Here is a 144,179-nt window from a genome sequence, read left to right as displayed (position 1 = left end):
GTCATCATGCACTGTCACCACTACAGGGTCTAGTACATGCGGATTCCTTTTTGTATTTTCTTCAACAATTACGATCTCCACTCCGTTTCTCACCTTTGGAATTGTCTCCATGCTTAGGTTTTTGCACATGGTCCAGTAGGCCCATCGAACTGATGGCACATGCAGGTCCCAATCTTTTCGTCTCGCCTGGTGAACCTTGTTCAGTACTCTGCACACCCTATCGAAGGCTTCATCGTGGAGAATTGGTAGTGCACGTCGGCTTTCCTGCTACTTCGATTTGTTCTGATTCTCTATTCTAGGGCTAGTGTGTGCTTGTGTGGGATTTACAACATATCTCTGTACCCATCGAGAAAGGTGGGCACGCAAGTTGTTTCACCCCTATTGAATGACTTGCATTTGAAGGTGGGGTTTTCCAAAACATAGGTGCATCATCCTTTTGCATCTGCACCAGTCCTCAAGATTTCCTTGATGCATACCCCACCATTGTGCAAGTGTGGTGCACAGTGCCCACTTTAGCGCATCGAATCGTTGTTGTTCTGGAACTGCGCTTTCCAATTTTCTCAGAAATTCATCCACCACTGACAATCCATCATATGTCGACAACTCCCTTGCCTCTGTTGTTACGCAATGCAATGATTAGGTCATGATGTTGTAGTTCAACATTGTTACTTCGTGCAACCAGTTCTGTCATTACTCTATCTTTTCGTTTGAATCCAAAGTGCAGGATCTTTTGCGCTCCCATGAAATCCTTCCATTTGCCGTCGGATTCACCCAATCTTCTTCTCGCGTAATTATCTTGTAAATATAACCAAGATCGTCATCACTATCATCGTCATGCACCAGTTTAGTGTATTGTGCTCCTTCGGCTGGGTCTAGTGGTACTATTACGCGGGGTGACTTTTTCTCAAAGATCATTTTGCACCTCTTGAGATTTATGACTCCATTCATATCGGTAGCCCAGTCTATTCCTAGTAGCATGGGATAGGGATTTTTGTCATCAACAATCTCTATCACTTCAAAATACGCCTGCGCTCTCACACCTTCAATATCGACTATTACCCCTTGCAATCTTCTCATGGGAAAAATCTTATGTTGGTTCGCCATTCGTAACTGAATTGGGGACCATTGTAACGTGGGTCTTCCCATGTGTTCCCATGTTTTCTTTAGTAGTACATTCGTGTTCGAACCTAGATCTAGCATTACATGATCCATTTCATACTCACCTATCTGTGGAGTCAACCTCATTTCCCTTCATGTGCACAATGCATGCTTTCCAAGATTCCAGACAACGTGCACCTAGTGATAAGTTCCTATAGTCCTTTGACTGCCTTGTTGTCACGCAACAGTTTCATGCATGTCTCCAGAAAGGTAGTGAGCACTGAAGGATCCATTCCTGGTTCTAGTTGATCCTTACTACCTAAAGTGGAGGCCTTTGTGAATATCTTCTTAACTTCCATTAATGTCTCCTTCACGTGTTCTAAATCAAACTCGGGTTCCTTTGTAGGAGCCTTGCGAACCCATGCACTTTCTTCTGGCTGCTTTCCTTTATCATCTCTCATGATCATTTGCTCCTGAGCATCATGTTTACATTCGGGTCTTCTTCACGTGGCTCAAACCTCATCATCTATAAATTCTGGGTCGGAGGGGGCTGGAGTACCCCCTTTTCACGCATCCTCGCTATCAACGAAGGGTAGTCTTCTGCCTCATGATCAAAATGAGTACAATACCAACATGATATTCTTGTTGGGTTTGTACAATCGTGGGCATAGTGCCCTGGCCCTCCACAATTGTAACAAATTATTTGTCCGTGACCCTTTCCTCGTCCCATTATGCCTCGAACCCTACCGCGGCCCTAAAACCCAGCTCGTGCCATCCCTGCATTTGGTTCGAGGGCTCACGTTTTGGTCTGCACCCTGTAAGCAGGAGTTCGATCCATCATTAGTTCATAGCTTCGGTAGGTGCGTTCGTCATAGCCTACTAACCTACAAAAATTACAAAACAATTGTTGGGACGTCTGTGTATACTTCTGCAACAAATGACAACTATCCATGGTGTGTTTTCCTTCTATCTGGCAAATTGCGCACCATAATGCAGACGCCACGCTTGGCCATGCATGTGCCTCAGGTATTATTGGCATCAACCCTCCTCCTGCCAAATAGTTTGCAAACACTAGACATTGGTCCTTATCGTGCCCTTGGCCTTTGAATTTTATGCACCATACCTGCTCACGCACCTCCGGCTGAGGTGTCTTGTCCTGTTTCAAACTTTTCATTTCCAGATACAAATTCTGTAGTTGTGTGTGGATTTGTTGGAGTCCCAACCCAGGGTCTTGTATATGGGTCTCATGCAATCTCATTTCCATCTCTAACGCTTCGACCTGGGTGGAAATTTTTTGATGTGACAACGCTGTCCTTAAGTGTGGCATAAGTGAGGCCTCAAACCATGCACGATGTTGTGCATCTGTTAATGTCATATTGGCTTCACAGATCATACTCTTTAGCCTTTGGTCCAGATCACAGGGGGTCTCACCCAGGATCATCGCAATCTCCTTAAACTTGATGATTGATTGTGTTTCTGATTTTGTCCTGTTAAATTCCCAGTTCAGCGTAGCCTGGATCTCTGCAATTCCCACGTTCAGGTGGTCATTAGAATGTTTGATATACCACGTTAATGCACGATCCTACAGTGCGCTCACTAGTGTATCCTTTTTAATATTATCATCCACGACGCCCTGTGCTTCACATACTGCTCTTACCATGAACCAAAATTGGTCCGGATCTTCATTTCCCACTCCTCTAAATCTTAGTAGTTTGATCGCACTCGCCATACTGAACTGTGGTGGTGGCGCAGGTGGGGTGGGTGGAGATGGAGGTGAGGAGGGTGAGACAGGTGGCAGTGTGGGTGGAGGTAGTAAATGAGGGATACGCTGCCATATCAGCCTAATTGCGCTTCTCAGAGAAACTTTCGTGAGCTCTTCCTCACTTTCCTTGGAGGGTGAAATTAAGGGACTGTTTTCCAACTCTTCACTACTTCCGCTTATGTAGATCTTCCCTCTTCGCGTAGTTCCAAACATTAATTTATTCGCATAACCCAATTTTCACACAATAACATCTTAATCCAAGTGTTCAAAGATTTAATATACTTACCTCGCGGTCCCTTGAGAAAATTTTGCTCTGCCTCACTATAGCTAACGGTCGTATCTATTGCGAACTTAGTGATAAATCCCCATATTATTTGGTCGAGCCAATGGTCCACAACTCACACTATCTTATCTCCTGACGCTTCTAGTCCACTCAATAATTCCAGAGTCCACACTATTGGTTTTTCGAGCCTATACCTTCCCTGACTATCTGCTAACTTTGCGATCCACTCACACAGCTCAGATGGAAAGGATGCAAAGAAAATTTCATGGATTTCTGTATACAAGTAGCGCTCCAACCACTATTCCTTAGATACTCACGATTTCTGTTCTCCTACGCCGCGAACTCATGAATCTTCTTGTCCAACCACTCTTCAATTTATTTCTTCATTGGATTTCAGTGGCAGGGCATCAGACATCCTTTATGCAGATGTTGGTCCCGGTAACAGAACCATTTGTTGGCTTATATGGGCCTGACCCAGGTTCAGAGGTGATTTAACCAAGCAAATCCTTGTACTACTGACCCTTTCGGCAACAGTCCGCAGAGCGTGGACTGAGGTCTCACCTGAAGTAGTATGGGAGGGTGCTAGAACCAGGTTTTTGCACCCTAGGGATGTCTGATGGGCTTCTAGAGGTCTGTGGTTTGACCCGTCGCTACGTGCACTTGCTATTCCTTCAAAACCTGTGGTGTTGCTTCCATGCAGCCCTATTCGGGGTGCAACCCATAGAATACCCAAGTTCCTTGCTATTTAATCTGTTATTATCTAATTACATAACTTGTTTATGCAAGACTAAGGATTATTACAACATGTCCATCAATCATAACAGTGCGCGCGATAAATAAAACAATATAAAAGTAAAGAAGGCAGTTCACAACAATTACATAGAAATATGAATCAACTTCTCTTTATTAATCTTCAATCCTGATTATAGACTTGACAACGCCCTGTGCACTCAACTGTAGACTCTACTAGGCCTTTGCGCACTCAGTTGCAAAGCCTCTTCCTACTACTATGACCTAATACACTTAGAATCCCACTCTAAGCTCCAACAATTCCTTCGTTATTTTCTCTCCCTTTACAATTTAGATCCTCACTCTATTTATACAATCCCATGGTCTGCGGACCATGGGTAGGCTGACATGACTTTACATTACATTACATTACTTTAGCGCGGACAATCCTATGACTTAACCTCTACTTTGTGCTCCGCACCCGCAATTCATAGAGTCTTACAAAACCTTTGACCAAAACTTGGGCTTTGAGCCCCAAAACATGTTGTGGGGGGATTCCATGCCCAACAATTGCATAAAACCAAACTAGTTTCTCAATTGCTTCCTAAAAAGAGGATGGCTTAGTCTCTACAAGCTTGGTCATTAGAGCCATATAGCTAGTGTACCTCTCAAGTGACCTCCTTTTCCTGCACAACTTTGAAGGAACTCCCACATTCTCCCTCACATATTGCACCAATCTATCATCTTCCATCGTTTTTTTCTGCCTTCTTTGTATGGTTATGCTTGAATGGATGTCTCCACTCTTTTCTCCTCTATTTATGGCTGCTACAAAACTTCCTAAGGCTCCTCCTTTGTATATAAAATATCCTCTTCTAGTGGGATCTGAATCTCCCTCTCAGGAGAGCACTACAACACATTCTCCTTATGAAAATTTACATCCCTTCTCACAACTGTCATTTTGAGGGAAGATAAGTACACATGGTAATTTTGTGGAGTTTTGGTGTAACTATTACACAGTATTTTGTCACATCTCTTGCACTTCCCTATGACATACCTCGAAGTGCCCGAAACATTACCATCATGCAATGTACTCATTCAAATATGTAGGTCAGATCCTCCCTAAAACACTGATTGGAAAATGCCTTGAGCTTCCCCCAAAGGAAATGGCTCTTAAAGTCTAATTTTAGAATCATCTCTCTTATGATATTGGAAACCATGATGGTTGCTAGTTACACTATACTAGCCACATGATGCCATCGCTCTGTTTGTTTGTATACCCTCGATGATTCCTAAAAGACATTTTCCCCAAATAGGATGAGAAGCTTCGTGATCTAGAAGCTTCCAAAGCAACAAGATGGAGGTTGTTCGATGTAGATGAGGTCGAGTTCTCCCGACTTGGCTTTTTGGTCTTATCCCTATGAGCTACCTCCTTGAGATGAGGGCCTTCTCCTATCTTTGGAGAGATCCTAACTCCCTTTCTCTGCCTATATATTCATCCTCGCCCTTTGCCAAAGGGTTGGTCTTTGTCTATTTTCACCCTTATGCTACTCATTTGGCTTAGAGAAGGAGTGCTTAGAGATCCTAGATTGGACTTGGACATTCATTCAAGGAGATCCTATTGAAATTAAGTCTTGTTTGTATGCTTCCTCCTTTGTTATATTAATATACAACTTTTGGTTCATTTTTCACAAATGTGTATGTTTATGTATCATTTATCTTAATGCTCCTTGATATGTTAAGTAGGTTACATTTGCATATGCTATTTGTATTTCCATTCCTTGTTGTGTCTTGATGTTTTATGCAGGTGTTTAAATGCTATGAGTAATAGAACCAATCCTATGATGCAAGTGATTCAAGGTCTTCAAAAAAGGAGGACGTGGTAGCATCAGAACGAGGTAGGCCATCTTATTCGTCTCTCATTTCAATTGTAACTTAGGAAAGTGTCCAGTAGATTGTCACATAGGTTGCTAGTCCCACTCATTGAGCTAGATGGATTGTCTCTGTCCATAGAGAGGGTTTCCTAGACAAAAAAATGGCGACTCCACTGGGGAGGCTATAACCATTTCTATCCATTCCTTCAATCAAATCCTTTGACTAGTTAGACCAACCGTCAATTTTTTGGCTTGTCTACATAGTATGGGTTTATACCATCACTGGTTACTACCTTAGATTTCTAAGTCTGGATTGTTTCTTGGAATATTTTTTATTTTTTCCCATATTCCTCGCCCATCATGGGTTTAGCTCTAACAGTCACGATGGCATTGCGATTTTTTACCTGTACAGTCATGATGGAAATTTTTTTATTCATTGTCTGGTCGCACTGAAATCATCACTACTTTTTCTATACAAAGTAGTGCTGATGACCCCGACCATTGTGGGTTTGGCTATGCAAAGTAGCGATGATAACCCAATCATCACAGGTTTGGGTATATAAAGTAGCAATGATCCTTGAATGTGATAATTTTTAAGGTTTCTTCCTTAGAATCCAGTGTTTCTTGGCCCCTAAGGTATTTTCCTATCCTGTATGCTTGGATTTGTCAGTTTTTGATTGATTGTCTTGATTAATTTGCAAAATTTGTCTCATTGGCTTTGAAGTGAAATCTGATTGAGTTCTAGGGTTTCTAGTCAATTGGTCATCACTTGCTGCTTGTTGGTGTCATTGAGATGTTTTTTTTGTTGATTGATTGAGTGTTGTTTTCTACGGAAATCATTGAAAACATCATTTTACATTTGTTTTATCTCGTATTTCGAGATCTACTTTTCATGAAAATGCATTAGATTAGTTGCATTGAAAAGTTGTTTTTTGAGATTCATCATTGAAAATAGATCACCTTTTTCGATGTTTGAAAGCTAAAAACTGTATTAGGTGGATCAAATCATTCACAACAAAAATAAAAGCATAATTCATATAAGTGCATCTTAGTTAATTCATTTTGCTTTGTTGCATTTAGGATAGTGAAAATTGAAAATCTTTTTTACTTTTGGCATTCCCTTTGGAAGACGAAAATGAAAGTTAGTGGAAGGCATTTTTGCATGATGCATTATTGATTGAAATTTCTTCCCTTCATTAGTCTAGCTTTCATTGAAACGAAAAGTTTTCCTTTATAGTTGCATCATAGGTGTTCAGGTGACATCGTTTTGAGCCTTAAAACTGAAACTTAATTCAATATTAACTTAAAATTTATCTTAATTAACTTAAGGAGCATTTGTCACTTAACACAAATATTTAGAGGTTTAGGCTAGAGACGTGTTCCGACATCATAAAACATAACAACTGTGGTTAACTACCTACAGTGTATCCCTGGGGTGAAATTCTTCCTAGTATGGAAGTATATAGAAGGTTCTCCAGTACTTTCGCGTATATCGGAGGCACTTTAGTATGAAAATTATACAGGGACACTCTCATCGAATGGTTCTGCATTAGACAATGCTAATACAAAATTGTGCTCCCCGTACTGTCGAGTATATATTGGGAGACCCCACCAGGTTTCTATCTTTTAGCCATAGGTAACTGAGTTAGTTTCCTTGTAACGTGATACACCGAACATAATATTTGGGGAGATTGTCCACCGTATATTAAGTCCTTGGTTTCAGTTGGGGTGTATATTGCGGTTCACGGATACTTGGTAAACCCTCTTGCCTATTTTACCCCTCTTACTTTGTTTTGTTAAATTCTAAAATCAATTAATTGGTCGTGGAAAAACATCCTTCCTATGGAAATACTCCTTAGTAGATATTAGGTTGATACCTATGGTAACGTTTGTTGAGTCTACTAGTCAACGAAACCCCTTTGACGAGAATCCCAATCCTTTTCCTTCTTTTAGAAATATTAGTGCTCCTTATATGGAAATGTTCTACCTTCCTAGATTAACCATTGGTCTGCCAGTTTGATTATTTTCTACGTTGGTAATTTTGAGTGTTCAAACTGATTTTCAACCGAGTTGCGCTCCACCTGAACAACATCTACTTCATGTGTATCCTAAAGTTGACCCCTCACCTTCTTCACTTGTTTCTTCACCTAGTTCTTCCTCTTCGCTTGGTTAAAGTCTGGATTCTATTAACCAGGAAGCTAAGAAGAAGAAGAAGAGGACAAAGAAGAAGAAGAAAAATAAGCAAGGGGGAAACCAAACAACTATTGTTACCGATGCAATTAATGAAGATAAATATTCCAAATAGCCTTGGAAAATAAAATTCCCTTGCATGTTATGTAAGGATGACCACCTTCTTCAGAATTGTCCTGGTATTCCAAAGGTCTTAGAAGTGTGGTCCATAGGTTCACATCGACCTTTGTCATCAACCTCCGATGACCATGCTAGAAATAAACCTTCGACTAGTGTTAGCAAAGCCTATGGGAAAAAGGGAAAAGTCAAATTTCCCTGTAAGTTGTGTGAAGGTAATAATCCCATTCACCTTTTTCCTCTGATGGATGAAGCTTCCAAAGAGTTTGAAAACTTACAACTTCTCAACCTCATCTTCTGACTGGGTATCAAAATCTTTCCCCTGATCCTTCACTAGTTGATTGAGTGATTGATCAGAAGTCATATTTGGTAAACCCCATTCTCTTTGAAAGTGAGTCTCATGAGTCTGTTCTTGACCAAATATTGGTTGAGAAAATGGTAGAATTAACTCCACCTTCAATTAACCATACCTTTCAAGTAGAGACTAAACCTCATACTTCTCAGGTTCTTCTAGTTTCTTCAGTTGCAAGTGAAATGGAGGGAAATCCTCCTGTTCCCGAGGTGCATCAGAGAAATTATCCTATTCCCATAGAGCAAGAGGTCAGCTCTCACGTTCCTACGATGTCCCCTCTGAGTATTTTAGTCACTTATTTTGATTAGAGTCGACTGACAGGATATCGCCTTCCGTCTTATGTGCCTTTCTAGATTAAAGTGCAGGCTAACCATATGGCCATACCTAGCATAGTCATAAATGAGGGTGCATCTATTAGCATCCTATCCTCAACTACTTGGCAAGATTTAGGTTATCCTTGGCTTGTCCCCGTCACTCAAATTTTGTTAGCTTTTAACAGAGGAACCATTCAACCATTAGGGATCCTTCCTAAGTTACCTATTACTTTGGGAGGAAAAACTATCTATATAGATGTGATGGTTTTCCAAGGCCCATTGGATTTTAATATACTCCTTGGACGTGACTATGTTTACATCATGGGAGCTCTTGTTTCTTCCCTCCTTCAAGTGATGTGTTTCCCACATGAAGGAAGCATTGTGATCATTGATCAACTTACATTCATTGGTCTTGAATCAACTCCCCATCAACCATCATCCCTAAATGGTTCTCATATGCAAGCAGTATCACCCCCACCATAGGTTAATTATGTGGCCACCTGTTCCATGCCCGCATCTACTAATGATCTAGCAGGTGATGTAGTACACCATGTATTGGGGGCATTGGAGCCTGATTTTTCATTTGGATCGCTGGACATGCATCCCTTCTAGAGCGTTGTTCTCCCATCTGATGAGAACCTCTTGGAAGCCATTGCCTCTTTTGGTCTGTGATGAAGGGTTAGGAGCATAGTTCCTTGTCTTGTTTCAAGCTTGTTAAATAATGAAGCAAAGGATTATGAGGATAGCTCTTTTACTATGTCAACCTTGTTAAAAATTGAAATAGGTCCCCATGAGGATAGTTCTTTTACTATGTCAACCTCATTAAAAAATGAAATAGGTCATGAGCATGGTTCTTTTCTTGTGTCAACCTCATTAAAAAATGAAACAAATCCCCTTCCAATTCGAGTATTTTATTAGATCTCATAAAATCCCAGTCGAGTCTTTCACTTGATCTCATCAGTGAACCTTTATTCCATCCACTTAGGTGAATGAAATGAAGCTTTGGGGGCATGTAACTCGAATTGAGTCATTATTCTAGGAGCATGCAAACTTATCTCAAGCATGGTTTATCTTTGTTTCAAGCTTGTGTAAAAATCAAACCATCTTCAAGTATACTCAAGCATAGTTTCTCATGTTTCAAGATTATGTAAAAATGAATTTATTTCCCTTTTTAGATCTCCTGATTTCCATTTTTATCCGTCGATTTTTTTCCAGATGGGCCTTGGTTCTTTCATTCCATCATCACCATCTCTTTGGTCGATCATATGGTTTCACTTGGTTGTTTTACCTATGCCTGAGGAAAATATACGATGAGTGGTCTTATTAGCTAGCCTCTTGACCATTACATGTTTTGAGCAGTGCCATCATCACTGGAACCAATTTCTATCCTTTTAGATCACTCATTCCTTGGGGATGAGTAATCTTTAAGCACTTTTCTGACTCTAGAAAAATGAAAATGCCACCGAGTACTTGTATTTTCAAACTCATTAAATTAAAGGAATCAACGTCCTCTCAATATACGTTTACCCCTTTTTCGGGTTGGGATTGACTATTTACGAAAAAGGTACACCTTGGTCGATATGGTCAAGAGGTTCTATCGAATATTGTTTTCTACATTTTTGGGTTCGAGGGAAAAATCACGAAAAAGGACATGATGGATTTTTCTTTTTCTTCTCTTTTTCAAACTCACTAAATATGAAAAATATACCAATTTATTCTTCTGTCGGTCTCATTAAAAAAAATTACGACGAAAGACTCGTCACCATGATGAGATCGAGTTTCTCCTTTTGAGGACTCATAAAACTTACTTGGATGGATTCATCCTAAGGATGAACTTATATGACAAGCATATGGTATCCTCTTCAAGCTTGTGTAAAAATAAAGAGGTATTCACTAGAAATAGTGGGGAAAAATGAAAGTAAAACATCTCTTGTACAGGAAACATCTCTTGAACATGACACTCATTTGTTTCTCATGTCAGGTTTGTGATATCGTCACTCAGTCACTTTTCCTTCCAGGTTTGGGTGATCCATGTTTTCTCTCATTTGACTATTCCAGTTCATTGGCATGACCCATGGTCCTATGTTGAGTCAATTACTACCACACTCCAAAGTCGTGTCGTTGATATTTTCAAGAGAAGTACTATCTGAAGTTTATTACCTATACATTATCTGACTCTTTTCTACAGTCTTGGATGTTATTCATTTTATTCCACTTTATTCCTCATTTCATGTTGATGATGAGGGAATCATTATGACCCTCCTTCAATGGGTCATTTTTTGTCGACTTCAGCTCATTATCTAGGAAGATGACTTAGAGACTCCCTTTTAGTACCTTAGAGATGGCATGCCTTAATGGAAATTTATTCACATCCGACGATAGGTTTTCATCATTGGCCTTCGATCAGATGATTCCATGAGTGTTCGACTTCAGTTTCATTTTGACATTCATAAATTGTATTGTCGTACCTTGAGAACCCTTTTCATTTCTGCTGGTTTCTCTCATGCCTGTTAATGGTCCACGTCATTGGCCAGTAGTTAGGTGGTTTTATAGCATGTTTGACTTCAACACATTCATTCACATGTTAGAATTCATACTTTGATTGGGGCGGGATGGAGTGAAAGACATTGATTTTTGTCTTATATAACTTAGGCTGCGTGGAGTTATGTATTGTTCATGATTGTACACATGTTTCTTCTATATGGATTGTTGTGACCATATAATGGGACTTTATATTTATAATGATGATCCTTCTATATGGGATGGATGCATCCATGCTTTAGATCTTAGATTTACAGATGATCCTTCTATATTGGGTGGCTGCACCCATACCATGGATCTTTTCACATAGTCCTTACTATCTGGATGGTTGTGTCCATACTATGGATTCATGTTTTGAAATTAGATATGTATATGTATATTATTCCTTGATTTGTAGGTCCCCTAGCAGTGTTTTTTCTTGTCCTTGCAAAATCTCGTAAAGCATCTCAGCCATCACTCCCTCTTCTGCCTTGATGCTTTCGGGGGCATCTATTACACAATATTTTGTCACACCTCCCACACTTCCCTGTGACATACCACAAAGTGCTTGAAACATGACCATCATGTAGTGTACTCATTCAGATATGTAGCTCAAATCATCCCTAAAACACTGATTAGAACATGCCTTGAGATTTCCTTGAAGGAAATGGCTCTTAAACCCTAATTTTAGAATCATCACTCTTATTATACTGGAAACCGAAATGGTCACTAGTTTCACTATACTAGCCCCACGATGCCATCATTCTATTTGCTTGTATACCTACAATGATCCCTAAAAGGAAATTTTCCCAAAGAGGATGATAAGTATCATGATTTAGAATATTCCAGAGTGATGAGCTGGAGGTTGTTCGGCGTAGATGAGGTCGAGTTCTCCCGACTTGGCCTTTTGGTATTATCCCTATGAGCTACCTCCTTGAGATGAGGGCCTTCTCATATCTTTGGAGATATCCTAACTCCCTTTCCCTGCCTCTATATTCATCCTCTCCCATTCCCAAATGGTTGGTCGTTGTCTATTTTCACCCTTATGCTAAGATTATGCCTATACGCTACTCATTTGGCTTGGACAAGGAGTGCTTGGAGAGCCTAGCTTGGACTTCAACATTCATTCAACGAGAGCCTATTGACATCAAGGCTTAGTTGTATGCTTCCTCCTTTATTCTATTAATATACAACTGCTGGTTCATTTTCCATAAATGTGTATGTTTATGTATCATTTATCTTAATTCTCCTTGGATCTGTTAAGTAGGTTACTTTTGAATATGTTATTTGTATTTGCATGCCTTATTCTGTCTTGATCTCTTGTGTAGGTGTTTAAATGATGTGAGCAACAATACTGAGCCCATGACACAAGTGATTCAAGGTATTCAACAAAGGGGGACGTGGTAGCATCAGAATGAGGTAGGCCATCTTCTTCCTCTCTCATTTCAAGTGTAACTTAGGAATGTGTCTAGCAGATTGTCACGTAGGTTGCTAGTCCCACTCATTGGGATAAGGGGATCAACTATGTCTGTAGAGAGGATTTCCTAGACAAAAGTAACCAACAAAAACTCCCAAATCTATTGTCAGCTCAAGATTCTTCCTCAAATCTTTGGAGACATGATAGTAAGCAAAGGCTCCAAATTTTTTGAAATGACACACATCTCGATTTCTCCCCGAGAAATCCTCCTCTGGTGTAATAATACTAAGAATCTGATGAGGAATCCAGTTATAAAAGTAGTGATGTGTTGCATGCCTCTACCCACAAATGTAGTGGCAGGCCTTGGTGTGGAGTAGGAATATCCTCTTTGCAGACAGAGACGATCCCTCTAGCCCAAGAGAGTGGGTCTAGCCACAAACAAGACAATCTAATGTAAATTTCCTTATATTAGAATCGAATAAGAGGGCCTACCTCTTATAATGCTAATCCACTTGATGGTGATATTTCCTCCTTTCTCCAACTTCCTTTCGTTCAAGTACCTGAAACAAACATGCAAGAAACAACAACAAACGTGATAGCATAAAATCGAATCCAATCTACTTAAAAGGTTAAGGAGTTCTAAGATATCAAATGTAATATGACACCTGATATAGGAAATAAAACATTCATTGTATTAAAATAAACTTCAAAGAGAAATACAACTGAAGCCTTGACGTTGGAGATCTCCTTTGCGGTATCCAAGTCCCACTACACACACTTTAAACACTCTTTTCCTCCTCTAGCTTGACATGAAATGGGTTCCAAGCTCTAAATCTCACTCCTCATGCTTTAGCTACCAAAGACTAGTCTTTTGTCATCTAAGACTAATCTTCTTCTATCAAAAGCTAAAGATTTCAGAATTTTGCAGCTGGTTCTATCTCTCCACCACTTTCACTGTGTGTTGTATTGTAACCATAAAGGGTAATAGGAAGTGGTTTATATAGGGAGAGGAGGATAAGAATGAGATCCAATCAAGAGTGAAGAAGGTATTATCTCCTTGGGAAGGTCCACTTTTAAGGGGGAAAGAATCTTATATGGAGTTCTCTGCCCTTAGCCAACCAAACAAACATCCAGCACATCACCACTAGAAGTTTCTAAACGTGAAACTCCGTTTCATTTTATAAAAATAGTACAGTAGTCTGGCACAGGTATTGGGCTAACAGTAGTGCCAATTGGTGTGGGTCACAGTGTAAAACTCTGCCATCGGCGCAGGTGAGACACTGGGAAAGAGCGTTGATCTTAAAAACTGGGTTTTAAGAAGGATTATCTGGAAATGTTCTGAAGGGAATGTGGACTACTTTCTTCAAACTTCAAGGGATGTAAGAGCATAGGTTTCATGGTGAAACTATAATACAATAGTCACTACTAGTGTTATTTGGGATCAAGAATGGGGAGTGAAAGGAGAGTGACAAATTACTATGTAACACTTGGTCATGTAGCATAGCTCTCGCAGCTCCAACAATGCTCTGGTTATTTATTTCAGCTACCCCATTTTGTTGTGGGTTGTGGGGTGATGTCAGCTCTCTTCAAATGATTTCTTTCACACATAAATCCTTGAAGTCATTCGAAACATACTCACCTCTATTATTGCTCATGAGAACCTTTACCTTCTTGTCAATCTCTTTCTCAACTAGTGCCTTGAATTATACAAAATTTTAGAATGTCTCATCCTTATTATGCATGAAGAGGATCCAACACTTCCTTTATAAATAATCAACAAAAATAACAAAGTATTTATGTCTAGTAGTGGAGGCTATCGAGAAAGGTCCACAAACATCATAGTGGACTCTTTCTAAGAATACACGTGCTTTGATGTCTTGATCATGGAATGTGGATTTTACATACTTCCCCAAGGTACAACCCTTAAAAACATCCTACTGCTCAAGTGTTCCTTTAGGGAGGCCAGTGGTTATTTGCTGCAGAATATTTAAGCCTCCATGATGCAAATGTCCCAATCTCCTTTGCCATAACTCACACACATTTTGAATCTGCACTTTCTCTGCCTTAATTCTTAATGCAATAAAATATTCCACATCAAGTTTATACAGGTTCTTCACACGAATGTTGTGGGGAAAAGTATCCGACTCGGATGACCCTATCCCTACTCTAAAGGTGACAGTCTTTAGCAACAACTGAAAACAAAGCTTTTATATTTTCCTTTATGAAAGTACAGAGAGAAGGAAGAAAAGATTAACCAACCGGTGTCTTTCGCTTTTGTCGGTCCTTATCCTCCCTCTTTGTCTCTTGTTCCCAGCTCCTTGCTCTCTTTGCCGGTCTAGCTACACACAGATCCTGCACAAAACAAGAGAGGAAACTACAAGAAACATGTACTCATAACTGATGCATGGATTAGAGTGAATCAAATATACAAGTAAATACAATACATCAATGCAATACAAGTATATAGGAGAACATTCAAAGCTTTATTGATAAAAGTAACAGGGTTCTGAGAAGGTTACAACCATCAATGGCTCCAATCCAGCAGCACCTCCCCAGCAGCAAGAAATCTCCTCTTCACCTCTAGAAAGCAATCACCCAATAGCTCTAACTGTAAACCAACAGCACCTCCTTGCTTTGCACAAAATTCCAGCCTCCTTAGACCTCATAGAAGAGCTCTATATATAGGAGAGAAGAAGAGAGGATGAGTCAGCTTGAGGCTGGCATGAAGCTGACTAGTGTCCTCTCCCTCTTCAGTTAAACTTCAGTTCTTGAGTCCACTTGGAGATCCTTGCTTACACATGGAGATCAAGTACCTCTTACTCATCACAGGGCGAATCCCATGAACCAAGTGTCAGTTTGGAAGCTTCCTGGGCAATTGACACCTTGCAGAATGACTGTGCCACTTGGCCAATCTCGCCCAGCGCAGGTAGCCTTCATTAGATTTGACTTCCAGCGCAGGTACAAGGAGGAGCAGTTGCAATACAGCGCAGATGCTCAGTGGAGCAGCTGACATGATCCAAAAATAGCCTGTTTCTGAGTGTTTTCAGGTGGAGAACTGATGGGAAGTGCTGTGGTTTGCTAACCTTGTTCTTCTAGGGGTAAGAACAACATGTTTAGGGACTGAGGATCCCTGTAATTATTGACATTTCATGCTCCATGCTGCGAGGCACAAAAATGTCTATAACAGTTGCCCCCTAAAGTATGAGGCCGTTTATCGGGTGAAATGCTTTATCTAGAGGGTCCGAAGTTCATTCCAGTGCTGAGGTGGCGCCCTGTAATACAATACAATACAATACATTATTTTTCATTTGATTTTCATGATCTAGCTGAGGCGGGCATTCCCATGCTCAGCTTTATAAATACATTCTGGTACATAGAACAGACGATCGTCTGATAGTAGACTGACAATTTTCTGCTGAAATTATCATCCTTTGAATAGGATGATCATCTGCTGCAATGATGTACATGACAAATGCTTTTATATTTCTTGAATATATATCGCAGCCCGGATGGATGAAACTAGATCCGGGGTCTTCAAACTCGTTCGATCTTCACTCTAAGTACAAGTCGATCCATGTGAGAATTGCGCTGAAGTCGAACATGGAAAGACATCGCTTGATTACCGGCCAATAATGAAAACCATTAACAAGCGCGAGAGGAATCACCGATAATGATAATGACCCTCAAGGTACCGCAGTACAATTCACGTGGTGTGAATAAAGGACTTGGCGTCGAACGCCACGCAAAATCTTCTGGTCGAAGGTCATTGATGTATACCTGTCGCCGGAAGTGAGAAACTTGCCATTGAGGCATGCAAGCTTCAAAGTACTGATGGGGTTATTCCTAGATCAACTTCTTGGATAATGAGCTGAAGTCGACAAGAAGCGATCCGTCAAAGGAGGGCCTTAATGAATCCCACATCAATGACACGGAACGGAGCTAATGATTTTAGTGGAGGTGAAAACAAACTGTGACATATGATTCAGGGTGGCGATCATGAATGGATGAAGGATAATGTATGGTAGCGGATGGGACACGGTTGACACTTTCAGAATGACCCCTCTTGAACATATAACGACACTGATGCGATGGATCGGTAGCATTACCCCAAATGTGGATGGTTTGGCGAGGACCATGGTGATGAGACTGGTGAATGAAACAACCCAACCCGATGTGGTACGGAGGAAAAGTGTCATGTTCAAGAGTGACTTGCTACCATTAAACTTTGATGTTCTCCCAATTTTTCCCCAGTCATTTCTGACCAGTACCTCTTTATTTTTGTCAAGCTTGAGGAGGATAACATATGCTTGTTCTATAACCTGCCCTTCAGGCAAGCCCATCGCTATGATTTAACGAGCTTAGCGATAGGGAAACTCGTTCTCGTCTAAAGACATGTTTGTCGCTATTTAATCATTTTAACGAGTCTAACGACAAAGAAAACTCGGTCCTTTTCATTTTTAGAGAGTCTGAAAAGGTACAGAAAGTTAACTCCATAATTCCTTTTTCGTCAGCTAATCCCTTAAGTCCGAAAAAGTATAAAACAATACAGAAGGGATGGTTGTTCGGTACTTTTAACGAGCCGAACAAGACAAGCGCTCGATCCTTTTGTGCAATAATCCCTCAGGTCCAAAAAGATTAAAATCTAGAGGAGGGATAGCGTTCCGGTCGTTTAACGAGCTGGAAGGCCAAAACTCGGCAAAATTTTCATATTTTACGAGTCGGTGAAAAGAGCTCAAAGAAGACTCGTCTTTTGAGGAACGAGTGATAAACAGGGATAGCAGCAGATTCCAGGTACAGGTTGGAATTTTCCAATCACGGCAGTGTCACAAGGATGGCTAGGTGAAATCACTCTTCGCAGCTGTTTCTCAAAAGAGGTAAACACACAAATGGAGGTGAATGATCGGCCAAATGAACAGTGGAGGTGACGGTACACAAACACGACCAAGGCTTTTATGGCTGATGTATTTACGATCTCAAAAGGTTATTTACCGGGATAGGTTCATTTTTTAATGAGCTTGAACTCTGGTGGAAACTTTTGCTCACACTTTTCTATTTTTTAACGAGCATAAATTCCGTGGTAAAACTGCTCGAATCTTGCGTTTATTTTTTAACGAGCATGAACTATGTGCTAAAACTGCTCGATATACCAGTCATAATAAGAACGCCTCCTGTGAGATAGCTATTTTTTAAGGAGCTTTATCTCACGAAGCTATGCTCCAATTTTGGCAAGTTTTTACCTTTGCCCCACAGGCTTTCTTCATGCAAGGTCGGAAACGACTAATCCTACGAGTTTAAAGGGTTAGACCTACAGGTTTAAAGGGAGGACCTAAAAATTTAAAAAATAAATAGTCGTCCCTCGCTCACATTCCAAAAGTTTGCATGCCCCCAGGTATAGGACAGAATTTCGGGGCTGCCCCTTTTCAACGAGGTTTGCCTCTTTCTTATTATCCGAAGAGGGTTCTATTTGCTGCCGCAAATCAATCTCTTTCTTCGGCGATGTCTATCATTGGGTTTACTCAAAGATGGTTACCCCTTGTCACAACAATATAGTCTCCTTCTTTGGAGGCTGCCCCTACTTATCCTTCAAAACATTTGTTTTAATGGGTGAGGCTTGCTTTTCCCCAAACATGGTTACTACTTGTTACAATAAAGGGAATTCCTACTTGGGCAGTGCCCACTTATTTAGACAAAGGTGAATGACTCTTTTGCCAAACACATAACTTTAACAAAAGAATACTATTCCAGAACAACCCCTCTTCCATCCACGGATGGGGTACGGACTAGTCATATTCTTCTGCGGAAATTCTACCTTATACCCGGGGTCTCTTCTGCCCGAAGCAGACCAGGGTGCATGCCCCCTGGGTCCTAGTCTTTCTTTCCGAATCACTCGCACTCATCGGGAAGGAGGACTGGGGGTGGAGGCGAATCTTGAGTGAACAGACCATTTAGGAATGGTATTTGACTATTTGCGATGTGAGATCCCGGAAACGAAAGTTGGTCTACGAGCTTGACCACCCTTCCTTCGTGTGGAAAACACATTACTCTAAAGAGTGAGGAGACTATCGCTCCCATGCAATAAATATAGTCACGTCCAAGGAGTAGGTTATAATCCAAGGGTCCCTGGACGACCAACACGTTCATATTGACGGTCTTCCCTTTCAATGTAATAGGCACATCGGGGAGGATTCCTAATGGTCGACTGGTTCCTTTATCAAAACCTGAGAGATTTCTTAACTCAGGTAAAAGCGCCAGGGAACCCAGTGCTTTCCAAGCAACAGAGGAAAGGATACTCACAGACGCCCCTTCATCAATGATAGTACCAGCCATAATCATTCTATAGATCTGGACAATGATTCTAAATGGTATACTGGCTGGTAACCGGGGTCTGCCTAGTTGATTCCAGTCAAAGGATACAACCAGGTTGCTCGGTGGTGGGACCGAATATACGGCCGGATATGACCCTGATGATGTTCCTTCCTGTGATAAAGGAATGGGCGCATTGCCCTGACGCTCATCAGAGTCGGTGCTAATGAAAAGAACCTGGATGGTGTCATCCTTATTCTCTTCAGTGAGGGTGTCGCATGAAGATGACTCTTCGGCGACGGTGTCATTTGAAGATGGGTCTTCAATGACAGAGTCATTGGACGATGAAACCTCTGAAGGAAGAACCGGGTCAACTGCCGTTTCGACCTTTAGACTCTTGTCTGGTCTGGATTCAGTAGGTTCATTCTCAATGACTGACACTTCAGCTGACCACTTGGGTGGGTCAATTGGATTTTCAACTATCAAGGGATTAGGCACGAGTTTTTGGTATCCAGGAGGAAGTCGTAACGGTGAAACCGGACGATCTTCCAAAACTCTCTTGGCCTCATCTAAGAATGGACATTTGTGGATGGCGTGTTCGCCTTCACACAATACACAGGGTGATCTTGGTCTCCCTCTTCGTCCTTCACTCTTGCTGGTTGACAGACTGCAATCAACATGACTATCAGAGGTTGATGCTACCGGATTGTGCAACCTTGGGGACCAGTCCCTTAGTATCCGGGGAATACAAGGACAATCACGATGAAAGTAGGTCCCTTGGCAAATGACGCATGGCGATTTAGGCCCGGTCGGTGCAGTGTGTGGGTTTTTGTCAGTTTTCTTCTGCTTGCCCCCAGTCGCCTTCGCCATAGGCTCCTTCTGCTTCTTTTCTCTCTTCTTCTTTTCCTTCTTCTCCTTGGGAGGCTGACTTTTGCCAGCTCTACCTTGCGAAGATGAAGGATCAGAGGAAGTATCATAAGAAGTGGAAGGCTGGTGGGTAGTTCTAGATTGTTCTGACTGTTGATTCGACTGCTCAGGATTAGTGGCGATCTGGACTACATTAGTTGAAAAGAGCCATACAGGTAGGCCGATTGTCAATCCTGGAAGTGACAATGTTGCCATATGAGGCGCACCAACATCTCCCCAAGAGGAGAAGGGATTTGGACTTCCGCCAAGGTTACTTCCTTGGTTGGTGGGCTCCATACTTTTCAACTGAAAGATCAACGTGGGAATAATAGGTGATTATGTTCCGCTTAAAATAAATTTTATTAACGACGCTTTTAGACACAAACTTGCTTTTTCATGTTTTAAGAGTCGAGAAAAAGCTAAAGATGACTCTAGTCGCCTTCGATGTATTAACGAGCCCGAAGTGACAAATGCTCGGTTGGACTTTTTCAGTTATAGAGTTTGAAAAAGGCCAAAAGAAACTGCTCTGGAGATCTAGGCAGAGGGTGTGCCAAACCTTTCGCGAAACCACAGAATACGTTTTACGGTACGGGTGGTCGATCTTCGTGAATGCTGTGTTCACTGCATCGCGATCAGTAGGGCGGCCGACACGGTTTCCTAAGGATAAAGGATAAAAGCCTATTGGGGTCTCCCAATATACGCGACGGTACGCGGGAGCACAAGTCCGTGTTAGTGCCACCGACTCTCAGGAGGAATCACCCACCTTCGTAGAGATCGACAGTCACTATGTTTAACGACGCCGGAACACGTCTCTACCTAGACCTCTAGATGTTTGCGTTATGTTACAAAGCGTTGTTATGTAAATTGAGTTTATTTTAATGTTGATCTTGCTTAACAGTTTTCCTTTCAGGGTCGCCACGAGATGTATATATACAACTTCCTATATGCAATCTAAGATGAGAAGCAAATCTTTTCAATCTTTCAACTTTGAAAACCTTAATCTACTGAGGGAAAAGAAAGACACAACTTTTTCCACAGATCATAGAACACACACTAAAATGCACATTTTTCCTAAATCGTCAAGCACACAGTCAAATGCAAAATGCACAATGCATGTATTTCTTTTCGTTATCCTTAATGTTGATGTAAGACAGGAAGGAAACTGTTGTATAATTTTGAATCTAATTTCAAGTAGAAATAAACAAGCTTGTCCAATAATCAAAAAGACACCTTATGATCGACTTGTTTAAACACAGGAAATGTATAGATTCAAACCATAAAATGAAAAACAAACAAACTCAAACAGCCATGAACAGTAATAAAACTAGCTCATAAGATCACAAAGACACTTTTACAGTTCAGGATCTAAGAGGTCACAGCTATACTGGTTTGATTTTCACGATGGGAAACTGTAACTGAAACAAGAAATACGGAAAGAACATTCACAGTTTCATTACACAACTGAGGCGGAATAATGTCAAGGAGAATGGTTTACAGCAAGTACAATGACCAGCAAGCAACAGCAAAAAATCAGTGAAAACAGGGCTCAGACACTAAGGGAAACCTCAGCAAGACACTGGCTAACTGGACCAGCGCAGGCTCTGGTCTGTCACTTTGACTTCCAGCGCAGTTCCCGAAGGGAGTACCTGCGCTGTAATGCAGACTGCCTGTGGACAGCCTGCTCTGGGACACGAGAGTTGCGTTTACAAGGATTTCCGGGTCATAAAAAGCTCAAAAATGCACTGTTTTTGCTGAAATAAAAAGCTATAGGTCAAGTACAGGCTAAGGGATGATCAAGAGGATGAAAAGCTATCACAAAGAGTACAAGAGTCTTTTGTAGATCAGCTCTTCAAATCATGAATCTGCTCAAAAATGAGCAAGAGTAGCAGCCCCTCTACTTCACTTTTGATATAGTCAAAAGCTTTTCGATTCGGTACTCTTTGGTTCAGGAAATGAATAGCAAAGATACTACAAACACCAACAAGATACTAGGCTCCCCAGCGGAGTCGCCAGTTTGTTGTGGGGAAAAGTATCCGACTCGGATGACCCTATCCCTACTCTAAAGGTGACAGTCTTTAGCAACAACTGAAAACAAAGCTTTTATATTTTCCTTTATGAAAGTACAGAGAGAAGGAAGAAAAGATTAACCAACCGGTGTCTTTCGCTTTTGTCGGTCCTTATCCTCCCTCTTTGTCTCTTGTTCCCAGCTCCTTGCTCTCTTTTCCGGTCCAGCTACACACAGATCCTGCACAAAACAAGAGAGGAAACTACAAGAAACATGTACTCATAACTGATGCATGGATTAGAGTGAATCAAATATACAAGTAAATACAATACATCAATGCAATACAAGTATATAGGAGAACATTCAAAGCTTTATTGATAAAAGTAACAGGGTTCTGAGAAGGTTACAACCATCAATGACTCCAATCCAGCAGCACCTCCCCAGCAGCAAGAAATCTCCTCTTCACCTCTAGAAAGCAATCACCCAATAGCTCTAACTATAAACCAACAGCACTTCCTTGCTTTGCACAAAATTCCAGCCTCCTTAGACCTCATAGAAGAGCTCTATATATAGGAGAGAAGAAGAGAGGATGAGTCAGCTTGAGGCTGGCATGAAGCTGACTAGTGTCCTCTCCCTCTTCAGTTAAACTTCAGTTCTTGAGTCCACTTGGAGATCCTTGCTTACACATGGAGATCAAGTACCTCTTACTCATCACAGGGCGAATCCCATGAACCAAGTGTCAGTTTGGAAGCTTCCTGGGCAATTGACACCTTGCAGAATGACTGTGCCACTTGGCCAATCTCGCCCAGCGCAGGTAGCCTTCATTAGATTTGACTTCCAGCACAGGTACAAGGAGGAGCAGTTGCAATACAGCGCAGATGCTCAGTGGAGCAGCTGACATGATCCAAAAATAGCCTGTTTCTGAGTGTTTTCAGGTGGAGAACTGATGGGAAGTGCTGTGGTTTGCTGACCTTGTTCTTCTAGGGGTAAGAACAACATGTTTAGGGACTGAGGATCCCTGTAATTATCGACATTTCATGCTCCATGCTGCGAGGCACAAAAATGTCTATAACAGTTGCCCCCTAAAGTATGAGGCCGTTTATCGGGTGAAATGCTTTATCTAGAGGGTCCGAAGTTCATTCCAGTGCTGAGGTGGCGCCCTGTAATACAATACAATACAATACATTATTTTTCATTTGATTTTCATGATCTAGCTGAGGCGGGCATTCCCATGCTCAGCTTTATAAATACATTCTGGTACATAGAACAGACGATCGTCTGATAGTAGACTGACAATTTTCTGCTGAAATTATCATCCTTTGAATAGGATGATCATCTGCTGCAATGATGTACATGACAAATGCTTTTATATTTCCTGAATATATATCGTAGCCCGGATGGATGAAACTAGATTCGGGGTCTTCAAACTCGTTCGATCTTCACTCTAAGTACAAGTCGATCCATGTGAGAATTGCGTTGAAGTCGAACATGGAAAGACATCGCTTGATTACCGGCCAATAATGAAAACCGTTAACAAGCGCGAGAGGAATCACCAATAATGATAATGACCCTCAAGGTACCGCAGTACAATTCACGTGGCGTGAATAAAGGACTTGGCGTCGAACGCCAGGCAAAATCTTCTGGTCGAAGGTCATTGATGTATACCTGTCGCCGGAAGTGAGAAACTTGCCATTGAGGCATGCAAGCTTCAAAGTACTGATGGGGTTATTCCTAGATCAACTTCTTGGATAATGAGCTGAAGTCGACAAGAAGCGATCCGTCAAAGGAGGGCCTTAATGAATCCCACATCAATGACACGGAACGGAGCTAATGATTTTAGTGGAGGTGAAAACAAACTGTGACATATGATTCAGGGTGGCGATCATGAATGGGTGAAGGATAATGTATGGTAGTGGATGGGACACGGTTGACACTTTCAGAATGACCCCTCTTGAACATATAACGACACTGATGCGATGGATCGGTAGCATTACCCCAAATGTGGATGGTTTGGCGAGGACCATGGTGATGAGACCGGTGAATGAAACAACCTAACCCGATGTGGTACGGAGGAAAAGTGTCATGTTCAAGAGTGACTTGCTACCATTAAACTTTGATGTTCTCCCAATTTTTCCCCAGTCATTTCTGACCAGTACCTCTTTATTTTTGTCAAGCTTGAGGAGGATAACATATGCTTGTTCTATAACCTGCCCTTCGGGCAAGCCCATCGCTATGATTTAACGAGCTTAGCGATAGGGAAACTCGTTCTCGTCTAAAGACAAGTTTGTCGCTATTTAATCATTTTAACGAGTCTAACGACAAAGAAAACTCTGTCCTTTTCATTTTTAGAGAGTCTGAAAAGGTACAGAAAGTTAACTCCATAATTCCTTTTTCGTCAGCTAATCCCTTAAGTCCGAAAAAGTATAAAACAATACAGAAGGGATGGTTGTTCGGTACTTTTAACGAGCCGAACAAGACAAGCGCTCGATCCTTTTGTGCAATAATCCCTTAGGTCCAAAAAGATTAAAATCTAGAGGAGGGATAGCGTTCCGGTCGTTTAACGAGCTGGAAGGCCAAAACTCGGCAAACTTTTCATATTTTACGAGTCGGTGAAAAGAGCTCAAAGAAGACTCATCTTTTGAGGAACGAGTGATAAACAGGGATAGCAGCAGATTCCAGGTACAGGTTGGAATTTTCCAATCACGGCAGTGTCACAAGGATGGCTAGGTGAAATCACTCTTCGCAGCTGTTTCTCAAAAGAGGTAAACACACAAATGGAGGTGAATGATCGGCCAAATGAACAGTGGAGGTGACGGTACACAAACACGACCAAGGCTTTTATGGCTGATGTATTTACGATCTCAAAAGGTTATTTACCGGGATAGGTTCATTTTTTAATGAGCTTGAACTTTGGTGGAAACTTTTGCTCACACTTTTCTATTTTTTAACGAGCATAAATTCCGTGGTAAAACTGCTCGAATCTTGCGTTTATTTTTTAACGAGCATGAACTATGTGCTAAAACTGCTCGATATACCAGTCATAATAAGAACGCCTCCTGTGAGATAGCTATTTTTTAAGGAGCTTTATCTCACGAAGCTATGCTCCAATTTTGGCAAGTTTTTACCTTTGCCCCACAGGCTTTCTTCATGCAAGGTCGGAAACGGCTAATCCTACGAGTTTAAAGGGTTAGACCTACAGGTTTAAAGGGAGGACCTAAAAATTTAAAAAATAAATAGTCGTCCCTCGCTCACATTCTAAAAGTTTGCATGCCCCCAGGTATAGTACAGAATTTCGGGGCTGCCCCTTTTCAACGAGGTTTGCCTCTTTCTTATTATCCGAAGAGGGTTCTATTTGCTGCCGAAAATCAATCTCTTTCTTCGTCGATGTCTATCATTGGGTTTACTCAAAGATGGTTACCCCTTGTCACAACAATATAGTCTCCTTCTTTGGAGGCTGCCCCTACTTATCCTTCAAAACATTTGTTTTAATGGGTGAGGCTTGCTTTTCCCCAAAGATGGTTACTACTTGTTACAATAAAGGGAATTCCTACTTGGGCAGTGCCCACTTATTTAGACAAAGGTGAATGACTCTTTTGCCAAACACATAACTTTAACAAAAGAATACTATTCCAGAACAACCCCTCTTCCATCCACGGATGGGGTACGGACTAGTCATATTCTTCTGCGGAAATTCTACCTTATACCCGGGGTCTCTTCTGCCCGAAGCAGACCAGGGTGCATGCCCCCTGGGTCCTAGTCTTTCTTTCCGAATCACTCGCACTCATCGGGAAGGAGGAATGAGGGTGGAGGCGAATCTTGAGTGAACAGACCATTTAGGAATGGTATTTGACTATTTGCGATGCGAGATCCCGGAAACGAAAGTTGGTCTACGAGCTTGACCACCCTTCCTTCGTGTGGAAAACACATTACTCTAAAGAGTGAGGAGACTATCGCTCCCATGCAATAAATATAGTCACGTCCAAAGAGTAGGTTATAATCCAAGGGTCCCTGGACGACCAACACGTTCATATTGACGGTCTTCCCTTTCAATGTAATAGGCACATCGGGGAGGATTCCTAATGGTCGACTGGTTCCTTTATCAAAACCTGAGAGATTTCTTAACTCAGGTAAAAGCGCCGGGGAACCCAGTGCTTTCCAAGCAACAGAGGAAAGGATACTCACAGACGCCCCTTCATCAATGATAGTACCAGCCATAATCATTCTATAGATCTGGACAATGATTCTGAATGGTATACTGGCTGGTAACCGGGGTCTGCCTAGTTGATTCCAGTCAAAGGATACAACCAGGTTGCTCGATGGTGGGACCGAATATACGGCCGGATATGACCCTGATGATGTTCCTTCCTGCGATAAAGGAATGGGCGCATTGCCCTGACGCTCATCAGAGTCGGTGCTAATGAAAAGAACCTGGATGGTGTCATCCTTATTCTCTTCAGTGAGGGTGTCGCATGAAGATGACTCTTCGGCGACGGTGTCATTTGAAGATGGGTCTTCAATGACAGAGTCATTGGACGATGAAACCTCTGAAGGAAGAACCGGGTCAACTGCCGTTTCGACCTTTAGACTCTCGTCTGGTCTGGATTCAGTAGGTTCATTCTCAATGACTAACACTTCAGCTGACCACTTGGGTGGGTCAACTGGATTTTCAACTATCAAGGGATTAGGCACGAGTTTTTGGTATCCAGGAGGAAGTCGTAACGGTGAAACCGGACGATCTTCCAAAACTCTCTTGGCCTCATCTAAGAATGGACATTTGTGGATGGCGTGTTCACCTTCACACAATACACAGGGTGATCTTGGTCTCCCTCTTCGTCCTTCACTCTTGCTGGTTGACGGACTGCAATCAACATGACTATCAGAGGTTGATGCTACCGGATTGTGCAACCTTGGGGATAGTCCCTTAGTATCCGGGGAATACAAGGACAATCACGATGAAAGTGGGTCCCTTGGCAAATGACGCATGGCGATTTAGGCCCGGTCGGTGCAGTGTGTGGGTTTTTGTCAGTTTTCTTCTGCTTGCCCCCAGTCGCCTTCGCCATAGGCTCCTTCTGCTTCTTTTCTCTCTTCTTCTTTTCCTTCTTCTCCTTGGGAGGCTGACTTTTGCCAGCTCTACCTTGCGAAGATGAAGGATCAGAGGAAGTATCATAAGAAGTGGAAGGCTGGTGGGTAGTTCTAGATTGTTCTGACTGTTGATTCGACTGCTCAGGATTAGTGGCGATCTGGACTACATTAGTTGAAAAGAGCCATACAGGTAGGCCGATTGTCAATCCTGGAAGTGACAATGTTGCCATATGAGGCGCACCAACATCTCCCCAAGAGGAGAAGGGATTTGGACTTCCGCCAAGGTTACTTCCTTGGTTGGTGGGCTCCATACTTTTCAACTGAAAGATCAACGTGGGAATAATAGGTGATTATGTTCCGCTTAAAATAAATTTTATTAACGACGCTTTTAGACACAAACTTGCTTTTTCATGTTTTAAGAGTCGAGAAAAAGCTAAAGATGACTCTAGTCGCCTTCGATGTATTAACGAGCCCGAAGTGACAAATGCTCGGTTGGACTTTTTCAGTTATAGAGTTTGAAAAAGGCCAAAAGAAACTGCTCTGGAGATCTAGGCAGAGGGTGTGCCAAACCTTTCGCGAAACCACAGAATACGTTTTACGGTACGGGTGGTCGATCTTCGTGAATGTTGTGTTCACTGCATCGCGATCAGTAGGGCGGCCGACACGGTTTCCTAAGGATAAAGGATAAAAGCCTATTGGGGTCTCCCAATATACGCGACGGTACGCGGGAGCACAAGTCCGTGTTAGTGCCACCGACTCTCAGGAGGAATCACCCACCTTCGTAGAGATCGACAGTCACTATGTTTAACGACGCCGGAACACGTCTCTACCTAGACCTCTAGATGTTTGCGTTATGTTACAAAGCGTTGTTATGTAAATTAAGTTTATTTTAATGTTGATCTTGCTTAACAGTTTGCCTTTCAGGGTCGCCACGAGATGTATATATACAACTTCCTATATGCAATCTAAGATGAGAAGCAAATCTTTTCAATCTTTCAACTTTGAAAACCTTAATCTACTGAGGGAAAAGAAAGACACAACTTTTTCCACAGATCATAGAACACACACTAAAATGCACATTTTTCCTAAATCGTCAAGCACACAGTCAAATGCAAAATGCACAATGCATGTATTTCTTTTCGTTATCCTTAATGTTGATGTAAGACAGGAAGGAAACTGTTGTATAATTTTGAATCTAATTTCAAGTAGAAATAAACAAGCTTGTCCAATAATAAAAAAGACACCTTATGATCGACTTGTTTAAACACAGGAAATGTATAGATTCAAACCATAAAATGAAAAACAAACAAACTCAAACAGCCATGAACAGTAATAAAACTAGCTCATAAGATCACAAAGACACTTTTACAGTTCAGGATCTAAGAGGTCACAGCTATACTGGTTTGATTTTCACGATGGGAAACTGTAACTGAAACAAGAAATACGGAAAGAACATTCACAGTTTCATTACACAACTGAGGCGGAATAATGTCAAGGAGAATGGTTTACAGCAAGTACAATGACCAGCAAGCAACAGCAAAAAATCAGTGAAAACAGGGCTCAGACACTAAGGGAAACCTCAGCAAGACACTGGCTAACTGGACCAGCGCAGGCTCTGGTCTGTCAGTTTGACTTCCAGCGCAGTTCCCGAAGGGAGTACCTGCGCTGTAATGCAGACTGCCTGTGGACAGCCTGCTCTGGGACACGAGAGTTGCGTTTACAAGGATTTCCGGGTCATAAAAAGCTCAAAAATGCACTGTTTTTGCTGAAATAAAAAGCTATAGGTCAAGTACAGGCTAAGGGATGATCAAGAGGATGAAAAGCTATCACAAAGAGTACAAGATTCTTTTGTAGATCAGCTCTTCAAATCATGAATCTGCTCAAAAATGAGCAAGAGAAGCAGCCCCTCTACTTCGCTTTTGATATAGTCAAAAGCTTTTCGATTCGGTACTCTTTGGTTCAGGAAATGAATAGCAAAGATACTACAAACACCAACAAGATACTAGGCTCCCCAGCGGAGTCGCCAGTTTGTTGTGGGGAAAATTATCCGACTCGGATGACCCTATCCCTACTCTAAAGGTGACAGTCTTTAGCAACAACTGAAAACAAAGCTTTTATATTTTCCTTTATGAAAGTACAGAGAGAAGGAAGAAAAGATTAACCAACCGGTGTCTTTCGCTTTTGTCGGTCCTTATCCTCCCTCTTTGTCTCTTGTTCCCAGCTCCTTGCTCTCTTTGCCGGTCCAGCTACACACAGATCCTACACAAAACAAGAGAGGAAACTACAAGAAACATGTACTCATAACTGATGCATGGATTAGAGTGAATCAAATATACAAGTAAATACAATACATCAATGCAATACAAGTATATAGGAGAACATTCAAAGCTTTATTGATAAAAGTAACAGGGTTCTGAGAAGGTTACAACCATCAATGGCTCCAATCCAGCAGCACCTCCCCAGCAGCAAGAAATCTCCTCTTCACCTCTAGAAAGCAATCACCCAATAGATCTAACTATAAACCAACAGCACCTCCTTGCTTTGCACAAAATTCCAGCCTCCTTAGACCTCATAGAAGAGCTCTATATATAGGAGAGAAGAAGAGAAGATGAGTCAGCTTGAGGCTGGCATGAAGCTGACTAGTGTCCTCTCCCTCTTCAGTTAAACTTCAGTTCTTGAGTCCACTTGGAGATCCTTGCTTACACATGGAGATCAAGTACCTCTTACTCATCACAGGGCGAATCCCATGAACCAAGTGTGAGTTTGGAAGCTTCCTGGGCAGTTGACACCTTGCAGAATGACTGTGCCACTTGGCCAATCTCGCCCAGCGCAGGTAGCCTTCATTAGATTTGACTTCCAGCGCAGGTACAAGGAGGAGCAGTTGCAATACAGCGCAGATGCTCAGTGGAGCAGCTGACATGATCCAAAAATAGCCTGTTTCTGAGTGTTTTCAGGTGGAGAACTGATGGGAAGTGTTGTGGTTTGCTGACCTTGTTCTTCTAGGGGTAAGAACAACATGTTTAGGGACTGAGGATCCCTGTAATTATCGACATTTCATGCTCCATGCTGCGAGGCACAAAAATGTCTATAACAACGAACCCCGATCTACTTCACCTGTTCAATGGCTATGTGTCTCAAGAATGATTTACCTTTCCTGAAGATCACATCATAACCACGATATTCCAAAATTGTTATAGAGATGATATTCTTCTTTAGGTCTAAAACATACATAACATCTTTAAGGCAAAGAGGGGATACCAACTCCCTCTTAAAGGTTACTATACCAATCCTGGTAGCATTTTACATTTTGTTGTCCCCAAGCTCAATATGCATCTGGAGATATATCTCCTCGAAGTCATTGTAAAACTCTCTACACCATGTCATGTGGAACAAGGAACTTGAGTCCAAGTACTACACACTCCCCATCACACTTATAGCCATGCATGTGATAAGGATGAATTGTAGCTAAAACTATGAAGCCAATTCTTCACCTGTTGCTTCTCGAGTTCTTCTTGCTAGATTATTTATGTGGACACTTTGTAGCATAATGCCCATATTCATGACAATTGAAGCATTTTTTTGGAAAAATATTTCCTATTGCCCCCTTGGCTGGATTTTGGTATGATTTGATATTTCTTCCCTCCGCCATTCTTTCCCTTTCTAAACAATGCAATTTTTTCCTCATCCTCTCCTTTGGATGAACTTCCATCTATGGTATTTCGTCTAGTCTCTTCTTGTACCAAATCAGACCATAAGCATTTTGAATTCAGTGATTTCTCCCTCCCACTCACCGAGTCTTGGTAGTTATGTCAACTTTTGGGAAGGCCTAGAAGAGCTAGGCTCATCAGGTCATCTTATTCAACATTCCCACCAACCCTTCCAAACTCATCCCTAACTAGTGTAAATTTGGTGAGATACTATGGAATAATATCATTCCATGGCATCTTGATGTTTTGAAGTTTGTCTTTGATGGCCAATTTTCTATGATCACTACTATTGTTGAACAAATTTTCCTATGCCTTCCACATTACAAAAAGATTTTCTTTCCTATGTATATTTGAGACAATGTGGTCTTGCACTCCCTTCAAGGTTATTCTCTTCACCTTGGATACATCTTTCTTCCACTAGGCTAGGTTTTGGGCATCAACTGATCCTAGTTTTGGAATTTCTGTCTTGACATATTGCAACAATCCATTGTCATCAAGCACCGCCTCCATGCAATCCTTCCATGCAATAAATATCAAGCTACCTTCTAAGCCATACTCTAATCTCAATATATTGAAGGCCATTCTCCCAACTTTGAAGAGATCCTGCTACACTGAAGCTGCAAATTTGAACATCCTAAGAAACAACTTTGAAATTCTCGTACTAATGTAAATAATACTCTTATACCATGTAGAAATATGGTGATAGAATTGCAAATGTGCAAGAAATTTTAATCTAAATCCAGATACAAAATTTTACTCTATTGCTTTACGAAAATTAATTCATAATTTAGAACAATATTCACAAACATGCAATAAGAAAAACCACACATGCACGATAGTTTCTAGGTGTTGTGCTGTACAACAACCCCCCCATTTCATAAAATTTTACTTTCAAAACTATAATATGAAATGGGTCCCTTCTAGATTAAATTGGTATCAACTTATCATTCCTCAAAAGGTCCGAAAAGAAACAAAACATTATAAACCTTTTGAGACAATATATAATCGGTCTTATAATAAAAAATGAATAATTCTTTATTATTGAGATAAAGCGATCACAAGATCGCATATCGCAATAAAAAAGAATGCACAACAAAAGACCCATTTGTTTTCCCCGATGTGACAAGTGCAAATAACTATTGGATATCGGGAAGGTAAGCAATCATAACAAAAGGCTCCTCTCTTTGCTTCGATGCGATATCGCTATGGCGATCGGGGAATGTAACATGCATGCAACTAAAATCTCTCTTCTAAAAAGCTCCCGATACGAATTAGCGATATCGCTATCGGCGATCAGATTTCCGTAATGACACCAATATAACTACTTAAACATTCCTCTGATCCCCGATTGCGATAAAGCTAAGCGCGACTTTCAAAAAGGATTGATAGGACTTGGGTATATTGTGTTGAATTATTATTAAAAGCCTTTCTCTTCCCGATAGTGATTCACTTGCGCACAACCGTCAAAACATCAAAGCCACGCTTAAATGAATTATTCGGCCAATAAACGATATGATGAGAATTTAAATGATTGACAGGTTTAAATGGCCAATTAGTGGAGCAGTTATGCCAAAATATCTTCAGAGATTGTATCTGCGGCAGTCTTATGTTAATCCTCCATTATTCATTAATTGATATAACTCTTTCATACTTGTTTTGTGCCACCTATTCTCCGCATTACGTTCATTTTATCTCCTGTGCAGAGCTCCTCTGAAGCAGCGAATTTAGGCCAAATGGGGAAGAATTCTAAGAAATCTGGAACATTTTCAGCTTCCGCAGTAATAGGACAACACACTGCCGATCCGAGACCAAGTAAAAAAGGATTAATCTCAGACACCACATGTCTTGGTCTCGGTAATACTACTTGGCAGAGCATATATAATCTGGTTGAGGCCGAAGAGCCTCAAGAAACATCAGTACAAGCTACAGCAGACCCGAACCGAAAGTCTGAGGCAACTCTAAAGGATTTGGCCGATTCTTACCTACACCGGATAGCGGCTCGAGAGCATATTCTTCCATACACAGATGTGGTAAGATGGGCAGTTGAGGAAATTCCAATTACAAACAGAACATTTTGCACTATTGACGAGAGAGTATTCGATTCATTTCAGCCCAATGATTTGAGACAAATGTACCATTTGCCCGAACCAGAGAAGAAGTATAACAGAGCATTTCTGGAGAAGTTCAGAGATGAAAATGAAATTGAATCAGCACCTATATGGGAATGGAGGCAAAACCCAGCGAAACACAAGCATGAGTCCTCGGGTAAGTACTCTGTTGATTCCTTGTGTTCTCCTTATTGTTATGCTGGAGCGATGATGTGTAGGATTTGGGGGTTGCATGATTCTGCAAAATTCTCCATAGAGATGGTACCTTTAATGGAAGCAACATGCAATAGCGAAATAATGGATTGGGGGAATATATTATCTGATAAGTTAGCAACAACTATTCTTGAGTTCAAAAACAAATCCCGTGTTACTGAAAGGTTCATTCCTCCATTTTACTTTAGTGCCTACATATTAGATACTCTCTGTTTTAACTCCGAATTTCCTATGCTGGGATGGAGATGGACTCCACAGGACCCCATTCCCATTCATATCTATCACCAAAAGTTGTGGAAAGCCCATTATAAACACCACCTATATCAAGTTTGCAATGGATTTATGCTACCCATTTACTATGCAATTTTTGACAAACCTGCTCCTATGATTTCCTCACAAGCAGAGATTGACTTGGCAACCTTAGGAACCTAGTTCAGACAAGAAAAATTTACATATGTAAGGGTTTTCGGCAGTCATGCCAGGCCTCATGTCCTCCCCTTGTATATACCCGACAAACTATTGGCTCGAGAGATAGCATATCAGCTTACATCGGCAGGAGTTACAAAAACTCTGAGGAATTCAAAGAAGCAAGTATGGCCTCCTTTTCCTCTAAGGTGTGGCATTTACACTCTGCATGACTACAAGCATGCAAAGAAAGAAGAAGAAAAGATAAATACACTGAATCTCACCACTCTTCCTAACAGACGATTTGATCCAAACAAAGTCGTCTATAATGTACTAGAATAGACAAAACTCACTAAATTTGAACATAAAAAAATGAGTTTGATGACCTATTCTCCTCGACCGAGTCATTATTTCAGGTTCAAGCACTAGCTAAAATGAGATATCACGATGATGGGTTAGTCGAATTTAACAAAATTAGAGAGCAGAGGTTGCAAAATCTGCCTCTAGATTTGTTAGCCACTGCCCCGATGACACAGTCAAGCCAGCCTGAACGACGACTTACCGACGAACCTCCTGCTACATCAGAAATTTTTGAAGAAGTCCAAAGAAGAGAGCAGGAGGAACTCCAAAGAAGAGAGCAGGAGGAACTCCAGAGGAAAGAGCAGTAGGAACTCCGGAAGAAAGAACAAGAGAAAGCGCAAAGGAAAGAACAAGAGAGAATATGTGAAGATGAACATAAAAGGCAGCAGGAGCAGAGCAGCAAGGATGTGAATGTCGATACCCAGATTGACCCAAGGTTGCTCTAGGAATGGTAGCAATTCGATTCAATCATAAGCAATCTAGAAAGCTCAAGAGAAGTCGATACATCCAAAGCGGCTGATACACAGGATACAACATCAAAAGAGGTTTCAAGCCAATGTAATATCCCTCCCCTTAATAATAAATAATAAAAATAATACAAGAATAATAATTAATAATAAAAATAATGAATAATAATAAATAAATCACTTAATAATAAATCATAAATATAATAAATCATAAATGTTAAATAATAAATGATATTAAAAATATATACAAAGAAATAAATAAAAAATAGTAATAACCATATTAAAGCTCTAAATAACAATAAATAGAAATAAAATAAGAAAACTATCAAAAAGAAGGAAATAAAACAAGAAAGCTAAAAATCAAAAGAAAAGTAAAGAAATACAACAAGAAAAAAAGTTGCATGCAGACACATGGAGTGTGTGCATGTGGTTCCCCTTCCAATGTTTGTTCTATTTAAAAGATAGAATCTCAGAATGATAGCATACCTTCCATCCTCCTGTTTTTATTAGATGTTTTATGGGAAAAGCGCTTTATAATCTGAATGATTTTAAAAAATTATCTCTAAAAGTTTTAAGATTTTTAAATGTTTTAAAGGTATTATTCAATGAATAATGATAGCCATGCAGAGACACTCAGTCAAGTTGTAAGAAATGAATTTTTCTCATCTTACACCATGCCATAATGCCAAATAAAATAAAAAGTAAAGTACTAGAATTGAGAGGAAGCAACGATAAGCAATTCAAAATTCTTGTGTTGTATTGTACTTTTGTTAGCACAATACAATATACAGTGTTGACCTCCAAAAGAATCTAAATCACAAATTTTCCTCACCCATGATGACCATAAAATAATTTCTATTACGCCCGTATTTCTGTGCTATGCAAGATGCTGCTTGTTCAACAAATCATTGGTCCAAAGAGGCATCAATTCAAACGGAAAATAATTGACAAAGCCAAGTGCAACAAAATATTCACACGCGGGTCAAATGAACGGCAGAGAAACGCCCTAAATTTAAACTGATACCCATCGGCAGGTTTTATGCTAAGGCAAATTCCAGGAACGATGCTAGATTTCTGACTCTAAAAATAAACTTAAATTTACCAGACAGATTATTGAGTGGAATATTGAAACTGTGGAATTTGAATATGTTACAGCAGCATGAGTTTCCTCAATGCCCACTAACAGTTAAGTCAATTTTTATGGCCACAATGCGTTTTGAAAAAATAAAACCTGAGTCTATCAAGGTGAAGAAAAAGCACAAAAAGAATTTTCTGGCACTATAAAATCCCCGCTCTTCTACCTTCCATGAAACAAGTTTCGAGAAACTACAACGAGGGTTTGACCTCCACACTATCGTGATGGATTTCAAATTGGTGGTAATTCCTTGCAAACAATGTTTATGATATTTCTAATTTTCTGTGCATAAAAATAAAAAAAATTACGAGTCATTTTGAACAAATAAATTATGTGCAAACTACATTCGCTTCAGTTGTTGCTATTATGGCTCTGTTAATGGTGGATTCAAGTTGGGCTACTCACAGAAAGGTGCTGAGAAAAAGTGATTCCAGTGCTTCCTGATATTCAAAGTCATGGACTACGGTGCACATGCCGACGGTTTAAAAGATGATCATCCTTACCTTAATATTCCCTTTTAAGATTTTTGGGTAAACTAAAGGTCCGTAATTCGATTGTAATAACTGTTACCTACATGATGGCTAGAATTAAAACGATTACCAACAGTGATAAATACCCCCTAAGCTCATAGTGTGCAAGCAGATCCCAAAATATTTAAAACAACAATCATAAACTTTAATAATGATAGAAAGGCCAATTCAGGATAGAAGTTATTAGCAGAGTTCGGGGTCCCGAAAAACATGCACACATGCAGCACAGATATAATTTATCATATTCACTTCGAATAAAAGATTTTAAGTGTGTATCCATCATTACTTTAGACTTCCACTTGAAGAAGCCCGCACAATATTCGACAAAAACAAAATTTCAATATACCTCTGACTCTTGACTCGTGGTATGGTTTGACGATGAAGTTTGGAAAACAAAATTTGGTGAACAAGAAAATATACATTTTGGAAGACCTATCCAACAAACTTTGCACAGTAAAGAAATGGAAATCTCAAAAATCAAATTACAGCCAACAGAAAATATTTTTGTGAGTTTGTAAGCTGTCCACCAGAGCTTACAGTCTATATGTTAAAGTAGTTGGCGCCACTTATATAGCGAAGAACAAGTCTAGAGGGATTTAATATGATTTCCTGACAAACTGCTTTAAGACTTTCATGCTCTGTATGAATCAATCATGGCAAAATCCGAATGGAATCTTGGGTTCCAAGAGCCAAATGGCTTCGTATGATACAAAAATCAATGCAATTTCTTTAACATTCACATGTCTCTCCTGATTGGTTCTATACCAAGAAATATGCATAGCCTTACCAAAATGAGCCGAATATATGGTATTTCGTCATAGTCTCTGTTATCAGTTTTCAAAAGGTATAGTAAGCACACAGTTCAGTTATATATAGTTTGCAAAAATGCTTTCGAATAAATATTATGTTACAACACAATCACTAAGAGTGTGGTTCTCTTGGAAATTTCAGTTAGTTCTTTAGTAATCTCCTTCATAGGGTAGTAAAGATGTGAAGTTAGCTTTAATTAATTAATATAAATATATATAAATAAAAGAATAAAAAAGGAGAAATCAAGAATGGATTAGTTAAGAATTATATTTTTTAGATTTTATAATTTATCAATAGATTGTTGAGGTTCAATGTGAACTTGCAAGACCGGTGGTTGTCTTGGGGATGCGGGAAAAACTTTGGTCTTGTAATTTTAAGCAAAGAGTCAATTATGTTTGGAAGTTTTAGGCAAAAATTTAATTTTGGTTGGAAGTTTTAGAACATTAATGACTTGATTAAAATTTAATTTTAATTGCACATCCTATAATTGAGATAGGTTGCAGCTAAAATTGAGAAGATTAGTTGCTTGGATTGAAAAGATTAGTTATCAGTTACTTTAAATTCGTCTTTCAAATGTATTTAGTATTTGTGTGATGGTGACGGTATCGTTATATAACAAAGTTCTTGTTTAATACATGAATGTCTTTGTTCTATCAAGTATTATGTTCTTCAATGCATTCTGGGTTTTGGTTTCCGGTCATTTATGATTCAATGCCTTCTTTGTGGATTATAAATCTTAATTCTTATATAATAAATGCATTTCCTTGGAGGACAAGGGAGTGTCTTTGATCCGCCATTACGGCTCAGCCAGGAGACTAAACCTGAGTACCTTCCGAGTGGTGAACTCTTAGAAAATTTCTATTACAAACTCATAACCCCGCTACCTCGGCTTCACTCGATTTCTCGACACTATTCATTATTTAGTAGCTATTGACCATGCGTACTATTCTATTTCCAATATCAATAGTAAGACCGAATCAATAGTAATCCCCAAAAATTTAATTTTTAAAACAAGAATGCAATTAACTCAAGTAAAATGATATAAGACTTATTTGTTGTTTTCCTCAAATGTCGCACAATCACACTGAAAGTGATGTCTTTCAAAATGTATTTAGTTATTTCCAAATTTCTTTATTTTATTGAAATTTGGAGTTAATAAATTAGTATTTTTTTTAACGTATCATTGTAATGATTTTTAAATTTAAATATCAAAGATATTTTTTGAAAATTTATTTAAATTTATTATAAAAAGCTTTCATTTATTAACAAAAATGTTATAAGATTTTTTGTAAGCTTGGGTGGACCACCAGAGCTATCTCCATGTGGCTTGTTTTATTTTGATACATGTCAATAGTTTGAGGACTCCCTTGGAGGTTTCTTTTGATTGGTTTTTGGTGATTACTTTTCTTTATATATTTTAAACTTAGAATACAAATGGAATACTATAACATGTTGATCGCACCTTTTAGAATACCGTGATTTTTCCTCATTTTCTGTGGAGATTTTGATTGATAGCAATTTTAGTGTTGTTTTCTATATTGATGGTTAAGATTCACCAGGGTTGTATTAGGGTTTTGGATGTTGTGTTACCACCATTCTTTAGTGGCCAGTGATTCACTTCAGCTAACGTTTATTGCATGATTCATTTTAATTTTTGCAATATCTTTTATGGCTCTGCATTTTTCATCATGCTTCATGTCATTAACGTGATTACTAATAGGCTACCATATTCCCATTTTCTGTAGAGTTGTTGATCACCTCTTTTAAAGGTTTTGCCTTTCAGTACCGGAATTGATTTATTTGGAAATATCTAGGACAATTTACTTCAATATTTAACTATTAAAAGTGGTAGGTAAGTTTTGGAATACCCTAGGTTATCTTATCTGAATACATTCGCAGCGAAAAGTTCTGTGTAAATAACATAAATATAACCGAGAATTTTTGCCATCTTGCTTATTTCGTAAAATACATGATCATCTCTTTAACGATTCCACATTTACTTCATAGCGGCAAATTCTATTCAAATAATTAAATACAACTACTGGTTCTGGTATCTTCTAAAAGCATCTGATCACCTTCTTTAAAGATTCCGCAATTCAACAATGGCCGTTGACTGAAGAACAGATCCAAACTTTGCCTTTAGTCCTGTTAACGCTTTTCTTAATTCTATGCCAAATATGCACAAATCATTCAATATCGTCGTGTTGGTACCTTGGTATTCATTATGGATTTACAATATAGTGGTTTCCTTATACATATATCTACCTTGGTATTCATTATCGATTTAATATATATAATCATTCGGACCTTTATCTGATAAAGGTTATTTGATAGATTAATATTTCATCTATATTTAATAGCAGCTACATCCATGGCTCGTCGCATATATGGTGGGTCTATAGGACTTTGTCATTTCGATCCTATGATCCTATGTGCCAAATTATTCTGAAATTGCTGTGGTTATTAAAATGATATTCGTGTCATGTAATTAGGGCCTATAGAGATTTTAAAGTAGAAAACTTCGATTTTATGATAAATTTGTTTTTTGTTGTTCGTTATTTGCTTTACGAGTCTTTTTTTTAACTTCAAGCTCTGTTAGACGGTCCTTAATTTTTAGCTTTAACTTCTGTGCTGTAATTTATTGTAGACAAGAAATTCCTCATTCATAGCCAACCCAACATTATGTGTATAAACAATGGATTACCAAAAGTCATCCACTGCCATTATTTATGAGTTCCTGAACACTTTAATGGGCGGTAAGTACCAAAACTTTTAGTCCTTGGGCTATCATTTCAATGAATTTGTATGTTGAGAATATTTTAGCATTGACTAATATTAATATAAATTATATTAGTTAGCTTTCAAAAATATAATATTAATATAATATTAATATTTCACTTGTGAGGGAAAACTATATTTAAGTGTGACATATCTTATGAAGAGCATATAAAATACCACGAATACAATAGAAGATAAATTAAAGTCCATGTCCTACTTACTCTTATACGTATTGATGTGATTAAACATCCATGATAAGGGAAGATTAAAGAAGATGTATGATATAAATTAGATCATAAAGAATTATTATTATAGTGTTTGTTGAATGCTTAAGACATTTGATGGTTATAAATGAATTTTTATTAATTTGTTTCTAAAGAGGATAATTTTTGAATTGTAAGATATCCACCATGAATATTTATAATAGTTTTTCCCTCTAATGGGAGGGCCACATTGTAAAGTTTTCCATAGGTGACTAATTATATGGATGAATTATGGATAACAAGATGTATGATCAGATGATTTTATTATGTTGATGTCTTAAAACGGGAAATGATAAGTGGACTACATTTGGTAGCCATTTTAATGAATTTATTTATAGGGCATTACCCAAGTTGGGAAATAGTAACAACATTTCCAAAGTGTATCAATGTTATGCTTCTAAGAGAGGAGGAAAAGAAACCACAATGATTGGAGGTGAGAAATTAAAGTCAATTTAATAAAATAGAATGAAGAGAAGAAGTTTCCATTTTTGAAGCTAGTAACATTAGGAAATTAAGACTAGGAGAAAAATAAAATATATCTATGAATATCGGGTAGGAAGAAATGAAGGGATGTTCTATCAAGAAGAAAGTTATTTTAAGGGTATTGATGAGTGGATATAAAACCAAGGGATTTTAGCTAGTAATATCTTAACAATGAATTTCACCAGAATTTCCTTGGGGAAGGAAGAATATATGACGAGAGATTAAGACTCAAGATGACGAGGCTCATGTGAAATTTAACGATGCACTTAGATTATTATATCTATGGTGTAAATGGTAAACTTCCTAGTTGAAAAAAATGTGGAAATGATTATTGAAAAAGTAGTTGGTATCTTGATGAAAACATAACACTAATAACACTGATGAGATAACATAGATCCTAGATGGATGTTGAATAATCGTAGTTCATAGTTGAATGTTTGTAAAGTAAATGAAATTGATTTTTTTGATGAGCCATGATAAGAATGCTTATAGAGTATTATTCTAAAGTATTGAGATGTTCTCATATTGATGATGTTTCATGATATGATGGTATGAGGGTGATCATGCACATGTGGTTCATTTATTATGTGAAGCCATGATATGTCTTTGATGCCAATATGTTGATGTTATAACTTATGATGGTATTTCATGAGGTGAAGCATGTGATATGCATACAAATTTATGACATGCATGAGCATGCCATTCGTCATTATTCATAATGTTGCGATTAACAAGGATGAATGTTCTCATGATGACATGCAAGACTTGGCATGTGGATTTTTTTTTTTTATGATACTATGATGGTATAGCTAATGCATTGGTTGCATGTTGAGGTGTGATGATTGACAAGACTCCACAAGTGGGCCGAGAGGGACGGTTTATTTGATGATCTCGTGCGAGCCCATATGCACGAGGGAGAATAAGTAACACCATATGGGCTGGGGACAAACTCAATCAACACTACATATGCCAGTGGCTCCTTTGTCTTGTGTATAGCTCTTGATGGATAGCTCTAGAAGAGCTATGGGAACATCTTGAGGAGGCCAAGTGCCTGATGTTCTAGGCTAGGTGCCTAGTATTGGATTGGGATGCCGAAGTCTGGAAGGGATGTAAAGGACTTCAATGCTTGGGGTTGTGCGCCTTAGAAGTTGTGGAGGGAGTGGGCTAGCCTTACGAGATGCTCGGGGTCATTGAGTACCAGACCGGATGCCTGCCTTGGGGCAGATGAGGTCTGAGTCAGGCGCGAGCCTTGGGGCCAGCCTTAGACTAGGATACAGACTGGGTCAGGCTTATGCCTGGTGCCGAAAGTGGGAAAAGGGACAGAGATTCCTTGATATTTCCCGGGGTGTTGGGGACTTTCGATGCCTGCTGGTTATACTAGTTTAGCAGAGGGTGTTGGCAACATGAAGCAAATAGAATAATAAATAATATAAATAATAAATAATAAAAACTTAACTTCGGGGCGAAGTTCCTTAAAGTGGGAGAGTATGTAATATCCCTCCCCTTAATAATAAATAATAAATAATAAAAATAATAAATCATAAATGTTAAATAATAAATGATATTAAAAATATATACAAAGAAATAAATAAAAAATAATAAAAATAAAAAACAGTAATAACCATATTAAAGCTTTAAATAAGAATAAATAGAAATAAAACAAGAAAACTATCAAAAAGAAGGAAATAAAACAAGAAAGCTAAAAATCAAAAGAAAAGTAAAGAAATAAAACAAGAAAAAAAGTTGCATGCAGACACATGGAGTGTGTGCATGTGGTTCCCCTTCCAATGTTTGTTCTATTTAATAGATGGTGAGAAGGATGGGAGGTATGCTATCATTCCGAGATTCCATCTTTCATTCTCTTGGGAGAATGGTATACTAAGACTTAGGAGTCACTGGCAGTAGTACGTTGATTGAGGGCTCGGGGGTGGCCAGTTGTAGCAGAATCCTTGCACAATTGAGCCTACGGTTGAGTGGAGAGTCGTCCCCAAAACATTTTTGTCATCTGGAAAACCTTGATCACAGCTAATATAGATATGAAATTATTTGTTAGCATATTTTTTTAATTAAGAAATTAATTTATTTTTTACTGTTACAGCGAAGGAACCAACAGTCTATCCCTTACTACAGACTTAGAAATAATTCCCAAAGATCCTTCGGATCAAATCACTTTACAAGTGGAGGATATACGTCCATTGGATGTCTTTTACAGCCCAAAGCACAGGGTCGTAGTAAAGCGACAGCGGAAAAGGAGAAGGATTGATCAACCTTCCCTGTGCCTTGAACAAAGAGTGACAACCAACATAGTTTGGAAGGAGGAGTTCGATCCTTATGATGACCTAACAAAGTTGTCCCAATATGCTGGAGCCTATTCGGCAGCCACCATGGACAAGGCATCAGAAGTGAGTAATTTGTTAAAAGAAAAAGACCAGGCAATCGCTTCGTTACAAGCACAACTATCGGAGGCACAACACAAAGCAGAACAATTAGAACAACAATTGTCCACGCAGAAACAGTTAAATAATCAATTGAACAAGCAGTTGCATGAAGAGAAACAGAGGGTAGATTCGAGTGCGATTCAAAAGCAGAATGAACTATCAGAGGCATTAGAAAAATTGAAGACAGTGAATGAACAGATGGTAAAGACAAAAGATGAGAAAATTGCTCAATTATCAGGTCAAATAGAGAAGTTCAAGAGTCTTCCGCAGCCTGACGATTTCAGTGCAGAAGCACTACAGATTAATAAGGCACTGGTAACACAAATAATATTATTGTGTCATAAAATTGCTCAAGTTGAACCCCTGTGTGACCTAACAACATCAATAATTGATAAATCAGATGATGCTAGAAAAGATTTAGAGCATGCCAATGGGACCTTAACAGATTTTCTTACTTGGGAGGACACTAATGAGGGACAGGCAGCAAATTTTCCTAAAATCCTAGAATCCCATAAAGAAATTCTATTTATGGAATGGCAGTCCCAATTGATGAAGGCAGAGAGAGCAGTTTTTAGATGCAAATTATCCACAAGTAATTTGATTGAATTAATTAACAATACTTTCTATTTATCTAATATGATCTCTCAATGTACACCAGGTAAATTACTATTGGCCAAAACGTTGGAGCAATCATGTTACCAAGAGATGGAAAAGAATGGGAAATTGATCACAGGTATTAAAAGTTTAACTTGGGACACCTATTGGTTGTTCCTATTAAAACCATACAGCCAGAGAACCGCCCTCAAGTGCCTAACAGATGCAATCGGGTGTATCATTCCCGATATACATGATGCCACCTATTATACTCAACTCAATTCTCGTCTCAGCCGCCCTCAAGAAGTGGAACCGATGCTAGCGATATGCCAACTCAGGTCGAAAGACAAACAGCCTGAGTGATGAATCATGCTGCCGACTACCAGATTTCTTTGGGGGAGATATTCAAGATCAAGTTGTACCAATTTAGTAGCATTTTGATTTTGTAGTTAGTTAGTTTAATTAAGTATTTATAGACCCTTTCATGTATTTAGAAAGGGTCGTAAGTTTTTGTATATGACTTAAATGTGGAGTTGCACTACTGTACTTCATGTATATATTTTTTATAAAGACTGGGCCAATTATTCCAATTTTGATAACGAAGCTTTTATGTGGATGTGCACTACTGCCTTTATTTAAAAGTATTTCTAAGTCGGAAGAAGGAATTCGAATTGCGATTGACGTTGGGAATGATTTGCAGCTCATATGGTACTACTATCTATGTCTGAATTCATTCTTTTTATGCGAATTGTTATTTGATCATTCTTGCTATTATTGAATATATGCATGTGTTTTAACAGCATTCTTTATACTTTCCACTATTGGATGTTTACAGCGTGCTTTTCTTGTAATCATACATGTATCAGTAATATAAAAAGATAAGTGCAATAATGTTTTATTAATTACTTTGTTCAACTATTTGAACAAAGAAATTATTATATGAATGAATGTCTATGTTTATTGAATAGTCATCTATATGCCTATTGATGAATAGAGATAATCAAACGTTGCACTTAAGAATAGAAGCTTTCCGGGATGGAATAGTTATTTGTATTTTCACTTTTAGATTAAGTCATCCATTCATTATCACTTATTAGAAAACCAGTCACTCATCCATCCCTTTTATTCATTACTGGGAAACTGGTCCCATTATATCCAGTCGGAGCCACCATCCCAAACGAAAAAGGAGCTGTATTAAGGTCCGGACCGGGTGGTTATCCCCCAATGTTGATGCAACAATTTTTGAGGCATCAACATTGGGGGAACCCAACTGGGAAAAACCCCTCAAGCCTCTTTGCATTAATAAGATGAATATAGAATGTATTACAGTTTCTTGCTCACTATGAGCTCAACCTACAAGTGAATAACCTATCTCTCTACTCAATGAGAGCTTTGACCCAGACTTAGTCAATTTTTTCCTTTGCTTGAGCCCCTATTTCCATGTGAAAATTCTAAGGAATTATCCCTTGTTTTTTAGCAATTTTCCTCCAATTAATTACACAATTCCCAAGGATTGATCATCTGACTGTGTGCAACACCTGTACATTCAAGCTAGTTTACAACTGCTTGTTACACTGCCTTGGAATCTCCACCACAACTTGGAACTCGAATTCTCTACATGCACTAGCTATTTTTGGTTGATTGATGAGTTAACTAGATTATCACTAAGTTAGACTGTTGTCCCACTGTGCAACTGACCTTCCACTAGTTCTGTCAACAATTAGAACTAGTGTAACTGAACATAACTGGATATTATTGAACTAAATTACTAAATTTTAGAAATCACACATGCTTAACTAAACTCCAAGCCCTCTAACTCAAATTTACTGAGCTAATTGAGTGACAAGAGCCATGTCACACAAGTTAACTAACTCCAAGTTGTTTGTTGATGTGGAAATTCAAATTTTCTCAATTTGACCAGGGAAAAATCAAATTGAGACTTTCTTGCTACACTTCTCAACAACTAAGAGTTGAGATTCTTGGAGACTTTCCTCGTCTTCTCTTGTAGTACATAGGAGATAGTTCATTCTCTGGAGAAGAAAGTTGTGGCTTCATGTTCCACTAGTAGATCTAGTGTTTCATCTATGTAACAATGTCCTCAAGACCTTTCATTTATATTCAGAAGCTCTATGAGCTGAAACATATTTGTACATGTATCACAGATGTAATAAGACTATTCTTTTTATGTTTACAGTATATGTTAGTTTAAATACATACTAAGGCTAATGAATTTTTTCATTACTTAGATATAGTTATTACTGAATACGCGTTGTTATGTTTTCATTATTGTTGTTTATTATGTGGACTGATTTGTAGGTAATCAACAATCCTTTCTCTTCTTTATCAGTTCCCCTTTATTATAGTACTATTACTGTCCTAATTGGAGGCTCATTTTCCTTTACCAGTCATGGAAGTTCCCTGTGTACCTTACATTTGGTGTCTCACAAAGCTTATATACTTGCTTCCCCAAATAGGTGTTGCATTCTCTTGTGTGTGATTTGTAACTAATGCATATCTATGAAACCTTTCAAATGGTGATTGGACCATACAAATGGATGGGACTCCCACACCAAATGGTGTGAGGTCTAATAGGGAATTTACATGGGGGAGATCCCATTACATGTTTACGACATCTAGCACCATCAACACATTCCTAACCTACTTCCATATTACAAATTCTTCCTTTCCTCTACTAGACTATGATGAAGCATCAACTACATTGGCCAAAACTTAGATATAAATCATAATCATAAGTGTCAACTATTTGACAAATATTCCCTAAAATAAATTATCAATCATTGTCACACATCTAGGAGAGAACTGCTTAATGAATCACTCTCACAACTCCAAGTTTCATAGGATAAATGGTGGGAAATACCTCCACCCCTCTTGATAAAACTAATGTCAACAACCTACATCGAGTCATATTGTGCAACTATTTTTCTTATACTCACATCATCAAGCAACCATTCCAGACAATATTTGAAATTATAAATTAAATCACAAGTAACATTTATAGTATACTTTATCTTATTGATGTATATAATGTCTGGGTTACATTAGAGTTGTAATTATTTTCTGATTACATAGCTTGTTAGGTTAGAGGCTAGCTCATCAATAACTCATATCTATGTAGATAAATCAAAATTTTGTATGAGGATTCAATTTTGGATTCACTTTTAATTAAGAAACAAATGCTTATTTACCCCAATGCCTCATATATGTTCTACATACATAAAATATTTTTGAACTGATATCCACATAGTGAAATTCAACGTCTTAATTTGCGTATTTAAATAGATCACATAATTATTATCGTCATGAATATATACCAATGCAAATAATCAAATAAATAGGTGAATATGTACACATATCAAATGTCTATATCATTCTAACTAAACCCAAATAGATACAAATGAATCAATTACTAATATGAGTAATATTATATTTCTTATTACTTAAGGCCAAATATCAAGCATTACAACGAGGAGAGCAGTGTACCTCAAAAGGTCACTTTCATTCTCCACCACATAAGCTACTCAAAAGGACCTAAAGTGAAGTAAGGATTAACATGTTAAGACAAATAAAATAATAAGCATAGAAACATCAAAAAATGTTTTGAAAGAAGGGTGGAAAAAGGAAGTCGAGAAAAGACAAAAGGATGTGGGATGGAGATCAAAGTAGTAATCCTCTCCTACACTCAACTAAGCATAGTAAAAGTTATAAGATCTATATTTGTTAGCTACTAGAATCCATAACTTATGAACCAAAATGACCAATGTAAATAAGCTTGGGGATCCTCAAGAGAGAACCATAAACACTAAGCTAGAAATCCATGAAACATAATATGACCACCACCTAAGAAGCACTACAGACATCCAATATCTTGATGCAACCCCTCATTTTTTGGTCATAGGAACTATTTTAGGCCATCAAAAATTCTTTATCAGAGTTCTTGGAAGTTAATATGAACTTTGTTGAGTCCAAATAACTTACAATGGTGTGCGTCCTAGTTGTTATGGATTTAAGGGAGGGGATATCATATGAAATTGAAATTAAAGGAGGAAATCCCATTTTTTCTAAACTTCTTAATTATAGTGGAGTCCTCTCTAGTTGTGTAATTTTCCATAGTTATGGACATGTAGTGAAGGATTGTGCACTTTTTTTCCATCATAATGTAACACCCTCCTCCCACATCTACCTAAGTAACTGACCAACCAGGGTAAACATGTGATGAGAGGATACTATGATTCGATTAAAATTCCTAAGTGAAATTAAGGAAGTGGAACCACAAAACATAACCAAACTGACCATCCACGTATCCAACATAACCTCCAGGAGCTACCCCACCTTTCCAGGTGACCAACCCCTGAGTAAACTCAACAACTCAAGGACCTAGAGCTCCATTTGCTCCCTTGCCAACTGCTCCAAGCGACTAAGTGTCCTAGTCGCTCCCATGATCCTGCCTGAGTGCGAATGTAGCCTTTTCCTGCCAATGTTATGCTAATGACTACAAGATTTAAAGCTAAATTCCAGGGCTAGGACCTAGTCACTACCTATAACGTCATGGAATTCACATAAATGAAAAGTAAAATAGAGACAATAATTCCAATGCAAATTATTAAATAAGGACTTGACTGGACCCCTACTAACCATGACAAGAATTTCGTCAAACATATCAAAATTATGCATTCTACATGTTCAAACAACAAATTTGAGCATAGGGGTCTCATACTTATTTGAGAATCACTAAGAAAAATTGGTTCCTTATCACATTAGCTGATCCAGGTGGATATTGGTGGCCACCTGCCAGGTCCACCTGGACCCCCACCATTGTCTTTCTCAGCATTTTCAGTTTCCTTAATTGTAGCACAGTTTACTATTTTTAGCAGTTTTTCGGGTCCTGAACTTCCGGAGCCGTTTTGAGGCCCTAAACGACGTTTTTTTGGAATTCTGGGGCGACCGAGCCCTATATTGCCTCCCAAAGTGGTATTACTCGGATAGATCTTTCTAACAAGCTATCGTACGCGTCAAACGGAGATCGTATGCCAAAGTTACGACCCCGGGAAATTGATGTACCAATTTACCCAAACGGGGCCCACAAATTGGCGTTTCATCTTCTAGGGTTAGGTTTCGGTATGTGAAGGGTTTTCCATTGTTTCTCAACAATAAATAGGCCTTCGAGCCTCATTGTAATACAGTTCAGAACAGTTCAGAGGCATGTAGCCATCACATCTCTTCTCAGAGATAAGCTACCATCGCCCTAGCTAGTTTATTGCCATTTCTGTTTGTAAGCATATGTCAGTATTTTCCATTAATGAAATGAAGTATTATTTCCGCTGCATCTTTGTGTATATGGTTATCTCTGTAATTTGTTGCGTTCCTGTTTAAATCTGGATCATTAGCTGCATTTTAATCTTTTAGGTCATATATTAATTCTCGTTCATTCAAAAATCAAAACATGATGACAACCATACATTTTCACCATAAAACATACTCATAACCAACATATAAAAAACATAAATAATGAGGATACAACAACCATAAATTCCACATATAGTCTAATACAGTTTCTCATAAAATATCTAGGAAAGAAACTCTTATTAATGAATGTAAAAGCCAACCTGGTATGGGACTACCACATTCCACCCGACCGTATATTTGACTGAGCCAAGTCTCTCTTCAACCAATCACCTCCGTGCCATATTCCAAGCATGAATGTAGGACTCAAACCAAAAGAACCAACCAGTGATTCCCAAGGCTAAACCACCTCACCCTCATCAATAGAATTAGGCTTTAGCCTAATCCTCACCAAATCACTAGGCCATAAAAAAGCATGGATGCCATCGGATTTATCCAACTACACCGTGAGGAATTTTCCTGTCTCCTAGTCTCTAGACTTTACCACAACCCACAGTATGGTCGAGGGGTCACTAGGCCATAATTGAGACACCACCCTCCAGGAATTACTGTATATCTCGCCATTCGCCGGCAATGGTTCCTAGGCCTGATCAAGGGCAACCACCTCTAGGATTTACCATGTATCCCACCATTCACCAGTCAAGGATTCCTATGCTCATCGAGGCACACAATACCTAGATTTATTTCAACCCACAATTCAGTTTAGGGGTCACTAGGCCAGTGGCTTTACCACAATCCACATGCCAGTTTAGGGATCACTAAGCCATGTGTTCTTTCATTCAAAGATCCTCCTCATCCAACTTCGAATCCATCCAAAAATCCAAATTAACCAAAACATGAGAACCCCATGTCACCATGGTTATCCGAAAATGGTAAGGCTAGGCTGAAAAACACTGTCACACTTAGAAAAAACCATGCCAATGACAACAAGAGAACCAAGAACATGTATGCATAACCATGCATCCCAAATCTATAAAGAAAATCATACATGCAAATCGATACCTGTAAGTAAACCCACTGTAGCTGCTTGATCCTACTCTTCCTTTCTTAATATGTGCTTCCTCTTTGCCTTCTTTTCCTTTCTTGATCCAATATTGAAGTGCTCCAAGAAAACTCTATGTCCAAGAGTGAGAGAGAGAGAATAGAGAGAGATCTCCAAAATTGAACTCACAAAAGGTACCAATTGATCCTCAAAAGCCTTTTTATTAATGTGCCCTCTATTTTCTTCATTTTCCATTATTTCCTTCTGTTATCACAAAACCCAAGCCTGACAGGCTGCTCATCAGATGGCTCTTGAGTAACTGTTTCAAACCTACTTTTAGCTGAGGCTTAGCCTCCTCAACTGGAGAGGGCTCTCTCACAAGATTAGAGATTTTGATAATAAATAAGATGGCCAACTCTATGAAACAAATGAAAAAAGTATAAGTGGTTGAAACACAGTTAGAAAATATTCATTGGGCTTATGGAGTCAAATTACTTCAGTATGACAGTGATGTTAACTGTACATAGAAGTCAGGGCATCTAGAATTCAACGCATGGAGAATACATCAGAAACAAAAGGACAACACCGTTTATAAATGTATGAAGGAAGTTAGAGCACAATCAGTGATTTCTATGTAATCACACATTCATACCACTGTAGATAATGAGAAGAGGACAATACAAGACATTCTGAACATTGAATTCCTTTTGATTCCTGAGAAGCAAAGCCAAATATTGTATTACTTAAAACAGAGCATTCAAAAAGCACAATATCTAAGTTTTTCTGAAAATTTCCAACCCTTGGTACATTAGATTTTCTCCCATATATAGAGTTCATTACATAACTTATATTCCTCCTCCAGCATGAGGGGAATTCGAATTCTTCCTACTATGACACCTATTGACACTTAAAACTAACTATTAAATGTAACTGATTGTGAACTGGCAGTTCTAGAGACCTAAAACAATTAGGACTGTAACTCCTTATTATGATTACAACAACCTTATCTAGGAATTAAACATTCTTTTTGACACCTATAACTCCATGAATTCAAATTTTATGAAGCATCCCACGTTGTCACCTTGCTGCTGATGATAAACCCTAGGAATTAGGGAACATGTTTCCCTGTTTTTAGGTTCAGGATCTTTGAAAATTATCACATGGGACAGAGCCTTTATCTTCTCATCCATGACATATTTTACGAAATTGAAGGAGGTTGCTTTATTCCATGATGTCTAGAACAAATACCTCTTTTTTTTTTTTTAAAACACTGCTCCAGCTATCCAAAATCTGTCCTTGAAAAACACGTGTAAAACAGGTTTGTGAAAACCTGCACCTACAACAGTTTCATAGCGCAAGCTTAACCATACATTTCTCCCACCTTATAACGAATTTGAAGAAATGGAAAGAGGTTTTTGTGGTTCAGTGTGTTAGGAATAAAAACCTCTTTCAGTTTTCCAAAATATGGTTTCATCTGCTCAAAAAACCTCTTGGAAGTTGACTACCTAAAACAGTTTTTTCTACTGAAAAAAAGGCTACTTCAGTGATTTCGTAGCGCAAAACTGGTTTTTTACACTGTTTGCACTACAAAAACGTGGATTCGTAGCTAGTTTCAATTTTTTTTTAAATGGCTAAACATATGACTTTCAAAACATGATATGGGTCCCATAAAGTGTAAAACAAGGTTGTTGAACTTTATTTGATGATGGAAATGAGACTCTAACCCTATGACTTAGACTCTAAAATCCATAATAGTGACTTAACCACCATCTAACATTATGACTTAGGAACAAATGTAAACTTTCGAAGTTTTAGAAAATTTTAGGGTGATAACAGTGGCTCCACTAGGGATAGCGTGCCCTTGTGGTACACTAAGAACCTGTAGCTCAAGTGCCGCTATCTGTCCTCTAGAATAAAACTCTGAACTTCGCCCAATCTAGTCCTGAAGCCTTTAATGATTTCTGTAAGAGGAATTCAAAATTTACCTACTGAAACAGATGCTAAGTCAACCTACCCTGAGCTTATTTAGACATTCCTACCTACCTTATCAGCTGCAATCTCCACCTATAGCTCAAGGAACATGAAACTTCCAATGAAGCCAGTCATCGATCTGATCTAACACTTGAATCTCTTGACTGTGCTTGAAGCAACAATAAACCAGATACTAAAATAACCAAGGTAGTATGAGGTGTAATTGTTCTTCAAGATGAAAATATAACTGGAATCCTGAACAGTAAATCTTTTCCATGTAGTCAGCTATAGGGTTAAAAAACACATGGTGAGTTTGATGATTCTCATAACATTCTATATCTTCAGACAATTGATTCTCAGCCACACAAAATTCCTTTGATATGCTATCCAACTGCTTTTCTGAATGATCCCCACAAAAAATGTAATTTTCCTCATTATTATGATCATTCTTTGATGTAAGTTGCTGCAAGGAATTACAAAAATGAACAACCTTTTCCTCTGCCTGAGGTTTATAAAACATTTCTTCCAGTATTTATTCTTGGTGTTTGTAATCATTTTCATACGCTTTATGATCAAAAGACTGGCAAGTTTGCTGCATCTTCACATTAATCTCAGAGGATGTAACATGGTTTTCATAAGTAAACCCCTGTTGATTTTCATGTTGCATTTCATGGGATGTTATCCTTTCTTCTTGGTTTTGAAAAGTATTGCTATGAAAAGCCTCTAAGATTTCTTCATCCATGAATTCATCATCATCATAACAATCCTCCAAAAATTGAATAAAACTCACAGAATGTTTACAACAATCTTTGACCAGCAATAAGGAGGGATGACACTATTTATACATGTCATAGAATACATCATGGAAATCAGTAAGAGAATATAATGAACCATTTTCCAAGCTTTTATACCAAGACCATGCTTTTCCTTCTAAAGTGGTCATAAACATCTTCATGGAATTGAACCTTAAGACTGTGTACATGCGTATGGAACCTAACCAAATGAAGAGCAACTTTGTCTTTCTTTTCGTCTTTGAATATTGGAAGATTATCTAACCAATCAACCTTTGGCATAGGATTTAGAAAACCAGGGATATGAGACTGATTCATAGGGGCATACCTGGAATTTATTCTTGCAAGGGAACTCATCTTGAAACTTCATCAAGCTACTGATCTTCTAGCAGTGAAGTCACCTTCCAATTTGTTATTTGATGTGTGGAGTCTGCAAGGTAGATTGCAACCTTAAAAAAAATTTGAGCTCCTGCTACCTTCAAAAGTTCAGCTTCTTGATTTCGGGAATGAATAATCTCCAGACTCCCGGCAGACGCACCAAAAGTTATCACAAAACCCAAGCTTGATAGGCTGTTGATTAGATGGATCTTGAGTAACTGTTTCAAACCTACTTTTAGCTGAGGCTTAGCCTCCTCAACTGGAGAGGGCTCTCTCACATGATTAGATATTTTGATAATAAATAAGATGGTTACTCTATGAAACAAATAAAAAAAGTATAAATGTTTGAAGCATAGTTAGAAAATATTCATTGGGCTTATGGAGTCAAATTAATTTAGCATGAAAGTGATGTTAACTTTACATAGAAGTCAGGGCATCTAGAATTCAACACATGGAGAATACATCAGAAACAAAAGGACAACACAGTTTATAACTGTATGAAGGAAGTTAGAGCACAATCAGTGATTTATAAGTAATCACACATTCATACTACTATAGATAATGAGAAGAGGACAATACAAGACATTCTGAACATTGAATTCCTTCTGATTCCTAAGAAGCAAAGCTAAATACTGTATTACTTAAAATAGAGCATTCACAAAGCACAATATCCAAGTTTTTCTGAAAATTTCCAACCCTTGGTACATTATATTTTCTCCCATATATAGAGTTCATTACATAACTTATATTCCTCCTCCAGCATGAGGGGAATTTGAATTCTTCCTACTATGACACCTATTGACACTTAAAACTAACTATTAAATGTAACTGATTGTTAACTGGCAGTTCTAGAGACCTAAAACAATTAGGAGTGTAACTCCTTATTATGATTACAACAACATTATCTAGGAATTAAACATTCTTTTTGACACCTATAACTCCATGAATTCAAATTTTATGAAGCCTCCCACGTTGTCACCTTGTTGCTGATGATAAACCCTAGGAATTAGGGAACATGTTTCCCTGTTTTTAGGTTCAGGATCTTTGAAAATTAGCACGTGGGACAGAGCCTTTATCTTCTCATCCATGACGTATTTTACGAAACTGGAGGTTTTTTTTAGTCCATGATGTCTAGAACAAAAATCTCTCTTGGTTTTTTAAAACACTGCTCCAGCTATCTGGAATCCGTCCTTGAAAAACATGTGTAAAATAGGAAAAGTCTGTTTGTGAAAAACTGCACCTACAGCAGTTTCATAGCGCAAGTTTAACCATAAATTTCTCCCACCTTATAATGAATTTGAAAAAACTAAAAGAGTTTTTTGTGGTTCACTATGTTAGGAATAAAAACCTCTTTCAGTTTTCCAAAATATGCTTTCAGTTGCTAAAACAGCCTCCTGGAAGTTGACTACATAAAACAATATTTTTCTGCTGAAAAAAAGGCTGCTTCATTTCGTAGCGCAAAACTGGTTTTTTACATTGTCTGCACTACGAAAACATGGATTCGTAGCTAGTTTAATTTTTTTTTTAAATGGCTAAACATATGACTTTGAAAACATGATATGGGTCCCATAAAGTGTAAAACAAGGTTGTTGAACTTTATTTGATGATGGAAATGAGACTCTAACCCTATGACTTAGACTCTAAAAACCATAAAAGTGACTTAACCACCATCTAATATTATGACTTAGGAACAAATGTAAACTTTCCAAGTTTCAGAAAATTTTAGTGTGATAACACCTTCATTTTCCTCCTCACATGCAACCTTTGATTTTTCACCTTCCTTTTCTTGTAATTTCCGTTATTTTCATACATAAATTGCCAAAAATTCCATTTTACCTTTTCAAAGCCTTTGCCATTTCCTTTCCAAATTTCCTTAGCCATAATAAACCAAATGAACATGCACACCAGGATGTCTTCCCAACATTCAACTTGGAATAAGTGTCCAATAATCATGGTTATTATATTGCCTTTATTAACTTTTATTACATGGAATTTTCACCAGGGCTGTTACAAAACCCTCCCCCTTGGGGGAACATCGTCCTTGGTGTTCAGCGACATCTATAATGAACAATACTGTTGAAAGAAAAACTTACAACCCATGGAGCTTTATGACTTAACTTGTTGCAATATTTACAATGATCAACCTCCTTAGATGCAAACCAACATGAAAACATAAAACCATGACACCCATAATGACATGACATTGATAATGTTTATTGGATATCTATAACACAACTCATGATGGTATTTACATCCATATACATATGTACGTATACCAAAACATCACCAACACATATACCAAAACATATATCAAGGACATTCGTTCAACTAGCGAATAAAGAAGGATACATAGCCTGCATCTGATCCACCATCTCCCATGTAGCTTAATTGGGCCCAAAGTGCTTCCACTGCACTTGAACCTACTCAATTTATCAGTTCCGAAGTATGAACACATTTTTATCCAATATACACTGAGGTTTCATATGGAATTCTCCATCTGGCTCCACCTGCAATACCGACCAATCAATCACATGATCAACACATTTAACATACTTATTAAGAAATGACACATGGAAAACATCATGGACTTTCACTATTGGAGACAGTGTAAGTCAACAGGCTATTGGTATAATCCTTTGAAGGATCTTGAAAGGTCCATAAAACCAAGGTGCCTGCTTGGCACATGACCCAATCTGTAAGGAGCTCTTCTTGGGTTTTATATGCAAGTACACTTGTTCCCCAACCTAAAACTCCTTAAACAACCTATTCTGATCTGCATAACTTTTTTGTACATCCTGTGTTTCCTTTAGATTCCTTTTGATCACCTACATTTTCTGTTCCATTTCTTCTAACATATCAGGTCCAATCAACACCCTATTCACTGGATCACTCCAACTGATGGGAGTATTGCAACTTTGCTCATAAAGTGCCTCAAATAGACTCATCCTTAAAGAGTCGTGGTACCCATTATTGTAATCAAACTCTACCAATGGAAGATACTCTTCCCACTTTCTCTACTGATGTATCACATAGATCCTCAACATATCATCCAATATCTCGTTGAATCTCTATGTCTGTCCATCTGTCTATGGATGATAAGCTGTGTTGAAGGCCAAATTTGTGCCCAACCCTACAAACAACTCCTTCCAAAACTTAAAAGTGAACTTTACATCCCCATCTCACACAATCTTCTTCAGAACACCATGCAATCTGACCACATCTCTCATAAACACCTGTGCCACATCACTAGCTAAATACAAAGTCTTCACTGGAATGAAGTGTGCTACCTTAGTCAACATGTACACCACCACCATGATGGAATCATGTTGTCTAGATGTCCTCGTCAAACCTATGATGAAATCCATGGAAATGACCTCCCATTTCCATTCTAGAATCACAATCATCTTGTTGGGTTGTGTTATGTTCTTTCCACAACTAGCCCACGTAGTTAACTTGGGGGTTAGAAGGGTGGGCGGAGCCCCCACTTCATTGCGCTGATTGTGTAGTGGGGGGGGTTACAGGGGGTTTGAGGGGTGTAGGTAACCCAACTCTATGGGGTCTAGGGCAGTGCCCCAAAAAATTTTGGTTTTGGACCCTATGTTAGGTTGGGCATACCAACTTATGGTTTTGTGCATGATTTTTCGCACATGGTTTTGGATGCGATGGTTTTCGGTCCATGGTTTTGGACACGATCGTTTTTGGTTCATGGTATTGGATGCTTTGGCATATATAAATATGTATTGTAACATTGAAAATAATATAACGAAAATCAAGTTGGTAGTCTTGGTTTTGGGATCCAGGGGAAAATCTCTGTGTATATGTGTTTTATGTGTTATGCTCTCACATTGTTTATTTTCTGTGTTCTAGAATCATATGCAGATAATTTCTATACAGGGTTAAAACCTACATTTGGTATCAAAGCTATTTTGGCTTCAAGGGGATGCCTTTGTTATTGAGAGGTTTTGCTCAGGCATGTGGTAGACCCCATTAAGTGGGAGATCTAAGGGATCGAGTCTGGTCAGTGGTGGTGAAAGAAGATGGCGATCAGTGGAAAGATAGAGATCGAGAAATTTAATGGTCAGAGTTTTGAGTTGTGGAAACTCAAGATGGAGGATCTGTTGGTGGATAAAGATTAGTGGATCGTGGTATATCCGGGTACTAAACCAACAGGAGTGTCCGATGAAGAATGGAAGAAGTTGGATCGGAAGGCAAAGAGTGTAATATGATTGTGTGTCTTAGATTCAGTATTGCTGAATGTATTAGGGGAAGCTACGGTGAAGGCTTTGTGGGAAAAGTTAGGGACTTTGTACCAATCTAAGTCTCTAGTGAATAAATTGTTCCTATGGAAAAAGTTGTATAACCTAAGGGTGAAAGATGGAAACTTGGTGACAAAGCATATGATTGCGTTTAATACTGTGGTAAGTCAGTTATCATCTGTTGATACCAAAATTTCAAATGAAGATAAGTGCATCAGTTTGTTGTGTTCTCTACCAGATTTGTGGGATATTCTGGTTATTGCAATAGGTAGCAATACAACTGCCTTGCAGTTTTATGAAATAGTCTCATCCTTGTTGATGGAGGAGATGACATGGAAAAATATGGAGAGCCAGAATGGTGATGCCTTGTCTATACGAGGACAGTCCCAGAAGAGAAACAAAAATTAATCATCAAGTGGGAGATATAAATCTAGAGGGAGATCTAAATCTCCAGGAAAACCCGTAAAGGTCGTATGCTGGAAATGTGGATAGGAAGGGCACTATAAAAGGGACTATAAATCTAAAGCTCCTGACAAAAGAAAGGGATCTAATGATGCTCCTTCTGTAGAGGTGAAAACCACCTCAAATGAAGGTGGGGATGTGTCAAGGATAATTTTAGGGGCGAATGTTCGCCCTTTGGCGAAATTAAGGGGTTTTAAATTTTTAGTGGGCGAATATTTTGTATCATAGTACATTTTTACAAATCACCTCAAATAACCCACCTTATTTTAAGGGAGAGGGTAAAAAAGGTAAATTTAGCCCTTGAAATTAGGACTTACAACCTTCCATTCACCCATTTTCAAGAATAGGTTTTATTTAAGTGAATCCTATGGGCCAAATGCCATATTTATAAAAGAGGTATGGTAAATTAATAAAAATATAAATAAATGAGAGGTATGGTAAATAAATAAAACATTTTTTATATTTACTCCATAAGTCACCTTATATACATGTAACGGTGTAAACAAATAAAAATATAAGTAAAGTGGAGGTATGGTAAATAAATAAAACGTCTTTTTATACTTAAACGGTATGGTAAATAAATAAAAATATAAATAAACTAGACGTATCGTAAATAAATAAAACCTCTTTTTATATTTAGTCCATAACCCTTGTTCTATTTATGAAGGCTCAAGAAAGAGGCTTTATTTAAGTGAATCCTATGGGCCAAATACCATATTTGTAAAAGAGGTATGGTAAATTAATAAAAATATAAATAAACAAGAGGTATGGTAAACAAATAAAACATTTTTTTATATTTACTCCATAAGTCACCTTATATTTACGAACACTCAAAAAATGGGCTATATTTAGGTGAAACCTATGGCCAAAATACTATGGGACAAATACCATGGACTAGATTGTTATTAATACCATGCAAAAAACCATTATTAACCCTAATATTAGAATTAATAAAAATAAAAATGGCACATGGTATTGACCCATGGTATTCACCAAAATGGCACATGGTATTGACCCACGGTATTCACCTGGAATGTAGCCTATTTAAATGGGGGAATTAAATCAACATGTAGCCTATGCTAAGATTCACTAGGACTTTACAAAGTTTTATTATTTAGTGAAAGACTCGCCAAGATCTTACAAGATTTTATACTTGAGTAAAACATTCGCCATGCCTGGTGAGAGATTTGCCAAAAAATTATATATACATATTATATTATTGTTAAAATTGCCTTCCATTTTTCCTATATACCATGGAGATTCGCCCATTTATTATATTTATAAATTTAGGGGGGGTTCTTAAAATTTTCCCTGGGATGTGTACTTGGCTTCTTCAAGTACACATGTAGATCATGAGGCATGGTTGATTGACTCAGGTGCATCCTTTCACTTCACTCCCCATAGAGAGTGGTTCTGCGAGTATGAGAAATACAATGGTAGTGATGTATTCTTACGGGATGATAGAAAGGCTAGAATCGTTGGTCGTGGAAACGTAAAGTTGAAGTTGCAAGGTGGAAGGCTTAGAACACTTCCAGGTGTTCTACATATTCCTGCATTGGCTAGAAATCTGATTTCTATAAGCACGCTGGATGATGCAGGTGTAAAAACAATGTTTGAGAAGGATACCTGCAAGATGGTTCGTAGAGCACTGGTATTGATGCAAGGAGTTCAGATTGGATCTTTGTACAAGCTAAAAGGTAGCACTTTTTTTGATGGGTGCAACAGTTCTGTGGTTCCTAAAAGTGGAGTAGAAAATCTAGTGGTCTTTGGAGAGAAGACCATGCTATGGCATCAAAGGCTTGGACATATTGGAGAGAAGGGACTTTGAATAGTTCATGGTAAAGGTATGGTAGAAGGTATAAGTAATAACTCTCTGGATTTTTCTTTCTGTGAAAATTGTGTATATGGGAAGCAGAATCAGGTGAGTTTCCCCTCTGGTGGTAAGAGAGCAAAACAGATATTAGAGCTTGTGCAAAGTGATGTGGTTGGACCTATGAAGGTTCCATCACTAGGTAAGTCTGTGTACTACGTATCATTTATATATGACTTCTCAAGGATACATGGATATATTTCCTTAAGAAGAAATCTGAAGTCTTTGACAGGTTTAAAGAATTTAAGGCTCTGGTGGAAAACCAGACAGAGAAGAAGATAAAGGTGCTGAGGACAGATAATGGTGGAGAGTTTTGTAGTAAGGAATTTGAATAATTATGTAAGTGTGGTATAGCACGGCAGAAGACTACTCCATATACACCTCAGAAAAATGGAGTTGCAGAAAGAATGAACAAGACATTGACGGAAAGGGAAAGAAGCATGCTTAGTGGTGTCAGGTTAGGATAGGAATTCTAAGCAGAGGCGGTGGAGACAACATGTTACCTGGTCAATAGATCACCTTCATTAGTGTTGGAGGGTAAGACTCCACAAGAGGTATGGATTGGTAATAAAACCTCTCTTTCACATTTGAGGTGGTATTTGGATGTGATGCATATGTACATGTTCGAAAGGAGAAATGAACCAAGTTGGATAGTAAATTTGAAAAGTGCATATATATTGGGTATAAGGATGATTTAAAGGGTTATAAGCTTTGGAACCTAGTAACAAGGAAGGTTGTGTACAATCGAGATGTGGTGTTCAGAGAGGTGAAAGATGTTACTAAACATGAAGTCCAACCAAAGGAACCTGAGAAGATAGAGTTTGAGCTAAAGGAGGAAGAATCAGACTCTACAGCAGAGGAGGAATCAAAATATGAAGAGCCACAAACTTTAGGTGTGAGAAGATCAGTTAGAGAAAGAAGGAAACCAGAAAGGTATAGTCAATCTGCTTTCTATTAAAATTTTGCTTTATCTATTACTGATGATGATCCCAAAACTGTGAAGGAAGCAGTAGATTCAGGGGATGGAAAACTTTGGAAAGAGGCCATGGTTGATGAAATGGCATCTTTACACAAAAATGAGGCTTGGGATCTGGTGGAGTTGCCGGATGGAAGGAAACCCATTGGCAGCAAATGGGTTTTCAAGAAGAAGAAAAATTCAGAAGGAAAGGTGGAGAAATACAAAGCTCGGTTGGTAGCAACATTTTATTCCTAGGTGTCAGGAATTGATTTTGGTGATATTTTTTCTCCTGTTGCCAAGGTAACTTCTATTAGATTACTTTTATCTGTTGCTATTGCTTTTTGTTTTGAGGTAGAACATATGGATGTGAAGAAAACATTTCTTCACAGGGATCTGGAAGAGGAGATCTACATGAAACAAACTGAAGGCTTTGCGGTGAAGGGTAAGAAATAACTGGTATGCAAGTTAAATAAGTCTCTGTATGGGTTAAAACAATCACCAAGGATGTGGTATCAGAAATTTGATACATTTATACACGGACTTGGCTTCACCAGAAGCAAATTAGATCACTGTGTGTATTTTAAACTAATTGGTGACCTTGTTATTTATCTGGTCTTGTACGTGGATGATATGTTGCTGGTTGGAAATGACAAAGAAATTATCCAGGATTTGAAGACCCAATTGTCCTCCAAATTCGACATGAAATATCTTGGTCATGAAAACTATATTTTGGGCATGGAAATTAAAAGAGACCGGACAAAGAGGAAACTCTGGTTAAACTAGAGGAAGTATGTTGAGACAATAGTGTAGAGGTTTAATATGCAAGATAGTAAACTGATGAAAGTTCATATTCTTGTAGGTGTAAAGTTACCTGTTGAACAATGTCCCAAGACGCAAAAAGAGGAAGAGGACATGTCTTGTGTTCCATATGAAACTGCAGTCGGTAGCCTGATGTATGCGATGGTCTGTGCTAGACCAGACATTGCACATGTAATCAGAGTATTGAGCAGGTTTATGTCAAAACCAGGGAAGGAGCACTGGACAACAGTGAAGTGGGTTTTCAGGTATTTGCGTGGCACTAGTGATTATGGTTTGTGATAACAAGGAAGACTAGGATTGGACAGAGTGTTGGATATTCATGGCTTTGTTGATGCAGATTGGGCTGGAGATCTGGATCAAAGAAGATCTACAAGTGGGTATGTGTTTAACCTATTTGGAGGTGCATTCAATTGGATGAGTAAGAAACAATTTGTAGTGGCACTATCAAATACAGAGGCAGAATACATGGCAACCACTCATGCAAGTAAGGAAGCAGTTTGGTTGTAGAGATTGTGTTCAAGTATGGGGTTAGTAAAGGGAGCTATAAGGATATATTGACGGCCAAAGTGTAATATTATTGACAAAGAACCTTGCATATCATTCAAAGACAAAGCATATTGATGTTCAGTATCACTATGTGAGGGATATGATAGAAGAAAAAAAGGTGTTGCTGGTAAAGGTGGACACTTTGAAGAATACTGTAGATGCATTGACAAAATCTATGAGCTTTGAGAAGTTCTCTTTGTGTAGAGAAAAAATGGGTGTTGTAGGGCTGGATAAATGACTAAGCTCTCTTGTGGCCCCATGTGGAAAGAAAACAACAAGTGGGAGAATGTTGGGTTACGTTATATTCTTTCCACGACTAGCCCACATAGTTAATCGGGGGGTTAGTAGGGGGGGCAGAGCCCCTCCTTCATTGTGCCAATTGTGCTGCAGGGGGGGGGTGTCACAGGGGGTCTGAGGGGTGCAGGTAACCCCACTCTATTTGGAAAATTTTGGTTTTGGACCCTATGTTAGGTTGGGCGGACCTACCTATGGTTTTGTGCATGATTTTTTGCACATGGTTTTGGACGCGATGGTTTTCGGTCCATGGTATTGGATGCTTTGGCATGTATAAATATATATTGTAACATTGAAAGGAATATAATGAAAAATCAAGCTAGTAGTCCTGGTTTTGGGATCCAGTGGAAAATCTCTGTGTATATGTGTTTTATGTGTTATGCTCTCGCATTGTTTATTTTCTGTGTTCTAGAATCGTATGCATGTAATTTATATACAGAATTAAAACCTACACATCTATAGTAGTCCACCTAGATGCTTATATTCTCTATTTCCCTATTGACAGTCCAAACATCTAGCCACAAACTCTGCCATATCCTTCTTCATATTCGACCAATAATAAAACTTCTTTACTGTTGTCAATGTCTTTTGGTAGCCTGGGTGAACTAAATATGTTTCACATGAAACTCCCTCCAGATAATCTTCTTGAGCTCATTGTTGTATGGTACATATATCCTATCCCTAAATCTGATCAAGCCATCCATTGAGAGATGATAGTCCACATCCTATGCACTTGTATCTCTACCTATACCTGTACTCTATTGTATCCTATGCATAAGCTCCCTATACATGTCATCTTGCTGACCTGCCTGTAAAATATGATCATGTAAGTTTGTCCCATACAAACTCATAGTTGTAATGTGATTTAATTGTATCCACCTGCTAAGAGCATTTGCAACCCTGTTCTCTTTACCCTTCATATACCTAATCTCAAAGTCAAACTCACTGATCGTAGCCAACCATCTAACTTACCTGAAATTCATATTCGGTTGGTCAAAAAAGTATCTCAACCCACTATTATCACTCATTAATACAAACCTCCTACCAAGAAGATAGTGCCTCCACATCTTCAACACATGAATGATCGCTTCCAACTCAAGATCACATGCCAGATCTACTCATGCTCATTCAGTTTTTGTTACTCATAACATAATAATTGCCTTTTCTACATGAGGACTCCACCAAGTCCTCTCTTGCACACATATGTACACACTACAAACTCTTTGTCTGGGTCTGCAATCTTCAAAACTGAAGCATTTGTCAATAATTTCTTTAGCTTCTCGAAACTTGTTGCACATTACTTTGTGTGGTGCACGTAAATTCTAAGTGCAAACACAAAAAATTCCTCTAGTCTGAGAGAGAGGGTCTAGCCACAAACAAACAATCCATGGAAGATATCCTTAAGCTAGAATAGAATAAGAGGGCCTACCTCTTAGTACACTATTTCACTTGGTGACGATCTTGCTTCCTTTCTCTAGCTATCTTTTGTTTCCTTCCTTCGAACACCTGAAACAAGTGAACAATAACAAACAACAAATGTGATAACATACAAATTGCATTCAACCTACCTAATAAGTCAAGAAACATTAAGCCATAAATATGTAAGCTGACATTTCATGTAGGAAATCAATCAATAGTTGCATCTATATTAGTTCAAGAAGGGATTACAACCAATGTCTTGATGTTGTTGTTCTCCTCCGACATATCTGGGTTCCCACACACTTATGCTAGCATCTCATGGATAGTCCCAATAATGGTAGTCTCAAGGCTCTTCCCCTTTAGTCTTCACACCAAACAAAACTCACAATTCTCCCTTAAACACAAACTAGAGAGCTACAAACTATGGCTAACTTGCTGATTACTCTAAAACCAAAACTCCAACCAAAACTTAATTAGAAATATCTTGTGCTTGGGAAGAAGAGAGGTTTATATAGCTTGGATGGAGGGGAGATGGTTCCTCTTCTGATGGGGGAAGGCCTTATCTCTTGGATTAGTTCCATCCTAATAGGGGAAAGGAGCCCAAACTAGCCTCCTCGACTCTATTCGGCCTAACCATTTACTAAATTTTGTTACGAAGCTTCTAGAGCTAGAAGCTTTAGCTCCATATTTAAAAAACTTTCCAAAAGAGGATCGGTGCAAGGAGGACATAGGTCATTAGCGTTGGTCTTGTAAACTAGGATAAATAGAATAGTTTTTGGAAATGATGCAAAAGGGAATTGTTTTGCTCATGAATAGGGACATAATGGGAGTTTATTCATGATAGGAAAGCATGTCGGGTAGATTGTAGAGTTCCTCCAAGATCATAGACAAGGAGTACAGGGACAGTGAAAAAATTATGTGTAACAGATGCCCCCTAAATCATGAAGGCCAAACTGGAGTGAGGGGTGAAATGCTTTATAAGTGGAATCAGGGAACCAAAGTCCGTCATCGGAAAACCTGCAAGTAGGCATAAATACATATATATCACTGAAAACTATGAATAATAATACATGAATCATGGTATGGGCACGATCATCCAGAGAATGATCACGGAAATGGATCTAATGCATGGGCGCAACCATCCAGAAAAAAGGATCATAATGAAACCAAGGTATGGTCGCAGCCACCCAATAATGAGAAGGATCACATCTAACAACTCATGGTATGGTCACAACCATCCATCTGAAAGAGACATGTATATCAGCACAAACATGTCACATCACCTTGCAACCTAGACTTCTGTAATATGAGCCCAGGGTTTGCGCTCCAACACAACCCAATCAAAGTACAAATTCTAACATGTGAAGGGATATATTGACATCAAACATGCTAGAAAATTTCTTGATTATCAGTCAATGATGTGAACTGTTAACAAGCACAAGAGAAACCTCTAATAATGACAATGGTCCTCAAGGTACGGGCAACACAATTTACAGAATGTGAATAAAGGAACTGAAGTCGAACACCCATGAAATCACCCGATCGAAAGCTAATGATGTGAAAATTCCATTGAGTGTGAAGAACTTGTTGTTAGGGCATGCAATATCTAAGGTACTAGGAGGGAGTCTCTCGGCCAACTTCCTGGATAATGAGCTAAAGTCGACAAGAAGTGACCATGTTGAAGGAGGGCCATGATGTATCCCTGTTACACAAAATATTGTCACCATGACTATTTGCAGTCAATGTGGGTCTATCATCACTCATACTGTCCTCCTTTGTAAGTCTCAAACCTCAGCTCTTCATGTCAAGCTTTAAAAATGAGAGAAAGTCCTTGAAAATCAATAAAGCTCTAGTTCCGCACTTTCTCTTACCATTACCTATGGTCTCGCACCCCTTGGTCATGTTACCTGCGGACCTGCCCGCTCTGTCTCTGAGGGAGTGGGTGCGTACCCCTGTGAAAGTTAAAAAGGTGCAAGTTTATTCTTAAAAACTCACTTTGGGTTAATTCTGGATGCTTCTAGAAGGAATCTTGACGTGGATGGTTCGCTCCTAGGTGGTTCATGCATCCCATAACTAAAGGATCTAATCTCTTGATGAGAGGAGCTTATCCCTTTGAAGGAGGGCTCTATCCCTTTGAAGGTGGACCTAGTAACTTCCCTCCATTGCACTATAAATTAAGGCATTGGGCTGGTTTCTAGGGAGGTTGAAAGTTGAACATTTTTTAGGGTAAATGCTGTTGGAATTGAGACTTCCTAGTTAAGCTTGAGAGGAGATATTACATACCTTTTGGCTTCATTGGGAAGAGAGTGAAACTTGTCAAAGTAGAGAAGATTCTTGCTGGATCCTGGGAGGAGCTTGTATAGCATCAAGGCACCAAGGTTGTAAAGTTCTTCTTTGATTAAAGTTAATACAATCAGATTCATTTTTCTCAACAAGTTGTCTTCTATGATTTATTTCATGAATTCCTTGATCATCATGATAAATACGCTTTATTATATTGGCTTTTCAGGTGCTATTTAATGTGTGTACTTGTTTGTGTTTGCAGATTCTTTGAAAGGAAGCTCATTTGGATCAACGGAATGTGGCTTCCACAAACTAGCATTGGACCCGAGGTAGGCCTAAAACATCTACTAGCCTTTATTTATAAATTGCATATTTAGAGAAAGATAGAATTTGTTTGGTTTGCTTGTCGCTAGATATCATTAGATACTAGGGAGGTCGGTCTTGTCCGCAAGAACGACTTACCCGGCCGACAAAATGGCGACTCCGCTGGGGACTTGAATTTTTGGTTCTTGCCTTTGCTTTTACTTTGACTTGAGAAACTATTTCTCTGTTTCTGGTTTTTTCTTGATGTGTGTGAGATTGGGTAGGTTCTGTAGATCTTGAATTATTATTTTTTTCGTGTTTTTGGAAGAGGACCACACCCTTTTCTTGTAACACAGTGCGGACATCCCTGCACTTTTGCTTTACACACAGAGAGGTACCACACTTGGGTATACTGGGGGCCTGCAGACCCTGTCAAAATTTTGAAAAACTTGAAATTTTCTCATTCAGTCAGCTTAGGATTTGTTTATGTGTTACTAGCCTCTGCCTAGATCTACATGTTTCTTGTCAGAAACTTTTCGTAGGCTAATTCCTTTGGCATTTAGGTTTTAGGTGAAATTTCTAAAAGCTTTGTGTGCCTGGCTTGATTTTCATTTGGTCGTTGTAGTAACTCAGAGCTTAGAAGCCTTTAGAAACCTCAGATCACCCTGGTTTTTGTTGGTCTTCTTATGAGTCTGACCGATTTGTAAAATCTGCCTTTGTTGAGGAATCCATCTTGTTTTTCTCTTTGCGAAGCTTCGAAAGAACTTGTTTTGAAAGTTTTGATTTTCATTTTTAAAAAAGAAAATACAAAGCTGGTTGTTTTTTGATTAATTTGTGATTCTAGACAAATTAGTCCTTAGTTTGCTCGTAACTAAGTAAAACATCCTTGAAAAGAAATCTTGTAAGCTTTTACTTCAATTAGCTTTCTAGAATTTATAGATCTCAAGATTAGATTTTTCAATATTTTTGAGTGTTTATAAAAATTAAAAAAAAAAAATCTCTTTTGAAAAAGTTTGTTTTTGTAGTATTTGAGTGTTTGAAAAGAAAGGGAAATTTTTATGAGCATAACTAGTTGTCTCGTTTTTGAGTGTATTGAAAAAGACAAAAATCTCTTCTTTTTATTTGTTTGTTAAGGAAAGATTTGTTTTTTCAAGCATTTGCATTCTCAACTCTTTCTTTAGCTAGAAGTTCATTGAAGAGAAAGGATTGTTTTTCATATTAAGTGCATTTTTAGTGATTTGGAGTCAAGTATTCACACCATAAAGTTTCATCTCCACACCTTTTGACTTAAGAAAAAACCAATAAAAATAATGCTTAAAGTAAAACCTATCTAGTAATCTTTTTATTTCTAGGGCTCTTTATCACTAACATAGCTTAGGCTAGTATCTTGGAGTAGGGAGTAATTAACTCTCCAAGATAGTAAAACAAACAAGTAGCTGTATCTTGCGGTAGGAGATAAATTCCAATTGTTACATCTATGCTCTAGGAAGCTCCTCTTAAAGGAGTCAAGCATGAGATCGTGTCCGAACCAGTGGGGTAATCAATCCTTCCTCATTGGGAACGATACAAGATATACACGCATTAAAAATGGTAAACCTTAGATTAACAATTGTCAAGGAGCCTGGGGTCACTTGTTGGTAAACCTTGGATTATGTCAGGGAGCCTTCAGGGGGATTGATCTCGCTACTCTGTCCTTGCGTGTGTATCGGATCACAGACTGTTCCCCCAGGTATATTTGTTTCCGTTGGTAACCATAGTGACCATATTCTATAGGATTCTTTCCTAAGGTGACGATGGAGGGAAGATCCCACTGTACCTGGAACAGATGTCGGCTAGACTCACTTGGATTTTCTGGGGGGTTCTCTTCACTCGAGACGGTTTAGTGGAGAAACTTGTGCCAGTCTATTCATTAAGAAGGTTGCTAGGGTAACTGTTCCATCTGCCATTTCTGTATTGAATTCTACAATGTTGGATTTCATCACCAACTAGTGTTTTCAGTACGGAAAGTTACTGTTTGTGTGTGGTTTGACCTCCTAGATTCTTTAGGCGTGTGATTCAAAATTGTTTGGTTCTTTAGAGACTTTATGTGGTTTTCATTGAGATTTTTCTTTGTTTGCGTGTGAAGTAGTTAAAATATTTAATCGTGCCTGAATTACCAAGGAAGTCCCGTAGACTTCTAGGCCAACCTCCTGAGTTTTCACCGAGCCAACTTGAAGGGATACGAGCCCTGGTAACTCCTATTGACAGTAGAGTTGAGTCACCTGAAGAAGGAGAGTCTTCTTTAGTTGTACATCCTGATTATCAAGTGCAAGCACCAGAGTATATTTTAGAACCTGTTTCTTTTTCCGAAGTTACTGGTAGTTTTTCTTCTACTAGTAAATTAGCTGAGGAACCTGAAATATCTAAACCTGAAACTGAACCTACTGCTACTCCAACATCAGGATTTGCCTCTCCAACTTCCAGTGGTCCTGGTTCACCTAGGGTAGAAAGGGTAAAATATTCCTTCTGGACTTATTGCTATTGAAGAACTTGTTACTCTCGAAGAAGGTATACCTATCCCTGAAAATCGACCAGCTATAGAACTTAGGGATCATGAATCGATCTTTTATAGTCCACTTAGGAGGGACGCTTGGTATCTTTCATTAACTAATTTTTTGGAAAACCTGGGACTAAGTTTTTCACCACCTCGCATTCCTTTTCATCCAACACCTAAGGGTTATTATCCTCCTTTGAATATGTCGAGACAGTCGTCCATGTTTTCTCAATCTCAAGAAACCTTTTTATATGGCAGTCCTTCTGTTCCCTCTAGGTATCAGTCACTTACTGGTACTTTTTCAGGAGCATATCCTCAACCTACTGAACAAGGGTTATTAACTGGTAATAATGGAACTAAGCCGTTGAGTGTAGAAGATATTCTTATGATGTCAGGTACCATTCCAAATCCGCAACCTCAAGGTGGCCAGTTACCGCCTGGGGGGCAGCCTCAAGGTCCTCAATTATCGCTTGGGGGGCAACCTCGAGGTACCCAATTACCGTCTGGGGGGAACCTCAAGGACAATACATACCTATGGGACAGTACATTCCTCAAGGTCAACACCAGACTCAGTATGTACCTCAAGGTCAACCCCAGTATCAATATGTACCTCAAGGTCAACCCTAGTATTAGTACGTGCCTCAAGGTTATCAACCTCAAGGTCAGTACCCAACCCAAGGTTTCTAACCACCTTCCAGTCAGTCATTTGTCCAAGGAACTGGACATGTACCTTTGAATTATCAACCCTACCCTCAACCCAGTTATGGTCCTCAATATGCTCAACTTTCTATGGGTCCATACCCCGGAATGAACTTAGTGTGGGATCCATCTCAATCTCAACAGATCTTGCAACGGAATGTGCAGTTGTCATCTCAATCTGGACAACCCTTGGTTTTTGGTTCAACCCAGCAACCTATTTAGTCTACTATTCCAACTTCTGCACCTTTTGTAGTTTCTCAGCCTAGGCCTAGCTCACCTCGAACTCCACCTCAAACGACTACTGCAACTGCTGCAACATATGTTCCATCTACCCCACCTACTTCTGGAGTATCGACAGCTCTGGTTTCTACTGTTCCTACATCAACTCCTCAAGCATATTTACCTCAGTCTGGACCCACAATTCAGACTTCAGTTGAAATGCCTGTAGGACAACCTGGTCCAAGTACGGTAGTCACAAGTCAACCTCAATTTACTTATCAACTGTACCAGGGATAGTACCAATTTGGTCCTGTTGTGCAACAACCAGTCTATCAGTCTCTACCGTACCCTGGATATATGTATCAACAACCTCAACAACCCTAGTATGGTCCGATTAATCCTGGTTTTCCAGGAGGATATAATATCCCAAAGGCAATTCCAATTCCTAGTTATCCTGGATATCCTCCTCGTGGGGCTGGTCTAATGACCCAAGGTTTTAGGGACCCTAATCGTCAGTTACCGTTCATTGCAACATTGGACTTTCCTGACTTGTCGCGCCTTACAAACAATCCAATTAATTATCTTCCATTTTGGCCGCCAATGCCAAATAAGTTGCTTAGTGATATTCCTAAGTTTGAAGGTAAATTAGGAGAGGATTCGTCAAACCATGTGATAACTTGTCACCTCTGGTGTGCGTCTAACTCCATTTCAAATGATTTAATCCGTTTAAAGATTTTTCAACGCACTCTAATTGGTCTTGCAGCCAAGTGGTACATTGAGTTACCGCGAGCCACTTTTTATAATTTTAGTCAGTTAGCTACTTCGTTTTTAACTCATTTTCAGTTTCCAGTCAGATATGACAATGGCACGGAATTATTAACTTCATTAAAACAGTCAACATACACTTATATTTTAGATCACATTCATGAATGGAGACGTCGAAGATGTTTAGTGAAAGTTTTTATTCCGGATCAGATCTTAGCAGAATGGTTTGTCAAATATTTATTACCGAAAATCACTGAGGATGTAGCTAAGGCAGGAGTCGTTACTGAAGAGCAAGTAATTGCTCAAGCTCAGTACCTTGACTTAGTTTATACGCAGTCAAGTATGTTACACGAGAAAATCCCCGACCTTCCTAAACAAAATCAAATAACTACAGCTCCTTCAGGGTCTCATGCTGCTGATGGTATGATTGGTACAATTAATACCAAAAGTAAGAAGAAATCTTCCAAGAATTCTTCTCCTATCATAACTTTACCAGATTCCCCGATAGAAGATTCTTCCACGGAAATTTCTGCTAATATTCATGTTGTAGAATCATCTACGGCCAAATAAAAATCCGACGGTAAAAATAAAGGGAAGAAGAAAAATAAAATAGATAAAAATTCAAAAGAGAAACCAGAAAAAACGGAATCTACTGACGAGAAACACAAACCTCGTTATCCTTGTCTCATTTGTGACGAAGAGCATTTTACAAGAGACTGCCCTCATCGCGCTGAGGTTGCGAAAATCGTCAAAGGTTCTCAAATGCCTGCTATTTTGAAGGATCCTTTTCCTAGTCAAGACAGTAAGATGATATGTTCTTCCTCAAATGCCTCAGAAGAACCCATAATGATGATGTCCCATGTTAGGATTGTGCCACGATCACAAGATTATGGAAGTAAAAGTCCTGTTGGTGGTAAGGAAGCAGAATCTTCTAGTTTGAACCCATCAACTTCGACTCCTGGTTTCGATCAGCTACAGATCGAGAAACCTAATCCAGACTTAGTAATCAAACTACCCGCCAAGGGTATACTTCGAACGTTAGCTTTCAATCCACGTGCGAGAGCTGCTCAGAACTATAACATTTGTTGAAGATTTGGCTATTTCACCTTCAACAATGTTGGATTTGGAGGTGTTGCAATCATGTCCAGCACAGCGTAAATTACTATTGTCAGCTATAGGAGCTATTGATATTCAGGACTCGTACCTTATAATTTTCGATCTAGAAAATAGTACACCTTGCTTACCTCAACAAATGGATTTCCCGATTCCAGTGTTAGTCAAAAACAGACCTTTCTATAGGACTATGATTGATGAGGGAGCATCAACATGTACTATGTTGATCCAGTGTTGGAGATCGCTTGATTATCCTACACTTAATCAATCCCCGATGATTTTAAAGTCCTTTGATGGTCGTGGATTCCATCCTTTTGGCATTCTATAGGATTTACCTATAGGGGTTGAAGGTAAAACTGTTAATCTAGATGTGGAGGTGGTTGATGCCCCTCTAGATTACAACCTTCTCTTGGGTCTTAGTTGGTCTTACGCTATGACTGTTGTTGTTTCATCGGTCTTTCAGCTTACAAAGTTTCCTCATAATGGAAAGATCGTAACTATAGACCAGCTAACTTACTTTTCATCCGACCCAGCCTCTTCTGAAAGTATCCAGCATGTCGGCAAAACAACTATCGCTTATAAGGATGTTGGAGTAGGACTAGTTAAAGATTTTGGTTTACTAGGAACTTTTTCCTTTCCTCCTCCAAATGTATTGCCTTCTACTGCAACCATTCATATGATTTCATCAGACACCATTTTTTATGATGATCCTTGGATCGTACCTTCCGAATCTGAGATAGATTCATTTGGTGATGTTATGCCTTTGAGTCCATATGAAATTGCGTATCAGGCTGTACAGTCGTTTTCTGACCCTTCTTCAACCGAAATTGACTTAATGAATGTGGTCCATGAAGAATCACTTTCAACATCAAACTCAGATTCAACAACTTTTTCCGAACTTGTTCACACTGATGAGAAAATTTGTGAAATCCTGTGTGTTGATGATTTACCATGGGAAGATCTTCATCATAGATCTTCATTTTTACCTGAGATTGATCGCTTTGAAAATGATTTTTCATATATTTTTACGATTGATTATGTCAAGGAACCTCAGAATCCAATGAGAAATCCTGATTCTGAATTAAATTTGGGAAATATTTCTTGAACTATTCCTATTGACATTTCGGTTAAGCCTGGAATTGTTGAAAACATTCATATAGGTGCCTCTTGTACAGAAAATGAAATTCAAACATATAAGGCCCTATTTCAAGAATTTCGCGACGTGTTTACCTGGTCATATGAGGAAATTCCAGGAATTGACCCAGCGATTGTTGTTCATGAAATCAAAACTTACCCGGATGTTAAACCCGTCCGGCAACGTTTGCGTCAGATCCACCCGCGAAAAGCTGCTGCTATTAAAGCAGAAGTTGAAAAATTACTTAAAGCAGGTTTCATTTATCCAATTCCATTAACAAATTGGGTATTGAATATCGTTTTTGTTAAAAAAAAGAAAGGGACAATAATAATATGTATCGATTATAGGGATATAAATCGAGCCTGTCCAAAAGACAATTACCCAACTCCCTATATCGATCAAATCTTTGACGACTGTGCCGGCAGTGAAATATTCTCCTTCATGGATGGTTTTTCCGGTTATAATCAAATAAATATTCTACCTTCTGATCAACCAAAAACACCTTTCATTTGTCCATGGGGGACATTTGCTTATTGCAAATTACCTTTTGGGTTCAAGAACGCCGGTGCAACTTTTCAAAGGGCCATGTCTTACGCGTTTCATGACATCAAGCACATTGTGCAACCCTATCTCGATGATTTACCTGCTTGTTCATTACATCAAGCTGATCATCTCATCCATTTACGAGAAATATTTATGAGATGTAGGCATTATCGAATTAGGTTGAATCCACACAAGTGTGTTTTCTGTATAGAGACGGGTCGGTTACTGGGGTTCGTTGTTTCGAAAGCTAGCATTCGCGTCAATCCCTCGAAGGTTGAAGCTATTGTCAAATTGCCTCCTCCTTCGAGTCTTCACCAACTCCAAAGTTTGCAAAGGAAAGCAAACTTTTTACGTCGATTCATTCCTAACTACGTCGAGATCACAAAAGGTTTTACCTGGATGTTGAAACAGAATACTCCATTCTTTTGGGATGAGATAGCTCACAAATATTTTGATGCACTAAAACACACGTTGACCCATGCACTGTTATTGCATCCTCCCAACTACAACCAGGACTACTTCTTATATCTCGCTGCCTCGCATTCCACCATTGGAATGGTGTTAGTTCAGGAAGATGAATTCGTAGTGAACATGTGATATATTACCTTAGTCGAACCTTGAATCCAACTGAGCTAAAATATTCACATGTGGAGAAATTGGCCCTGGCAGCTGTTCAAGTTATCCAACGTTTTCGTCATTACATTTTACTACACAAAATTACAGTAATTGCTGATTGCAACCCTATGCTCTATATTTTGACCAAACAATTGCTCGGGGGCAAGTACTCCAAATGGATTGTGATCCTGCAAGAGTTTGACTTGGAATTTGAAAAATCTAAGTCAAAGAAATCTTTAGTTTTTGCGGAGTTAATGTGTGACTTCCCGCGTGCTGATACTGAAACTGTGGCAGAAGAGCCCATTGTGGACGAATCCTTGTTTCTAATCAGCAATTTAGATCCATGGTATGGGGATATCATAGTTTATCTCCAAACCCAATCCTTTCGGCCTGAAATTTCAAGATCTCAGCGTCGGAAAATACGATTCTAGTCCCAACAATTCAAAATTATTGGAGATACACTTTATCATCATGGGCAGACTCTGTTTTTTGACGTTGTTTAACTCATGAGGAAGCTGAAAGGGTTCTAAATGACTGTCACTCTGGAGCATGTGGCAGTCATATGTATGGGTTTGCCATAGCCCAAAAGATACTGCGCGCTAGCTATTTCTGGCCATCTTTGTTTAAAGATTGTATTATCGTAATTCGAAAATGCCACAACTACCAAATTTTTGATCGAAAGATGCACGCTCCACCTGCTCCTCTCCACCCTATTGTTGTCGTCTGTCCTTTTGTGAAATGGGGTATTGATTTTATTACATGTAACCCTCACTCGGCCGGGGGGCATGCGTATATTATCCTTGCGGTAGATTATTTTACCAAGTGGGCCGAGGCGATGCCTACATTTGAGGCAGATGGAAAAACTACTGTGATTTTCATTTTCAATCATATAATTGCTAGGTTCGGTGTTCCACAAGCGATTATCACTGATCATGGGCGTCATTTTTGAAATATTATGATGACTGAACTAACAGACCAACTTGGCTTGTGTCACGATAGTTCAACTCCATATTATCCACAGGCTAATGGTCTGGTTGAAGCCATCAACAAATTTCTAGTCATCATGATCTAAAGAATCATTGGGATTCATAGGTCAAATTGGCATAACATGCTATTTTTAGCACTTTGGGCGTATCGAACCTCAGTAAAAATGTCAACCGGTTTCACTCCTTTCCAACTAGTTTACAGTTTGGAAGTTGTGTTACCCATTGAATGTGAAATCCCATTATTGCAAATGGCAATAGAATTACTTCTATCCACTTCCGAAGAGGAGAAACGTTTGTTGTACTTGGCTTAGCTAGATGAGAATCGATGCTGCACTAGTAATCTAAGCTCATGCCAAACGTATTAAAGCTCAGTATGATCGAAATGTTACACCTCGTAATTTTTCGGAAGGAGACTTAGTCTTACTGTACAATCAAGCAAATGATAAATTAGGCGCTGGAAAATCCGTACCCATGTGGCATGGTCCTTATGTTGTTAAGCCAAAGCCGGCAAAAGGGGCCTATGAATTGGTAGACTTTGACGGGGTCTCTTTAGGTAAGCCCAGAAATGGTCTTTACCTGAAGAGATATTATGCTTAAATCTGGGTGTGGAGATTTTTTAGTTAGGTTAGTTTTTCTTTCTAGCTGGTGTGTTTTAGATTAAAAAGTGTTCTTAGCTTAGAGAGTGTTTTTGTCATTATTCCTACTTATCTTGATTTTACTCTTGATATTGCAGATATCGACGTCTCTCCAAACATACATTGGTTTTGCTGATGGTGCTTGTCATAGTACACGGACCATTTCTTCTGCAGCTTGGGTTATTTATTCGCCCTCTGATGAGTTGGTATCTATGCATGGGGTAAGCCTCGGTCAAACAACGAACGACATTGCAGAGTATAGTGCAGTGATTGAGTTATTATCTGAATCCATCTCATTTGGGATTCAGAGTTTGATTGTGAGGTTAGATTCTGAACTCGTTGTGTTACAACTTAATAGAGTAAATGCCATTAGAAAGCCAGTGTTATTGAGATTATTTTTGAGAGTTCGTCTCTTGGAACGTGAATTTGACTATATTGAATATCAGCATATTCCAAGATATTTAAATACATTAGCAGATGCAGTTTCTTCTCAAATGTTAAGTAGACATTTGCAGTAATCAAGCAAGTAAATTTAAAAACATTCCATAACATGTTTTACAAGATGAGCCGGTAATAGTGATAAAGCATATCATAGAAGTGTGTCAAATATACATCGTCTTCGATCATAGGTTGAAAATCACCTTATGATCGGCAAAAATGATAGTATAAAAAAGCAAAAATGTCATATGAGTCTACAACAGGCGATCATCCTATCACTAGTGATGATCACGATAAGAAACCACTGTACGGGCCACCCTACAAAGAAACCTCCTGAAAGGTCTTGGGACCCCAATCACATAGTGTTGTAGCCTAAGGGAATGTCATCTATGCTGGTCTCTAGAATGTCTGTTGTCAAATGATCTAGATGGTTTTCCAATTCGGACAGGGTCTCTATAGATTCGTCTTGTGGGACTGGTGCTACTACAGTTGGTTGTTTCCTCTCATAAGGCCGAAGAGTGGCTGGTCGTCGTGGACCTACATCTGCATTTGAAACTTTTTACTATCAATTTTGAGAATGGTTTTACCTGAGTCATCCCACTGCTCTCCTGGTGGAAAAGCCATGTCTGGGTCACCACGATAATCCATCCCAGCATAAGGAAAATCCTGAATAGCAAAAACTTGGTTCTCCAACCAATGAAAATACTCAGGAGGAAATCGAACAACCTTTGAACCCTCCTCAGGATGACGGGCCATAACTGCAACCCAACACATCAGTTTGGGCTCTCGGGGAAGTCCAACTCCAACTGAAAGATGTTGTGGAACCAACATTGGGACCCTCTCTAGACCAAAGCTCACAACTAAAGCACCATATCCAAAGTTCTTCAATTGTCCGTTCTTTTCTCTAGTCAGTTGGCATTTTACATTATCCAACACAGCCTTGCACCAGTTGAAGATGGTTCCTTGAAATCAGTCTACTGCCATCCGCATTTGGGATCCAGTGGCCACATGTAGTGTTGCGCTTACACAGAGCCTGGTAACAGTAAATGCAATCACTTTGAGTTCAGGACAAGAGATGGTTTTGATATCAATCCCTTTGTCTCTAGTTTGGTCATTACAAAACTCTAGCCAGAGGCTATCGACAGACTGGCCACCTGGCCTAGTCTCGAATAGAGTCAAATGTTCACCTCTCTTAGGTAAACCAGTAAAAAATTAAATGTCTTCCAGCTCCATTTCAAGCTGGTGGCCACCAATAAAGAAACATTGGTCCTGTACATTCCACCTGTCTACCAGCCACTGCAAAAAAGTCCACTTGGGCCCTCATGCGAGGTATGGCCCCGAATTTGAATAAACCGCATGCCTTCAATGCATCAATAGAAGGTTGATGATTAATCGCAGCGAGATCCACATCCTCGTGCTCCCATTCCCGCCAGTCAAGAATGATGTATACCCTACATTCAATAAAAAGGTGGATTAGAATATTTAAAATCAAAGTTTTTGGGCGGAATTTGGAAAAATTAAGTTTAAAATCCTATGCTACAAGGACCGTACCCTCTATGTTAGAGACAGTGCGTAGGTCCGCACTTTGCCTTAACAGCAGGTGTGGGCCCCTGACTTTTTTCCTTTTACGAAAAAGTTAGGGTCCGCATGTTTCCCATACTACGCCTGCGAACCCCCGCGCGCGGGTTTTTAACCTAAATATTTCCTAAAAATGAAAATAAAACCCTAAAAACAAATTTCAAATGGATGAAATTCAAGAGTAGGATGATGTGGATTACCTGGAGGTGACGGTGTTCGATTCCAACGGATGGATTTTCCGTAATCTTCATGGGAAGTTTCTTACCAGAAGCTCTCTTTTCTCACTCTGAAGTTAAATGGTAAAAATGAATTTACAAAAGCTCTTTTTATAAGCTTTTTTGAATAAATGAATTTTTAATTTGTTTATTTTTTACTTTAAAGAGGTAACTTTTGAAGCATTTTTATTTATTTTAAACAGGTATGAATAATGTTTGAGTTTTTGTGCAGGATAACCGATTTTTCAGGAAAAATTGGTCATTTTTGACAAAAAACATTAGAGTCACCTTTAAGCTCTTTTCTGACTCCTAAAATATGAAAATATTTCCGAGTTTTTCTTTTTAAGCTCATTAAAACGAAATTAAAAAGACGTTCCACTTACAACCCTTTTCTGATCGTAAACACATGAAAAGATTACCAGATTTTTGTCGTTTCAAATTCGATATTGGTTATAAAACGACGTGTCATTGATCTCTTTTTACTTTTTCGGATCAAAGGCACTAATTACGAAAGGTAATCCTTGATCGTAATGGTCAAGCGGTTCTCTCAAGTATTATTTTATACTTTTTCAGGCTTGGGAGACACAAATTTACGAAAAAGGACAACCATGGAGTTTTCTTAAGTTTTTTCAGACTCTCTAAAATTGAAAAACGCTGAGTTTCTCCTATACTGGACTCATTAAAACTTAACAGTAAAGGACCTGTTCAATTACAAACAGGAACAGACCACTCTTCTTATGGTTCGAATTTAAACTAAGTTGGACATATTCGAAGGATGAACTTATAATCAAGCAAATGTTATCCTCCTCAAGCTTGTCAAAAATAAAGAGGTACTTGCCAGAAATGGTGGGGGAAAAGAGAGAAAAATGAACCTATCTGTCATACTTTGTGTCTCAGAAAAACATTTAACCACTCTTGAACACGACATTTTTTATTCACCTGGGTTGGGAAATCCTTTGCCTAACAGTTAATCAAACCATATTGAAAGTCTTCAGCTGGTTTCTGGGTATTAGCTTTGGGTCAATTGTCACCAAACCATCTGCAGTGTCGTTGTGTGTTCAAGAGGTCAGTGCAAATAAACCATTCATCTGCAAAATATCTGTCATCCATCTTGACCATCCCTAAGTCAGTCCTTGCAACTGCATTTCTTCAAACTTGATCTATGATTTCATGTTGTAGGCTTGCTATGATGGATCGCTTTCTATCGACTTCAACTCATTATCTAGAAAGATGATCTAGAAATCGTCAGTACCTTGGGATCTGCATGCCTCAATGGCAGGTTTCTCGCCTTCGATGACAGGTTGCATCATTGACCTTCGATCAAAGGATTCCGTGACATGTTCGACATCAACACATCTATTCACATTTCATGGATTGTACTGAGTACTTTGAGAGCCATTAACATTAATGGTGGTTTCTCTCACACTTGTTAACAGTTTACATCATTGAATGGTAATAAAGTGGTTTCTACCATATTCGACTTCGACACATTCATTCACATGGTTAGAATCGTACTATTTCGGGAAGTAGAAATCAAGACCCTGGATCTAGTTTCCACCATCCAGGCTGCGAGGAATTTTGTATTCATTATACAGTGGACTATTCAAAAACAGATGGTTGCGTCCATACTGTGTCTACATGTGTCTATCCTTGTGATGTATTACAAGATCATTTCTATACTAGAGTAGTTTAGTTAGTTTTCTAGTCAGTTTTGATCTGAGTATGGGAATGCCTACCTCAGCAATGATATGATCTCATCTATATATTTTGTATTGAATGTTTTTACAGGTTCCAACCAGACTCTCCACAAGATGATCCTCGAAATGATAAAGTACTTCACTCTTCTTAGATGATAAATAAAATCCTCATCTACTACAGACTTCGCACTTTAGGGGGCAATCTTTTACACAAAATATTTTCACCATGACTATTTGCAGTCAGTGTGGGTCTATCATCACTCATACTATCCTCCTTTGCAAGTCTCAAACCTCAGCTCTTCATGTCAAGCTTTAAAAATGAGAGAAAGTCCTTGAAAATCAATAAAGCTCTGGTTCCACACTTTCTCTTACCATTACCTGCGGTCCCGCACCCCTTGGTCATGTTACCTGCGGACCTGCCCGCTCTGTCTCTAAGGGAGTGGGTGCAGACCCCTGTGAAAGTCAAAAAGGTGAAAGTTTATTCTTAAAAACTAACTTTGGGTTAATTCTAGACACTTCTATAAGGAATCTTGACGTGGATGGTTCGCTCCTAGGTGGTTCATGCATCCCATAACTAAAGGAGCTAATCCCTTGATGAGAGGAGCTTATCCCTTTGAAGGAGGGCTCTATCCCTTTGAAGGTGGACCTAGTAACTTCCCTCCATTGCACTATAAATTAAGGCATTGGGCTGGTTGCTAGGGAGGTTGAAAGCTGAACATTTTTTAGGGTAAATGCTGTTGGAATTGAGACTTCCTAGTTAAGCTTAAGAGGAGAGATTACATACCTTTTGGCTTTATTGGGAAGAGAGTGAAACTTGTCAAAGTAGAGAATATTCTTGCTGGACCCTGGGAGGAGCTTGTACAGTATCAAGGAACCAAGATTGTAAAGTTCTTCTTTGATTAAAGTTAATAAAATCATATTCATTTTTCTCAATAAGTTGTCTTCTATGATTTATTTCATGAATTCCTTGATCATCATGATAAATATGCTTTATTATATTGGCTTTTCAGGTGCTATTTAATGTGTGTGTTTGTTTGTGTTTGCAGATTCTTTAAAAGGCAGCTCATTTGGATCAACGAAGTGTGGCTTCCACAAACTAGCACTGGACCCGAGGTAGGCCTAAAACATCTACTAGCCTTTATTTATAAATTACATATTTAGAGAAAGATAGAATTTTTTTGGTTTGCTTGTCGCTAGATATCATTAGATACTAGGGAGGTCGGTCTTGTACGCAATAACGACTTATCCGGTCGACAATCCCACATCATCGATAAGAGAAAAAGGGATGCAGATGATTTCAGATGATACAAAGAATCAAGAGTAAGTGTAACTACAAAATGAATAACTCTTGAACATATTGGCGACACGATTCCGGAGTTTGGAAGCTTTTGGATGCATAAGGGCGATGGTCATGATGATGTGGCAGAGATCAAATGAAAGGAAAAAATGAATGGCTCGGCTCAACCCAGGAAGGTCAATGATGAAAAGGAGGATATCCCAACCCGACATGAAGCAGAAAGTGTCATGTTCAAGAGTGAGCTGCCGACACAACTGATAGAATTTCCAATTTTCCCCCACCATTTATGGCAGATACCCTAATTATTTTTTAATCGCAAGCTTGAAGGGGATAACATGTTCTTTCACTTTAAGTCCATCCTTCAAATGAATCCGACCTAGTAAGTTTAATGAGCCCTAGGAAGGAGAAGCTCACATTTGTCATGGCAATGTATCCAATGTCATTTAATGTTCTAATGAGTCCGACAAAGGGGTAACTCAATATCTTTTTCATGTTTAGAGAGTTTTAAAAATACACGGAAAAGAAAACTCCACATGGTCCCTTTTCATACATTTGTGTCTTTAGAGCCTGAAAAGGTAGAAAAAAATGCTCGAGAGAACCGCTTGACCATTTCAGTTAAGGAGTACTCTTTTCGTACATAGTGCATCCCAACCCAAAAAAGGGGTAAACGTATACTGGGTGCACGACATTTCGCATCCTTTAACAAATTCAAAATGACAAGAGCTCGACAATATTTTTGTGTTTAAAAGAGTTAGAAAAGAGCTTGAAAGCAAACCCCCTATTTTATTCTCTTTTATGAGTCAAAAAGGGAAAAAAACTCGACGATCTTTTCATTCGATATTTACGAGGTGAGAAAAGAGTTGAAACATGACTCCAGTACCATCATAGACAATCCATCACCTGTTGTTGCACAAGAAAAGGTAAGGGGAATTATCCAATTTTGAGACAAAATAGGTCAAAAATACTAAAAAACCCTAATAATTCATGAAAAAATGAATAAAATGGGGTAATAGTAATTATTTTTTACCATTTACCATTTTACCTTTGTGTGAAGAGATTTTTACCCACTTGTGCCCTAATTCTTCTGGAGTAGATTGTAGGAGATTCAAGAGGTCATTCACCGAGATGTTAGTTGCAGGTAAGAGCCGAGATCTTAAGCTCCATTTTCATACTGATTTTTCCTGTTTTAATCCATTTTTGGGTTTCATGGGGAGCTTTTGGTGAATTTTTTTTTCCCTCTGTCAGCGTAATTTTTAGGCACGAGATTGCGCTGATCGGGGGTGGCCACAAATGCTAATCGCGCCGTCAACGCCACTATTTTTAAAATAGTTGTGCCAACACCATGAGAAAAAATTTGCATGTTCCTTTTTCAATTTAGCCATTTGAACCCAAATTTTTCCAGCCAAGAATGATCATTGACTTGATTACATGGTTTTTGCAGGAATAAATCATGAAAAATGGTAGATTGGAAAGAACGTGAGCATGAGGATATTGATGCTCAAGAAATAGTTGATCCAAATTACTTAGAGGATTTGAGGAATTGTGGGCTCCTCAAATTATTTCTTACACCAAGTATACAGGCCCAACCTGAGTTGCTAGGGTACCTAATTAGTCTCTCATACATAAATCAAGAAATTTTCATCATCGGTGACCAAGAGCTGGAGTTGGAGACTTCAAAAATTTATTTCATAACAGGACTATCCCGAGAGGGGAACGAGTCAATCTATATGGGTCGAGGCCGATTGGGGAAAGCGTGACTATGCTACTTGCCAAACATTGCCCAGAAGCTCTCAAATCAAAACGTGGAAAGATCGAGATCATGACCTTTCGGGATCTTGTGTTGAGAGTGCTACTATTGACCATCAATAGAGTGGCTGGGTCCCAAGCGCTGCATGAGACCAACAAGTCAAAATTTCGGTACGCTATCGACTACATGATGTCCAACATCTTTAACTGAGTGGAAGAAATTAAAATCAACATGAAGCATCAGCTATCAAAAGCTAAGGCAGGACACCTAAAGCAGTTTTTTTTTGGATCTATGCTAGTGACCTTCTTCCTGGAGCGGGTTCCGCTGTTCCAATACAAACTGACTCAGGTAGATCTTCTGATGCCTCAAGACCCATGAATGGTACGTTGGAGCGAGTTTATGCCTAGGGTCATGGGGGTCCAACGGATGTCCTACAAGCCCACCTTTTTGTCATGGCTACGATGACAGATGATCGTAGTGGAGGATTTCCCTTATAGCGGTATCGACTTCCGCGGAGACCCAGATATGTCACTCCCAGAAGGGGGTGATTTTGATGACGGAGGTAAAAACAAGCAATCTTTTAGTTTTTTGATGTTTTTTTTTTTTTGAAATATATGTGTTCATGACACTTTTATTTTATGAATGTAGATGTTGGACTAGATCACCCTGCCAAGATGTCCTCGATTACCATGCGCGTTGCTCCTTATCAGGAGGGAAGCAACAACAAGGAGGAGATTACTCGAAATCTTGAGGGTTTGACCCATGGGATCCTAGAGTATGCTCATATGGGTGATGTCCCACACTAGTACTAGAGGCATAAGGTGGGGGTTTCAGATCAGATTCGCCGACTGTTGACTCTTGTAGTCCGAGAAATTACATGCTATCATGAGCATCATGTTGTTTAGTGCATAGGTATAACATTCCATGCTTTTGAGGCCTGCGAGCCACAAATGTGTAAGGCCTATGAGTCACCGATGTATTCGAACACATATAGTATTTTTTGAGGTTTTGATGTATGAAAAACATTACCGGCACACACACACACATACACACACACACACATGATGTACTTCCTTGCTTACTATGGTACAAATGTTTTTTTTTTGAGTTGTTACATGTTTCGCAAATGTCTATCCAACACATAATTAGCTAATGCATATGTTAATGTATTCATGTGTCGAGGAATATGATGATATGTAATGTAATCAAAATTTCTTTCTAGCAGAGGAATGCGTAGATACATTCTCAATATCTGAGGGTTTCTAACGGAATATTGCTTGTTGAGTTGAACAACAACAAGCTGCAAATCAAGGTTGACAACCAATTCCCAGATGCTAAGAGAAATATCTTCTGACAATAATTCGATAACCATGCTATACTCACTGATGCTATTAGTTGTTTGACCTAGACATATACCTTGAAGATCAATCAACTCAGCATGGGGGTCATAGATGGACCATGCCAAGGATGATAGATTCTAGGTACTACAGCAAGCACCATCAGCGAAATTGATGTGAGAGACACCGACATCTGCAAAGCAGGAAAAAACATAATAAGCAGAGAAGATGCTTGCAAAATAACACACCAAACCACACTGTACAAAAATGAATGACACACTATTGTACAAATGTAACCATGCACGATGGCCTAAGCATAATACTTTTTGAGATAAAGCCTGTTATGGGGCTTGTCTAATGGATTTCCCTCATATTCAATAAGCTCATAGGTCCCTTTCTATAATACACATTTAATAATGTAGGGCCCATGCCACATGGGTTTGAACTTGCCTGCCCCCAAATTATCATTACCCTGATCATACAAAAGAACAAAATCACCCTCAAAAAAGGCTCGAGGAGAGACATATTGATCAAAGTGGGATTTGACTCACTTTTTCTATGCTTCAAACACCACAATAGCAAGACAGCGAGGCTCAACAAGTCATTCTAGGTACAAGAGACGATCTTCCTGGGGTGATGTCTCAGGGAGAAGTTCGACAACTAGCTTGAGGGATGGAATTTTGAAATCAATCGTAAAGTTGCTTCCAGACCTTAGACTAGTTGGAATGGTGTGAATCCAGTTGCATCCTTGATCGAGGTTCGGTAAGCCCACAAAGTTGAAAAGAGCATGAGATTCCAATTTGACTTGTGCATCCTGATGGTGCGCTGAAGCATTGTGCCTAGGATTTGTTCACAACTTCAACTTGGCCATTGGCTTGAGGGTAGAACAGGGTTGAGCCATCGTGGGGCAAGCCCAATGTATAGGTCATCTCATCCATCATGTAGTCTCGAAAAAGGAAGCCATGGTCAGTGACAATGACTTGAGGCACTCCAAACTTGGAAATAATGTGATTAAATAGAAATTGAGCCACTTTTTTACCATTCGTAGAGCATGTAGGCATCGCTTCAGCCCATTTGGTGAAATAGTCCACAATAATGATAATATATCCATGCCCCATGGCCAAATGATGGTTACAAGTCATATAGTCGATGCCCCATTTATCAAAAGAACCGATGATAATAAAGGGGTGTAGGTGAGCGGGTGGGGCATGCATCTTACGCTGATAAATTTGGCACTCATGGCACTTGCGAACGATGAGAATGAAATCCTTGAAGATAGAGGGAAAAAAATAACTATCACGAATGTTCTTTTGAGTAGTAGCATATCCAGACAGGTGAATTCCACATGCACCAGAATGGCAGTCATTCAAGACTCTCCTAGCTTCCTCGAGAGTGAGACATCGATGAAGAATTGAATTGACATCGATGTGGTATAAGGTATCTCCAATGATATGGTAAGGTTAAGACTGATGTCGAATGCATTGACGACCATCCTTGGTCAATGCAGAATGGAAGGTGGATGTATGGAGATATATGATAATGTCACCATACCAGGGGTCGAGAGTGCTAATCAAGAAAAGACTCTTGATTGGGAGCTGCTCATCGACACCAACAAGAAGAAATGCAGATGGAAGGGAGCAATTTAACTCGACGAAAACTAGTGATTTCTTAGATTTGGCAGTAGTAAACACCAAATAAATTTCTTGGAGGATAACAATCCAATTCGAATATTTTCCCCCAGCTACTAATGAGTAAGGATGTAGGTCATGGGGTTTCATTCCGAAATCAAAGTGGTAGTGTGGAGGAGAATTTAATGTCGAATGTGCTGAACAACCTATATGACAGTCAAAGTCAACTTCTCAACATGAGCATAATGTGTCTTGGTGTCGATGAGATTGCAATTGAGGTAGTAGAGAACATGTTCATTGCCTTCATCATCATCTTGTACCAGCACCATAACAATAATACTAGAAGCTGCAATTAGATAAAGGAAGTAATTGCGATGATAGTTCAATGGATGAAACAAAGGAGCATTAATGAAGACACTCTTTAGGTCATCGATAGAATTTTGAGTGACCTCATCCCAGAAAAACGAGGTTCCTTGCTTGAGCAATCGGGGAACCCTGAAGCTAGCTCAGTATAGTTTGGTACAAAACGATGGAGGAAATTTTCTTTTCCCTTTAGACTCTGTAGTTGATGCAATGAAGATGGAGGGGATAAATTAACTATGGCCTCGACTTTAAGAGGATCAAGGAAAATGTGTTCCTTAGAGACAATAAAGCCGAGGAGTTGTCTAGATTTGATGCAGAAGACACATTTATGCAGATTCAACCAAATGTTGTAGTGTCTATAGCAGAGGAAAATTTACCGGAGATGATCAGGGTGATCACGACACTTATGAAAATGAGCGGGAAGGTCATCCAAGTAAGGTTGAATGATGTTTCGAATGTCGTGGAATGCATAAGGCATCACTATTTTAAATGTAGCCCCAACATTCTTAAGGCCAAAAGGGAACCTTTTGTACGCAAAATTACCCTATGGGCAGATAAAGGTTGTCTTTTCTTGGCCAGCCGACACAATGTTAATCTGGTTGTAACTAGTAAAACTGTCCATAAAGGAAAATATTTCACTCCAAACACACTCATCAATGATCTAATCAATGAAGGGAGTGGGATAGTTATCTTTGGGACAGGAACGATTGAGATCACAGAAATCGATGCAAACACAAATAGTGCCTTGATTTTTTGTCACCGGTACAATATTTGACACCCAATCTATAAGAGGGATTAGATAAATAAATCCAAATTTGAGAAGTTTTGCAACTTCACACTTGATGGCGACCGCTTTTCTAGGGTGCATTGGGCGAACCCATTGGTGAACGGGCTTTTCATGAGGGTAAGTCGATATTTCATGCACGACTATACTTGGGTCAATGCCAGGAATTTCTTCGTATGACCACGCAAACACATCTCAGAACTCTTGGAACAGATGAGTATAGAAATTGATCGCATCTAGAGAACAATTTACCCCGATATGGACATTTTCAATGATACCAGGCTTGATAGAAATGTCAATTGGAATCGTTTGGGTAATGTCACCCATATTTCCTTCCAACCAAACTTCATGAGTCATGATCGATGTCTGAAGTGGTAGGGAGGGGAACTGAGAAGAGAACTCCTTGAGACAAGTAGACATGACCGTCAGGTTAGGCAGGAACGAGGAACGATGATGAATGTCATTCGAGGGTGTTTCTTCCAGAGACATTACTTCCATGATACTCTCATTAGAAAGAAAAGTCTCGGCTAAGGGATTAGGATATTCTAAAGCAACAAGCCACGGGGATTGAGAATACACATTGAGAGATGTCCTTGACATAGGAATATTAGAGGATACAGAACTTGAGGCCGAAAAAATTTCCACATAATTGATTTTGACCAGAATTAGTGGAATAACCTCGCCCCATGTATCAACAAGATCCGATGAAGGTATGACCCAAGGATTAGATTTGACCTAGATCATGTTGACAGAGGAAACATGAGGAGGTGGGAGTGGAAAAATTCCCATCAAAGAAGGATATTTAAAAATCCCTGCCCCCACACTCTCATAAGGAGCACTGATGTGCTTGACATACAGAACATTGCCATCTGAGGAGGAAGAGGCAAAGGACATTTGGTCCACTATGACTATCTTTCCTTGATGGGGAAAATGAATCATGCAGAACAGGGAGGAGGCTACAACATGCATGGCATTGTCCCAACTCTACTTCAGTAGAAGATTATAATTGAGATTCACGTCAACGATCTCTACTTCAACGTGTGCTGTATTGCCCTCCAAAGTAATGGAAAGGTTGGGTAAGACACTGGATGGTTGCAAATCATGCCCATTGAAAGCTTCCAAAGTGTTAGGGGACTGGTTCAGAATAGGAGAACCAATTTCCTTCCAGCAAGTGACTGACATGATTTAGGTAGAGGCACCTTCATCGATGACAGTCCTATGAAATTTTTTCTCATTGATGATTACCTAAATGAGAAAAGAAATCTGATGACGAAGTCGTAGAACGTGGTTTTCTAGATCAAAACATATAAGATTTGAATTAGTAGGATCAATACCCCCAATAGCCGACAGTAATGACTTCAGCTGAGATGGGTAGCTTTGAAGTACCTAGAGAGTAGAAATAGATGATGGTGCCTGAGTCAAATCCTCAACAATATTATAGTGCTGAGTAGCTCGAGTGTTGGGATTGTACAAGGACTTTCGTAGCACACCTTGAGAAGGTGGTCGAATGACAGAATCAGGGTTAGGTCGCTCTATATGAAGAGGACTAGAACTTGACGGGGTAGAAGAAGAATGGGTAGCTTCTTTTTCTTTCCCTGCTATCAGGGTAGTAGTTTGATATTCTTTTGATCTAGTAGCCACATTAATGGGCGTAGTCATCATGAACACTTGTGAACATGAGGAAGTAGATGACTGAGGCTGGTCTACCATTTGGGTTTTTTGGGATGGAAACAACTTTTTTAGGATAGCTGGGGTCTCTTTGAGCAAACAACTAACTTCAGATCCTCTAGGACAATCCTTAGTATAGTGATTCTCCTCACAAATGAGGCACGAATACTTATGCTTCCATTGAGAAGCATCGCCAGCAGATGACTTAGGAGGACCCTATTTTGCGGCATCGGATTTACCCTTGCCTTTGCCTTTCTTCTTACCTTTTGAGGATTTTTTTGATGTGTTAGAATGAACATGGACCTTTTAGGTTTTACCAGGTCCAGGCAGATTATGAAAAGACTCATTGGAAGCAGTGTTGGAGACTGACTTCTGTTTGGAAGAATATTTTGCAAGGGTTTGAGTCACTGAACCAATTACTCCATCAACAGGAGGTGTAGCAGGAGACTTAGATGATGTCAGATCAGATGGTGGTTTAGGTGCATCAGGTAACACATCATAGAAAAGTTCTAGATACTGGGCATGTGCAACAGGTTGTTCCTTAGTGACACATCCTCCCATAGCTATGTCCTCAACAATTTTGTTGATGAAGGATTTGGTGAACCATTCGGTCAATAACTGATCAACAATATCGAACTTAATCAAGTGACGCCTATGCCTCCATTGATGGATATGATTAGAGATGTGGGTCACAGTGTATTTCTTGAGCGATGTTAGCAGATGGGTGCTAGTTTCGTAGCGAACCGACAATTGGAAATGTGTGAGAAAGTCCATAGCAAGAGTGTTAAAGTCATGATAGGTATTTCGAGGTAGCTTGATATACCACTTAGCTGCAACACCTATAAAAGTTCGTTGGAAAAGATGAAGATGAATGGAATCATCAACGTAAGAATTCGAGGAGCACTAAAGGTGATATGTCGTCACATGGGCTTATGGATCCTCTTTTTATTTTCCTTCAAACTTGAGACAATCACTTAGAATCTTGGAAGGGATCGGAGGCCAGTATGGTGAATGAAGAATTAGATCATTCATGAGTCGAGACACATCTGGAAACTCTAGTGTAGCCAAGAACGACAATTGAGTATTAAAAGATATTGGAGGTCGATAAGCGGGTCCAACCAGAGGAGCCCATCCCTCCTGGTAAGGATTTTATCCCCATAGTGGAGGGTTTTGTCCATATGGCATTTGATTTTGCCCCCACTGTAGGTTACCTTTCCCGTAGGGTGGATTTTGACCTTTAAACCCTTGAAATTGTCCAACCATAGGTTGTTGATAAGCAACATACGGGTTAAAAGGCTATTGAGCTTGTTGACCTTGGACATATGGATGTTGCACTTGCTTTCCTTAGACATACGGGTTCTGAACCTGTTGCCCTTGGACATAAGGATTTAAGACCTTATGCCCTTGGACATAAGGATTTTGCACTTGCTGCCCATGGACATAGGGATTTTGGACCTGTTATCCTTGGAAAAAAGGATTATGAACCTATGCCCTCAGACATTAGGATTTTGGGCCTACTGCTGCAGGACTTGACTCTGACATTGTCCTTGCAAGGGTTTCCCCCGTTGATATGAGTATAAGGGTTGCTACTTCCTAGGTTGGCCTTGCTGCTGCAAGGGTTGAACTTGCGGTTGCAAAGGTTGTCCCTGCGGCTACATAGGTTGGCCTTGCGAAGACATAGGATAGGAGGTTTGTTAAACATACTGCATCTGTGGCTGAATGGTTTTCTGCAACTATTGCAAGGGTTGACCCTGCGGCTATTGTAGTTGTCCATGCTGTGACATCACTTGTCCTTGCTACTACATGGATGGCCCTTGCTAAAACAAAGGTTTCCCTTATTGCTACAAATGTTATCCTTGTTGTTGCAAGGGTACTTGAACAGTTCCCTAATTCATACCTTGAAAATTTCCAGGCTATATCTGTCCATAGCCACCGGGAATGGTGGATGAACCAGGCTAAACATACTATCCAGGGTGAAGGAGGTAATGCAGATTGACCATTCCTTGGGAACAATATGGAACATAAGGAGTTTGGTACTGAACTTGAGCCTCATAAGGCTGCCGATACTGGAAATTGCTTGACCCAGACAGACCAATGGGATTTTGGACTTGTTGGTACTGGACATTGCTTGATCCAACAGGACCAACAAGTTTTTGAATAGCACCAAAGGAAGGTTGGTTCATCCCAACCATGTGAGATTGTGAGGCACTCATGTTGGTTATGCCTGACACCATAGAAATATTTGGATTCTTCCCCCTAGGTGGCACAACCTGTCCACTTAGTAGATGGATTGACGAATTGAGAGAGACATGACTCGAGACTGTCGGTTGAACCAGATGGGTTACTTGAACCAATGAGACAAGAGGGTTTGGAATGGTACGTTGCACTGGGACTGATGTAACTACATAAATCACTGTCTACTGGGAAGTTGGGTTCTGAATGAATGAACCTATGGTAGGCATAGAGCAGATGCCCAAACAGGGTCATGATAAAGCGATGAAGCACTAGGTGTACTTGAGACCAACTGTGCTAAAGTCACATAATTAGGTGGAAAATATCGATAAACACTAATGGGAATGATTCCCATATAGGGGGAAGCTTCAGGTGGAAAAGGATATTCTTCCTCTTTGACAGTGTGTGGAGTGGAGACCTCTGAGTGACTCGGAGAGGAGACTGAAATTTCGCCTTCAGATTCCATAGGTGGAAACAAGTAATGACGAACAACTGAAGATGTTCGAGGGGATAATTCCAAAGGAATAGCCAGTTGATCATATGGACTATACGGATGTTGTGGTGATATCACAACAGGATCGAACAAAGGATTCATAGGATAAACAACTAGTTCAAGCTGACCTTCCGTAGTCGGCGAACTCCCAGGAATCTGGACAGGATTGTCCAGAGATTCTGAGCCAATATCAGAAAGTGACCCAGTATTTGAGGGAGGTTGAGGATGACATGACAAAGGTTTAATTCTCAGAACAATTCTGAGTTCAACACCTTGGTCGTCAAGTGACTACGGTAATTCAGGAAATGGCTCCTCATACAATCTTTCAGATGGAGGAGAGGAAGAGGAACTAGGTGAACCAGATGGTTCACCCACGATGAATTTATCTCAAATAACAGGAAAAGAGACATAAATTTCAAGGTTTTAAAATTTATTTTAAGGAATACTCATGATTTTGTCTAGAAAAGACTAGCAGGGATGTTATGAGATCTTGGGCAATAATTTTTCAAGACGCATAAACGAACTGGTATTATTTCATGTTTTAAGAGTCGAGAAAGAAAAAAATATGACTCTATCACTTTCTATTTTAAAAGAGCTCAAAAGGAGAAGTGCTCGGATGATCTTTTAAGTTTAATGAGTCAAAAATATTAAATGACTACTCAGGATGATCTAGGTAAAAAGGATTACCAGGTAACCGTGAACTACAAAATACCTCCCATTGAACCAAGAAGTACGGGCATGCAATCTCCCTGAATGCTATGTTCGGTGTATCATGTTTACAAGGTGATAGACTCAAATTCCTATGGATAAAGGATTGTAACCTAATGGCGTCTCTCTTTATATACACGATGGTACGGGGAGCACAAGTCTGTATTAGCATTGTTTAGTGCCGAAGCTAACAACAACTGCTAGGTTTAAAGATGCCAGAATATGTCTCTAGCCTAGACCTTCTAGATGTGATCGTTAGGTTTCAAATGCACCTTAGGTTAGTTGAGTTCATTTTAAATATTATCTTGAATTATGTCTTGGTTTTTCAGGCCTTAGCGATGTGACTCAAAAAATCCTATATGCAGCTAAATGAGACAAGACTCTTTCAATTCAATGAATTGTTTACACTAGAGAGAGTAGAAAACATAATCAAATGCACACAATTAAGCAACTGAAAGAAAAATGATTTTTTCACTATTTTACTTTTTGAAAATAAATTAATGAAAACTCTTTCCAATTCCTATTTTCCTAATAAGTGCATTTCAAGTAGTCCTTTCACAAGTAAAAAAATTATTTTTTCTTTTCAAATGCAAATGCAACTCTAGTCTTCAATGATGCTAACTAAAGTAACATATTGATGCAACAAACTAGAATTATGTACTTTTCATGAAATGAAAAAATGAATATTTCATAAAACACTTCAATGAAAAAGTATTCAAGACAATCAATCCTCAAGCAAATGAAAAGACATAAAAGAGATTTTCTTCCAAATCAATGATGCAATGAATCTACCAAAAACAAGACAAGCAATGTAATCTATGATGGAAAAGAGATGCTTAAGCAAACGAAACCTTTCAAACTAGTGTGATGGAGATCAAAGCAACAAGAGGACTACAAGCAATATGCAAGGAGTAAATTCACCAACCACTTCACTCACTGAGTTCACAATTAGCTGAATGGGTGACAACCTAGATTCCCTAGGGCCACCAACCATCCAAGGACTCAAGAAATCAAGTAAAAAGAAGGTAACTCAACAAGCACATAAACCAAACCAAATGAAGCTTTCCAGTCAGGGAGAACACAACCTAAACAATCTTAGAGGCAGAAATCAAGAGAGCAAGACACACTGGTTGAGATCTAGGGCAAACCCTAATCTTTACCTACAATCATCGACATGACTGCCTAACTGACAACAAGTGGCAGAAGGGGGTTGACGCGATTATTTCTAAGCAATTTGCGCTGATTGATATGACTGTCAAGAAAATAAACATGTTGACCAAGGATGCAAGGGAAAAATGAATTTTTTTCTAAGGCTGAGACCAGACTTGCTACTGTAAATTTCAGACCCAAAGTAATAAACCAGGCAAAGCAGATAGGACTAAAGGGAAATGGTGATACTATAAAAGTTCACACAAAACCATGAAATTACAAACAATCAAACAGAAGGATTGGCTCCCCAATATGGTCACCAATTTGTGGTGTAGGTAAATTCTAAGTGTGGACACAAACAATTCCTCTAGCTCGAGAGAGCGGATCTAGCCACAAACAAACAATCTATGGAAGATCTCCTTAATCTAGAATCAAATAAGAGGGCCTACCTCTTAGTACGCTATTCTGCTTGGTGATGATCTTGCTTCCTTACTCTAGCTATCTTTCATTTCCTTCCTTCAAACACTTGAAACAAGTGAATAACAACAAATGACAAATGTGATAACACACAAATTTCATTCAGCCTACTTAATAAGTCAAGAAACATTGAGCTGTAAATATTTAAGATGAAATTTCATGTAGGAAATCAATCGATAGTTGCATCTATATTAGTTCAAGAAGATATTACAACCGATGTCTTGACATTGCTATTCTCCTTCGACATATCTAGGTTCCCAGACTTCTGCTAGCATATCATGGATAGCCCCAACAATGGTAGTCTCAAGGCTCTTCCCCTTTAGTCTTCACACCAAACCAAACTCACAATTCTCCCTTAAACACAAACTAGAGAGCTACAAACTATGGGTAACTTGCTGATTACTTCAAAATCAAAACTCCAACCAGAACTTAATTAGAGCTAGCTTATGCTTGGGAAGAAGATATGTTTATATAGCTTGGATGGAGGGGATATGGCTCCTCTTCTCATGGGAGAAGGCCTTATCTCTTAGATTAGTTCCATCCTAATAGGAGAAAGGAGCCCAAACTGACCTCCTTGACTCCATATGGCCTAACCATTTACCATACTTCCGTTACGAAGCTTCTAGAGCTAGAAGCTTCGGCTCCATATTTAAAAAACTTTCCAAAATAGGATTAACATGATTGAGAAAGGGCTAATTTGATCTGATCGGTGCTAGGGATAGTTGTAATCCCTGCATATCGGTGTAAGGAGGACACAGGTTATTAGCGTCAGTCTTGTAAACTGGGATAAACAGAAGATTTTTGAGAAATGATGCAAAAGGGAATTGTTCTGCTCATGAAGAGGGACATAATGGGAGTTTATTCATGATAGGAAATCATGTCGGGTATACTTTAGATGTCCTCTAGGATCGTAGATGGGGAGTACAGGGACAATGACAAAATGTTGTGTAACACTTTGAACATTCAAATTTCTTAACTTTCCTCTACAATGAGGTAATAGGATATGCAATCCAAGAGAAGTTCCTAATGAACCTCCTATAATAGCTTGCTAACCCCATGAATGATCTTACCTCATCCATATCTCTAGGAGCTCCCCACTCCATGATAACTCTTATGTTCTCTGGATCTACTACTATGCCTTCCTTGGAGGCCACATGTCCCAAGTAATATATCTCTGTCTAAAAGAAGCTGCATTTACTGAGCTTAGCATATAATTAATTTCTCTCAACAGTCTCAACACTACTGCTAAATGCTCAACATGCTCTTCCTCATTATTAGAATATATCAAAATGTCATCAATGAATACAATAGCAAACTTGTCCAGATATAGACACAACACTATTAATCAAGCACATAAAGGTAGATAGGGCATTATTCAAACCAAATTGAACTACAACAAACTCATAATGCCCATACCTAGTCCGAAAAGATTTCTTGTAAACATAGTCTTCCTTGATGCATAGCTAATGATATATGGATCTCAAATCAATCTTTGAGAACACCACTGCTCCCTTTAGCAGATCATATAATTCATCAATCCTCGGCAAGGGAACTTGTTCTTTATGATCACCTTATTCAAGTTCCTGTAATCAATGCATAACCTAAGAGTCCATCTTTCTTCTTCACAAAAAATACTGGTGCACTCCAAGGTGATACACTTGGCCTAATGTTTCCCTTGACAATCATTTCATTCAAATGAAACTTTAACTCTACTAGATTTGCAATTATCAATCTGTACGACGCCTTTAATGTTGGTGCTTCCCCTAGTACCAACTCAATAGAAAATTCTACTTTCCTATGAGGCGTAAACTATGAAATCACTGCTAGAAACACATCTTGAAACTTTTGCAAGATCAGGTACCTGCTCAATATCTCTACATCCTCATCCTCTTGACCTTTATCACTAGAAATACATACTGTAAATAACACTCAACCTTTTCTGTGACTACATTTTTCCTACACAACTGTCACCATCCTAATTGATGTTTCTTTCTTCTTACCCTTCAATATTCTCTGCTCCCCATTGTCATCCAAGCACTCAATGTATTTTTCATAACAATCCACTTTGGTCCTATGAAGATATATCCATTCCATACCCAAAAGAAAAATATATGACCCTAACAATAATACATTCAGATGTGTTGATGTAGGCATACCATTTAATTCAAATGCACAAACTCTTACCCAATGATGAACTCTCTTCTTTGTACCTTTAGCCAACTGTACTAACCAAGATTTTACATGCACTTCTTTATTCAAACCACACTTATCCACCAATCAAGATTGATATAACTATAATTAGATCCAGGGTCAATCAAAATAGATACAACTTGATCACAAATCTTACTATCCATCTCAATGATAGATGCCTAATGATCTCCCTGCCTATTATCCAACACTACATAGATACGAGGAATGCTCTACCCAACATCCCCAATTGTCTACGCCTCTTGTCCATTATAGATCTGAGCCTTACCACCCTGATTATGTAAGCAATCCATCTTAACATGCTCCTTACCACATGTCCAACACTCTAACCATAGTGTACCATCACCTCTATTATGTTATTATGACCCATGTCCCTATCTAGCTGCATTTAACTTCTTGTGCGGTGCAACATTCTCTTTATGTTATGCATTCTGAGGCCTTGTTCTTTCCAACTGCCATTTACCTTTACTTTTATCTTTCACTTTCCATCCTTGTTGAAATTTTGTCTTACAGTTTGACTATTCATAGTAATACTTTAGTTTCCCAATAACTTCCTCAAGTGATCGAGGCTCATGATACTCAATATGATCTCTAAATGTTAATGGAAATCCACTAAGAAATCTCTGAACTTTATCCTTTTCATATTTAAGATACGGTACATACCTCAATAGCTCCAAGAACTTGGTCTTATACTCCTCATCTGTCATCGATCCCATTTTAAGCTCATAGAATTCCTTGGCTCTGCTGTCGTAGTACCTTTCTGACAAGTACTTCTTTTTGAAGAGTCCCTTCAATTCATGCCAACTCAACTCCTCTGTCGATGTCTCTGAACTATTTTACATCTTCCCACCAGATGTTTTCTTTAACTTTAAAGCTAAAGGTAGATATTATGGCCTTCATATTCTGTGTATACTCATACAATTCAAAGAACTTATTCATACCAAGTAACCCTTTACATCCTCAGGCTTCTCCAACTCTCCATCAAAATTTGGTGGCCTTTATCTCTTAAACTCATCCAGAAATGATCCCCCATGACTCCTCCTATAAGGGTGATAATGATGACGATTATAGTTCCTATCAGAATCATAACTAGAATAATGCCTATGTCCATCACCTCTCTTATTTGGAGTATCCAAGAATCTACTATTTATGATCATGTCATATCTATCTGAACTATGAACACCCTAAGACCTACTTCTGTACGCCCCATTAATCCCACTCTCCTATCCATAGTTGATCTAGAGTGGTCCCTATCTCTGAAAGTATGACAAACTCTACAGGATTACTGCATTGACTTCTTCTTGTTTCCCCTGTGCCTGCATGATTATGCCTTTATCTTCTTTGCAACTCCTTATTTCCTCCTTGAAAATCCTCAACGTGCCTGTTATGTCAAAAGAGTGCCCAACACCACGCTTCTCATCTGATTCATAAGGAGAATCTTTGTAGTCTACCATCCTTCTAGTCATCTTGATCTCTTCCCACAAGGCACACTACGTCAACTAAACCAAATCATCAACAAACCAACGTACCTTAGTATAACTCGGGGAGATATCTCATCTACAAGATTGACCAGATTAACACAATACATGTATAAACATAATCATAACAACATGTAGATATCATCCTAACCATAGTCGAATCATCAATGCATGACCATATTAACCACACACCATGACCTAATGCATGACAACTACACCCATATCAATGTATGCATAACAATATATGTATGACATACACACATACACCTTACATACAAACACTGACATGAATATACAATGCATAACTGACATAAAATCATCCAACAAAAGCACCATTAACTTTTCACATGGCAACACCACTGCAACTATAACCAACACAGTGCATACACAACCAGTACATAGACCACAAGCATGAGAACACATATGCAAATGAAATGAATGCATGACCAACACACCGCCCATCCAGTCCATGGGGTGAACCATGCCCTGATAACACTTTGTGGTATCAGATAACACCCAAAGAGAACATAAACCATACATTCCCCAAAGAGAACAGAACCCACTCTAATACCACTCTGTAACAACCTTGTCCCACATCTACCTAAGTAACCGACCAACCAGGGTAAACATATGATGAGAAGCTACTATGATCTGGTTTGATAGGTCCCTATACTACTAGTGTAACCCCTTATTTTTATTAGTACAACCCCCTTATTATATTCTTGTGCCCATGTAGTCCCCATATTGTTATTATTGTGCCCCATAGAAGCCCACTATTGTTATTATTGCGCCCTTACATTATTATTATTATGTCGGCTCTGATTATATTATGACCCCTTAGACTCCTATATATATAAAGGAGGTATTTCCATTTGTATCATCCAAGAATTATTCATTTGTGTAATGTAAAGGAGGTTTCTCCCTCGAAGAGGCTTATTTTGAAGGAGTTTATCTATCTTTTCTTTCTTTTTGTGAGCTGCTTTCATAACATTTGGTATCAAAGCTTGGATTCTAGGGTTTTGATACTCCAAATAGGTCATCGTAGCATTTTTGATGTAATTTTTTTCCTGCGACATTTCAGAAGCAAAAAAAAACCCATTTGAGATGAAATAACTCTGAACCTTGGTTCCGAGTTTCAGATCTTGGATCACTATATTTTCAGAGATACAATCTGAGGAAGTTAGGGTTTTTGCAAGCTCCAAAATTCCATCTCAAACAAGTCATCGTGGAATGTTTGCTATAATTTGTTTTCTACGAAGTTTTATATTCTGAAATTAAAACCCATTTGAACCAAAATATTGGTGAACCTCGGGCCCTAATTTCAGATTTTTATTCGCCATATTTTCGGATATGCGGTCTAAGGCATTTAGGGTTTATACAGGCCCGCTAATTACATCTGAAACACGTGACCTTGGGAAAATTTTCGTAAATCTCTCTCAGAGTATCTGATTGAAATTTCATAAAAAGTGACATAAATAAGACAGAGTGTAGTTTGTTGGGTATCAGTTTTAGAACCTAAGGTCGAAACAGTGATTCATGGCACATCGTATAAGTTCACTCTACTGAACCAGTCTATAATTAGGTCATTGTGGGCGATTGGGAATAACACTTTATTGTAGAATCCAATCTTGATCAGACTTGCATGGTTAGAAAGAGGACTTAGAGGGCTACTGCAGGATGCAATTTCATAACTTGGAGATCTGAAGTTACAAAATTACAATTGTTTCAAGATCGAGCTCCTAAAATCAAGAAAATGTGATATGAGGAAGTTTGATGGCAAGGATTCGATAAATTGGATACTACAGATGGAGCAATATTTTGATCTACATGAGGTGCAACTATTACAAAAGGTATGTATTACATATTCATATTTAGAACTAGATCAATTTTTATGGTATAAATGGTTTTGTTCTCGTAAACCACTTGTTACATGGTTAATTTTCACATAGGAAATGATAGCACATTATGAGGATACAAAGATCAACACCTTCTTTAGCCAATTGATAAATATCAAACAAATGCGTTCAATGGCAGAGCACATTGAGGACTTTCAAAAATTGAATATAAGGGAAAATGATATTCCAGAGAAGCAGAGGATTGATGTCTTCATAGGGAATTTAAAGGATAACAGTCAACATGAGGTTTGTCTTTGGGAACCTAATTCATTGGAAAGGGCATTCAGGTTGGAAATAAAAGTTGAAAGCAAATTATGGCAACAAGGAATTCTACCCCTCACAAATATAAGGGTTTCTCCTAGCCTTCCACAACCTACAAGTTTGATAGCACAAAAATTGGAAGAAAAAAGAGTAAAAGGGCTTTGTTACAATTGTGATAACAAATACATTAAAGGTCATAAGTGTGCTGAGAAGAAATTATTTTAAATTGATTGTGAAGAGGAGGAAGAAAAGGATCAATAAACATCAAAAGAAGAGGATATACACCAGGAACCAACCGCAGAGAAAGAAGAAATGAATATTACCATATCTTGTAAAGCATTGTCAAGAATTACCACTCCTCAAACTCTCAAGATAGAAGGACATATCAAGAAGAAAAATGTTTAAGAAGTGAAAGATGACATTGAGCATCAAGAAATGAACCTGACCATATCTTGTAATGCATTGGAAGAAATTACCATTCGTCAAACTCTCAAGATAGAAGGAAATATCAAAAAGAAAAAGGTTCAAGCAGTGAAATATTACATCGAGCATCAACAAAAAGTTCTCCAAATTTTAAAGGATAACGCCATTTGGTGTAGAATCAAATGAAACAACATGTAGATCAACATCGCAGTGAAAGAAGTTTTTATGTAGGCCATTGTGTACTTTTACGGCTACATCCATACAAACAAATGTCCCTCAAACAAGCTATTTATGAGAAGGAAATGTTGGCAATATTACATGCACTTAAGAAATGGTGACCTTACCTAATGGGAAGACACTTCAAGGGAAAATGGATCATGATAGTCTTAAATACTTTATAGAACAAAGATTATCTTCAGAAGAACAGAAAAAATGGGTCACAAATATGTTAGGTCATGACCTTGAAATCATCTACAAAAAAAGGAAGCAAAATGTTGTTGTAGATTCACTCTCAAGAAAGGATGAGGATTTGGAAGCATTGTTTTGTGTTATTTCTATTATCCAACCATATTTGATAAACGAAGCAAGGGATGAATGGAAGGACAAAGAAGTGTGGCCACTCATTTAAAAGTTGCAGAGGATCCTAGTTCAAATAATATTGCCTGAACTTGACTAGGAAGGAAAAATCATATTGGAACCTAGAGCAGTCGCAGAAACAAGAACCTGACAGCTATGAAATCAATTAATTTCAGAGTATCTCATCAAGTGTAAGAACTTACCCACTGAATATTCCACATGGGGGGACAAGAATTTTATTCAAAAGAATCAAGAACTACTCAAGGGTTGAGGACAACACTTTTTGAAGGAGAGGGGCATATTAGGTCCTTATACTACTAGTGTAACCCCTTATTGTTATTAGTACAACCCCCTTATTATATTGTTGTGCCCATGTAGTCCCCATATTGTTATTATTGTTCTCCATAGAAGCCCATTATTGTTATTATTGTGCCCTTACATTATTATTACTATGTCGGCTCTGATTATATTATTACCCCTTAGACTCCTATATATATAAAGGAGGTCTTTTCATTTGTATCATCCAAGAATTGTTCATTTGTGTAATGTAAAGGAGGTTTCCCCCTCGAAGAGGCTTATTTTGAAGGTGTTTATCTATCTTTTCTATATTTTTGTGAGCTGGTTTCATAACATGGTTCAACTCCCTAAGCGCAGTTACGGAAGTCTAACCAACGAAACACAACCAAAATGACTATCCACACATCCAACATAACCTCCAGGAGCTACCCCACCTTTCCAAGTGACTGACCTCTGAGTAAACTCAACAATTCAAGGACATAGATCCCTGAAAGCTCCCTTGCCAAGCTCGCCAAGTGACTGAGGGTCCCAGTTTCTCCCATGATCCTACCTGAGTATGATTGTAGACTTTTCCTGCCAGTGTTATGCCAGAGACTACAATATTTAAGGCTAAATTCCAGGGTTAGGACCTAGTCACTACCTAGAAATTCATGGAATTCACAGAAATGAAAAGAAACATAGATACAATGATGCCAATGCAAATTCTTAAACAAGGACTTGACTAGAGCCCTATTAGCCATGATAGACATTTCATTAAACATATCACAATTATGCATTCTATAGGTTTAAACAACATATCGGATCATAGGGGTCTCATGCTTATTTGAGAATCACTAAGAAACATTGGTGCCTTATCACATTAGCTGCATTATCATATATTAGGTCATATATTCATTTCTCATTCATTCAAAAATAAAAACATGATCACAACCATAAATTTTCATTTCCATAAAACATATTCATAACCAGTATAGAAAGAACATAAATAATGAGAATACAACAACCATAAATGCCACATATAATCTAATACATTTTCCCATAAAATAACAAGGCAAGAAAATCTTATCAATGAATACAAAATCCAACCTGGTATGGGGCTACCACATTGCATCCGACCATAGATTGGCTGAGCCAAGTCTCTCTTTAGCCAATCACCCCTGTGCCATATTCCAAGCATGAATGTGGGACTCAAACTAAAACAACCAACCAAGGATTCCTGAGTCTAAACCACCTCACCCTCATCAATAGAAACAAGCTTTACCATAATCCTCACCCGATCACTAGGCCATAAACAAGCATGGATGCCACTAGATTTCTCGACCTACATCATGAGGAATTTTTCTGTCTCCTAGTCTCTAGGCTTTACCAAAACCCACATTTCAATCTAGGGGTCACTAGGCCATAATTGAGACACCACCCTACCGGATTTACCAACTATCCCGCCATTCATTAACAAGGATTTTTAGGCCTGATCAAGGAAACCACCTCTAGGCTTTACCATATATCCTACCATTCACGGACTGAGGATTCCTAGGCCTACTGAGGAAAACAATACCTGACTTTACCGCAACCCACAATCTAGTTCAAGGGTCGCTAGGCCAGTGGATTTACCACAATCCATAGTCTGGTTCAAGGATCACTAGGCCATGTGTTATTTCACTTAGAGATCCACCTCACTCAACTTCAAATCCATCTGGCAATGCAACTCAACCAAAATATGAGAACCCCATTGTTAACGGGAAATGTTTCTATTCAGAACGACCCTATCCCACTAAGGTGTGACAGTGACCTTAGAAAACAACAGAGAAAACTACTTTCGTATTCTTCTTTATGAACTATAAACGAAGAGGAATAGGATGAACCAACCCGTGTCTTGCACTAGTCCTTTGATCCAATCTATCTCCTCTTTTACAGCTTCCAGCTACCTGCTCCCTTACTTTCCCAGCTTCACCAAGTTCCTGTAAGATCACAGAAGAAGAAAACTACACAAAGACATGGATTTATATTCATAAATAGCTTAGGATCAGATTTAAGCTAAACATACAAATGTAACAAGCATCAATGATACAGAAGCATGTAGGAGAAACTCAAATAGTTGTATTGATATAACAAGAAGATCCAGGAGGAGTTACAACCGATGATTCCTGATCCAGCATCAACCTCCCAGCATAGAATCCCCTCTTCACCTCCAACAAAGCATAAATCACCCAATACTCTGATATCTATCTCTAAACCAACAACAATTCTCTGCAATGTACAAAATTCCAGCCTCTGGATCTCTGGGATGAGGGATCCATATATAGATGTATGCAAAGAGGATGAGTCAGCTTATGATTTGACTAGTGTCTTCTCTCTATCAGTTCTTGCTTCCACTTGGAGACAGAGAGCCTCTTACTCATCCTTGGTCGAACTCAGTGAGGCAAGTGTCATTGGGGAAGATTCTGGAAGCTTCCATTGTCTTTCCACCTCGCGGAATGACACTGCCATTTTTCATTTCCTGCTCAACGCACCCTGGTAGTGCATTTAGGTGCATTGAAATGCACCTAGCTAGTGTACTTGGGTGCTATGCAACGCAGCTAGCTAGTGGAGCAGCTGAAATGATCCTGATTTGACTGATTTTGAGCAGTTTCTGGTGGAGAACTTTTGGGAGAAGCTGTAATTTGTCGGAACAACACTTTTAGGGACTTATAATCCCTTGGTTTATGGACATTTCATGCTTAGAGCTGTAAGGCAAAAAACTGTCTATAACAGTTGCCCCCTAAAGTATGAGGCCATTTATCGGGTGAAATGGTTTATTAGGAGGATCCGAAGTTCTTTCAATGCTGGGAGGAGACTTGTAATAAGATACAATACAATACATTATCTTCATATTGTTTTCATGATCTAGCTGAGGCGGGCATTCCCATGCTCAGCTTTATAAATTCATTTTCATGTACATAGGACAGACAATCATCTGAAGGTAGACTGATGATTCTGATAGAGCCATCATCCTTTTGGTAGGATGATTATCTATGCTGCAACGCTGTACATTTCAATGTCTTTATTTTCCTGAATGTATATCGTAGCCTGGATGGATGAAACTAGATCCGGGGTCTTAAATCTCGTCCGATCTTCACTCGAAGTACAAGTCGATCCATGTGAGAAATGTTTTGAAGTCGAACATGGAAAGACATCGCTTGATTACCAGTCAATGATGTAAACTGTTAACAGCCGCGAGAGGAATCACCGATAATGATGATGACCCTCAAGGTACTGCAGTACAATTCACGTGGTGTGAATAAAGGACTTGGCGTCGAATACCACGCAAAATCTTTCGGTCGAAGGTCATTGATGTATACCTGTCACTGGAAGTGAGAAACTTGCCATTGAGGCATGCAAGATTCAAAGTACTGAATGGGGTGTTCCTAGATCAACGTCTTGGATAATGAGCTGATGTCGACAATAAGTGATCCATCAAAGGAGAGCCTTAATGAATCCCACATCAATGACACAGAACGGAGCAAATGATTTTGATGGAGGTGAAGACGATCTGATGATATATGGTTCAGGATGGCAGTCATGAAAGAATGAAGTATAATGTATGGTAGTGGATGGGACACGGGTGACTTCTCTGGATGACTTCTCTTGAACATGTCGGCGACACTTATGTGATGGATTGGTAGCATTTACCCCAAATGTGGATGGTATGGCATGACCATGGTGATGTGACCGGTGAATGAAACAACCCAACCCGACTCAGGCACGGAATGGAAGTGTCATGTTCAAGAGCGACTTGCTACCAATAAAAATTCTTTGAGTTTTCTTCCCAATTTTTCCCCAGTCATTGCTGACCAGTACTTCTTTATTTTTGTCAAGCTTGAGGAGGATAACATATGCTTGTTCTATAATTTGCCCTTCGGGCAAACCCATCGCTATGTTTTAACGAGACTAGCGATAGTGAAACTCGTTCTTGTCTAAAGACAAGTTTGTCCCTATTAATCTTTTTAACGAGTTTAACGACAAAGACAACTCGGTCCTTTTCATTTTTAGAGAGTCTGAAAAGGTACGTAAAGGTAACTCCGAAATTCCTTTTTCGTCATTTAATCCCTTAAGTCCGAAAAAGTATAAAACAATACAGAAGGGATGAATTTTCGATAGTTTTAACGAGCCGAAAAAAACAAGCGCTCGATCTTTTTGTGCAATAATCCCTCAGGTCCAAAAAGATTAAAATCTAGAGGAGGGATAGCACTTCCGGTCGCTTTAACGAGCTGGAAGGCCAAAACTCGGCAATCTTTTTATATTTTACGAGTCAGTTGAAAAGAGCTTAAAGAAGACTCGTCTTTTGAGGAACGAGTGATAAAATGGGTAGCAGCTGATTCCAGGTAAGGTTTGGAATTTTCCAATCACGGCAGTGTCACAAGGATGGCTAGTGAAATCACTCTTCGCAGTTGTTCATCAAAATGGGTAAACAATCAAATGGAGGTGAATGATCGGCCAATGGAAAAGTGGAGGTGACGGTGCAAACACGACCAAGGCTTTAATGGCTGAAAAGCTTCATTCACGGTGGTTATTTACCGGGGAATAGTTCATTTTTTAACGAGCTTAAATGCGGGTGGAAACATTTGCTCATGTCTTATGTTTATTTTTTAATGAGCTTGAACTATGTGCTAAAACTGCTCGATTAATCCAGTCATATGATTAGAAAGTCTCATATAAAAATGGAAATTTTTAGATTTTTGCCCCACATCTGTTCTTTATGCAAGTTAGGTGACGACTAATCCTACGAGTTTAAAGGGTTAGCCTACGGGTTTAAAGGGAGGACCTAAAAATTTTAAAAATAAATAGTCACCCTTCTCTTGCACTCCAAAATGTTTGCATGCCCCCAGGTATAAAACAGAGTTTCAAAGTTACCTCTACTTTAGTCCGCCAAAACATTTGTTTTACCGAGAGAGGCCTACCTCTTACAGGTTACCCAAAGATTGTTCTATTCGCGGTGCAAACAAAACACTTCTTCGGCGATGTCTACCAAGATAAACAAAGGTGAGTGACGACGTCCGCCAACTCACATAACTTTGACAAGAGAATCTTATTCTAGAATAACCCCTCTTCCACCGACGGACGGGGTACAGACTAGTCATATTCTCCCGCGGAAACCTACCCTATACCCGAAGTTTTCCTGCCGAAGCAGACCAGGATGCATGCCCCCTGGGTTTCAGTCATATCCCTCCGAATTACTCGCGCTCATCGGGAGGACGGACTGGGGATTGAGACATTTCTTGCGTGAAGAGACCATTTAGGGATGGTATATGACTATTTGCTATGCGTGATCCGGGAAATGAAAGTTGGTCCACGAGCTTGACCACTCTTCCTTCGTGCGGAAAACACATTACTCTAAAGAGTGAAGAGATGATGGCTCCCATGCAATAAATATAGTCTCATCCAAGGAGTAGATTATAATCCAAGGGTCCTTGAACTACCATTACGTTCATGCGAACTGTCTTCCTTCTCAATGTTATGGGCACATCGGGAAGGATCCCTAAAGGTTGACTGGTTCCTTTATCAAATCCTGTCAGATTTCTCATCTCAGGCAACAACGATGGTGAACCAAGCGCTTTCCAAGCAATAGAGGAAAGGATACTCACAGAAGCCCCCTCATCTATGATGGTACCAGCCATGACCATTCTATATATTTGAACGATAATTCAGAATGGTATGCTTGCTGGTAAACGGGGTCTGCCTAGTTGATTCCAGTCGAAGGAGACAACTAGGTTGCTTGGAGGTGGGACTGAGTAGACGGCCGGGTATGGCTCTGACGAACTTCCCTCCTGCGGTAAGGGAATGGGTGGATTTCCCCCAGGTTCGTCGGAGTCTGTGTTGATGAAGAGAATTTGGACGGTGTCATCCTTGTTCTCTTCAGTGACTGTATCATCCGAAGATAAAACCTCTGAAGGCAAGACCGGGTCAACTTCCGCCTCGACCTTTTGACTTTCGTTTGGTATGGATTCAGATGGTTTATCTTCAATGATAGGCGCTTCAGCCGACCACTTGAGCGGGCAAGCTGGATTCTCAACTAGCGACGGACTCGGCAAGAGTTTTTTATATCCAGGAGGAAGTCGTAACGGTGAAACCGGACGATCATCCAAAACTCTTTTCGCTTCATCTAAGAAGGGACAACGGTGGATGGCATGATTGCCTTCGCATAGTTAACAAGGAAATCTAGCTTTCCCTTTTTGTCCTGGGGCTTCACTTTCGCTAGTTGACGGTGTGCTTTCAACATGATCATCAGAGGTTGATGACACCGGATTGTGCAAACGAGTAGACCAGTCCCTTAGTATCCAAGGGATGCAAGGACAATCTTTGTGAAAGTGGTCTCCTTTGCAAATGACACATGGCAATTTAGGCCTGGTCGGTGCATTGTGTGGATTTTCGTTAGACGACACTCGTTTTCCCCCATTTGCCTTTGGCTCCTTCTTCTTCTTCTTCTATTTCTTCTTCTTTTCCTTCTTCTCCTTAGGAACTTGATTTTTGGCTTTGCCAGCCCCATCAAGCGAAGAGGAAGGAGGAGAGGAAGAATTAGAGGAAGTAGAAGGCTGGTGGGCAACTCTGGACTCGTCTGGTTGCTGATTCGATTGTTTAGGTTTAGTGGTGTTCTGAACGACATTGGTTGAGAAGAGCCATACTGGCAAGCCAATTGTCAGTCCTGGAAGCGAAAATGTGGCCATATGGGGTGCACCAACATCTCCCCAAGAGGAGAAGGGACTAGGATTTCCACCAAGGGGAATTCCTTGGTTGGTAGACTCCATTTTCGCAACCTAAGATCAACGTAGGAAAAGGGTATGAATATTCCGTTTAAAATAAATTTTTAGACGCTTTGACACAACTTGTTTTTTCAATTTTTAAGAGTCGAGAAAAAATAAAAGATGACTCTAGTCTCCTTCGATTTTTAATGAGCCTGAAGTGACAAGTGCTCAGATGGACCTTTTCCGTTAAGGAGTCTGAAAAGGAACGAAAGGGACTGCTCTGGAGATCTAGGTAGAGGGAGTACCAAACCAATCGCAAAACTGCAGAATACTTTTTACGGTACGGCAGTCAATCTTCCCGAATGCTGTGTTCGGTGCATTGCGATCAGTAGGGCGGCCGACACAGCTTCCTATGGATAAAAGGTTTTAAGCCTATAGGGGTCTCCCAATATATACTCGATGGTACGTGGGAGCACAAGTCCGTACTAGCACTTATCATCTCAAAGTGGAGGAATCATCCAACCATCAGTGAGGACAACAGTTACCAGGCTTTACGACGCCGGAATACGTCTCTAGGCTAGACCTCTAAATGTTGTGCATTAAGTTCCAAAGCGTTGTTAGATTCATTCAATTTATTTTAAGTTGATCTTTCTTATGAAGTTTTCCTTTTGGGTTCACCACGAGATGTAGATGTAATTCCTAAAATGCAATCTAAAGATGATAAGAAAACTTTTATCTCTTTTCAGCAATGAAAATCCTAGCTACAAGGGGAAAAGAAAGACACAATCTTTTCTCAAAGAGCAAAGAGCACACTGTAAATGCACTTTTCCTAAATCAAGCCAAACAGACTGTCAATATGCAAATGCACATGTGCATGTATTTGTTTTCACTTTCTTAATATTGATGCCTAACAAGAAAGTTGATGTACAAATCTGAATTTGCTTTCAAGTGACAAACACAAACAAGCTTCTTTTCGAAATCAAAAGGTAGAGATGATTACGACACTTTATGATTTTGAAATAAATACTCGTTTCGTCACCAGAAAGTCACAAATTCAAACCAAAGGCAAAAGTAAAAGCATAATCGACTGTAAACAAATAAACTTTCTCCTAAGATCAAAATCGACACTTACGACAGATCTAAATCAAAGGACGACAGTATGACTATTCTACTTTTTCAATGGAAAACTGTAAATGATGTAACAAACACACAAAAACATCTACAGTATTTTTGTACAAAGGAGGCGGAATTAAGGCAAAGAAAAGGGGTTTTTAAACAGACACATACACTGATCACAGGTTGCAAAAATCAGAGACAAAACTGAAAAAATGAAGCAAAGAACCTCAGCTGCACAAGGCTAGGCTGATCAACGCACCTGTTACACAGAGAAACTGGATTTCAGCGCAGGTAGCCCTCTCGGGAACTGCGTTGAAATGCAGAATCTCTTCACAGAGCCTGCACTGGGGCAGAAACGAGAATTCTATCCAGGTTCTGGGTCACGGTTTGCAGTTTAATCTATGGTTTTTGGCCGAGTAAAAGGAATCAGTAATGCACAATCAGAGGGTAGATTTAAAAGAGGTCTAAGAGCTATCACAAAGGGCAATCAGATCATTTTTGAATCAACTGTTCAAATCATAAACAGATCCAGTGAATGGATTGAAGTAGCAGATTTCTACTTTGCATTTGTTAATGGAAAATGCAGTTCGATTGCTACTCCTAAGTTTATGAAACAAACAACAAGAGAAACACAAACAAACTAATTAGACACGATCCCCAACGGAGTTGCCATTTTGTTAACGGGAAAAGTGTCTATTCAGAACGACCCTATCCCACTAATGTGTGATAGTGACCTTAGAAACAAACAGAGAAAACTACTTTCGTATTCTTCTTTATGAACTATAAACGAAGAGGAATAGGATGAACCAACCTGTGTTTTGCGCTAGTCCTTTGATCCAATCTCTCTCCTCTTTGACAGCTTCCAGCTACCTGCTCCCTTACTTTCCCAGCTTCACCAAGTTCCTGTATGATCACAGAAGAAGAAAACTACACAAAGACATGGATTTATATTCATAAATAGCTTAGGATCAGATTTAAGCTAAACATACAAATGTAACAAGCATCAATGATACACAAGCATGTAGGAGAAACTCAAATAGTTTTATTGATATAACAAGAAGATCCAGGAGGAGTTACAACCGATGATTCCTGATCCAGCATCAACATCCCAGCATAGAATCCCCTCTTCACCTCCAACAAAGCATAAATCACCCAATACTCTGATATCTATCTCTAAACCAACAACAATTCTCTGCAATGTACAAAATTCCAGCCTCTGGATCTCTGGGATGAGGGATCCATATATAGATGTATGCAAAGAGGATGAGTCAGCTTATGGTTTTACTAGTGTCTTCTCTCTGTCAGTTCTTGCTTCGACTTGGAGACTGAGAGCCTCTTACTCATCCTTGGTCGAACTCAGTGAGGCAAGTGTCATTGGGGAAGATTCTGGAAGCTTCCATTGTCTTTCCACCTCGCGGAATGACACTGCCATTTGTCATTTCCCGCTCAACGCACCCTGGTAGTGCACTTAGGTGCGTTGCAACGCACCTAGCTAGTGTACTTGGGTGCTATGCAATGCAGCTAGCTAGTGGAGCAGCTGAAATGATCCCGATTTGACTGATTCTGAGCAGTTTCTGGTGGAGAACTTCTAGGAGAAGCTGTAATTTGTTGACCTTGTTCCTTTAGGGGTCGTAACAACACTTTTAGGGACTTAGGATCCCTTGGTTTATGGACATTTCATGCTTAGAGCTGTAAGGCACAAAAATGTCTATAACAGTTGCCCCCTAAAGTATGAGGCCGTTTATCGGGTGAAATGCTTTATTAGGATGATCCGAAGTTCTTTCAATGCTGGGAGGAGACCTGTAATAAGATACAATACAATACATTATCTTGATACTGTTTTCATGATCTAGCTGAGGCGGGCATTCCCATGCTCAGCTTTATAAATTCATTTTCATGTACATAGGATAGACAATCGTCTGATGGTAGACTGATGATTCTAATAGAGCCATCATCCTTTTGGTAGGATGATTATCTGTTCTGCAACGTTGTACATTTCAATGTCTTTATTTTCCTGAATGTATATCGTATCCCGGATGGATGAAACTAGATCCGAGGTCTTCAATCTCGTCCAATCTTCACTCGAAGTACAAGTCGATCCATGTGAGAAATGTTTTGAAGTCGAACATGGAAAGACATCGCTTGATTACCAGTCAATGATGTAAACTGTTAACAAGTGCGAGAGGAATCACCGATAATGATGATGACCCTCAAGGTACTGCAGTACAATTCACATGGTGTGAATAAAGGACTTAGCATCGAACACCACACAAAATCTTTCGGTCGAAGGTCATTGATGTATACTTGTCGCCGGAAGTGAGAAACTTGCCATTGAGGCATGCAAGCTTCAAAGTACTGAATGGGGTGTTCCTAGATCAACGTCTTGGATAATGAGCTGATGTGGACAAGAAGTGATCCGTCAAAGGAGGGCCTTAATGAATCCCACATCAATGACACGGAACGGAGCAAATGATTTTGATGGAGGTGAAAATGATCTGATGATATATGGTTCAGGATGGCGGTCATGAAAGAATGAAGTATAATGTATGGTAGTGGATGGGACACGGGTGACTTCTCTGGATGACTTCTCTTGAACATGTCGGCGACACTTATGTGATGGATTGGTAGCATTTACCCCAAATGTGGATGGTATGGCATGACCATGGTGATGTGACCGGTGAATGAAACAACCCAACCCGACTCAGGCATGGAATGGAAGTGTCATGTTCAAGAGCGACTTGCTACCAATAAAGATCCTTTGAGTTTTCTTCCCAATTTTTCCCCAGTCATTGCTGACCAGTACCTCTTTATTTTTGTCAAGCTTGAGGAGGATAACATATGCTTGTTCTATAATTTTCCCTTCGGGCAAACCCATCACTATGTTTTAACGAGCCTAGCGATAGTGAAACTCGTTCTCGTCTAAAGACAAGTTTGTCGCTATTAATCTTTTTAACAAGTTTAACGACAAAGACAACTCGGTCCTTTTCATTTTTAGAGAGTCTGAAAAGGTACGTAAAGGTAACTCCGAAATTCCTTTTTCGTCATTTAATCCCTTAAGTCCGAAAAAGTATAAAACAATACAGAAGGGATGAATTTTCGATAGTTTTAACGAGCCGAACAAAACAAGCGCTCGATATTTTTGTGCAATAATCCCTCAGGTCCAAAAAGATTAAAATCTAGAGGAGGGATAGCACTTCCGGTCGCTTTAACAAGCTGGAAGGCCAAAACTCGGCAATCTTTTCATATTTTACGAGTCAGTTGAAAAGAGCTTAAAGCAAACTCGTCTTTTGAGGAACGAGTGATAAAATGGGTAGCAGCTGATTCCAGGTAAGGTTTGGAATTTTCCAATCACGACAGTGTCACAAGGATGGCTAGTGAAATCACTCTTCGCAGTTGTTCCTCAAAATGGGTAAACAATCAAATGGAGGTGAATGATCAGCCAATGGAAAAGTGGAGGTGACGGTGCAAACACGACCAAGGCTTTAATGGCTGAAAAGCTTCATTCACGGTGGTTATTTACCGAGGAATAGTTCATTTTTTAACGAGCTTAAACGTGAGTGGAAACATTTGTCATGTCTTATGTTTATTTTTTAACGAGCTTAAACGTGAGTGGAAACATTTGTCATGTCTTATGTTTATTTTTTAACGAGCTTGAACTATGTGCTAAAACTACTCGATTAATCCAGTCATATGATAAGAAAGTCTCATATAAAAATGGCAATTTTTAGATTTTTGCCCCACATCCTTTCTTTATGCAAGCTAGGTGACGACTAATCCTACGAGTTTAAAGGGTTAGCCTATGGGTTTAAAGGGAGGACCTAAAAATTTAAAAAATAAATAGTCGCCCTTCTCTTGCACTCCAAAAGGTTTGCATGCCCCCATGTATAAAACAGATTTTCAAAGTTACCTCTACTTTAGTCCGCCAAAACATTTGTTTTACCGAGAGAGGCCTACCTCTTACAGGTTACCCAAAGATTGTTCTATTCGCGGTGCAAACAAAACACTTCTTCGACGATGTCTACCAAGATAAACAAAGGTGAGTGACGACGTCCGCCAACTCACATAAATTTGACAAGAGAATCTTATTCTAGAACAACCCCTCTTCCACCGACGGACGGGGTACAGACTAGTCATATTCTCCCGCGGAAACCTACCCTATACCCGAAGTTTTCCTGCCGAAGCAGACCAAGATGCATGCCCCCTGGGTTTCAGTCATATCCCTCCGAATTACATGCGCTCATCGAGAGGACGGGCTGGGGATTAAGACATTTCTTGTGTGAAGAGACCATTTAGGGATGGTATATGACTATTTGCTATGCGTGATCTGGGAAATGAAAGCTGGTCCACGAGCTTGACCACTCTTCCTTTGTGCGGAAAACACATTACTCTAAAGAGTGAAGAGACAATGGCTCCCATGCAATAAATATAGTCTCGTCCAAGGAGTAGATTATAATCCAAGGGTCCTTGAACTACCATTACGTTCATGCGAACTGTCTTCCTTCTCAATGTTATGGGCACATTGGGAAGGATCCCTAAAGGTCAACTGGTTCCTTTATCAAAGCCTGTCAGATTTCTCATCTCAGGCAACAACGATGGCGAACCAAGCGCTTTCCAAGCAATAGAGGAAAGGATACTCACAGAAGCCCCCTCATCTATGATGGTACCAGCCATGACCATTGTATATATTTGAACGATAATTCAGAATGGTATGCTTGCTGGTAAACGGGGTCTACCTAGTTGATTCCAGTCGAAGGAGACAACTAGGTTGCTTGGAGGTGGGACCAAGTAGACGGCCGAGTATGGCTCTGACGAACTTCCCTCCTGCGGTAAGGGAATGGGTGGATTGCCCCCAGGTTCGTCGGAGTCTGTGTTGATGAAGAGAATTTGGACGGTGTCATCCTTGTTCTCTTCAATGACTGTATCATCCGAAGATAAAACCTCTGAAGGCAAGACCGGGTCAACTGCCACCTCGACCTTTTGACTTTCGTCTGGTATGGATTCAGATGGTTTATCTTCAATGATAGGTGCTTCAGCCGACCACTTGAGCGGGCCAGCTGGATTCTCAACTAGCGACGGACTCGGCAAGAGTTTTTTATATCCAAGAGGAAGTCGTAACGGTGAAACCGGACGATCATCCAAAACTCTTTTCACTTCGTCTAAGAAGGGACAACGGTGGATGGCATGATTGCCTTCACACAGTTTACAAGGAAATCTAGCTTTCCCTTTTTATCCTGGAGCTTCACTTTCACTAGTTGACGGTGTGCTTTCAACATGATCATCAGAGGTTGATGACACCGGATTGTGCAAACGAGAAGACCAGTCCCTTAGTATCCGAGGGATGCAAGGACAATCTCTGTGAAAGTGGTCTCCTTTGAAAATGACACATGGCGATTTAGGCCTGGTCAGTGCAGTGTGTGGATTTTCGTTAGACGACACTCGTTTTCCCCCATTCACCTTTGGCTCTGTTAGCGCTTGAAATTTCACCTCAGGCTGAGAAAGGTAAACCTCAAGGCTACATCAAACCATTCAGCCCCGTAGTTATCCCTACGGGGCAGGAGAAGGCTCTCTCCGGTCAATCTCGGTAGATCTTCAATTGATGAGATGACCAAACGGGTATCACTGATATTAGGCTAGTAAACTGATTAGAAAGATTGATTTGGGTTTTTTTGAGTTTTTGGTGGCAGATTGAGGAATTGCAATTTTGGGTGCGGGGATTTGACACAGTTTCTGCAGGGGGGTCTTTGGGGTGAGGTAGGAGCCTGTATTGATGCCTTTAGCTGAAGTGGATGACTAGGAAAGAAAGATAAGAAGGCTAAAGAGAGCAAACAATGAATTTGAATTCTCTTTAGACAGTAGAAAACATAGAAATTAAACAAATTTAAAAGCAGAGCATGGCAAGCATGAATTCTTACTTTAACACTTCATTTGTTTAATATGCAGCAGTATAGAAAGGAAATGAATCACATAAAAAAGCTTACAATAACATGGAGAAACACACCATCAACACATGAGTCCACAAGAATCCCAAAGACGACTGCAAAACCCTGGTCTTCCTTAGCCAAAAATTGCAGAAATATAGTGAAAATATACAATGATAGCCTCTCCCTCAAGAGTCCAACCATGAAAATGAGCAAGAAAGTACATAATATAGATGATCTAACCTCTTTCCCTGCCTCCATGGGTCGAGCTCACTATCCTAGGAGCTGTTTGAACCACTTCTAAACTAAGCACTACAAAATAGGCAGTCAAAACAACTTGCCTCTATAAACTTGGAAACCAGTTCATACATTCAATTTTTACCCTTTACATGAAAAAATATTCTAGAAGTGTTAAACAAGAGTGAAAGTATCCAAAAAGTGTCACAATTACATCCAAGAGGACCATCATTAACCTCAGAAAGTCGAAAAGAGTCAAATCTGCATTTTCTGGGCTGAACTGGTCAAATCTGGCAAAATCTGCTCAACGGGTCGCGCCCCTTTTCTCAACGGGTCGCGCACTTTGGAGCTCTGTTTGGGGCACTTCTAGGTGTCAGAATTGGGTGCAGGATAGCTCGTTAGAAAGGTCTGCAAGTCTACTTTCCAACCCAACTGGAATTTGTTAATTTGGAGTTCATTTGCCTAGTCAAAACGCAATTCTCCCAAGACTACTTCTGCAACTCAAAAAAGGGGCAGAAAGTCAAATTTTGCATGTATTTTGACCTTCTGGAGGCCCAAAACCCCATAAAAACTCAAATCCATCCATAGGCATATGTAACTTTGCATAAAAAATCTAGAAATGTTGAGTTTTTGCAAAAAGGACCTGTCATGACAAAGGGTCTCACGGGGGTGAGACTCGTTGAGGAGCCAAAACCTGTAAATTTCCAAAAAATGCCAAAATTACCCAAAATTCTCAAAATTTTTTGGGATTTGAGCTGTGGCTAGGCTAATGAGTGCCATGATCTTTGAGTGAAGCCTCAGCCAAGATATGGAGGAGATCGGGCCTCTTTCTCCTTTTCTGTGCCTTGGCCAACCGCCTTGGATCCAGCGATTGTAATTTTGACATTTCTCTAAAACCATGACACCTGTGAAAAAAGTGAAGGAGGCTTTTCTTCCTTGGTATGTTGTGGACAAAAACCTCTCTCAGTTTCCCAAAATTCATCTTTGATTTCTCTGAAACATCATTTGAGTGAAACTTGTCCCGATGTGTGAAACAAGGAATTTTGTCGAAATGAAGCGAAATGAAGGGGATAGGGGGCTTCTAAATTCTTGGGAAAATTTTTGGGAGTGGGGAGGGATGTTAGGAAGCAGGGGAAAATGGAATCTCAGAGATTGAGTGAGGGGAAGGGGTCCAAAAGGGCAAAACACAGGCCAAACCTAGAAAATTGTCAGATTGTAGCTAGAAACTAGGGTTTGTGCAAAAATGAGGAATTTGGCGGATCTAAGGGATGGGAAGTGTTTGATAAGGTACTTTAAGGATAGGGGAAGGTGTATGAACATCAGGATATGATTTTTTCTGACTATTTAGCCACCCAAGAGAAATTGCCTTCAAAACCCTAGGAGAGGGAAATGACCTTGCCTAGGCACAACTGAAGCATGAATAAGTTGTAAAAAGACTCATTAGACACTGAGATGATAATGAAAACCCTATGAATGATGATAGAATCAGCTGAATGATGACATAGACTGACATTTGGACAACTTTAGAAGGAGTGAAAGCAAACCCTAGACCTAATGCCTAGTGACCAAATTTTGCTTGAAAACTCACTGAAATGACAAAATTTGACCTTGACACTTCAAAATCACTTTGTAAGAGCACATTTGATCACTGGAGGAAGGCTGGAAAGACTGACACTAACATTGGCTCCAATGGGGATGGTAGGTCCTTGGAGGTGCCAAGAACCTTAGAGCTCTGGGAGAGCAGACCAGTGCCTCACAATCATTGGGCAATGGAGTCAAAAACTCAAACTGAAATGCATGACTGAAAACTGATGAGTTGACAACACAATTTGACTTTCACTCAACTAAAAACTGACTCAATACTTAAACACAATTGACAAACTAGAAAGATGCTCAAAAGGGAGCTTATTCATCACAACCTACTCTAACAGTTTCATTCATCACCTGATCAAGTGAAATGAAACAACAAATGAAACCAAGTAAGTGTCCCATCTGCTGTTCGAATTCTCCACAAGTGCTTGCTTATGAACAAAAATAGAGAACTACTGAAAGGCAACTCCCATGACAACTTAGAAACAGACCCATTGAATGATATGAATTCTCTATTCGCCTCCAAAAACACTGCATAAGGATCTTGAAATTCAAGCACACTGGAACTTAGCTCATCCAATGGATTACTTCTCTTTTCCTCATACCATGAATGCAAACTTTGATCTGAGCCTTGTGATGAGACCTCTGCTGAAAATGACAAAGAAACTGACTGCCGGATCAAGCTTGTATCAATACATGTTTCAAGCTCACATGTAGTCAATGGAGAAAGACTTTGACTGCAAACCTCATCCAAAACATCAGCGATTGGATCATGAAAAACGTGAAAAGACTGCTGCAATGTATCCATTGAAAATGTATGACATCCTTCTAGCTGTTCATCTTTTTCTTGAGAGATTTTACGAAGATTCTGCCTTATAAACTGAAATGCTTCGAAACAAAAGGGTATAGAATCTTCCTACATCATCAAATCATGTATTTTGTCTGCCACAACTTCATCTATAATCTGCCCTTCAAGTTCATTTGGTGGCTGCAAATCTGATGCTACAGGCTGCTCAAGAATTTCGTTATCTGTCACATCCTCAACATTAACACTGAAAAATTGCCGATTTGTTATAGGTTGTTCATTTGAAGATTTATCGTGCAATCTATCCTTCAAAAACTGAAATGATTCAAAACAGAATGGTACGGAGTCACCTTGAATCATTAAATTATGTGTGTGCACTTCCAAGTCTTCATCTGCAACTTGACAATCAATGGCTTTTGGGGGTTGCAAATCTGAATATGAGAAGTCTTGAACAAAATTTTCATTGCTCTCAAGATGGTCCAAATCAAGACTTGTTGACATTTGATTTGTGATTGCATGGTAGTTATCTCTGATGAACTGAAACGAATCAAAACAAAAAGGCAAATATCCTTCACTTACTTCAAACTTTGATGCACTTTCCTCATCAATGTCATAGCTGATATGTGATGGCTGAACATTGTTTTCAAACTGCTGAAAATGAACTTCGTCTGCAAGATTAGCTTCTGTTTGGAGAACATAATTATCGTCATACTCATCAAACTAAGGCAAATCATCATCAAACATACACATCATATCAACAGCTCTCTCTTCTCCAAGGTGATCTACAAAACAATCATTATCAGATCTATAACAATTGGTATCAGAAAGAAAATGATTTGAATGAGCAACATGTTCTTCTTCAATCAGCGAGCCATGAACATCATAATCATTCCTTGTGTTGATCTTGTCCATCATTTTTTCCACTGCACTTACCAAAATGTCAAGCTTTACCTCTAGAGATGTTGATTTTTCCAGATCTATGTTTTTCATCTCTTCTTCTTTCAACCTTGCCCGTCGGATCAGCAGATGAGCCTCTACATTTACTGCACTGTTTTGCATCTCGTGAAGTGTTGCAATATCCCTTTCTCTCAGCTGAAACTCCATCTCCGGATCAAAGGCACCTGGATAGTGCAAGAGAGCAGATCTAGGAGTAGGTCTTATATCAACTGGCATCGAATAATAAACTTGGTTAAATCTGGCTGAAAACTGTTGTACTGTCTCCCCTGGCAATCTTTTCAGCTGGTTATACTCTTCTACAATCAAGAAAAGGTTCTGCCCAATCATCCACCTATCGAGAAAAACTTTGACGAACTGCTGGAAATCTGAGATGCTCGCATCAGGCAGGGCTTTGAACCAACTCTTCACTTTGGCTTGCAAAGAAAGAGCAAAAAGCCTTATACTAACATCTTCTTCATCAACTTCAAAAAGATCTAGAAAATTCTCAAAATTCTGGACATGTTGCTCAGCGTTGACATTCTTACATTCACCATCAAACATCGGCAAGTATAGATCATAGTTTTTGGGGAAAGCATGAAGAACAAAAGGTAAAACAAGAGGTTTATACCGATCTGGAATTTTACAAGGTATAGGGGTATGTACAACAAATATAGAATTAGTTTTGGTCACGTGAGGTTCATCAACATGAAGATGGCCATCACAAAATTCGAAAGAAAGGTCTTGATCAAGCTCAAAGGTATGCAAATCTTTGGTATTCACAATCTTCGAAGGAAAAGAATTAATTGTAGGTCGAGGATCTCTTCTCAAATACAGTATACTTTGCAAAGCCCTTTTTACATTCTCAAGAAAAGAGGAGAAATAATTTAGAACAAAGAACAAAATATCTTGGATGAAATTCCAACTTGAGTACCTGATCTGTCCATATTCTCCTTTCATGTTTTTGCTGGTCAGGATCATCCTCCAGTGGAGTCTCTGGATCTGATCTCAAAACTGATTTAGAGTCGCCAGGTGAATGATTTCAGCCTTTCAAGTGTCTGATCGTTGTCCACCATCAACCATCAGACCTGAACTTGATAGATGTACTGGGGTGAAATGCAAATGAAGTGTTGTATTCACAAGCTCACGGAGATTGACTGAAGCAACGTTTATCTACTAACGCTGATGTAAAACAAGAGCATTTTCGAAGGCTACCTGGCGTAACTTCAGGCTCCGTCTAAGACTTATGAAATAACACGTCAATGAGCAAACGATTAATTTGTTTTTCCCCAGTATGGTCACCAGTATGTTAGCACTTGAAATTTCACCTCAGGCTGAGAAAGGTAAACCTCAAGGCTACATCAAACCATTCAGCCCCGTAGCTAGCCCTACGGGGCAGGAGAAGGCTCTCTCCGGTCAATCTCGGTAGATCTTCAATTGATGAGATGAACAAACGGGTATCACTGATATTAGGCTAGTAAACTGATTAGAAAGATTGATTTGGGTTTTTTTGAGTTTTTGGTGGCAGATTGAGGAATTGCAATTTTGGGTGCGGGGATTTGACACAGTTTCTGCAGGGGGGTCTTTGGGGCGAGGTAGGAGCCTGTATTGATGCCTTTAGCTGAAGTGGATGATTAGGAAAGAAAGATAAGAAAGCTAAAGAGAGCAAACAATGAATTTGAATTCTCTTTAGACAGTAGAAAACATAGAAATTAAACAAATTTAAAAGCAGAGCATGGCAAGCATGAATTCTTACTTTAACACTTCATTTGTTTAATATGCAGCAGTATAGAAAGGAAATGAATCACATAACAAAGCTTACAATAACATGGAGAAACACACCATCAACACATGAGTCCACAAGAATCCCAAAGATGACTACAAAACCCTGGTCTTCCTTAGCCAAAAATTGCAGAAATACAGTGAAAATATACAATGATAGCTTCTCCCTCAAGAGTCCAACCATGAAAATGAGCAAGAAAGTACATAATATAGATGATCTAACATCTTTCACTGCCTCCATGGGTCGAGCTCACTATCCTAGGAGCTGTTTGAACCACTTCTAAACTAAGCACTACAAAATAGGCAGTCAAAACCACTTGCCTCTATAAACTTGGAAACCAGTTCATACATTCAATTTTTACCCTTTACATGAAAAAATCTTCTAGAAGTGTTAAACAAGAGTGAAAGTATCTAAAAAGTGTCACAATTACATCCAAGAGGACCATCATTAACCTCAGAAATTCAAAAAGAGTCAAATCTGCATTTTTTGGGCTGAACTGGTCAAATCTGGCAAAATCTACTCAACGGGTCGCGCCCCTTTTCTCAACGGGTCGCGCACTTTGGATCTCTGTTTGGGGAACTTTCAGGTGTCAGAATTGGGTGCAAGATAGCTCGTTGGAAAGGTATGCGAGTCTACTTTTCAAACCAACTGGAATTTTTGAATTTGGATTTCATTTTCCCAGTCAAAACACAATTTTCCCAAGACTGCTTCTGCAACTCAAAAAAGGGGCAGAAAGTCAAATTTTGCATGTATTTTGACCTTCTGGAGGCCCAAAACCCCATAAAAACTCAAATCCATCCATAGGCATATGTAACTTTGCATAAAAAATCTAGAAATGCTGAGTTTTTGCAAAAAGGAGTTGTCATGACAAAGGGTCTCACCGGGGGTGAGACCCGTTGAGGAGCCAAAACCTGTAAATTTCCAAAAAATGCCAAAATTACCCAAAATTCTCAAAAAACTTTTGGGATTTGAGCTGTGGCTAGGCTAATGAGTGCCATGATCCTTGAGTGAAGCCTCAGCCAAGATATGGAGGTTATCGTGCCTCTTTCTCCTTTTTTGTGCCTTGGCCAACCGCCTTGGATCCGGCGATTGTAATTTTGACATTTCTCTAAAACCATGACACCTGTGCAAAAAGTGAAGGAGGCTTTGCTTCCTTGGCATGTTGTGGACAAAAACCTCTCTCAGTTTCCCAAAATTCATCTTTGATTTCTCTGAAACATCATTTTAGTGAAACTTGTCCCGATGTGTGAAACAAGGAATTTTGTCGAAATGAAGCGAAATGAAGGGGATAGGGGGCTTATAAATTCTTGGGGAAATTTTTGGGAGTGGGGAGGGATGTTAGGAAGTAGGGGAAAATGGAATCTCAGAGATTGAGTGAGGGGAAGGGGTCCAAAAGGGCAAAACACAGGCCAAACCTAGAAAATTGCCAGATTGTAGCTAGAAACTAGGGTTTGTGCAAAAATGAGGAATTTGGCGGATCTAAGGGATGGGAAGTGTTTGATAAGGTACTTTAAGGATAGGGGAAGGTGTATGAACATCAGGATATGAGTTTTTCCGATTATTTAGCCGCCCAAGAGAAATTGCCTTCAAAACCCTATGAGAGGGAAATGACCTTGCCTAGGCACAACTGAAGCATGAATAAGTTGTAAAAAGACTTATTAGACACTGAGATGATAATGAAAACCCTATGAATGATGATAGACTCAGCTGAATGATGACATAGACTGACATTTGGACAACTTTAGAAGGAGTGAAAGCAAACCCTAGACCTAATGCCTAGTGACCAAATTTTGCTTGAAAACTCACTGAAATGACAAAATTTGACCTTGACACTTCAAAATCACTTTGTAAGAGCACATTTGATCACTGGAGGAAGGCTGGAAAGACTGACACTAACAGGCTCCTCCTTCTTCTTCTCTTTCTTCTTCTTTTCCTTCTTCTCCTTAGGAACTTGATTTTTGGCTTTGCCAGCCCCATCAAGCGAAGAGGAAGGAGGAGAGGAAGAATTAGAGGAAGTAGAAGGCTGGTGGGAAACTCTGGACTCGTCTGGTTGCTGATTCGATTGTTTAGGAATAGTGGTGTTCTGAACGACATTGGTTGAGAAGAGCCATACTGGCAAGCCAATTGTCAGTCCTGGAAGCGACAATGTGGCCATATGGGGTGCACCAACATCTCCCCAAGAGGAGAAGGGACTAGGATTTCCACCAAGGGGAATTCCTTGGTTGGTAGACTCCATTTTCTCAACCTAAGATCAACGTAGGAAAAGGGTATGAATATTCCGTTTAAAATAAATTTTTAGACGCTTTGACACAACTTGTTTTTTCAATTTTTAAGAGTCGAGAAAAAACAAAAGATGACTCTAGTCTCCTTCGATTTTTAATGAGCCTGAAGTGACAAGTGCTCATATGGACCTTTTCCGTTAAGGAGTCTGAAAAGGAATGAAAGGGACTGCTCTGGAGATCTAGGTAGAGGGAGTACCAAACCAATCGCAAAACTGCAGAATACTTTTTACGGTATGGCAGTCAATCTTCCCGAATGCTGTGTTCGGTGCATTGCGATCAGTAGGGCGGCCGACACAGCTTCCTATGGATAAAAGGTTTTAAGCCTATAGGGGTCTCCCAATATATACTCGACGGTACGTGGGAGCACAAGTCCGTACTGGCACTTATCGTCTCAAAGTGGAGGAATCACCCAACCATCAGTGAGGACAACTGTTACCAGGCTTTACGACGCCGTAATACGTCTCTAGCCTAGACCTCTAAATGTTGTGCGTTAAGTTCCAAAGCGTTGTTAGATTCATTCAATTTATTTTAAGTTGATCTTTCTTATGAAGTTTGCCTTTTGGGTTCACCACGAGATGTAGATGTAATTCCTAAAATGCAATCTAAAGATGATAAGCAAACTTTTATCTCTTTTCAGCAATGAAAATCCTAGCTACAAGGGGAAAAGAAAGACACAATCTTTTCTCAAAGAGCAAAGAGCACACTGTAAATTCACTTTTCCTAAATCAAGCCAAATAGACTATCAATATTCAAATGCACATGTGCACGTATTTGTTTTCACTTTCTTAATATTGATGCCTAAAAAGAAAGTTGATGTACAAATCTGAATTTGCTTTCAAGTGACAAACCCAAACAAGCTTCTTTTCGAAATCAAAAGGTAGAGATGATTACGACACTTTATGATTTTGAAATAAATACTCGTTTCGTCACCAGAAAGTCACAAATTCAAACCAAAGGCAAAAGTAAAAGCATAATCGACTGTCAACAGCAAACAAAATTTCTCCTAAGATCAAAATCGACACTTACGACAGATCTAAATCAAAGGATGACAGTATGACTATTCTACTTTTTCAATGGAAAACTGTAAATGATGTAACAAACACACAAAAACATCTACAGTATTTTTGTACAAAGGAGGCGGAATTAAGGCAAAGAAAAGGGGTTTTTAAACAGACACATACATTGATCACAGGCTGCAAAAATCAAAGACAAAACTGAAAAAATGAAGCAAAGAACCTCAGTTGCACAAGGCTAGGCTGATCAGCGACCTGTTACACAGAGAAACTGGATTTCATCACAGGTAGCCCTCTCGGGAACTGCGTTGAAATGCAGAATCTCTTCACAGAGCCTGCGCTGGGGCAGAAACGAGAATTCTATCCGGGTTCTAGGTCACGGTTTGCAGTTTTATCTATGGTTTTTGGCTGAGTAAAAGCAATCAGTAATGCACAATCAGAGGGTAGATTTAAAAGAGGTCTAAGAGCTATCACAAAGGGCAATCAGATCATTTGTGAATCAGCTATTCAAATCATAAACAGATCCAGTGAATGGATTGAAGTAGCAGATGTCTACTTTGCATTTGTTAATGGAAAATGCAGTTCGATTGCTACTCCTAAGTTTATGAAACAAACAACAAGAGAAACACAAACAAACTAATTAGACACGATCCCTAGCGGAGTCGCCATTTTGTTAATGGGAAAAGTGTCTATTCAGAATGACCCTATACCACTAAGGTGTGACAGTGACCTTAGAAATAAACAGAGAAAACTACTTTCGTATTCTTCTTTATGAACTATAAACGAAGAGGAATAGGATTAACCAACCTGTGTATTGCGCTAGTCCTTTGATCCAATCTCTCTCCTCTTTGACAGCTTCCAGCTACCTTCTCCCTTACTTGCCCAGCTTCACCAAGTTCCTGTAAGATCACAGAAGAAGAAAACTACACAAAGACATGGATTTATATTCATAAATAGCTTAGGATCAGATTTAAGCTAAACATACAAATGTAACAAGCATCAATGATACACAAGCATGTAGGAGAAACTCAAATAGTTTTATTGATATAACAAGAAGATCCAGGAGGAGTTACAACCGATGATTCCTGATCCAGCATCAACCTCCCAGCATAGAATCCCCTCTTCACCTCCAGCAAAGCATAAATCACCCAATACTCTGATATCTATCTCTAAACCAACAACAATTCTCTGCAATGTACAAAATTCCAGCCTCTGGATCTCTGGGATGAGGGATCCATATATAGATGTATGCAAAGAGGATGAGTCAACTTATGATTTGACTAGTGTCTTCTCTCTGTCAGTTCTTTCTTCCACTTGGAGATTGAGAGCCTCTTACTCATCCTTGGTCGAACTCATTGAGGCAAGTGTCATTGGGGAAGATTCTGGAAGCTTCCATTGTCTTTCCACCTCGCGGAATGACACTACCATTTGTAATTTCCCACTCAACGCACCCTGGTAGTGCATTTAGGTGCATTGCAATGCACCTAGCTAGTGTACTTGGGTGCTATGCAACGCAGCTAGCTAGTGGAGTAGCTGAAATGATCCTGATTTGACTGATTCTGAGCAGTTTCTGGTGGAGAACTTCTGGGAGAAGCCGTAATTTTCTGACCTTGTTCCTTTAGGGGTCGGAACAACACTTTTAGGGACTTAGGATCCCTTGGTTTATGGACATTTCATGCTTAGAGCTGTAAGGAACAAAAATGTCTATAACACCCATCTCATCATGCCTATTTTGAAGTGGCAAGGCTAGGCTAAAAAACACTTTCACACCTAGAAAAACCCATGCCAATGACAACAACAGAACCAAGACACACATGCATAACCATGCATGAAAGATCTAGCAAGGAAATCACACATGTAAATTGATACCTCCAAGTAAACTTACTGTAGATGCTTGATCCTACTCTTCCTTGCTTTATATTTTCTTCCTCTTTGCCTTTCATGATCCAATGCTGAAGTGCTCCAAGAAAACTCTTAGTGTCCAAGAATGAGTGAGAGAGGGATTAGAGGGAGAGCTCCAAAACTGAACTGACAAAAGGTACCAACTGATCTTCAAAATCCTTTTTATTAATGTGGCCTCTATTTTATTCATTTTCAATTATTTCCCTCATTTTCCTCCTGACATGCAACTTGTGACCTTTCAACTTCCATTTCTCCTAATTTCCATTATTTTCATAAATAAATTACCACAAAATGGCATTTTTCCTTTCCAAATCCTTTTCCATTACCTTTGCTAATTCCCTTAGCCATAATAAACCAAATGAACACCCACACTTGGATGTCTTGACCAACATTCAACTTTGAATAAGTGTCTGATAACTGTGGCCATTAATTTGCCTTCATTAACTTTTATTACATGGAATTTCACCAAGGCTGTTAAAAATAAAATGGAAGTTCATTAAGTATTCATACCTTTGGAGGAAGGGAAAGTGATAGATAAGGTGCTTGGATCAGTGCCCTTAATTCATGCATTGGACAAATCTTAAGAGATGGGTTCGTACAATAATGAAGTAGTGACAAATATGGTTGTTTATTATGTGAAAATTTCTCCGAGTGAAGCACCAAACTCATAGAATTTTTTATCTTCAAAAGGTGTGTCTTTAAATTACCAAATTCAATTAAAAAGCTTAAGTTTTATGCCTAATGGGGTGGGAGTTGTAATGCTCCACTCCACCCCCTGTCCCATCTTAGGTTGTGGGAGGTGTTACTTTTTGAACTAATTTGATCACCAAGATTGGTTATGGATATTGGGTTACAAAAGCCTCGTTTTCTCTAAGATTTCAAATCTAAAAAAAAACACCACCATCGCTTTCAACTCATTAAGAGATTTATGTTGATATAACTTTTACCTTAAACTAATTCCCATATTGAAAGTTATGGCCATTAGAAGTTTGGCCAATTATGCCAGGCCATGTTATCAATAAATGGTAATGTAGCACCCAAGTTGTCCTTGTCAAGGCATCATGTGTCTGTTGCACTAACATGGGCGCGAGGCCCACTAAGTTCCCACAATGTGGCAAAAATACTTATTTTGTAGTCATGTCTGGTCCGTGGCACATTCGAGCTTGCACCTAGTTATGCCTCCTCACCACACCCAGATCCTTGGATTCAAAAAGGCTACAAGGTTAATATGATATATGTCCCACCAAATACCACACAACATCCATGTGGTGGCCCTCATGGAACTGCCATGCCAATTTGGTGAAGGGTCCACCAAGTTCTGCACACCTTGGCATTTATTTCTATTCTGTCATTGTATACAACTAGCACACATTCAGACCTTCCAACATACTATCAATGCTTTCCACCATAGGATGCCTTGATCTATGGATCCACTTCCCATGTGTGTTCAATTTGGCATGGGCCCACCATGTTATGTTCAACCCTTCTCTACTGTCGGATTCTTGAATGCGATATGATTTAAAAGGGGGGGTCCAATCTATAACATATATAGCCTTGACTTAAGTGTTTGGATTCGTCCAACCCAAAATCCCCAAATGTTGGATATGAGAAACTATGAAAAGAGGAAGTTTGGTTCTGATGAGATCTAGGACATGCATAAAGTAGCTTCACCTATCTAGTCTTGGATCCCAATATTCCATGATTACCCCAGTGCATGAAGAAACAAGGGAGTATGGAAATTTCAGGAATTTCTTAAGGCCCGAGACCATGAACCTGAATGCTAAATTTTTAGAGAATTGTTATCTAAGGCTAATCCTTGGCATCTGGTGAGTAACACAAGTTAGTAACACATTCACATAGGTTTTAAACTTACTGTAAATAATATTGACATGAAAGTGTTGACTTAGTGAATTTTGAGCAATGATTCAATCAACAACAAAAATAAAATATACAAAGGTTTACAACTTACAAAACTTTCATAAGAAATGAACTTGCAACTACAACCATGTGAACATTCAATGCCAAGAATACAAGTAATTATAGATCATAAATAAAGTAAAAACTCCATGGTCCTACTTGTTCTAGGTGGATATTGATGGCCACCCACCTATTCCACTGGCTCATAGCATAATTTTCTATTTTGATAGTTTTTTCTACAAATTTTACGTCATGAACTTCTGGAGCCATTTTGAGGTCGTAAATAACTATTTTTTTTAGGAAATGGGTTGATGACAATAGTCATAAAATATACTTCTTGAATAGACATTTCCAACAGGCTATCGTGTGTGCCAAACATATATCATATGACAATGTTATGATCCTAGGAAATTGACATTCCAAGTTACCCCATTAGAGCCCAAAAGCTTTTGGTGCTTCATCTCTTAGGATTAGGTTATTTAATTTTTAGGGTTTATCATTACTTATTTATGATAAAAAGGCCTTCAAGCATCATTATAACATAGTTTGGTAAAGGTGTGTAGATGTCACATCTCTTCTAAGATATAAGCTAACACCATTTGAGGTAGCTTGTTTTCAGTCTGCATTTATACAATTTTAACATTTTCCATTTATTAATAGAAGTCAAGTTTCATTGTATCTCTGTGTTTTGGTATTAGATTTGTATCTCATTTTTTTCCCTTCATAAATTCATATCACTTCAAATCATTGAAACAACAATAGCCAAGACAAATAGTAATGAATTTAATAACAAATTTCAAGCATCCACACATAAGTATGCATAATCATTATAACATTGACTAATAGAGCAAGGCTATCACAACCTGTAATCCAAAGATGCATAACTTTACACTTATTTGAATATATTGAAATGGTTGGAAATTGAAGGAGGTACCTTAACTCTCCACCCAACGATAGGCTAGATACACTGCAATCTCTCTTGCAACTAACCACCCTTGAGTTAGATCCAAAGTCTGTGGGTATACTTTCTCAAGGGAAAATTCACACCAAGGCTTAGTCAAACACTCAGGAGATGGATTCCACTATCCAAGTGGTTTATCAATTACTCTATGGAAATAAGTGTTGAAATATGTAACTAGGTTCGGTCTTCATAATGACATATGTAATCATGTTTTTATGTATTTATTGTAAATATAAAAATAAAGTTATTATTGTTATTCTTGAGGCATGGGTTTCATGCTCAACATTATTTTTTTTATAGGTCCATCGCACATTGAGTGCTTCTAGGGATTATCATCGAGTCTACAAGTCAATTGAGTCATTGTCATGTATGGAAGACCCTCTTGGGCATGTTACCTATTGTAAAGAAAATACAATTAAGTAAAAAATAGAGTCAAATACCCTCCAAGACCTTGTCAAAGTGCAAACAACAAGTCAACCTATACAACTGACAAGTACAGCTAGAGACAAGGACAATGTGACCTACAAGCTAGAACAAGAAATCTATAAATAAGGGTACTCGACCTCATTTAAAGAAATCCAATCATATCAAAAATGTTTGATGAGAAGACATGAAGAAGCCTCATATCCAAGAAAATAAGGATGAAGCATAAAGAGAAGAAAATCAAATTATTTCGGAATATTTTTTGGTTATCACTATCACACATGCGAAGAGGATCTAGGGAATTCTGAAGTTGCTACAAATCAAAATTGTAGTCATCAACAAGATCTAAGTTTTGGGTCAAAAGGAAGTCCCTCTTGCAACCAGAATTGATAAGGATGAGAAATCATCTCAAGAGAAGGAGAGAGGAGGACTTAATCACATTAATTCTCTCATGCGTGTCACCTAGGGTTTCTGTAGCACAGGCTGAAAATTGCAAGTCCAAAAATATTTGTCAAAGGTGAAGTGAAAGTTGTTGGAAGGAAAATTGACTTGGTTAAGAGAGTAATTCAAAGAGAAAATTTTGACTTGGTCTTGGAGGGGTCTTGGTCAAGGGTCATAGGCCTTGGAATTTGTTAGTTGAATTTCTATTAGAAGATAATATTTCTTATGTGTTTTCCTCTCAAGAGGAGAGGTTTTGGCCCTGGCTGATAGCTTAAATCTTGTGTCCTCTTGTCTCATTTTTCTTTATTGTTTGGTAGCTATTTGATGATAACAACACTAATAATAAACAAGTGAAAGAAGAAGCTAATCAAGTTAATTAAAAACAAATCACAAGCAATTATCAATTTAAGAGAAATCACATAATCTATCTACCCTATATTTCTCTATGTGGTATCAGAGCTAAGGTGACAAGGAAAGGAAAGGAAACTTGTAGAAGAATCGTCGAAAGGATCATCAAGAAAGGCAAAGGCATCAAAGAGAACATCGTTCCATCAAGAAGTGATACATAAGAGCTGAGTATAAGGAAATCATTAAGAAGAACTAACTCACTCATAATCTTGAAGTAAGGAACTAAAAAGGCCTAAAAACCATAGATTATTCAAGAAGGGTTCTACACTCAAAGAATTCTTGGAAATATCACACATCATCATCATAAGGAAAATAAAGACCTCAAGGACCCTACCTCCACTAAAAGAAGGAATACACATTTGAAGCATCTTTAAGTCTCCATTTCAAGGAAACGAGAAGAGGTGTTGCCATCATCATCAAAGGAATCAATGTGTTCTCCCTCTATTTGAATCAAGAATCTCATCTCAAGCATATTTGAAGAAGGACATACCTTCAAGGAAGAAAAAATTGTCATAAAAATCAAGAAGGTATAAATTTGAAGATATCACCATCAAAGGAGCATCTTCACTTGACAAGTAAGTATCCTTATATCTATGACTGAACCTACTATCAAAATGACTTCATTCTGCAAAGAGAGCAATAATTTGGTTGGGTCATCAAATTTCCTTGCATGGAAGAAGAGGACATATCTAATCCTCATAGAAAATGAAGTCATTGGACATGTTAAAGGTTCAATCGTTGAACGACCAAAAGAATAAGCTCAATCTCTAGTGAATTATATGAAGGGGGAGATAAGTGCTCAAATGATACCTATAGAATCAATCAAGGATCCTCTCATCCCTTATGTAGCAAAATTGGAAAAAGCCAAAAGACATCTATGATAAGCTGGTAGAAATGTTCTCTGTAAGCATTGCAAAAGAAGTAATATCTTTGATAACTGAGCTATATAATATGAATGTATCAAAGGAAGAAGGGATAACCTCATATCTTATGAGGGTGTCACAAATACGAGACCAACTGCAAAAGTTGGGGGAAATAATGTCCGAAAAATAGATGACCATTGTAGTGCTCAATGCACTACCTGATGAATGGGGCAAATTCATATCAAGCATCTATGGAAAGAAGGAAGCCACCCCATTCAGTGAAATTTGGTGATTATGTAAGATTGAATAAACTAAGTTGAAGGAAAAAAGTGATGTAGAATCAAATGAACAAGTTCAAGCATTTGTTTCCATGGCCTAGGAGAAAAGGAAAGTTTGGGAAGTTTGGTCCTCAGAAAAAGAAGAAGGTCGATATGTCAAAGATCCAATGCTATGGATGTCAAGAATATGGGCATTTCAAAAGAGATTGTCTGAAACTCAAGACGGACAATAAGAAAAGTAAAGAAATAATTGAAGCCCATATCAGTGAAGAAGTAGAAGAACCTGATGAGAAGAAATCCAAGAAGGAAGGGATATATATTCACTATTAAGGTCTCTAAGGTAAATAAAAAAAAAGGAGTAGGAGGTTAAAATACCTCTACCATGTTTAAAGGAGTACTGTAAGATAAGAAGCATTGTAAGTATCAAAGGATGCATCATATTAGTATATGATATCATATTAAGAGTATACGATCAAAATCAAGAGCTCATGACATCATTATAGAAGCTTGAAAGAATAGTGGAAGTAGAAGTCTACATGGATTTAACAATCATCATAGAAAGGAAGTAGCTCTTGGTAACTTCATTGAAAGCATGAATATTACATATGATTGAAAGAAAGTCATCTAGCATGATAGAAGATAAAAATAATTCATCATACATCATCATCATTGGGATAGATCATTTGCATGATGAGGGTAATCAAGATCCTCCATTAGAATATTCATTAGACGGTTCACCTCTACATGGAAATAGCAAGTGTCTCGCTGATCATTTCACCTTGTGTGGGATCCATTATTTAGAAGGATGATGGTATTGTGACAAAGGAGTGTAGCATGTCAAAATGGATTAAGAACTTTTAAGCAAGGAAAGGAATTTGCTAAAGGAACTACAGATGAACAAAACGAGAAAAGAGGTATGTATATACTTGAGAAATTAAGTCATGTAATCATATAGTTTTAAGATAGCATGGGTGAATGATCTAACTCATGAGAATGATTGAAGAAAATGAATCTCTTACTTTGGTAAGATGCATGAATGCATATGTCTTGAGCTAGTTCACATATTTACAAGATGAAATAAACATAATATGTCCTCATATGGAATATGAGGTGGTTGACAAAGATGAATGAACTATGGATACAAGTTTCTGGGTAACAATATGTGAAGAAAGGAAGAATAATTTGTGAAAAATGCAACTATAGTCACATAAGATAAGTGATCAAACAATCTACAACTAGAAGAATTGGCTATGAAATCTCCATAGAGAAGGTATGAAGACTCTAATGAAGTATGTAAATGAAGGAGACCCTTGACATTGAATGTCTTGGACATGTGTTTATGAATGTGCAGGATGTTGATGTTGCAAGAAAACATATATCATGATGAAATTCCATCATAAATGGTAACTTTGATTTGATGTTCATTTTTATTTTTGAACATCTGGTTGGGTTGATACAAGGATACTGAAAGACAGTTATATATGCTACTTACAACTAGTACTCATGGGAATGGATGGAATATCCTGAAAGTAACATGACTTGGAAGAGGTAGGAAAATTAAGAAATGTCGGATGTGGACTAGAAGATCACTTTCTGATGAATAAAATGATGACATGACTGAAGGAAAGTGATGGATGGTCGATTTCCTACGATGTAAACTTAGAAGATGAAGGATCCATAATGATGAAGATGAAATTTATGACATCGAAAGGAGGATCTCTACAAGCAGTTGAAGGTACTGTGATCTCCACCAAAGATCATAGAGTTGCTATTGGGCATATTCATTTTATAGGAATAAGTATATCTTCCCTAGTTAAGAGGTGGAGATATACACATGATTCTTGTCTTCATGTTATGAATAAAGAAAGGAGGATTGGGTAAGCATCAAAGATAACATATATCTTGTGTCCTCTTGTCTCATTTTTTTTATATTATTTGGTATCTATTTGATGATAAGAAAACTAATAATAAACAAGTGAAAGAAGAAGCTAATCAAATTATATAAAAAACATCACAAGCAATTATCAATTTAGAAGAAATAACCTTCAACTGCCCTAGATTTCTCAACAATCAGCACTATTGTGACTCACTTACTCTCTTTGATATCAATCACAGGGCTTTTCCCAAGGCCCAACTAAGGTATTACTTAGTTCCAGGAGATTGAATCAATTGTTTAGGTTGTTTATCAACTGTGTTTTCATGGTAAACACTACAAGGACCTATAGTCCATTGTCCATGTGGTTTCTCAACTCTTCTCACAAGCACCAAAATGGCTTAGCTTAACATGTCAAGTGGTTTGTCAACCACACAACAAGCACCCAAGTGGTTTATCAGCTTATTCAACAAGAAATAAGTAGTTTATCAATTTATTTAGCAAGAACTTAGTGGTTTATCAGCTTACACGACAAGAACTAAGTGGTTCAATTCTCCTATGAGCTTCCCACTGGCTATTCAGGCTTAGGAACACAATCCAGGGCCTTCTCATCACAACATAAGGTACATCCCAAATATCAAAGTACTAGCACATGGATATTTTAGTCTAATTCAATCTTGTTCTCTACTCCTATCTCTTTTTCCTTTGTTAAGCATTTTTCTTCATTTGGTATCTGCTATGTAAGCTCGTGTGTATTCTATTTGCATTTGCATGCACCTTTCTCTATTTCTTTTTGTTCTTCCATTTACTTTCTCCTTTACCCTTTTGAGATAATTTCTCCTTGTCTCAATCCTCTAACAGGGAACAAGTATGAGCATTCTCCTCAAACCCTACTTCCCACTCCAAAATTTTAATGCTTGTTAGCACAAGCAACACCATGGCTAGGATGTTGTTAATGGGACTAAATGAGGTGGGTGTGCCCTACTCACAATACTCCACTAGTAATACAAACAATTCACACAACATTTCCCTCTGTGTCTCTCCCTTTATCCACCCATCAATTCTTTTTTACTTAATGTACATACGTCACCAAAATTCATAGAGGGATATTTACAATTACGAAGTGCAACAAAAAGGGTTGTTACAAACCCCACCCCTCTAAGGGGTAATTTCCCTTAATTGTCTATAAACAGAAACAAACGTACAAACAATGAGATTTATATTTACAACTCTTACAATTTTTACACAATAAACAAAAACAGGTAAAGTGCCCTCATTCGATCTACCATTTCCCGGGTAGCTTCATCTGGTCCAAAATGCTTCCATTGCACCTTGACCTACTCTATTATTCAATTCAAGAGTGCAATGTGCTTTCCGTCTAGGTTGTACAATGGTTATGACTAGAATTCTCCCTTGAATTCCACATGTAGGATAGACCAATCCAAAACATGACTAAGTAAAAAAATGTGAAAAATATCACATGATTTCACAGTGGGTGGTAAGGCCAATCTATAATCCAATTCCACCACTCTTTCCAAAATCCAAAATGGTCAACAAAATCTAGGTTCCAGCTTAGCACAAGGCCCCACTTTTAGTGAGATGTTTCTTAGTATGATGCTGAGATATACATGCTCTCACACTTGGAATTTGTTGTGTATTCTCTGTTGACCTACATAACTCTTTTTCCTATCTTGGGTTGCCTTCAATTTCTATATGATATTAATTACTTTGTTCTCCATTTCCTTCAACATATCCGACCCAAGGACCACCTTGTTCATTGGATCATCCTTGCTAGTTGTGGTGTTACATTTTCTTCCATATTGATCTGTAAATTTCCATGAATATTCCAATGTACAATTCATCACAATAGATATGATAATATTATATTTAAAATATGAAATTATATACTATTACAGTTTTATTAGATTTATAGATCTATAGATTTATTACTAATAGTGCATGCACACAAATTAAAATTATGCAGAAAATAGAGAATGGAAAAATAAAATCTCACACACACATTTGACAAAAGATATGCTTTGGGAAACCCTTTCGAGAGAAAAACCCAATGAGGAGGTGAGGCTGCTTCGATTTCTGAATGGAAATATGGTTGCGAGTACAAAGAAGTATGGCATGTGGCCCATGAGGTGCTATAATGTACAAATCCTTTATGTTCTCTCTACCTCCTATAACTCTTGGCAATTTTTCTCAGCTATGGAACAAATGCACTCGAAAGAATGGAACCCCTTTTCCTACAAGTGGCTCTGTTATAACACAACCCGATAACCTACTAGTGGTTAAGTTCGACTACCTCAACTCCTAATCAAAGTTACAATATAAAATCTTCTAGAGTCTTCTACATCATAATCCTCTGGATAGTCCCCTTTCCATGAATATTGGGGGTTGATGTGGCATTCTCTCGAATTGTGGTGGCAAAAACAGGAAGGTCAACTTCTAAGTGGCATAACTTTCTCATACGGGATCTGATTGGCACAATTTTTGTATCATTGGAAAGGTATTTAGGTGTAGCACCAAAGTGACAAAGTTTTACCCCCCAAAAAATCATTTGATGCCTCAACACGCTCCTGAGATTTTTTCAGACCTTGTTTTTTCAAACTAAGTCTTGTTGGTGAAAATAGTCTTGTGAGCCGACTCCATTTTTTCCACTCTAAAAGCTTATAGATGGATGAAAAACAATATAATGATATAATATGGATCACATCTTGATCTGTAAACTGCCATGGATACTCCACTGAACAGTTCGTCACAACAAATCTGATAATAATATATTAAAATTTTAAATTTTTACACTATTAAAATTCTAGATTTGTAGATTTAACTGTAATTAGGAAATGGACACGAATGAAAATTCTGTAAAAATGTATAGTGTGAAAAAATAATCTTACACACACATAAGACACAAGATATTCTCTCTGGGAAATTCTTTCAGGAGAATACATAGCTTGAAGGTGGGGCTGCTTCACTCTCTTTATCTGTCTAGAAATATGCCTACACGTACAAAGAAGTAATTCCTGTGGCCCGTGGGCAATTATAGTGCAAAAATCCTCTCTGTGTGCTCTACCTCTTGTCTCTCCTGGCTATCTTTTCCCAACTATGGAACAAAATTCTCTCAAAAGAATGGAATGGCTCTTCCTCCTAGTGGCCCGATTATAACACATCCCGATAGCCTACTAGTGGTTAAGTTTGACTACATCAACTCTTAACTATAGTTACAATGTCAACTCTTCTAGAGTCTTTTACATCACAAATACGTGGCTAGCCCCTTTTTCATGAATAATGGGGGCAGACGCGACATCCTCCCGAACTATAGGTGTGAAAACATGAAGGTCAACTTTTGAGTGGCATAACTTTTGCATACGGAGTCTGATTGATGCGCTTCTTGCACCGTTGGAAAGATATATGTGTGTAGAAAAACATGAAAAGGTGCATGCTAAAGAAACAAAGTTTTACCCCCAAAAAATGTCATTTTATGCCTCAAAACACTCTTGGAAAGTTTCAAAACTCGTTTCACCAAACTAGGTCCCGTCGGTAAAAATAGTCCCATGAGCCGATTCATTCACATTTTCCACTCTGAAAGCATCGAGATGGATGAAAAACAATATAATGATCCAATCCAGATCAAACCCCATTTTGGGAAGATTTTGGTTCCCAAAATATTTTACTAAATGAGGTGAGGATTTTTTCCTCCACCTTCTCTCTGGTGTGCCATCTAGCTTTTCCTTGAAGTTGTCCCTTAAACCCTCATGCTGCCTTTGTCTTGTAGTTTTGGACCTCTTCTACAAAACTATATCTTCTGTTAACTATGTCTGAACGTATGGTGCCAAATCCTCCACATAAGGTAGGATATGTTCTTTTTCTTGATCTAACATGGAAGGTGTTGTAACTTTTTTTGACACCCATAAAATTACAATACTTTTTTGACTTTTAGCCAGTGTACCTCTTAGCTAAATCTTTGGGCATATATAAAATTTCATGGAAAGATGGTTACTCTGTTGAAATGTGGCAACAAAAATATTCCAATTTAATTTGTCCTTGAATTAAATTGTGAATTAAAATCAAATTTAGTCTTAACAACTACTTGGAAATAATTAATTAATTCATTTTGAATTAATTAGTTGGAGAAATTCAAGTTAGAAGTCTTTCTGAAGTCATGCGACAGTTATCCCTTAAATTAAGGAGATAAGTTTGAGTTATATTTGAGTTGTAATTAGTTAACTCAGTTTATTGAGTTAAGTCCAGTTAAATTAGTTCCAAACTGTTTGAGGAACTAATAGAGAGTTAATAGTCAGTCGATGCATGCATGCACTCAACTAGTGTACTCCAGTTCACTGAAGATTCCCTCATCAGAAACTCATGCATGTCTATTCTGAGAAAGACCCAGTTGAGATTAAAGTCAAGGACAATGTATTATCAGTTTCATGTGTTTTCTTATAAAGAAAACTCATGCATGCAGTGAAGGAATCATTTCCTTGAAGATTGTGTAGTTTCGACAGTGTGTGAGACTGATCATCCACTTGGTTGAGGGAGAATCATCCCAGAGGAATAGCGCAAGGAAATAGGAGCTTGGACGGCAAAGAGGAAGGCTTGAGAGAAGCCAAGATTACCTGTGAGCATATGTGAGGATTGTACTGGGAGCTGGCTAGCTATGAGAGCTAAGGCTTTGTATAATTCCTATGTATTTCCACCTTGTATGATAATATAGATAGTGAGGTTTTTAGCTGAGGCTTTCCCCGAAGTATTTTCATGTGTATTATGCATTGATTCTTCTTCTTCTGGTTATATTTTTCAGCTCGATCTTTAAGATTCCAAAAATTGGTAGTAGAAGTAGTTTATAGTATTCTACTTTGATTTATATTGCATTATCGGGTTAACCTACACCAGATTTTCTACATGGTATCAGAGCTTGATTTATCAGAGTTGGATTTGCAGAAAATTTATACATGGTATTGGAGCTGTGAAAAATGTACCTGGAAGAGAATTCAAAGTTTGAAGTTCAGGGTTGCAGGTGCGAATCGAATTCATATCATACTTCAAGGTTGGCCAATGGCATTTTATGGCTTGAGAGTCGAGTATGCCTTTGAAAGTAGCTCGAATTACATAGCATGGAAAGATAGAATGGAGGCTGTATTAGAAGATAATGGCTTGAAGGAATTCATTGATCAAGAAATCCCAAAGCCAACTTCAACTAATACACAACAGTTGGCTGAGTGGAAGAAGTGTGTGGCGAAGGCAAGACAGATCATCCTTGAGGGAGTTCGAGACCATATTGTCTCGAGTCTCCATGGGAAGGATACTCCATTTTCAATGTGGAAGACATTGAAGGACCTCTACCAGAATAGTAGTGACCAAAGGAAATTGGCGCTCAAGGATAAGCTTCGAAGAATCAAGATGGAGAAGGGCGATACTATTTCCACATATTTGAACAGGCTCACCACCTGCGGAGATGAGCTTGGTAGTGTGGGAATAACTACTGCCGATGATGATATGGTGAACCTCACTCACCTTGGCCTTTCAAAGAGTTGGAATCGCTACCAGGACTCTGTGAATGGAAGGGAGAAACTGCCGGATTGGGAACAACTGTGGTAAGATCTTATGCAGGAGAAGACCAGGAGGAGTACACGAGATGGTTCTTCATCCAAGAATGATGATGAAGAAAATATGGCCTTAGCAAGTAAGGCAAGGAAAGGGAAGGGAAAGACTTCCCATTTCAAATCGAATTCTTCTCATGGAGGGAAGAAGGGTGACATGTCTAAAGTAAGATGCTTTAATTGTCACAAGATGGGACATTATGTGACTAATTTCCTATCGAAAAAGTCTAAGAAGGGATCCTCGGAAGGTGAGGCATTAGCCTCTCAGTTTGAAATGGACATTACCCTCATCGCATGCATGGTGTCATCAATGATGGGTTGTGTCTGGTATCTTAACAGTAGAGCCTCATTCCACATGACTAGTGATTCCTCATGAAGCAGTGCAGCAGTCGATTTGGGTTGATGCTATGGTGGAGGAGTATGACTCCATAGTTCGTAACCGTGTTTGGGACATGGTTCCAAGACCAGAGAACAAGTCAGTTGTGAGTTCCCGTTTTCTTTAAAAGGTAAAGCAAGCTACTGATGGTAGTGTGGAGAAGCATAAGGCAAGATTTGTTGTCTGTCGCTTTTCACAGGTCGAGGGGATTGACTATGATGAGACTTTTGCTCTTGTTGCAAGGTACTCATCTATCATATCCATGTTGGCACTATCAGCACAGATGGGTCGGAAGATCCATAAGATGAATGTGAAGAATGCATTCCTCAATGGTCAGATTGAGGAAGAGGTGTACATAGAACAGCCGAAAGGTTTTGAGACTTTAGATCATGAGTCACATGTGTGACGACTCAAGAGACCATTATATAGGCTGAAACAAGCACTTCGTGCTTGGTACACCAGGATAGACAACTACTTCACCGAGTTGGGCTTCACAAAGAGTGAACTGGATGTGAACCTATACCACATCATGGTGAGAGGTAAGCTATTAATCATTTTACTTTATGTTGATGATCTCATATTGACTGGTGATGACCAGTTGATCATGTCTTACAAGGAAGACCTTGCAATAGAATTCGAGATGAAAGACATGGGTCTCATGCATTACTTCCTTGGCATGGAAGTGTGGAAGAAGGATGGGGAGTTGTTTGTGTCTCAGGGCAAGTATGTTAATGAGATACTCAAGAGAATTCCACATGGAGAAGTGCAAGCCCATGCAAACTCCTCTAGCAGGTAACTAGAGGAAGGAGGATGTTACTTCAGGAGAAGTAGTAGAGGGTACTGCGTACAGGCAACTTGTGGGTTCACTAATGTACTTAGTAAACACACACCCAAATTTGTGCTATGCGGTGAACCAACTGAGTCAAGTGATGGTTCAACCTACCAAGATGTTTTGGAAGGCAGAAAAACATGTATTGAGATACGTCAGAGGCACATCTCAGTATGGATTATGGTACAGATGGACAGAGGGAGTGAAGCTACAAGGCTTCACTGATGTAGATTGGGCAGGGAGTCCATCAGATCAAAGGAGCACATCAGGAGGGATTTTCAACCTTGGGTCAGAGACAGTTTCTTGGTACAACAAGAAATAGAGGTTGGTTTCACTCAGCTCGGTAGAGGCAGAATACATGGCTGCAAGTTAGGAAACATGTGAGGCCATCTAGATGCGGAAAATCCTAGTTGGTTTGTTTGCTCAGAGGATGGTCCCAACTGTGATTTCTTGTGATAATCAGAGTTGTATCAAACTCTTTGAGAATCTAGTATTTCATGATAGGTCCAAGCACATCAACATCCGGTATCATCATCTCAGAGACTATGTAGCGAGGAGGGTCATGTTGCTGCAGTATATTTCGACAAAAGAGAAAGATGCTGACATTTTGACAAAGGCATTGTCAAAGTGTAAATTCGAGTTCCATAGAAACAGGATCGGGGTGGCAGATAATCCCTTTCATGTTGAGAGGGAGTGTTGAAATGTGGCAACAAGAATATTCCAATTTAATTTGTCCTTTAATTAAATTGTGAATCAAAATCGAATTTAGTCTTAAAAGCTACTCGAAAATAAATAATTAATTCATTTTGAATTAATTAGTTGGAGAAATTCAAGTTAGAAGTCTTTCTGAAGTCATGTAACAAATATCCCTTAAATTAAGGAGATAAGGTTGAGTTATATGTGAGTTGTAATTAGTTAACTCAGTTTACTGAGTTAAGTATAGTTAAATTAGTTCCAAATTGTTTGAAGAACTAATAGAGAGTTAACATCAGTTGATGCATGCATGCACTTAACTAGTGTACTCCAGTTAACTGAAGATTCCCTCATCAAAAGCTCATGCATGTCTATTCTGAGAAAGACCTAGTTGAGATTAAAGTCAAAGACATGCACTATTAGTTGCATGTGTTTTCTTATAAAGAAAAATCATGCATGCAATCAAGGAATCATTTCCTTGAGGATTGTGCAGTTCTGATAGTGTGTGAGAGTGATCATCCACTTGGTTGATGGAGAATCATCCCAAAGGAATAGCGCAAGGATATAGGAGCTTGGAGGGCAGAGAGAAAGGCTCGAGAGAAACCAAGATTGCCTGTGTGAATCTATGAGGATTGATTTTTTTTCTTCTGGTTATATTGTTCAGCTCAATCTTTAAGCTGCAGCAAATTGATAGTAGAAGTAGGTTATAGTATTTTGCAGCAAATTGATAGTAGAAGTAGGTTATAGTATTTTGCAGCTCAAGTTTTAAGCTTCCACAAATTGATAGTAGAAGTAAGCTTCCACAAATTGATAGTAGAAGTATTGTTCAGCTCAATCTTTAAGCTTCCGTAAATTGATAGTAGAAATAGATTATAGTATTTTGCTTTGATTTATATTGCATTATTGGATTAACCTGCATTAGATTTTCTACCCAACCTATGATAGTAGAAATAGATTATAGTATTTTGCTTTGATTTATATTGCATTATTGGATTAACCTACATTAGATTTTCTACCCAACCTAGAAACTAGTTAGAACCTAATTAGAACCTATTACATACACTAATCAAAGCAACCATGATAAATATGGAATATAATGGTGTATATAAACACCATTTATATTCGTCACCTAGTAAATTTGGGATAAACTCTCGTGGAGAGCTAAACTTCAAAGGCAAACTAGCATATCAAGTCAAAGCTCAATATTTTCGGCAAGTTAAGGCCAACCCATAGGATAAATATGGAGCAACTTTCAATGGTAGATATTGAGTGCTCGTGAATCAAAAGCTTGTGGCGAATTGCGCAAACCCTTTGCCTTTCGAAGTTTGTCGGGGGATCCGAAATGAATGGTTTTATGAAACAAATCTTGCTTACATGGCATCGTTTGGTGAATTGTGACACCCCCAAGCGAAAAAACACTTACCAGCAGAGACCCCCCGTAATCCACTTGATATTTCAGAGACAATGTAGAGGTTGTTTCTGCCAGGTAAGGTGATGGGTGGTAGGAAAGTATAGATTTTTCATGGGGTTGTTTTGTTTCCATTGTAGGTGTACATATGTCAGCATTCATTGTCGTTGATGCCCATGATGCTGGAATGAATTACATAAAAGGAGAGACCATAATGGGAGTTCCCTGCTTCCAGAAATCTCGTTTTTACTGTTGTATACATAGCAATTGGACATATGGGATTCAAATGATGCTTATGGAGAGCTTCCATGAACGATTTGCAGTTGAGAACAAACCTGTTATCATAAGAGGTATAAGCACTAATGTAGAAGTATGATTTTATTAGTTTCAAATTATTTATAAAACCAAACTGTGGAATTGTACAGGAAAATATTGGGAAAAGAAAAATACATTTTGGACTCTCAGAAAGAAAATTTCACAGTGGAATGAGAAGATAGGCATGACTATTAGATTTGATTAAAAAACAAATTTGCAGTGTTTTGAACATATGATTTTCAGGTTCCATTTCTGGGCTATTTAAGTCAAATCTCAAAAATTCGGAAGTGGGTTTTTTGCAGAATGATCCCAATTAGGTTCCTTGCGGGAATTTCTGCAAAATTTTGAGTAGTTTGATACACTTTAACGGTTATCTGAAGAGTATACATTCAGATTTCATAAATGGATGAATTTATGAAAATACACTGTTTAGATATGTTGACAAAAATACATAAAGGAAAATGTGCGGAATGTTGGTGACAATCTCTATTGTGTAACAAATTCACTTAGTTTAAAGTTATATGATACATTCCTCACCGAAAGATCTGATGCAAGTGTAACAATGGCCATTGTTTTACCGTTTATGCTTTCTAATGGTACATCAAGCAAAGTTGCAACTGTGCATAAAGTTTCGATCAATTTAGTTATGAAGTTTGCAAAGGCTACATGGAGAGTTATGTAAATTAATGGCTTATGATAATATTTAAGAGTTCATAAATACATAAAATTCATCTATGTCATAGAGGGGATCATCATATCAATCAAAAGGAGCCTTGAGGGCGCAACATTTGGGAAATCAATTTTGACCTTATTTGCAGTGATTGACAAATATCTTGTTTGACACATTGGAAATGATATTCTTCTACATTCATTTCAATTACACGATTATGAGAGACACCAAGGATATGTTGGTGGTTACTGCCAAAGGAAGCCATGCTGAGATCATTTTGTCTCTTAGGATATGGGTTCATTTGGAAAACTGATGAAAAAATTTGAACTTGGTGGTGTTGATTAACCTTTGTAGTCGTAACTTAGCCATTGGATTGTCAATAGAAGTAAATGAACATGTTTGTGGATAGAACTGGGGAGTGGATTTTCTCGAGTTCCTTCTTCTAAATACTTATGTTGCATTGGATATTATTCTTAAATGGAGAAAGATCAATTTTAATGTGTTTTTTAATTTTTGAAGGTGGGATTTGTGCCTAATCAACGACATTCCCAACGCATTTTTAACATTTCTGGTTAGGTTTCAGACTTACATAGGATTTATATATGCAGTTTCTGTATTTTCCTTCTTAATATTGGAAAAAGGCATTACATAAAACATAGGAAAGGTAGAGGATGTTCAAACCAACAGTCGCTGGAAAGATCTTGGCTAAAATTTTGAGGAATGGATACCTATTTCTCTAGAAAGAGTGTGAACAACAAATTTCAATCATTGGTTTTCCCTCGTGGGGTGAATCTACTCCTATTTAATTGATCCCTTGCTTATTAAGAAAAAACATATATGAATTTATTTGAGGAGCCAATTTTAAAATTGGAACATGCAACCCAAAGACATAAAAATCTTGTTGAAGGTGGTGATCCTCCAAAGCCACTTCAGGGCTTTTGTAAATCAAACCTTACATAGAGCACAAGAGGGAAGACTTCAGTAAACCTATAGGTTTATAACTGAATCACCATATTCTAATAATTATTGTATTGCAAAGGAATGATCACAATTGAAGGCTAAAGGAATGAAGTTTACTGTGTTTTGGTTAATACAAACCATGCCCTAAATTCATCAAAAAGTCCATCTTTCTTGGTGTAATAAAACATCAAAGGTGAACTATTGTGGGTCAAGAGACTTTAATTCTCTTGTACATTACTATAAAAGATTACACATCTCTAAAGAAAGTTCTGCAGCATTGGTCATACTTGGATCTGGGATTGCTCTAACTATGAGTCTATCTACAAAATTTTGATCCTTTGCTAAATTATTCACAAAATATCCAATTGTCTTGAAGGTTATAAGATATCAAGTTTTGATTTTTGTTGGTTTTCAACCAATCAATGCCCTCACATTTGTATTTGATGGCTTTCACTATGGAATATCAGTTTTTTCATATGCAACCTATATCGAATCAATCTCAAAAAGGGCATTTCATGGTTTTGAAAAGAAAGCATTCATATTTCTAAAGTTTATTAGTGTTCTTCTAAGAAACTGGTTCACCTACAAATGAAGCCAAACATTTGGAAAATTCTTGTGGGTTTTCTTGGATCTTAAATTAAGATAAGATAATGATACTAGACTCTGCATAAATATTTCAATAGCAGATTTTTCCTCATCTTTCATATTAAATGATAGGCCTGAATGAGAGGTTAAACTTACCTTTCAATTTTCTCAAAAGGTGTTAAGAGATAACTACATAACAACTTCAGATTTTAAGGAAATGGACCAACAACAAAGGATTTTATGCAGATATTCAAGGAGTATTCAACAACTTTAGAGTACCAAGGCAAAAAATCAGTAGACATAAGATTATATTCTCGATTCTTAAGGCCCAAAAAAAAACAAGCAGTGTTCCTGGACCAATTTTATACCCTTAACCAATTTGCGACATTTTGCAACTAATTCAAGAATTGATTTTATTTAAGATTATTAATTTATTTTAGTTTCTTGAAAGTTGTGACAGCTAAAAAATATATTTTGCAATGAGCAGGGGATCATTATTTCTAAAAGAGCAGGTAAACACATTTTGAAGAAGAAATGAAATAAATTCAGAGTTTCCAGGCATAATATCATCAAATCTTCATTTTATAAAGTTACCGAAATCTCATTGCCAACGAGAGGATCAACAGACATAATTAAAGGATGACTATTTAAATAGGTGGTAGAACACCTAGGATAAGAGTAAACAATCAAAGAATCCATTTCCCGAATTGGAGGCGGAATATTTTCGAATTCCTGGACTTTGAGATAACCAATTTTATACCCTCAACCAATTTGCGACATTTTGCAATTGTGTTCAAGAATTGATTTTATTTAAGATTATTAACTGATTTTAGTTTCTTGAAAGTTGTGAAAACTAAAAAATACATTTTGCAATGAGCAAGGGATCATTATTTCTAAAAGAGCAGGTAAACAAATTTTGAAGAAGAAATGAAATAAATTCAGAGTTTCCAGGCATAATATCATCAAATCTTCATTTTATAGAGGTACCCAAATCTCATTGCCAATGAGAGGATCAACCGAAATAATTAAAGGATGACTATTTAAATAGGTGGTAGAAAACTTAGGATAAGAGTCAATAGTTAAAGAA

Source organism: Pinus tabuliformis, chromosome 4_2 (genome assembly GCF_031772625.1).
Source record: "Pinus tabuliformis cultivar Carrire ecotype Pingquan chromosome 4_2, CPIR1, whole genome shotgun sequence".
Lineage (NCBI taxonomy): Eukaryota > Viridiplantae > Streptophyta > Pinopsida > Pinales > Pinaceae > Pinus > Pinus tabuliformis.
The sequence above is the reverse complement of the archived record's forward strand: the minus strand, read 5'-3'. Positions refer to the sequence as shown.